The 144,179-nt window shown below is 43.8% G+C and overlaps 2 protein-coding genes across 3 annotated transcripts; both read left to right on the top strand.

The window, feature by feature from the left end:
• Positions 1-11,784: 11,784 nt before the first annotated feature.
• LOC122564533 (LIM domain-containing protein 1-like) lies at positions 11,785-65,542 on the top strand. Its single transcript, XM_043719583.2, has 8 exons — positions 11,785-13,628; positions 39,878-39,979; positions 49,198-49,265; positions 50,969-51,031; positions 52,606-52,736; positions 53,755-53,806; positions 55,758-55,826; positions 62,219-65,542. Exons 1-8 carry the CDS (start codon positions 12,248-12,250, stop codon positions 62,351-62,353), a joined length of 2,001 nt encoding a protein of 666 aa, XP_043575518.2. The 5' UTR covers positions 11,785-12,247; the 3' UTR covers positions 62,354-65,542.
• A 12,297-nt stretch (positions 65,543-77,839) lies between these two features.
• Positions 77,840-143,141, top strand: LOC122564534 (phosphatidylinositol-3-phosphatase SAC1-like). Of its 2 annotated transcripts, XM_043719585.2 has the most exons (21): positions 77,840-77,888; positions 93,849-93,946; positions 99,643-99,717; positions 102,305-102,432; positions 109,181-109,330; positions 110,480-110,539; positions 111,683-111,716; positions 116,277-116,378; positions 119,440-119,525; positions 120,419-120,505; positions 120,965-120,997; positions 121,176-121,244; positions 121,349-121,428; positions 123,612-123,710; positions 123,880-124,018; positions 125,641-125,710; positions 126,253-126,325; positions 133,407-133,500; positions 136,091-136,183; positions 137,114-137,171; positions 141,663-143,141. In XM_043719585.2, exons 1-21 carry the CDS (start codon positions 77,857-77,859, stop codon positions 141,797-141,799), a joined length of 1,797 nt encoding a protein of 598 aa, XP_043575520.1. In that variant the 5' UTR covers positions 77,840-77,856; the 3' UTR covers positions 141,800-143,141. The 2 variants fall into 2 exon arrangements, with proteins under 2 accessions (XP_043575520.1, XP_043575521.1); XM_043719586.2 differs by lacking the exon at positions 120,965-120,997.
• Positions 143,142-144,179: the final 1,038 nt, after the last annotated feature.

The raw sequence follows: 144,179 nt of genomic DNA, 5'->3' as shown, positions 1-144,179 counted from the left end.
TGTCAAGAACACCAACAAGTATAGATTGCCAGCAGAATAGCTCTCTGACAGGTACCTGTCCATAAGAAAGTTGTGCAGCAGAAAACCAAAGCTGACCTAGAGAAATCTACAGAGGAAGTTCAACACCCAAAAATAACAACTGAGTTGAAAGCGATTTGCCGTAAATTTAAGAGGGAATTTATCGGACCAATATTGTAGAGTGGGAGGTGACAGATTGGTTTAAGAGAAAGGAGTTGTAAATAATGATTCTAATTTTCTCTGTTGGACTTAAAGAATAAAATTGATAATTTTTAATTTGAATAGTGAAATCTAGGTAGTTCTTTGTCTTTCGAAATTTAATAGATTACGGCGCGAGGTAAGCTGTGTGTCAGGTTTAAATTAGCAGAGATGTTTATCCCATGTCATAACAATTAGTTCTTGATAGGAAAAAGGATAAGGCATGGACTGTTCAAGATGGCTCACATTTAGCATCCTGGTGCACATAGCCAAAGGCATTAAACACGAGATGTTCGCACAGGGATCTCGGCAGTTCATTCAGAAATGATCATGAATTCAGAGATTTTTCAGGAGGACAGTCAGATCAGTTTCCATGATCACATTGGACCCTCTGCCAGGTAGAGGGAGAGCTGGGTAACGTCTCACTGTTTCAGCAGGGTGCATCCCCCATTGAACGCCAAACAATCAGATTTGGGAGATCATGTTGCGGCTGCGCAGAACACTGGTTAGGCCACTTTTCGAATATTATGAGCAATTCTGGTCTCCCTGCTATCAGAAGGATGTTGTGAAACTTGAAAGGGTTCAGAAAAAGTTTACAAAGATGTTGCCAGGATTGAAGGGTTTGAGCTATAGGGAGATGCTGAATAGACTGGGGCTGTTTTCCCTGGAGCATCGGAGGCTGGGGGGTGACCTTATAGAGGTTCATAAAATCATGAGGGGATAAATAAACAAGTCTTTTCCCTGGGGTGGGAGAGTCCAGAATTAGAGGGCAAAGGTTTAGGGTGAGAGGGGAAATTTTTAAGATGGACGTAAGGGGCAACATTTTCACATAAAGGGTGTGGAATGAGCTGCCAGAGGAAGTGGTGGAGGCTGGTACAATTACAGCATTTAAAAGGCATCTCGATGAGTATATGAATAAGAATATCAAAGGGATATGGGCCAAGTGCTAACAAATGATACTAGATTAGGTTGGGATATCTGGTTGGCATGGATGAGTTGGACCGAAGGATCTGTTTCCGTGCCTTACATCTCTATGACTCTAACATCTAAGCAAAATGTAACTCCTGACCACCACAAACCAGAGGCAGATGATATCCAGTAAACAAATCCAAGAAATAAATACTCTGGAATTGAGTCTACTGATAAACATAAAGCCATTATCGAGGGAGTCCCATCTAGTTCACTAATGCCTTTTACCTGGTCTGGTCTACATGTAACTCCAGACCCATGTTAATACGGTTGACTTTTAACTTTGGGCAATTAGGGATGAGCAATAAAATACTGACTTAGCCGGTAATGCCCACACAGAGAATAAAATGCTGACCTAGCCGGTAATGCCCACACAGACAATAAAATGCTGACCTAGCCGGTAATGCCCACACAGACAATAAAAGCGTCATTTTAGCTAAATCTACTTGTCATGACCCTAATATATTAGTCTCTATTGAATCAACATCTGTGGATCACCTACTCAGTGGCTTCATTTAAAATTACAGCACTGCCTCCCTTAGTGTTGGTACAATGTAACTGTAAAGAAACAGGTCCAGATCATTTGAAAGTAGAGGAGTTTTCTACCCATCAAAAATTGATTACACGTTGGATTAATAGTAATGCTATTGGACTAGTAACCCAGAGGAACCAGGTTAATGGGGGAACAGGAGTTCAAATCCCCATACACCAGCCGATGGAATTTAATCTCAACTAATAAATCTGGAGCTAGTCTAACTAATGGTGATCTTGGCAATGGTCACAAAAATCCCATCTGCTTCACTAATGTCCTTTTGGGAAGGAAATTTGAAGTCCTTTTCCCGTCCGGCCGACATATGTCTCCAAACCTCCAGACAGCAATGTTGTTAATTTTTAACTGCCCACTAAAATAATGTAGCGAGCCAACTGGTTGAAGGGCAGTAGGAATGGGGAACAAATGCTGGCCTTACCAGTGACACTTGCATCCCATCAAAGAATAAAGATAAGAAAATACCAACAGTTTATTTATACAGTCAAGGGAAAGGATTATCATTAGCACCAGTTTCAGGCCAGTACAAAACTGTGTGTACATTAAGAAAAATACTGGAAATGGTCCCAGACATACAGTCGGCCTTGTAAGCTCAGAGGATGTACTTAAGAATTATAATAGAGCGAGAGGTGTTTACAAATGTTACTTGATCCCCATCTAAATTCCAGACTATCTCCAACATGTCCCATCTCATGATTATGTTGCAAATTGTTTAACAAGCTAAGTTCTAACATTTACATTCTGTGCTTCATAAATATTCAATCATTGCAACTGACTAAACATATATTGTTCCAAGTTCCATGAACTAAAATGGACTCTGAAATGCTGCAATTGTTTCTCATAAATCTCAATGCTTCTGAAAGACACTCAAATCCACAGTACAATGGGCAGTATCATGTCACAGACTCAATGTGATGCTGAGTTATTCTCTTGGGTTCATTGGCAATAGCCATACTCCTACATGGCATATTGTTATTGACCAGACCAGAACCCCTCAAAATATTTTAAGAAAGTAGCCTAGGCCCTAACTTTTTCTCATTTTAAAGGCAGATGTGATGTGCTGTGTTCCAACGGCAATTCGACTGATCATAGTACTCAATGTTAAGCAAAACACATTTTTTAAAAACTCTGTAGTTAAAATACAAACAAAATAAAGAAAAACTTAGACTAACTTTACTCTTGTGGAAAGCTTAACCAAATAATAGATATAGTAATTATTACTAATTAACTGTTCCAATGTAATAACATCCCATAAACACGGCCCTTGGCAAAAAGACAAATTCAGAAAAATCTATCTGTTTCACAGGTAACCCAGCAGCAGGGAGAAAGCCCAGCTGTAACCAAGAGAGAGAAAAGGTAGCTTCCACTCCTTCAAGCCGATAACAACAACTGCTCAGAGCTAAACCTAAAAACTAAAAATACACCTAGAAATCTGGTCTGTGAGAGCTGAACACACCCAGCCAGGCTGTCTCTATTGTTCCAACCTTCAAAGCCTCACAAGTTGTTTTGTCTGGTGGGTTCTGGTAGACTGCTGTGTGCCTCTGCCTTACAACCTCTCCTCAAAAAAGAACCAGGACAAAATAACCTCTTATAGCCACATCATCATCATAACATACATCCCTCATGACCGGTGGCTTGTGCCCACCCGTGATATGGCTGGTGCATGGCTCAATGATGAAACCTCATGTTGTATCCACTGAATGTTATAATTTCACATGTATCCTTCTGTGTGTCTGATCTTCTGAGATTGATACACACTGCACAGCCCACACCACCACAGAAGCCAACCTCCCATCCATGGACTCCATCCACACTTCTTATTGCTGCAGAAAGGTGCCAACATCATCAAAGACCCCATCCCACCCAAGTAATGCTCTCCAACAACCTCTTCCATCAGGCAGAACACACCCACCAGCAGTTTCAGGAACAGCTTCTACCCTGCTGTTAATAGACTGCTGAATGGACTCTCTAATTTCAAATCTAATGTTGATCTTGCTTTGTGCACCTCCTGTGTTGTGTAACCTGTATGCCTCACTCTGTCTATGAACCCTATGATCTGTATGACCTTGCTTACTATGATCTGCCTGTATTGTTCGCAAACAAAGCTTTTCACTGTACTTAGGTACACACGACTGCAATAAATCAAATCAAAACTTGGCTGACTGTAAATTCACAAGCAAATATAAACAAATGGAACCTAATTTGCAGTGAATTTCAGCCGTTTCACAACTGCCTTCAAAACCTTGACCAATAATAATATCTAATAATGTCAATAGGTTAAATTCTGGAAATCACTAAATCTACCAGAGAGTTGTGTCTCAATGGCTTTGACATCCTCTGAACAATTCTACAAACAGAGCTGTGTCCTGCTTAGATAGTGGATCACAGAGCTGGCCTGTAAGAATAGTTAGATTCACAGTTATGGCACGGAGTGAGGCTACTCAGCCCATCGCGTTTGTGTCGGCTCTCTTAAATCTCACACACACCACCCCCCCCCCCACCCTCCCGCACCCTGCACCATCTCCACTGCCTGCTTTTCCTCGGTAGCCCTGCTAATCTTTACTCTTCTGATAGTTATCCAACTCTCAACGAACGCCACAACTGAGCCTGACCTACCTCCACCACCCTCTCAGGGAGCACATACCAGATCCGAACCACTCGCCTGGTTAAAACAGAATGTTGTAGTATGTGTTGCCAATCGTTCTTTTGTCCTCTGTGCCCTCCGCTGCTCAACTCCTTACACCATGCAAATGGTTTCTTCTTGTCCACTCTGCCCGGAGACCCTCATGATCTTGAAAACCTTTATGAAGCCTCTTAACCGATAAGACCATAAGAAATAGGAAGCGGAGTGGGCTGTTCAGCCCCTCGAGCCTGAATCCACCATTCTATTGGATCACGACTGACCTGGCGCTGCTCACATCCACTTTCCCCATGACCGTTGGTTCCCCGATGGGTCAAGAACTATCTTTCTCAGCCTCAAAGATTCTGCCCCCACAGCTCTCTGCGGCAAGGAGTTCTCAATTCCTTCTCAACCCTCTGAGAGAAGGAATTCTTCCTCACCTCCAGTCTTATTTCCAAGTGGGACAGGGCCTTTGTTAATTTCCCTACCCTACTCTTGAGGCTGGAGTCCCTTTTCCCTTGAATCATGGATCACAACTGCCGTTGCTTCAATGTCCTTTTGACGGTGTTCAATGGGATGGTGAGGAAGCATATACTAGTCAGAACAATGGTGCCAACTGTATTAGATTTGGCTTTTCATAAATGTCCAACAGAATGGAAACGGATTAAAATCAAGTTCTTGTGTCTCTTGAAGAGTTAACTGTTCCCAATAGCTGTAGTCTCCACATTGTGGTACCACCATTGTAAATCCTTCACACATTCACCAGGTTTTGTTTAATCTGTGCTTTTTTATAGCTAGAAGACCAGATGTGCTTCATTCATTCTTGTGACATGAGCATTGTTGGCTGGGTCAGCATTTATTGCCTGTCCCTATTTGCCCCCTTGAGAAGGTGGGGGTGAGCAGCATGCTTGAACTGCTGCAGTCCATGTGCTGTAGATTCACCCACAATGCTATGAGGGGAAGGAATTCTAGGATTTTCCAAGTCAGGATTATACATGGTTTTGGGCAAAATGTTGCAGGTGTCAGCATCTCCAAGTATCTGCTGCCCTTGTCCTTCAAGATGGAAGTGGTCGTGGGTTTGGAAGATGCTGTCTAGGGATCATTGGTGAATTTCTGCAGTGCATCTTGTAGATGGTACACACTGCTGGGTGGTGGAGGGAGTGGATGCTTGTGGTTGTGGTGCCAATTAAGTAGGCTGCTCAATTCAAGGCTTTCCTTTGTTATACCTGTACAGAGCTCAAAACTGTAGGGATTAGCAATGATACAAACCTCCATACCAAGTAAAGGATTCTCATTAAAGACCATTGGTAGCTGTCCCTTCAACGTCCTGGTGCCTAAGATCTGGAATTCTCACTTCTCTAAGACAATCCTTAAAACCTTCCTCTTGGCCCAAACCTTTGGCCATCTGTCGTAACATCTCCTTACATGGCTCAGTGTCAGATTTGGTTTGATGTCCCTCCTTTATGATGCCTGAACATTTACACATTATAACTATGATATATATTTATACTTCATGGGAAATGTGCCTTGCTGGTACAGCTTGAGGGATTTTACACAGTTTCCAGTCCTTTGGTATACTATCTCCTCTTGCATGGTGCTCTGAGCCTGCAGCTTACCAGTTTTAATTCTCATGTTTTGTGCGTTCCAAAAACCCATTGTCTTCTGTTTTACATTTAGCCCTTGTCTAAACTGTTCCTGTCGGAACTGAACAGGACTATTTTTGGTAAATTGGATGATACATGGTTTTTATAAGCTTACAATACAAAGAATATTAATGTGTTGCTAAGATTACACCATGCCCCATTTCATTCACAAACTCTAATTGCTGTTCATTAGTTAGGATCATAGGAATTAGCAGGAGTGGGTTATTTGGCTCCTCAAGTCTTTTCTACTATCCAATACAATCACGGATGATCTGATTGCAGCCTCAACTCATTTTCTCTGTCTGTTATCCCTAACCCTAGACCCCCTTCTATGTCAAAATCTGTTAAAGCTGTGGTCAGTTAGCTCATTTGGCTGGACTGCAGGTTCACCGTGCAGAGTGATACCAACAGTGTGGGTCCAGCTTCCGCACTGGCTGGGGTTACCATAAAGGACTCCCCTTCTCAGCCTCTCCCCTCGCCTGTGGTGTGGCGACCCTCAGGATAAAACACACGCGTCATCTCTCTTTCTCTCTCTCTAATGAGAGCACAGCCCTATGGTCAGGTACAATTATGGTAACTTCACCTTCATATCGAACCAACCCTATGACCTCACTCGTGAAGAGAATTCCAAAGATTAGAAACCTTACTGAGAACAAATTCCCCCCTCACCTCGGTTTTAACTAGGACACCCTCTTATTTTGAACCTGAACTTACCCAGTAAAGACAGTGCCAAGTCCTATGGACATGATGTGGAGGTGCCAGTGTTGGACTGGAGTGGACAAAGGCACAAGTCACCTGACGAAGGAGCAGTGCTCTAAAAGCTTGTGACTTGAAATAAACCTGTAACCTGGTGTCATGTAACTTCTGACCCAGTCATATCGAATTTAATTATAGTTTGAAAGGTGTTTTTGCATTTTAGAGCCCAGATCAAAGGCAGCATTGTTATTTTGAAAACTGCTTGGAATTTACAATAACCTCTGACTTCTACTGAATGGCATTTGGAGTATTATGGACAGAGAATCAACAAGAATTAAGCCATAGGATTGCAAACAGGTCATTCAATCAGGTCATGTTAATCTGATATCCTGAACTCCACTTTACTGACATTTCCCCGTAACTCTTGATCGCGTTACAGTAGTACACATATATACCACATTGCTTATGTGTTGTTCATGGTGAGTCATCAAGACCAAAAAATGTTAGGGTTTCTGACCAAACAAGAACAATTACAAATACTTCACATTGTGTTCTGGAATATTTACTGCCACATTTTGGGTTGACTTCTAATATTTATTCAATGTTCCATTAAAAACACATATCTCCCATGGGATGTGAGTATCACTGGAAATGTCTGCATTCATTGCTAACCCTAATTCTCCTTAGACTGAATGGTTTTCCAGGCCATTTTAGAGGGTAGTTAAGTGTCAACCCTATTGCTGTGGGTTATCCGGAGTCATATGTAGGCCAGATTGGGTAAGGATGATAGATTTCCTTCTCTAAAGGACACTGGGAAACTAAATACTTTTAGTAGTTAAACAAAAATTAACCGTAGGTTCATCAGTTACTATCATTGAGGCTAACTTTCAATTCCAGATGTATTAACTTGATTGTCCACTGTCTGTCTGCCAGGGTGGGATTTGAACCTTATCTTCAGAGGATTAGCAGAAACCTCTTTGCTTACTCATCTACCAGTCTACCACCATATTGCCTCATTTAATTATTGATTTTCAATCAGTATATACTCATTCACCTATCTTTTAATATGTATTCTTTATCAATTTTATAGACAGGGTCAAAAGACAAAATAGTTATCCACCTAGGATTGACTTTTGCATCAAAGAGAATATAGTATCATGTTGTTACTGCTAAAGTCAAACTCTTTATTGTCTGCTGAGTTGTTTGAGCAGGTTTTTGGCTGCTCACCCCTACCTGCTCAGGGGCAATTAGGGATCAGCATTTCAGTCTGGCCTTACCAGCAATGCCAACATCCCCGTGAGTGAATTATAGAAAAAGGGGTCATCTTGCATTTATTGTACTGGTGGGGTTTAGCTGCACAACTGCAGGACTTTGGCAGAATGAAAGGGAGACGTGGGTTTCAGAGGTTTGGAGGATAGGTGCTGAGGTTTTAGAAACATACAATTTAGGATCAGGAGTAGGCCATTTGGCCCTTTGAGCCTGCTCCACCATTTTCAATGTGATCTTGGCTGATTATCCAACAAAATGCACTGTTCCCCCTTTCTCCCCATACCCTTTAATCCTTTTAGTCCTAAGAATTATCAAATCTTTCTTGAAAGTCTTCAATGTTTTGGCCTCGACGGTTTCCTGTGGCAGAGACTCACGACTGCCTGTGATGATATTTCTCTTCATTTTTGTCCTAACTTGTTTGTTCTGGCTTCATGGCAGAGGGATAAATTGTGAGTAGATAGACCTCTGGAGGGGCATCCCGAGGTTTGAATGAAGTATGTGGGAGGGAAGCGGTAAATTGTGCCAGATACCCTTTGTTTCAGGTTTCAGATCATTAACTTTTCTTCTGGTTACTTCTTCAGTTCCAACGCGTAATGTTAAACTTTCCAAAACTGAAGAAGCGAAAGCCAATGTTTTCACGTTTTTGACACAGCTAACCTAACCTTCTCCAACCAGGCCCAGTTACTCTCTATACCGACAGTCTGTTTCAAAACCAGCTGGAATGGGCAGAGTTGGGAAGCAGTCACTCAAATTTTTGAAAAAATGGGGATTTAGAAGCAGAGTTTGTTTCAGAGCAAGGCATCACACATAGAATCCCTTTAAGCATTATTCATAGCAATACATTGGCAATCCTGTCCAAATTCACAAGGATGACCATTTGAGGCTACCTGAATGCCAGCTAATTAAGGGGGAATGTAAAATAGACATTGCATCAAAATTTTGCCACAGTGTAAGTTGTGGCTTAGTGAGGAGGGTGACTCTTATGTGGCAGAAGATTGTGGACTAGAGGTGAACCCCATGGACTTAAGCATGAATGAAGCACTGACTGTCCAGTGCAGCATGGATGGAGGGCTGCACTGTCTGAAGCACCTATTTGCAGATATGTTGTACCGAGACTCCTTTTGCCCTTTTCAGGTGGATGTAAGAGATTGCATGGGACTATTCTGAAGAAGAGCTTTGGATGGTGACATTATTGTATGATCACAAGTTGCCCTTGAACTGAGTGGCTTCAAAGGGCAGTTAAAAGTGAACCACACTGCTGTGGGTCTGGTGTAACTGGTGGGCCAGACCAGGTAAGGACAGCAGATTTCCTACATAAAGGACATTAATAAACCAGATGGGATTTTGAGAAACGTCAATTAGAATTTCATGATTGCGATCATTGAGGCTGCCTTTAAATTCCATAATTCCACCAGCTCCCTGGAATATTAGCCTCAGTCTCTGGATTACAATTCCAGGAGTATTTCACATTATGTCACCAACTCCCTACAGACTTGTGGCTACTGTTTATCTCTCAGTGAACAAACTACAACAATACCCTCCATTTGGACACCACCTTTAATGGACTAAAATAGGAGTGTTACAAAACAAAATGTGACACTCAGCCACATGAAAGGTGGCCCTTATCCTATCACTGTGGAAGCTTCCTGTATATATGTTAGCTGTTTCCTCTAATTGCAACAGTGACTACACTGCAAAAGGTCTTCAGTGGTGACTGAGCTTTGAGATATCCAATGCTCATGAAAGGTGGTTTCTCATTGTAAGTCTCTGAGCATGGGTGTTGTTTGTGGGAGCTTGCTGTGCACAAATAGACTTTTTTTGGCTCTTTCTTCCTGGGATGTAGGCATCAGTGGTTACACCAACATTTATTGCCTGTCCCTAATTGCCCTTGGGGTGTAGGGCCATCTGAAGTGCTGTGAGGAAGGAAGTTTCAGAACTTAACAGTGGTGGAAGAGGAATATAATTCCAAGTCAAGTTGGTGTGTGGCCCAGAGGGGCACTGCAGGTGGTGGTGTATCTATCCCTTTATCCTTCTAGGTGGTTGAGGTTGTGGGTTTGGAAAGTGCTGTCAGAAAAGGCTTGATGAGAATCTGCAGTGGGTGGTATACGTTGTCTATAGGTGGTAGACAGGGTGTGGATGGTGAAGGTGGTAGATGATGCTAATCAAGTGGTTAACGACATGTCTTTTGTCCATTACAGCAGTGACTCCCACATAAAAGTACTTCACTGGTGTTAAACCCCTTTGGGACAATCTGTGGGTTGGAGTGAGAGTTAAAGAGCTGTACAGCTGTACAGCCAAAACAGAGCCTTCAGTCCAACACATCCAGATTTCCTAAATTAATCTAGTTCCTTTGCTCGTATTTGAACCATATCCCTCTAAACCCTTCCTATCCAGGTGCTTTTTAAATGTTGTAATTGTACCAGCCTCCATCACTTCCTCTGGCAGCTCATTCCATACACGTACCACAATCTGTGTGAAGAAGTTGCCCTTAGGTTCCTTTTAAATCGTTGCCCTTTCACCCTAAATCTATGCCCTCTAGTTTTGGGCTCCCCTACCTCAGGGAAAAGACCTTGGCTATTCACCAAATCCATGCCCCTCATGATTTTAAAACTTCTATAAGGTCACTTCTCACCCTCCGGCAGTCCTGGGAAAACAGCCCCAGCCTGTTCAGCCTCTCCCTTTGGCTCCAACCCTGGCAACATCCTTGTAAATCTTTTCTGAACCCTTTCAAGTTTCACAACATCTTTCTGATAGGAGGGAGACCAGAACTGAACACAGTATTCAAAAAGTGGCCTAATTAATGCTCTGTATAACTGCAACATGATCTTACAACTCCGAGATTCAATGCACTGACCAATTAAGGCAAGCATACCAAAAGCCTTCTTCACTACCCTGTCTACCAGTGACTCCACTTTCAAGAAACTATGAACTGCATTCCAAGGTCTCTTTGTTCAGCAACACTCCCCAGGACCTTACCATTAAATCCTTCCCTGATTTGCTTTTCCAAAATGCAGCATCTCACATTTGTCTAAATTATCTGCCACTCCTTGGCCCACTGTCCCATCTGATCAAGATCCCTTTGTACTCTGAGATAACCTTCTTTGCTGTCCACTACACCCCCAATTTTGGCGTCGTCTGCCAACTTAGTAGCAACATCTCCTATATCCACATGCAAATCATTTATATAAATGACAAGGCGCTATATGAATGCAAATCTTTTTTGTAGTCATTTTAAGAATGCACACTGCATGTTACACCTCACTTGGGATGTGTATGCAGTTACCAAAATGTAAATTTGGGGATGGGGTGCAGAGGGAAGGAGGTTGAATAGTTGAATGTCAGGGGTACTCTCCCCCACAATCCCTCCCTTTTTAAAATTTTGTTTAATTCATTTACCAATTCCCCGGGAAGTCAGATACTGGGTGGCCGTGGGGGCCACGCTCGTCTCTATTTTTATGCATAGCATCTGGCTAGTCACTTGACAGTTATGTGTTTTCAAGAATTGAAACCCGGTTTACATATTGACATACTGAGCTGAAGCCAGAAGGAAATTGGAAATAAGAGAAATGAGAAGTGCTAATGAAATCAGCACGCGGGTTTGTTAGCGTCACCCCCGGGTATGGGTGGGTGGGTTGAGGGTGCTTGTGCCAGACCAAGTTCAAAGAGGCAGGAGGCCGTGGGAACGTGTGGTGGCCCCTTTAAGAGTCCAGCCCCAGGCCGCGCATTGATCGCCACTGATTCCCAATGAGACCTCTCGCCGCCTCTGTAACCATCCACTGCATTCTTCCCTCCCCTTCCCCCTCCTCCCTCCCCCCCCCCCCCCCCTCGACAACCTCCCAGGGTGTAGTCCCTCAGCTTTCTCCCGTGAATGCCCACCCTCCAGGGCGAGAGGGGGTGGCTTATCCCACTCAAGAGAGGGAGGGAAAACTTTTCTGCAAACTTTCTGGAAAGTTTTTTAAAAAGTTGGGAAACTTGTGCAAAAGGGCGCATGGTTGTGGGGGAGGACTGAGTGTGTGAGTGGAGAGATAGACAGTCTCTCTCTCTCTCATTCTGGGCAGCAGGGGGATAAAGAGGCTGCAGTTACGGAGTTCCCAGGCCACAATTAGCACAGCAAGACTCCAAGTTGGAGTACACCCTTCTGACTGAGTGTTAAAGCCAGAGTAAAATCCTCCACCTCTCCCACACACTGCTGCTTCTTTCATTTGGAGTTTGAGTTTTTGTTTCCTTCCAGCCTGGTTTGCCACAAGTCAAGATTTTGTTTTTTTTTGGGGGGGGGGAGCAGTCAACATGGATAAATATGAGGATTTGGGGCTGGAGGCCAGTAAATTCATCGAGGATTTGAACATGTATGAAGCTTCCAAGGACGGGCTGTTCCGAGTGAACAGGGAAACTTGCAAACCCGAGTTTGAGGAGACCCGGCGTGTGTTTGCCTTCAAGATGAACAAGATCCATCAGCAGAGACAGCAGGAGATGGCGAGGATGGGGCTGGCCGCTCCTCCCGGCAGGATGAACGGTGTCTTCCCCAGCCTGCAGCCCCCCGGTGAGTCCGAGCGAGCCGCCCGCCTACAGAAGCGCTTCAGCGGTGATGGAGCGGCTAAGCCCCCGGTCTCCGGAGCTGCGGGCCCGGCTCCTCCCGAACCTCACCGGCTCACTCGCTACCCTCAGGACCCCAGCCTCAGGACCGTCTCTGAGGGGGAGGACCCGGGCACCAGGCACACGGCGTCCACTCGGCCCGACTACCCCCAGTCTAGCCCCCGGTCCAGTTGGAACCAGGAGACCAGGTCGGGGGTCTCCAGTCCCAGATCCAGTGTGATCACCAGTGATCCAGTCCCTTATAGCCCCACCAAGGGCGTCCCAGATCAGACCCACTTGGGTAACCTCAAATCTGCCCCCAGCCCCAGATCCAGTCTGATCTCCAGTGATCCAATCCCTTATAGCCCCACTAAGGGGATCCCAGATCAGACCCACATGGGTAGCCTCAAATCCAGTCCCAGATCCAGTGTGATCTCCAGTGATCCAATCCCCTATAGCCCCACCAAGGGGATCCCAGATCAGACCTACCTGGGTAATCTCAAATCTTCCCCCAGCCCCAGATCCAGTGTGATCTCCAGTGATCCAGTCCCTTATAGCCCCACCAAGGGGATCCCAGATCAGACCCACAAAGGTAGCCTCAAATCCAGTCCCAGATCCAGTGCGATCTCCAGTGATCCAGTCCCTTACAGCCCCTCCAAGGGGATCCCAGATCAGACCCACCTGGGTAGCCTCAAACTTGTCCCCAGTCCCAGGTCCAGCTTGTTCCAGCCCAGCCCCGCTGCCCCGGACCGATCCCAGGAGCAGGAGGAGCCCCCGCAATGTCTGCTGGAGTCCCGCGCGGCCACTCAGCCCGAAGGGGATGCTGACTCGAGGGGAACTGACGGTGGCCGAGGGGGCAGACACCAGGCCAGCCCAGGCCAGAGCCAGCTCTCCCTGTTCCCGCAGGATCCGGACTGTCAGCCAGCGCCTGGACTGCCCGAGTCCCGCCAGGAATCTAACCCCAGGGTTCGCCTGCCCTGTCAGACCCTCCATGTGCAGCCGTCCACTGGACCATCCAGGGCTGAACTCAAAGTGGAAGCTCTCACCCAGCGTCTAGAGCAGGAGATGGATGCGAACCCTAAGGCGGAGTATTTTGGTAAGTTCCTTTATCCAGTTTCTGTGGGAGGTGTATTTCTGTTAACTACAGGGAATTGATCCATCTACTCATTCCAGATCATGTCCTTGGAGGGAGTGGGTGGGAATGAATTCCTCAGCTCGTGTCCACTGTGAAGGTTCGCCTCTGAGCCACCAAAAACTCGTCACATTTGGACATGTGCGTGGATAGGAAAGGTTCAGAAGGATGTGGGTCAAATGCAGTGAAGTGGGACAAGTTCAGTTTGGGAAACCCTGTCAGCACGGACAAGTTGGGTTGAAAGATCTGTTCCGTGCTCTACGACTCTCAGTGGCACCCTTTGACCCTCTCCATCTCAGAGCATAGGAACAGGAGATGGCCATTCAGGCCTTGAGCCTGCTCCACCATTTAATGAGATCGAAGCTGATTCATGGCCTAACTCCGTATATACCTGCTTGGGTCAGTGTCCCTTGTTACCCTTGCTTAATAAAATTTTGTTGACTCAGATTTAAATCTAACAATTGAATTAGCATCGACTGGTGTTTGAGGAAGAGAGTTCCAAACCTCCACTACTCCTTGTGTGTCTAGTTGCTTTCAAACATCTCTCCTGAACGGTCTGGCCGTAATTCTTAGACTGTGCCCTCAGTTCGAGAATCTTCAGTTGGTGGAAATAATTTTTCATTATCTACTTATGGCTGCACCAGAGCCCGAGTTCGATTCCACCCTCGGGCAACTGTCTGTGCGGTGTTTGCACATTCTCCCAGTGTCTGTGTGGGTTTCCTCTGGGTGCTCCGGTTTCCTCCCACAACCCAAAGATGTGCAGGTTAGGGTGGATTGACCATGCTAAATTGCTGAGTGTGTTCAGAGATGTGTAGGCTGGGTGCATTAGTCAGGGGTAAATGTCGAATAATAGGGGAGGGAAATAGGGTTTGGGTAGGATACTCTTCGGAGGGTCAGTGTGGATTGTTGGGCCAGAGGGCCTATTGCCACATTGAAGGGATTCAATGTTTCTCTCCTCTACCCTGTCTTTCCCTGTTAATATTCTGAAGACCTTGATTAGTTTGCCCCTTAACCTGATCCACTTTGTTTTCCTCCTCTCTCAGCATTTATTGCCCATCCCTAATTGCTCTGGAACAGGTGGCAATAGGCTAATTTTGTGAATCACTGCAATCCTCAGGGTGTACCAGTAAGTCACCATCATCCCAGAGGGCTATGCTCTCATTAGAGAGGTGACCGGTGGTGTTTTACTCTGAGAGTCACTGTGCCCCCCCAGGGATGGGGGGCGGGGGGGGGGGGGGTGGAATCGGGAGGGAAGGATCTTTGTGGTAACCTAGGCGGGTGTGGGGATTGAACCTGGGCTGTCGATGTCACCTGCATCGCCTGCTAACCAGCCATCCAGCCAACTGAGCTTAGCCACCACTATGAGGTGCAGGGTCACCTGCACTGCAGGTAGGAAGGGAGTTGTAGGATTTTGAGCTGGCAACAATCAGGATGGTGCGTACTTTGAGAGGAATCTCCATTCCCACGCGTCCGCTGACTTTTCTAAAGTCAAACCTCAAACGACACCAGGTTTTTCCACCCCAGCCTGACTCTGGCATCTCCACATCTTGTCTAGTTGGTCGAGTTTATTGGTTTGAAAAGTGTTTGGGGGGGCTCCTTGGAAACTGACTGCAGTTCATCTTGTAAGCGGTGCACATACAAATACCGGCTTCTGTGCCTCTGTGGTGGAGGGAGTGGACTCGGAAGGTGGCCGGTAACTTGAGTGTTTCCAAAGTCGAAACGTCATCATGAGAAGCAAAAAAAAAAACCCCGAAGAACTGCAGATGCTGGAAGTCCGAAACAAAAGCAGAAATTGCTAGGAAAGCTCAGCAGGTCTCTTTGGAGAGAGAAGGCAGAATTAACGTTTCACGTCCAGTGACCCATCTTCAGAATTGACAATTGGACCTGCAGAGTTTTTTCCAGCAATTTCTGCTTTAGTTTCCTCACCAGATTAGTGGAGTCTGGTGTTGTATCCCAGTAAGTTGCGATCGCAGTTTGCTCATCTCATCACTTGCATGTTAGAGAGATGTGATCATTCCACACGAATAGTTGCAAGGATTACATATGAGACTAGCCAGATAACTGATCCCAGAAATGTATTAATGGTGCATGTGAAACATACATAGAGGGACTTGAGCACAAACATTCCAGTGCATTACTGGTGGAGGGCCACACTGTAGGAGTTCTGGATAAGACCTCACGAGCAATAGATGCTTGTCAAGCCCAAAATAAAGGCAACACACTGTGGATTCTGGCAATAGAGTCAGAGATGTACAGCATGGAAACACAGCCTTCAGTCCAACTTGCCCATGCCAACCAGATATCCCAATCTAATTTAGTTCCATTTGCCAGCACTTGGCCCATATCCCTCTCAACCTTCCTGTTCATATACCCCACCAGATGTCTTTTAAATGTTGTACCAGCCTCCAACACAAGTATTTTGCATCAGTATTTACTGTGGAAAAGGATATGGAAGATATAGACTGTAGGGAAATAGATGGTGACATCTTGCAAAATGTCCAAATTACAGAGGAGGAAGAGCTGGATGTCTTAAAATGCGTAAAGGTGGATAAATCCCCAGGACCTGATCAGGTGTACCCTAGAACTCTGTGGGAAGCTAGAGAAGTGATTGCTGGGTCTCTTGCTGAGATATTTGTATCATCGATAGTCACAGGTGAGGTGCCGGAAGACTGGAGGTTGGCTAATGTGCTGCCATTGTTTAAGAAAGGTGGTAAGGACAAGCCAGGGAACTATAGTCCAGTGAGCCTGATGTCGGTGGTGGGCAAGTTTTACAGATTACATTACAGTGTGGAAACAGGCCCTTCGGCTCAACAAGTCCACACCGACCCGCCGAAGCGAACCCACCCAAACCCCTACATTTACCCCTTACCTCACACTACGGGCAATTTAGTATGGCCAATTCACTTGACCCTGCTCATCTTTGGACTGTGGGAGGAAACCGGAGCACCCGGAGGAAACCCACGCAGACACGGGGAGAACGTGCAAACTCCACACAGTCAGTCGCCTGAGGCGGGAATTGAACCCGGGTCTCTGGCGCTGTGAGGCAACAGTGCTAACCACAAGTTGTTGGAGGGAATCCTGAGGGACAGGATGTGCATGTATTTGGAAAGACAAGGACTGATTAGGGATTGTCAACATGGCTTTGTGTGTGGGAAATCATGTCTCACAAACTTGATTGTTTTTTTTGAAGAAGTAACAAAGAGGATTGATGAGGGCAGAGCGGTAGATGTGATCTATATGGATTTCAGTAAGGCGTTCGACAAGGTTCCTCATGGGAGACTGATTAGCAAGGTTAGATTTCACAGAATACAGGGAGAACTAGCCATTTGAATACAGAACTGGCTCAAAGGTAGAAGACAGAGGGTGATGGTGGAGGTTTGTTTTTCAGACTGGAGGCCTGTGACCAGTGGAGTGCCACAAGGATCGGTGCTGGTCCTCTACTTTTTGTCATTTACATAAATGATTTAGATGTGAGCATAAGAGGTACAGTTAGTAAGTTTGCAGATGACACCAAAATTGGAGGTGTAGTGGACAGCGAAGAGGGTTACCTCCGATTACAACAGGATCTGGACCAGATGGGCCAATGGGCTGAGAAGTGGCAGATGGAGTTTAATTCAGATAAATGCGAGGTGCTGCATTTTGGGAAAGCAAATCTTAGCAGGACTTATACACTTAATGGTAAGGTCCTAGGAGTGTTACTGAACAAGGCAGGTTCATAACTCCTTGAAAGTGGAGTCGCAGGTTGATAGGATAGTGAAGAAGGCCTTTGGTATGCTTTCCTTTATTGGTCAGAGTATTGAGTAGAGGAGTTGGGAGGTCACGTTGCGGCTGTACAGGACATTGGTTAGGCCACTGTTGGAATATTGCGTGCAATTCTGGTCTCCTTCCTATGGGAAAGATGTTGTGAAACTTGAAAGAGTTCAGAAAAGATTTACAAGGATGTTGCCAGGTTTGGAGGTTTTGAGCTATAGGGAGAGGCTGAACAGGCTGGGGCTGTTTTCCCTGGAGCGTCAGAGGCTGAGGGGTGACCTTATAGAGGTTTACAAAATTGAGGGGCGTGGATAGGATAAATAGACAAAGTCTTTTCCCTGAGGTGGGGGAGTCCAGAACTAGAGGGCATAGGTTTAGGGTGAGAGGGGAAAGATATAAAAGAGACCTAAGGGCCAACCTTTTCACGCAGAGGGTGGTACGTATATGGAATGAGCTGCCAGGGGAAGTGGTGGAGGCTGGTACAATTGCAACATTTAAGAGGCATTTGGATGGGTATATGAATAGGAAGGGTTTAGAGGGATATGGGCCGTGTGCTGGCAGGTGGGACTAGATTGGGTTGGAATATCTAGTCGTCATGGACGGGTTGGACCGAAAGGTCAGTTTCCATGTTGTACATCTCTATGACTTCCTCTGGCAGCTCATTCCACACACGCACCATCCTCTGTGTGAAAAAGTTGCCGCTAAGGTCCCTTTTATATCTTTCCCCTTAAAATCTGAAATAAAAACAGAAAATGCTTGGAGAAATTCAGCAGGTCTGGCAGCAACTGCAGAGAGAGAAAAACAATGTTTCAAAGTCCAGTGACTCCTCTTCAGAACTGAAAGGTGTTAGGAAATGGTGTATTTTATGCTTTTGACAGAGGGAGTGAAGGGAACATCGTGCAAAAGACAAAGGGGTTGCTGGTTAGTGAGAGAGAAATTAGAGATACAAAGTGGATACAAATGCACTGGAATGGTTTCTCTCAGCTGAAAGCAAAGTGAACAAGGTGAACCTTTTTGGCGGGGGGTGGTAGAAGAGGGAAAGAAGAATGTAAGTAAATGGTCAACAAATGTTATTTGGTCAGAAGTTGTGGAATTCAGTGCTAGAAGCTGTAAGGTACTTAAGTGCAAATGAGATGACGTTCCTCAAGTGTGTGTTGTGCTTTGGAATGCTGCAGCAGGCACAGGATAGAAATGTTTCCCTGAGAGCACGTGGTTGACGGAAACAGCAAGCGACTGGCAGGTCCGGGTCAGTCCTGCAGACAGTGGAGGGTTCTACCAAACAGTCACCCAGTCTGTGTTTGGTCTCACCAGCGTAAAGGAGACTGTGTTGTGAGCAGCGGATACAGTCGATCAGATTGAAAGACGTACACGTAAACCTTCTCCAGGCAATCTCACTCTGTTCAGAGGAAGGGTCACTCGACCTGAAATATTAACTCTGATTTCTCTGGAAGGTTTTGTTTTGGCGGGGGGTGGGGTGGGGGGGCAGCGGCTTTGGACGTTGAGGAGGTAAATGAGTAATTGTTACACCTTCTGCAATACACAGGGCACTTCCTGTGAATGAATAATTTTATCAAATGTCCCAGGTTGATTTTGTGGTAAGATGGGCTAATGCCCGAAACGTCGATTCTCCTGTTCCCTAGATGCTGCCTGACCTGCTGCGCTTTTCCAGCAACACATTTCCATCTCTTAGTGGGAAGATGCACAGGTTAGGGTGGGGGACACTCTGACAGAGCCTTGGCTGGCCCAGAGGATCTGGAGTCAGTGTGTCGGTGAGCCCTGGCTGAAGAATTTATTTTCACTGCGGCTCAATCCACCTCCTCCACCGGATGTAAAAAATCGCCATGACCACTACTTCGAAGAAGAGTGGGGGAGCTCGGTCTCTGGTCTGCTGGTCAATATTTATCTCTCAAAGAACGTCACAAATAAAAACACTTCATTACCACTTCATCCCTGTCTGTGGGAGCTTGAAAGCAGTTTCATGACAAGTAATATAAGTCGTTCATTCAAAACTGAATAATAGAGGCCATTTAGGCAACTATGGCTGTGCTAGTTTTTTTGGGTAGATGTAACAGAATAGTTCAACTTCTTCTGGCTCTCTTTAAACCCTGCTCTCACCCCTCCATCCCCCAATCTCTCCCCAAATCCTGTTCCTCATCCTCGTGACAATCCTTTTAAGAGTAATGCAATTACAAAGATACAACCACAGTACAGCTCCCATCCGCGGGGAATTGTTCTGCCTTTGCATTGCAGCCTGAATCCGGAGTCCAAGCCGTCGAGTGAGATTAAAAAGAACTGCGGATGCTGGAAGTCAGAAACTAAAACCGAAATTAGTGGAAGAGCTCAGCAGGTCCGGCAGCATCTGTGATGAGAAATCCGAGTTAGCGTTTTGGGGTCAAGTGACCCTTCCTCAGAACGGAGTGAGATTCCCTGGAGAAGCTGGTTTAACCTCACTTTGTTTTGTGATTAGTTCAGGTTGAAAATGAAACTTGTCCAGGTTAGGATTGAGGTCAAAGCTGAGAGTGCAGTTACAGTGGGCCCAGTGTATTCACACAGTGACACCGCAATGCCTGCTATGAGCAAAATGTAATTGTTTTCTGTTTTGTTAATGAGAAAGAGGTTGGTCCTGCGTTTATTACCCATCCCTAATTGAGTGTCTTGTGCGGTCATTTCAAAAATCAGTTAAGAGTTAACCACATTGCTGAGGGTCTGGAGTCAAATGTAGGCCAGACCGGGTAACGATGGCCGATTTCCTTCCCTGAGCGTGATTAGATTTGATTAGATTCCTAGTATGGAAACAGGCCCTTTGGCCCAACAAGTCCGCACCAAATCTCTGAAGAGTAACCCACTGAGACCTATTCCCTTGCCTTATATATATCCCTGACTAATGCACCTCACACTATGGGCAATTTAGCATGGCCAATTCACCTAACCTGCACGTCTTTGGACTGTGGGAGGAAACCGGAGCACCTGGAGGAAACCCACGCAGACAAGGGGAGAATGTGCAAACTCTACACAGACAGTTGTCTGAGGCGGGAATCGAACCCAGGTCTCTGGCACTGTGAGGCAGCAGTGCTAACCACTGAGCCACCGTGCCATCTCTGCTATTGTGATAAACATTCATTTGAATCACATGAGTGATTCAAATGCATGTTTATGACAATATTAGTGGTTACATGGCCACTATGAAACAAGCTTTTAATTCTAGATTGATACTGATTTCAAATTTCACCAATTGCTTTGGGATTGCAACTTGTGTCCCCAGAACAAAACGATAAAGACAAAAGATTGCAAATGCTGGAAATCTGAAACAAACACAGGGACTCCTGGAGGAACTCAGCAGGTCTGGCAGTAGCTGTAGAGAGAGAAACCAAGGTAACATTTGCAATCCAATCTGACTCCTCATCTCCATTATGTCTGTTTCTCTCTACAGATGTAGCTGCAGAAAGGGTGTGGGAGAGTCTAGGGACAGAGGGCATCCTCTCAGAATAAAGTGTTGCAAATTTAAAATACGGCTGAGGAGGAATTTCATCTCTCAGGTTGTGAATCAGGAAATTTTTATCAGCTAGAGAAGAATTGAAGGTTGTGGGGACAAGATAGGAAGTTGGAGTTGAGGATTATTGATCAGCCGTGATAGAATTGAATGGCAGAGTGGACTCGAATTGAATGACTGATATCAACTCCTGCATCTTTCGGTCTTATGCTGCTAGATCTACTGGCTATCCACATGATTTTCTGTGTCTATTCCCCAGAACTTTAGCCAAGACGCCACTCTGTCTCCCCAAGTATCATTGCTCACTGTTTGTTGCTCCCACACTCGGCTTAGCCTGTCCTTTATGTAAGGTTAGGCTGGTGATTTTGTGTTCAGTTACTGTGCTGGAATTAAAGCTGTACCTGTTTAAATGTACTCTTGTTCCTCCCCTTTACAGTAACTAGCTTCATGGGAAGAATCCATTTACTAAGTTGAGCTTGCTAAGTTTGGCAGAATTCCTGAGGTTAAAATCCACTGCCTGGCAGGTGAAATTTGGGGATCCTTTGTATAACTATCAAATGGACAGATAGCGTGTACTGTTCTGATGTTTGTTGAAGCCTTGAAGGAAAAAAAAACCCCAAAAACATAGGAAATTGGGGCAGGAGTAGATCTTTTGAGCTCGCTGCACCATTCAATACATTTTATTTATTTTAATGTATTTCCATTCCCTTGTAATGTTAGATTCTATGGGTACAATCAGTCATTAGGTTGTAATCACCTTCCCTTAGTGTCGTAGCTAAAGCTGCTAGTCAGACGCAGTCGATTAGAATTCTCTTTGTTCCTGTTCTGTTGTTGGGAAGTTTCTGTCTTGCAATAAAAGCCCCACCTCTTTCAGCGGAAAGTGATCCTCGCAAAACATTTGTCTTTTGTTGTCTCTGACCATCGTCTTTACGCTTTGAAACTATAGAACAATAGATTCTCGTGAGTCTCAAGAGTTCAGGTGTCTCTCAGTGTGACCATAATGTGCTTGGCTTTTACCTTGTTTCTGGGAAGTTCCCCAATGGTTATAAAAAAGCAATGCACATACCATGCAGCTTTATAAAACCCTTAGAATTATCTCATTTGGATTTGTATATCTTGAGCTGCAGGGATTAAGAAACCTTTGTGTTTTAGTATTCATCCACCAACAAGACAACAATTCTAAAAGCAAAATGGAAGGAAAGTGCTGCTAATACTTTGCTAATTTCAGATCTCCATGATGTGGAGGTCCCAGTGTTGGACTGGGGTGGGCAAAGTCAAAAGTCACATGTCAGGTTAGAGTCCAACGATCTTATTGAAAAGCATGAGCTTTCGGAGCACTGATCCTTCTTCAGGTGAAGTCATGTGACTTTAGACTTTATTTCAGATTTCCAGCATCCACAGTGTTTTGCTTTTAGTTCTCTGAGGATGGTGGTGGGGGGTTGCTTTTTGGACTGGAGGCCTGTGACCAATGGTGTGCCACAAGGATCAGGGTTGGGTCCACTGTTTGTTACTTATACAAGCCATTTGGATCAGAATTTAGGCATGGTTAGTAATCTGAAGATGACACCAAAATATGTGGTGCCGTGGACAGTGAAGAAGATTATCTCCGAGTACAGCAGAACCTTGATTAGATGGGCCAATGGGCTGAACACTAGTAGATGGAGTTTAATTTAGATTAGATTTGGTAAGGCAAATCAGGGCAGGACTTATACAGTTAATGGTAGAGTCCTGGGGAGTGTTAATCGACTAGGAGAAAGTATGGACAGCAGATGCTGAAGATCAGAGTCAAAAAGTGTTGCGCTGGAAAAGCACAGTTGGTTAGGCAGCATCTGAGGAGCATGAGAACTGACGTTTCGTGCATAGGCGTTTCGTCAGGAATTCCTGATAAAGGGTTCATGCCCAAAACGCCGACTCTCCTCCTCAGATGCTGCCTTACCTGCTGTGCATTTCCAGTGCTACACTGTTTGACTCCTGAGGAGTGTTGCTGAACAAAGAGACCTAGGAGTGCAAGTACATATTCCTTGAAGGTGGAGTCACAGTTAGACAGGATAGTGAATGTGTTTAGCATTCTTGCCCTTATTGGTCAGTGCATTGAATATAGAAGTTGGAATGTCATGTTGCGGCTGTACAGGACTTTGGTGGGGCCATCTTTTGGAATACAGCGTGCAATTCTGATCTCCCTTTGAAAGGAAGGATGTTGTTAAACTTGAGAGGGTGAAGAAAAGATTGACAAGGATGATGCTGGGGTTGGAGGGTTTGAGCTAGAGAGAGAGGCTGGATAGGCTGTGGCATTTACCCCTGGAGTGTCAGAGGCTGAGGGATGATCTTATAGAGTTTTATAAAATTATAAGGGGTATGAATAGGGTGCATAGGAAAGGTCTTTTCCCTGGATTGGGGGAGTCCAGAACTAGAGGGCATAAGAGAGAGGAAAGATTTTTTAAAAAGGACCTGAGGGGTAACACTTTCACACAGAGAGGATGGTACATGTGGAATTTATCTACCAGAAGAGTGGTGGAGGCTGGTACAGTTACAGCATTTAAAAGGCATGTGGATGGGTATGTGAATAGGAAGGGTTTAGAGGGATATGTGCCAAATGCTGGCAAATGGGACTGGGTTAACTTAGGATATCTGGTTTGCATGGATGAATCAGACTGAAGGGTCTGTTTCTGTGCTGTATGACTATATTCTGAGGTTGTGACTGGCTTGGTCAGTATTGGTTACTCGTTCCCAAGTGCCCTTGACAAGGTGGTAATGAGTCAATTTTCTTGAGCCATTGCCGTTTTGGTACAATTGAGAGGCTTACTTGGCCAATTGAGAGTGCAGGGACATTACTGTTGGTCTAGAATCATGTAGGCTAGACCAGGTGAATGTCCTTCTCCTAAGAGACGTTAGTGAATCAGATACATTTTTACAAGAATCGATTATACATTCATGGCAGTATGATGAGACCTAATTCCATATTTATCAATTTGGAAGTTGAAATAGTACCTATAGCCATGATGGGATTTGAACCTGTATCTCCATAGACTGGGTCTTTGGATGACTAGTCCAGTGACCATACCATCTCCGCAGCTGGGGCTGTGATAATTGGCGCCAAACATTTTCCTTTGTGCTCGGTATGATTCGATCTCTGAAGGGCAGGAATTGAGAGTCAGCTGATTTGGGAGTGTGGTTCGCCAATAGAGGTGTGTAAGAAAGGCAGAGTGTTCACTGTCCTTTATTTGGAGCCACTTGGTTTGGTGGATACAGTAGGAATTGGCATTACTTTCCCTGAGGTCTGTATTCTGGTGATTAACGGAAAGTGTAAATGATACAGTTTGTGTTGAACAGCTCCCTCCCGTTTCCAGGAGTATGTAACAGTGCAACCTTGCACGTCACTGAGCACAGGTTTATAATATCCATTGTGTACCATGAGATGTGCCATTGTTAACCAGGGCAGTTAACAACTGGTCATACCGGTGTCTAGGTAGATATTGGAGAACAAAGGTGCTCTGATTGTTGTAGTTTTAGTTTCTGATTGTCAGAGCAGTCTGTGATGTTAACCCTGTAGGATTAGCTCGTGCAGTGCTATCTTGCTGTTTCTAAAATAGATTCCTGTTTCTCCCTGAAGTGTGTCTTCTGTTATATGACGCCAGAGCTTTCCAGTCCCCAACCTGAGTGACCATTGTCCATGTGTGATCTCCAGCAGTGATTGGTTTAACTGGTTGCTTGTAGAGGGATTCCTGAAGAAGGGCTTATGCCCGAAACGTCGATTCTCCTGTTCCCTGGATGCTGCCTGACCTGCTGCGCTTTTCCAGCAACACATTTTCAGCAGCTGCTTGTAGAGGGATCCAAACCAACCCTAATCCTGTCTTTACTCTGTGCTCATGCATATGTTCCTTTCGCCCAAGATTACACCAAACCAGTCCCCAGAGGTGACCTCGTGCATGAATTGCAGAAAACCTGACAGGAAATATAGAGGTCAAATGGCATTCCGACATTTATTGCTAAAGGAATACGGACAGGGCTTGGGTTGTAAACAGTGTCTGTTCAGTCAGTTTGTACAAAAGTTAAAACGAAATGCAAAATTGTTCATAAGTACAGGAGATGTTTGTGTGTTGGGTCTTTTAACAATACAGGAGAAAGTGAGGTCTGCAGATGCTGGAGATCAGAGCTGAAAATGTGTTGCTGGAAAAGCGCAGCAGGTCAGGCAGCATCCAGGGAACAGGAGAATCGATGTTTCGGGCATAAGCCCTTCTTCAAAGGGCTTATGCCCGAAACGTCGATTCTCCTGTTCCCTGGATGCTGCCTGACCTGCTGCGCTTTTCCAGCAACACATTTTCAGCTCTTTTAACAATACACCCCTGTATGGGATTGCGTTTGTAAATTGAGGACTGTAGAGTATGAGAGTAAGGAAGTGTTGCTGCAACTCGACAAGGCATTACTGCGACCACACCTGGAATTTTGTGTTCAAATTTTAGTCCCCCTTACTTGAGGAGGGGTGTGGTTGTATTGGAGGCAGTTCAGAAAAGGTTCACTGATCTTGAAAGGGTGTTTGTGATGTATATGAGTAAGGGTTTGTCTTATGAAGAGAGATTGAGCAGTTGGGCCTATACTCTCTAGAATTTAGAACAGGTGAGAGGAGATCTAATTGAGATATATAAGATGCTAAATGGATTGACAACGTAGACATGGAAAGGATGCTTCCTGATGTGGGCAAATCCAGAATGAGAGGTTGTAGTCTTAAATAAGGGGTGTTAGATTTAAAACAGAGAACAGGAGGAATTACTACTTTGAAAGGTACATGAATCTGTGGAATTGAGTAAATTTAAGGAGGGGTGAGACATTTTTCATGTTAAAGGTGTTAGGGAAGTGGACTTGAAGCTAAGATAAGATTAACCATGATTGTATTAAATGGTGGATCAGGCTTGAGGGGCTGAATGGCCTATTCCTGCTGGTTCTTGTGTTTTTAACTTGCACTGTCAGTGCTACATCATGTGATATACTCACAACACTCTCCTTTTGCCTTGAGAATTGGCTTCAAACACCAACCTTCAGCTCCTACATGAGGCTGACACTGCAGTGTAGTAATCAGGGAGTGCTGTTGACTCAATGTGTGGGCGGCACGGTGGCGCAGTGGTTAGCACTGCTGCCTCACAGCGCCAGAGATCTGGGTTCAATTCCCGCCTCAGGCGACTAACTGTGTGGAGTTTGCACGTTCTCCCTGTGTTGGCGTGGGTTTCCTCCGGGTGCTCCGGTTTCCTCCCACAGTCCAAAGATGTGCGGGTCAGGTGAATTGGCCATGCTAAATTGCCTATAGTGTTAGGTAAGGGGTAAATTTAGAGGTATGGGTGGTTTGCGCTTCAGCGGGTCGGTGTGGACTTGTTGGGCCGAAGGGCCTGTTTCCACACTGTAAGTAATCTAATTTAATTTTGGGTGAGATATTTTAACCAAGTCTGCTTGCTCAGCTGGAGGTACAAGATCGCATTCTGCTGTGGAGGGTAGACGAGCCTGTTTTCCCTCGTTCATGTGTCTTGGGCAATATTCATCTGGAGCAGGTTAACTTGTCATTCATTTTCTGTTTGTGCCAATAAATCTGTGCACGTTCATTTGAACAAATTATACTGAAGAAAGCCTCTGCACTACAGTTGTATAGTCCGTTTTTTTTTTAAACGTGGATTGGATCTTGAAAGGATGTTTGTGATGTATATGAATAAGGTGTGTGGATGATGTCACATGTTTACACATTTACAGGGCCCTATTCTCTCTCAACAGAATGTTCTGCACCTCTTGTCAACCGAACAAAAGCATGGGGGTCAGCCATTTGCCATGGCAATGCCTTCACCAATATCTGCCGCCCAGTTCTCATCCAGTATAAACTGCTGTTCCCTTTGAAATTTGGTATTCTTGTGATCATGTCCTGATGACTGCAAGATAAAAATCTTTGGCAACATATGCGTTCCTCTCAGCAATACTCCTGTCCCTTATACAACTGGGATTGGTTTTGCTCATGGTAATCTCCTCTGGTTGAGGAAGCAGTTGGTACTGATTTCGGTCTAAGGATATTGGAGAACCCAGTGCCACCTTTTTATTAAGGTAGCAACAACTTGCATTGTTGTGGTGCCTTTAACAGAGAGAGACGCCCAAACATTTCTCTGCAAGTGCGTTATTGAACAAAGTTAGACGTTAAGCCACATCAGGTGTTAGTACATGTGACCAAAAGCATGTATTTTAAGCAGCGTCTTAACGGGAGGAGAGGAGGATAGAAATGGAGACCATCTTGTTTGCCGCTTCGCTGATGGAGGCACTGATTTCTTTCCAGTCGTTGGGAAACTGTTGACATTCCACATGTGTATACCATAGGTGGTTGCCTTGGTTACAGTTTCTCACGAGGGAAGTTTCATCATTGGAAGGTGGCTAAGTTTGTTTGGGTTTGTATGAGTCACATGATACACAAAGTGATTCAATTTGGAAGGTCGAATTTGAATGCAGAATACAGGGTTAAAGGCAGGATTCTTGGCAGTGTGGAGGAACAGCAGGACCTTGGGGTCCACATCCATAGATCTCTCAACGTTGCCAGCCTAGTTGATAGGGTTAAGAAGATTCCCTACAGTGTGGAAACAGGCCCTGCGGCCCAACAAGTCCAGACCAATCCTCTGAAGAGTAACCCACCCAGACCTATTCCTTGCTGACTAATGCACCTAATACTATGGGCAATCCTAAATGGCCAATTCACCTGACGTGCACATTTTGGAATGTGGGAGGAAACTGGAGCATCTGGAGGAAACCCACGCAGACGCTGGGAGAATGTGCAAACTCCATACAGACAGTCGCCCGAGGCTGGAACTGAACCCGCCTTCCTGGTGCTGTGAGGCAGTTGTGTTGGCTTTCATTGGCAGGGGGATTGAGTTTAAGAGCTACGAGGTTATGCTCCAGCTCTATAAAGCCCTGGTTAGACCACACTTGGAATATTGTGTTCAGTTCTAGTCACGTCATTATAAGAAAGATGTGGAAGCTTTAGAGAGGGTGCAGAGGAGATTTACCAGGATGCTGCCTGGGCTGGAGGGCACATCTTATGAAGAAAAGTTGAAGGAGCTAGGGCTTTTCTCATTGGAGTGAAGAAGGATGAGAGGTGACTTGAGAGAGGTGTGCAAGATGATGAGAGGCATAGATGGTGAATAGTCAGAGACTTTTTCCCAGGGGTGGAAATATCTATCACAAGAGGGCATAATTTGAAGGTGTATGGAGGAACATTTAGGGGAGATGTCAGCAGTAGGTTCTTTAAGCAGAGAGTGGTGGGTGCTTGGAATGCACTGCGGCAGTAATAGTAGAGTCCAATACATCAGGGACATTTAGGCGACTCTTGGATAGGCACACAGTACAATGAAGAGTATGTAGGTTAGTCTGATCTTAGAGTAGGATAAAAGGTCGGACACAGCATGAAGGGCCGACTATACCCCAACTTGTGCTTCCATTAAACAATGGCCGTCAGCCCCACAGCCATTGCATACAACTGGGAGAGTTCATTACCTTCCGAAGCTCTTGTAAATCTCCTGGCATCCGGTTGGGTTGGGGATGTCAGGGTAACATTCCTTCTCTGTTGCGTGGATGTGCAGCTCCTGGGAAACTCCCCATCCGTTGCTCCTCATGCTGATACGTGGCTTGCATCTGTAGGAACTGCCACTGCACGTAGGCTTCAAGATGTGCACAGCGGCAGAGAAAATTACAGCAGCCTTTGGTCAGGGATCCTGCTGAAAAGTTGTGGTCATCCTGCCTACAGCTATTGTGTCAACAGGCAGGAGGCTGGAAGAACACAGTAAGCCAGGCAACATCAGGTCCTAAAGAAGGGTTACACCCGAAACGCGACGACTTCACCTCCTGAGGAGCTTCCAGTATTTGCTTTCACTTCATATTTACAATGGTAAGAATGGGTGTTCGTGTTTAAGATTAGTACACCATCTGTCCTGTCCACCATCTACAAGGCACACTCCCTACTTGCCTGGATGAGTGCAGCTTCAACAGCATTCAAGAAGGTTTGTAGCTCAGGTTGAGGTTTAGGGTGTAGGTTTGCTCGCTGAGCTGTAGATTTGATATCCAGACGTTTCATTACCTGGCTAGGTAACATCATCAGTGGCGACCTCCAAGTGAAGCGAAACTGTTGTCTCCTGATTTCTATTTATATGTTTGTCCTGGATGGGGTTCCTGGGGTTTGTGGTGATGTCATTTCCTGCTCATTTTCTGAGGGGTTAATAGATGGTATCTAGATCTACGTGTTTGTTTATGGCGTTGTGGTTGGAGTGCCAGGCCTCTAGGAATTCTCTGGCATGTCTTTGCTTAGCCTGTCCCAGGATAGATGTGTTGTCCCAGTCGAAATGGTGGTCTTTTTCATCCGTGTGTAGGGCTACGAGGGAGAGAGGGTCGTGTCTTTTTGTGGCTAGCTGGTGTTCGTGTATCCTGGTGGCTAACTTTCTTCCTGTTTGTCCTACGTAGTGTTTGTGGCAGTCCTTGCATGGAATTTTGTAGATGACCTTGGTTTTGTCCATGGTTTGTACTGAGTCTTTTAAGTTTGTTAGTAGGCTGGGACAACACATCTATCCTGGGACAGGCTAAGCAAAGACATGCCAGAGAATTACTAGAGGCCTGGCACTCCAACCACAACGCCATAAACAAACACATAGATCTAGATACCATCTATCAACCCCTCAGAAAGCGAACAGGAAATGACAACACCACAAACCCCAGGAACCCCATCCAGGACAAACACATAAATAGAAATCAGGAGACAACAGCTTCGCTTCAGTTGAAGGTCGCCACTGATGATGTTACCTAGCCAGGTAATGAAACGTCTAGATATCAAACCTACAGCTCAGCGAGCAAACCTACACCCAAGGCATTCAAGAAGTTTAACACCATCCAGGACAAAGCAGCCTGCCTGACTGGCACCACATGCACTCCCTCCAATACTAATACACAATGGCAGCAGTATGTACCATCAACCAAGGCTCCTTTTGAGAGCAAACCTGTGACCTCTGGCAACTGGATGGACAAAACCAGCAAACTAATGGGAACACCACCTTCTGCATATTCCCCTCCAAGCCACTCATCATCCTGACATGGAAATATATCACCATCCCTTCAGTTTTCACTGGGTCAGCACTGTGGGTGTCTTACATTGGCTCATGAAGGCAGCTCATCACCACCTTCTCAAAGCCAATTAGGGATGTGCAACAAATATTACTTCAGCTAGCGATGCCCGTATCATGTGAATCAATAAAAATGCACAGGCTTTAGAGGTGTTTCTGAGGTCAACAAACAACAATTTTCTTCCTTTAAGGATTTGGCTTGCTCCTGAATTTTGTTTACTTTTATTGTCCGAATCACCTCCAGCACCGATTTAAATGTCAAGCCAAAACCTCCGGTTGCTTTAACAATACGGACTCATTACAGAAGAGAGTAAACTCTTGACTTTTAACCTAACTGAAAGAAGAATTGAAAATGCTGGAAGCACACTTGGAGCTGACTGGTCTGACTCATTGGAACAAGAACAGGATTTCTCCTGCTGTGATGACCTCCATCTTTCACCCCCAAAGGAGTGTTTTGATCATTCTCTCTTTAGAATGCCTCCTGCCACAACCAGAGTTCATCCATGGTCCTTCCTTGTTCTCTGGTGCACACTATCTCATCAACATTGTGTGTTGACGGTGGACTGAGCCTGATTGCATTGGGCTCTAACACATAGACCCCCATCATGCCTACGGTGTTGCCAGGTCTCTCATGTTGGGCTATGGGGAGAATGCAGGTAAGTGGAGTTGATATGCCCATCAGCCATGATTAAATGTTGAAGTGGACTTGATGGGCCGAATGGCCTTACTTCCACTCCTCTGTCTTATGGTCATTCAGCAGCTGGTCTTGATGAGCCCTAATCCCCTCCAATTAATCACAAAGTGAGACCAGTCAAACATAGCCAAAGCTTTTGGTTTTGGAGTGGTACAAATTCTGTTCGCCAACCACTGATTCTATCGAGCTAAGTGGCCGCTGCCTGAGGCTGGATCACATCTGTCCGTAACCCCGCTGATCCCACTCGAACGAAACTGTGTCCATCTCTGTGACTTCATTCCTCCCCACCATCCTGGTGAGACTTCACCCCTCCTCACTTTGTCGGTTACAGAAACCCTGTTACGCCCCTCGCTGCCTTACAATGAGCAGCCTTTAACAATCTAGAACACTAGCCTTAGAATTTACTCCTGAAACCATCTTCACATCTTTTTTAAAAGCAGCCTGCCTCTCTGAATGATACATCTCCTGATTTTGTGGCTGTAGTTTTTTTTTTGATCTCCTGTGAAACACTTCAGGAGACATTCCTGTGTCCAAGTGAAAATCATTCTCCATTGAGCCCAATCCTTTGGAGGGGTTAAAGAATCGCAGAAATGTTCTGGCACAACAAGAGGCCAATCAGCCCGTCATCCCTGCGCTGACTCTTCGAATGAGCATCGTTACTCAGTGACAAACTCCGGCTTTTCCCTTTTGATGTAACTTTTCATTTGAAAATACAGCATTAGTTTAAAAATTGTGTTTGTACTCCATGCAGTCAGTAAACTGCTTCATTTAGCAATTGCTTCTATTATTATTTAGCTGAAATAAGACTTTTGTTTCAACGTGAATTCCTCAAGATATCAGATGTTGGAATTAATGTTGAGAAGTGAGTAGTGGTACTGGAAAATGGAGCGAGCCGAGCAATACTGTCTTCTGTGTCAGATTAAATATCGTGGGTTGCAAGCACTAGTTAGTCATGACTTAGCTCAAAGAATTTTGGCCAGGCCACCGTTACAAATTGATCTTTTGGCTTTTCCAGTCTGTCCTTGTCGTGAGCTGTTGAGTGTTGACCTTGAGCTACTGGATCAGTCGTAGTAAGATCAAAGAGCAATCTTTTTTCTGTTGATTTATTTAGATGTTAGTTTGGTAGTCACATGTAGTGTGAGCTCTAGGTTCTGGTTCATTGTTGCACCACACGTCTGAGCATCAACAGCAGTGTCACTACAGGAGCTAAAGCAATTCCTTGGGAACTTTCAGTGGAGGTTTGTCATCAACATAGTGTTTGTTCCCTGCTGTGTCGATTGCCCTTGGGGGTGGGGGAGGGAAGGGGTGTTGTACATGCTGCTCAGATTATATCCCCAGCAACAAACTCCAAGTCTACATGTAAAGATAGCAGAATTAACCCACTGGTCACATGGTTACCCCTTTCCTTTTGCCTATAAAATGATAAAACTAATCTTTTCCTTGATACTCTCTCACACGGTTGCTGAATACCACTGCATGGCACAGTGGCTCAGTGGTTAGCACAGCTCCCTCAGCAACAGGGACCCGGGTTTGAATCCAGCCTCAGGCGACTCTCTGTGTGGACTTTGCACATTCTCTCCGTGTCTGTGTGGGTTTCCTCCAGGGTGCTCTGGTTTCCTCCCACAGTCCAAAGATGTACAGGTTAGGTGGATTGGCCATGGTAAATTGTTCATAGTGTTCAGGGATGTGTAGGTTAGGTGCATTAGTCAGGGGTAAATTTAGGGTAATCGGGTAGGGGAATGGATCTGAGTGGGATAATCTTTGGAGGGTCACTGTGGACTTGTTAGACTGAAAGGCCTGTTTCCACACTGTAGGGATCCTATGATTCTGTGCACTGGAAAACCTAAAGAAAATTTCTGTCTTGGGAGACAACCACATCTAAAAATTGGGGTCATGGGATTTCAAAGGCAGGATCTGTGATCTGGGAAATCCATTCTGGTTGTCCCCTCACTCTTGTTAAATATAATCGGTGTGGGTTGTGTTGGATACTGGTGTTGAATGTACCTCTGTTTCCTGTTAATGAGCTGGTGTGTTCACAGTGACACCTGCTCGTAGCAGTAACATGGGCCAAGACAAGCGAGTAAATTACATTTACATTGTACCCATGGGGATGAACTGAAGAGCATTGCAGCCAACAAGTTAGTATTTTCATTGTCGACATTTGGATGCTGCTGTTATGTTGGTGCAGTCAAGTTGTGAACACAGCCCAGGCCATCACAGAAGCCAACCTCCCATCCATGGACTTTGTTTACACTTCTGGTTGCCGTGGAAAGGCTGCCAACATTATCAAAGACCTCTCCCTCCTTGGTTATAATCTCTTCCAACCTCTTCCATCAGGCAGATGATACAAAAGCATAAACACACACCAACAGATTTAAGTACAGCTTCTTCCCCACTGCTATTAGACTGCTGAATGGACCCCTCAAATTTCAAATCTAATGTTGATTTTGTTTTTTGTGCACCGTCTTTGCACTTCTGGTTCTGTTCAATTACTCTCTGATCTTTGTATACTTTGCCTGTACTACACGCAAAACAAAACCTTTCATTGTACCTCGGTATGTGTAACACCAATAAATCAAATCGGATCAAAAGTCAGCAGCTGTTTGTACACAGGGTGTTAGAAACAGGAGGTTAAGAATACCTTCCAGTCACCTTGTCATTTGGTGGCTGTGTTGTCGGCCATCAATATCCTTCACTATGGACTTCCATCCTTTAACCTTGCCACCTTTGTGTATCTCCTTCTTGCTTTAAGCCTCACCTCAAAGTAACCCAAAGCTTTGACTATGCTTTTGGTTGCCTCTCTGAACATCTCAAATTATGTTTGATCTGATTTCTGACTGTGTCTTAGAATGTCGTTCTTAATCAGAGCAGCTGGAATGTTTTTGTGCAGCCGTTTCTCCTTGTTCTCCTTGTCCAAGGGACTTCAGCCCCGTTGTTGTGAGTTCTGTTTGTTGTACAGCAGGAAGAGACCATCTGCTGGTGATCTGGGTGACTAGAGGGTCAGGTAGGATGTTCACGATAGACATTGATCGGGGCTTTCGGGCTTTGTTTTCCTTTTTTTGGATATGTCCAGCCTATAGGTTATTTCTGAGTTCTCTGATTTTCAGTGCCAACCTCCTGCTTTGCTTAAAGTAAGGTTAAACTTTTTTTATTGTAGCTTTCATTTTACAATTTGTCTCAATAATCTGGCCTCTTGAACTTGTTTGATTTTAATTGAGTGTTGTGTCATCAGATGGCAGGCCCAGGAACTGGAATGCCCCCCTCCCTCTTTTCTTCCCCCCCCTCCCTCCTTTCTTCCCCCCCTCCCTCTTTTCTCCCCCCCCTCCCTCTTCTTCCCCCTCCCTCTTTTCTTTCCCCCCTCCCTCTTTTCTTTCCCCCCTCCCTCTTTTCTTTCCCCCCTCCCTCTTTTCTCCCCCCCCCTCCCCCTCATCTCTCATCTCCCACTGAAGATGCTTCTAAAAACCTACTTCTTTGATAAAGCCTGTCCTTGTGGCTTGGGGTTGAGTTGTATTTGATAAAGCTCCCATGGAACGCATTGGGATGACTTACTAGGCTAAAGGTGCTACATAAATGCAATTGTTGAAACATACAGAGAGATGTTTATAGGGCATCTGAACAGAGAAACTGAAATCGGTGACCTGCATGGTCTACTACAGCCTACTTATAAAAAATATTCTGCATCAAATTAATTAACTTTAGATGGATGTTATGTTAGTAAGCAATGCTTAGGCAAAGTGTCGAATGGTTATAACATGACAGCATTGCCTTAAAAATAATAACGTAGATAAAGTGCAGTAAACTTTAACTTGGCACTCGGGGAGAATGTTTATTTAAAACTAGTGTAAATATTTCTTCACTTCGACCTAATTTGGCTGTTTCATGAATTTCAAACTTGTAGCAAACACGCTTTTGTGATTTTTTTTTTTAGAATCCTAACAGTGTGGAAACAGGCCCTTCGGCCCAACAAATCCACACCGACCCTCTGAAGACTAACTCACCCAGATCCATTCCCCTCCCCTATTACTCTATATTTACCATAACTAACCTGCACAACCGTGAACATCATAGGCAGTTTAGCATAGCCAAATCACCTAACCTGCACATCTTTGGACCGTGGGAGAAAACCGGAGTAGCCAAAGGAAACCCATGCAGACACTGGGAGAATGTGCAAACTCCACACAGACGGTAGCCCGAAGCTGGAATCAAACCTGGGCCCCTGAGGCAGCAGTGCTAACCATTGAGCCACCGTGCCGCCCTTTCTGTCACTGTCTCTGCAAGGTGTTATGGTGTGAGCAAATTTTAACATGACTCAATAACTAACCTGCTCGGAGATATTACTTACAGATCTTTGAGCCAGGTGGGACTTAAACCTGGGTCTCGTGGCTGAGAACCTTTTTTAGTTATTTATGATCTATTTTGTCTATTGAGGTTGATGCTTGTCACCTGCACTTTGGTCTTCCCCCGGGTGTTTGAACAGATGTGGAAACACAGCAGGTGGGGCTAAGAACAAAGCCCTTTCTCTGGACATATTAGGTCATGAAAACACTATGTTCTGCATCGTGGGTTAGCTTTCTGCATGAGGGGCTGGTTTCCTCTGCTGTGGAACTATTTAACACCTTCTTGTGCGCTTGAGACCAATGGGTTTATTTCAAATTGATTTACAGCAGAATTAAAATGGTGCACAAACCAACTTTCTGCAAATACGTTAACCTCTGAAGTACCGGAAGGGATTAAAGTTTGCAATTGGGGCTGTATTCATTGGAATTTAGAAGAATGTGGGGGCATCTTACGGAAGCATATAAAGTTATGAAGGGGATAGATAAGATAGAAGCAGGGAGGTTGTTTCCACTGGTGGGTAAAACTAGAATTAGGGGACATAGCCTCAAAATAAGGGGGAACAGATTTAGGACTGAGTTGAGGAGGAACTTTTTCACCTAAAGGGTTGTGAATCTGTGGAATTCCCTGCCCAGTGAAGGAGTTGAGGCTACCTCGTCGAATGTTTTTAAGGCAAAGATAGATTTTGAACAGTAAAGCCCTTGAGGGTTATGGTGAGAGGGCAGGTAGGGGGAGCAGAGACCACAGAAAGATCAGCCATGATGTTATTGAATGGCAGAGCAGGCTCGAGGGGTCAGACGGGCCTACTCCTGCTCCTAGTTGTTAAGTTCACCCTGAAAAAGTGTGACCTCTAACTTTATTCAAATAATATAAGGGACTGATGGCTTTTCTTGCCTATTGAAGGGGACAAAAATAACAAAGACCCGGATCACACTTTATTGGGACCATAAATCAAACTGGCGTTTGATCCAAATGTGACCTATTGTGAAAGTGCAAGAAGGTCAGCCCAGATGCATTTTGGGCATTGTAGAGGCGTTTGATAAACCATCCCAGAGGGAAAACCAGTTTTAAAAATCAGTAATCTTTGGAGACGAATGTACTGGTCGTACTGGAGCACTGTGCTGAGGTTGTACTGTGTGTGTGTGTGTGTGTGTGTGTGTGTGTGTGTGTGTGTGTGTGTATATATATACAGTTTCCCCTTCTGCACATTTCACTTTATCTCCCGTCTGGAATATGTTTTTCCTTTGGTCATGAGAAGTTACAAAGCATCATAGGTTCCCTACAGTGTGGAAACAGACCCTTTGGTCCAATTAGTCCACGTTGACCCTCCACAGACTATCCCACCCGGACCTATTACCCTGCATTTACCCCTGACTAATGCACCTAACCTACACATTCCTGAGCACTGTGTGTAATTTAGCGTGTTCAGTTCCCCTGACCTGCACATTTTTGGGCTGTGGGAGGAAACCGGAGCACCCGGAGGAAACCCACGCAGACACTGGGAGAATGTGCAAACTCCACACAGACAGTTGCCTGAGGCTGGAATTGAACCTGGGACCCTGGTGCTGTGAGGCAGCCACCGTGCCTCCCCACATTGTGTTGCTCCAGTGCTTTGAGATTCGCAGCAGGATAAACCTGGGTGGTAATCAGGGCTCTCCCCATCGTTGAGGAATATCTTTAGTGTTCTGCATGTAGGCAGGCCTGAACATTCAGCTCAATGACCTTCAGGATGGTTAAGGCAGAAGGGGAGATCCTGGAGCCTATTCTGGCCAGAATGGAGACTGGACCCTGTGCTGCCAATATCACGGTGGCCCTCGCTTTCTGACCAGCCCAGTAACTAATCAAGGAGCCCGGGTGAATGCAAGTTTTGTTCCACAGCAATGGGCAGGGATGGTAGAAGCTCTGATTTTCTATCCATCGCAGGGCTGACCAGCAATCTCCTTCCATCTGAGGGATTTGCAAATTGACGTTCAACCTGTTTGGTTGGGTTCTGAACACACATTTCTTACCCGTCACCACCTGGAGTGGGATTCAGACCTGTACCTTCAGGCTCAGAGCCAGGGACACTACCCATTTTGCCCTCCCTTTCCCAACCCAGCGAAGTAAACTCTTGTAGTTTGGTATTAATTTAGGGCAAAGAATGAACTAATCCTGATTCTAGTCAGCCTGACCCGGCAAGAAATGTCAAAGTAGGACTTTGACAATTCACCTTGTATTTGGAAAGATCAGGAAATGAGTTCACTTGTTTTAGGGAAACTGTTCATTTAAGATTGGTTTAACTCACTTGATTGTGTTGCTTGAACCCAGTAGACATGGTGACCCAAACATCATGATTTCTATGGTGTTCACCCTCTGCATTAGGGTCCTCATTACTGTCTAATACTGCCTTGCCCTACCCAAAATCACAATTAATTATGGGGAGTACTTGTTGCATTCTTCACATTTTTCTAGAGAGAGAGAGAGGTCAGTCTATATATTTCCAGATGTGTAGCTTGCATCCTTGTGTCACTCCAATTCTCTGACTTTTTGCACACTCCTGATTTTAATCACAGTCCCATCATTGCCTGTGCCATCAGCTCCCTCAGCCTCAAACTTTGGAATGTCCTCCCTAGACACCCCTTTGTCTCTATACCCCCTCTTTCTCCAGACACTTTGTAAAACCTACTGCTTCCTTTCCCTGACATCTAATGTATCAGTACCTTATTTAGTCTCGGAACCTTCTTGTGGAGTGCTTTGGGACTTTACAGCAATAAAAGAGCTATACAAATGCAAGTTGTCTGGAAGACCGACTTTGTAGGGGTCCACAAGTGTTTCATAGTGGAAGTACATCGGGGAGAAACCCGATGCCAACATTTTAAGAGTATCCGTCATAAGGGCGGCACAGTAGCTCAGTGGTTAGTACTGCTGCCTCACAGCACCAGGGACCTGGGTTTGATTCCTACCACAGGTGACTGTCTCTGTGTGGAGTTTGCATATTCTCCCTGCGTCTGCATGGGTTTCCTCCGGGTGCTCCGGTTTCCTCCCACAATCCAAAGATGTGCAGGTTAGGGTGGATTGGCCGTGCTAAATTGCCCATAGCGATAGGTGCATTAGTCAGGGGTAAATGTAGGGGAATGGGTCGAGGTGGGTTACTCTTCAGAGGGTTGGTGTGGACTTGTTGGGCCGAAGGGCCTGTTTCCATACTGTAGGGAATCTAATCTATGTTATAAATGTGATGTTTCAACTCTATGGAAATGTTTGATATTGATCACTGATGTGAGGAGATTCCTAATGGGGTGGAGTTTAGGCTATGGTACTCTTTCTATTAGCCAGTTGCCAGAAAGGAAGGTTTCCCTTTTTGCTGTGAACTCAAATCGTGAACATCTGCATATGTGATATAGTCATGGACATGCAGGGAAACAGACCCTTCTGTCCAACTCGTCCATGCTGACCAGATATTCTACCTAATCTAGTCTCAGTTGCCAGCACTTAGCCCGTATCCCTCCAAATCCTTCCTATTCATATACCATCCAGGTGACTTTTAAATGCTGTAATTGTACCAGCCTCCTCCACTTCCTCTGGCAGCTCATTTCCATACACACAACACCCTCTGCGTGGAAAAGTTGCCCCTAGGTCCCTTTTAAATCTTTCCCATCTGACCTTTCAACCTATGCCCTCTAGCTTTGGACTCCCCTACCCTGGGGGAAAACACCTTGGCTATTCACCCTATCCATGACCCTCATGATTTTATAAACCTCTATAAGGTCACCCCTCAACAACTTGTTGTGATAAAGAATTCCACAGATTCACAACTCTCTGAAAGAAGAAATTCCTCCTCATCTCTCTCTTAAATGTGCGACTCTTTACTCCCCCAACCACCAACTGGTAGTAGCAGCAGTGGGCAACATCTCTAAGGCACACTGCAGTAACTCCACTAGATTTCTTTGACAGTATCTTCCAAAAAACAAATCCTCTATCATCTACAAGGGCAGGAACAGCAGCAGATGTACCACCCACCTACACGCTCCCCTCTGTATCCGACACCATCCTGACTTGGAAATATATCTCTGTTCTTTCCTATTTCTGAGCCAAAGTCCTGGAACTCCACCTTTCACAGCTTTGTCCATGTCACTATATCCCAAGGGCTGCAGTAGTTCCTGATGGAATATTGCTGCCAACACCTTGAGGGTAGTTTAGGGTCAGACATCATGTGAACAGTCAAACAAAAAAAGACAAAAATTGACACTGCGCCAAAGGAGGAGAGATCGGAACAGTTTCCCAATAGCTCCTTCAGAGGAATGGTTGTAAGTATTGTGTGTAAAGGTCTTCTGTCTCTATCTTAGTTGGGGACCACTTGAAGCATGGCATGCTGATGATAACATGCTACTGTTTGGAACTAGATAGCCTAGTACTAGCACAGACATTTGCTGGTCCTCTGAATGTGATGTTTGTATCTATTAGTGAGGGGCAAGACATGTCTGTCAGATCTTTCAATACCTGTTTCCAGTTTCTTGGCTGAGGGATAACAGGACTGCCACATGAGGTAAAGATATCTGGCTGTCGGTAAAGCTCACACCAAAGAAGACAAGGAAAGTGTGAATGAAGTATTTAACAAATTTGATTTTTCATTCGCCGGTAACAGTCACAACTTGATGTGACTGTTTTGCAACACTGTTGGGGAAAAACCTGTCATCACTTCCTCTGCCCCTTTGAAGTAACAGCTTTTTAGAAATAGTTTGGACACTGTGGTAGACCTGAAAATATTGTTGCGTATATTCGTGACGCTGAAATTCCTGCTGTAATCATGGACTAACCTGAACCTCTCCTGTCTGTTTTCTCCTAGGAACATGTGTGAAGTGTAGCAAAGCAGTTTATGGAGCACATCAGGCATGTCAAGCCATGGGGAACCTGTACCATGACTCCTGTTTCACCTGTAGTGCCTGCAGTAAGTGTCACCGTGCCAGGGGCATTCTGGGACTCAGCGCCAAGCAATGGGTACATGAACACACTCCCACATGAACAATGAGCAAGATTGGCTCTTCAGCCCTTTTGAGCCTGCCCCACCATTAGACAAGGTCTTGGCCGATCTGACTGTAACCTCAATCCACATTTCCAATCGCCCTCTTGCTGAACATGAATCCATCCAACTTTGCCTTAACAAATACTCTGATGCTGCCTTGTCGAGGAAAGAGATTCAATGGCTAATGACCTTGAGAGAAAATAAAATCACCTCATCCCTATTTAAACAGATGACTCCGGATTTTTAAACAGTGACCCCTAGTTCTAGACTCCCACTAAAAAAGCCATTCTTTCCACATCCACCCTGCCAAGATCCATTGGGATTCATTCAATCAAGTCACCACTTACTCTTTTGAGCCGAGCCTGTCCAACCTTTCCTCATAATATGATCCTCTTTCTTCAGTCTGATCAGACGGGTATCAGTTTGATAAACTTCCTTTGAACTGCTTCCAGTGGTATCACATCCTTCCTCAAATAGGGAGACAAATCCTGTGCACTGTACTCTAGATGTGGTCTAGACGATGTCCTGTGTAACTCAATCACGTGCTCCCTATTTTTTGTATTCTATCCCTCTCATCACAAGCACTGGCTTTTCTAGTTACTTGCTGAACCCTGTACACTAACCTTTCATGATTGAAGCACTCAAACACCCAGATCCCCCTGCATCTCTGGAGCCCCTCACCATTTAGATAATGTGCTTCTTTTTAATTCTTCCTGGCAAAATGGACAGTTACACATTTTCCCACATTATACTCTGATTGTAATATTTTGTCCAGTCACTACACCCATCTTTAACATCCTTATGTCTTGAAATCCACAGCTTCCTTTCCTCAACTGCTCCTGCCGTTCCTTTATCCAAGTTAACGTATACACTCCAGGGACGAGTTGAGGGTCCAGCAATAATCCCTGTGGCATGTCACTTGTCACAATTTGCCAACTGGAAAGAGACCAATTTATGCCCACTCTCCATTATCTATCCGTGAATATATAGAATTTCCCACACGGCCAGTATGTTTGGAGTTTGACCCAGCAGCGATTGCATTTTGCAACGTCCTCTCAACTCATTTCACATTTGGATTCTACACGATGGTGTAATGGTAATATCAGTGTGAGTCTGAGCAAGAGGTAATGCTCTATGGAACATTGATTCGAATTGTCTCATGGCTGTCGAGCTTATAAACCGGTCAGCTGCTCTCTCTTGTTAGCGGTAGGGCACCAGGCTGACGGGCCGAATGGTCTGCTTCTACATGTTCACGTTGGTGATTAATTGGCAAAATTGACTAAAGGTGAATTTTTTTTTTTAAAAAAGTGCAAAGCAGTTTTTAAAGAATTTTAATCGAAAGCACTGTTCTTGGATCTTGATGGAGGCTTTTGGTGTAAAAGCTAAAGCTGGGTTTGAAATATTTGCTCATCTATGCCAAGATAGAAATCAAACCATTTTGGCGTTGACATTCTGACAGTTCCACTCATTATTTGACCAGGGTAAGGCCAACGTGCATTTTAACGGCAGCTGTTCCTTCCCGTCACATCTATGATGGGAATTGAACCGAAGTTGAGCTCAACAGCTATCAAATTCTTGAAGGAGGAAATGTTTTTGATGAAATATACGAGGGGAAACAGTTTCCTCAGGCAGGAAGGTCAGTAACCAGACGATTCTGAGGTAAAATGATTGGCCCAGTGACCAGAAGGGGAAGATGAAGAGATGTTTTGTAAATGTAGTGAGTTTTTAATGATCGGGAATTTGAATCCGCTGCTAGGCAGGCTCCCTTTAGTGCCTCTTGAACTCTTTGACCTTCTGTCCCGCAAAGACATTTACTAAATTTGCACTAAAAGATTTCTAGTTCAGTTTGTATTTGGTAGGTTGGAAATTGAGAATGGTGCACACTTACCACAGAGTTGGGTCAGGATTTAGGGGATCTCCAGTGCATAGAATTATAGACTACAGAAGAGGCCCTTCGGCCCATTGAATCTGTGCCATCAGCAGTATACTACTACCTACGCTAGTTCAGCTTTCCCATACTAGGCCCATAGCCTTGAATGTTATAGCACTTCAAGTACTTTGTAAAAGGATGTGAGGTTTCCTGCCTTAACCACCCTCCCAGGCAGTGCATTCCAGACCCCACCCCCTCCAACCATCCTCTGGCTGAAAACGTTTTACCACAAAACCATTCTAATTCATTCACGGGATGAGGGTGTCGCTGGCTAAGCCAGCATTTATTGCCAGAGGGCAGTTAAGAGGCAACCACATTGCTGTGGGTCTGGAGTCACCTGTCGGCCAGACCAGGTAAGGATGGTAGATTCCTTCCCTAAAGGACACGAGTGAACCAACTGGGTTTTTTCCAACAATCGACATGGTCATTAGACTCTGAATTCCAGATTTTTATTGAATTCAAATTCCACCATCTGCCGTGGCAGGATTTGAACCCAGCTCCCCAGAACATTCCCTGGGTCTCTGGATTAACCGTTCAGCAATAATACCACCAGACCATTGTCTCCTGTATTTCACTTTAAAATTATGTCCTGTTATTATTGACCCTTCACTCAAAGGCAGTAGCTGCTTTCTATCCATCCTGTCCGTGCCCCTCGTAGTCTTATACATCTCAATCAAGACTTCCTCAACCTTCTCTAGATCAGTTTTTAACACTCCTCTTTTTGCTAAAATCATTTATTTAGGTGAAGAAACTCAGTGCATAGAAGCCTTGCAGTGTGGGAGCAGGCCATTTGGCCCATCGATTCCACACCAGCCCTCCAAAGAGCATCCCAGCCAGACCCATCCCATTGTTGTTTTTCCCATGGCCAATCCACCTAACCTGCACATCTTTGGACAGTGGGAGGAAACTGGAGCACCCGGAAAAAACCCACGCAGACGTGGAGGGGAGGAATGTGCAAACTCCACACAGACAGTTGCCTGAGGGTGGAATCGAACCTGGGTCCCTGGCGCTGAGAGTGCTAACCACTGAGCCACAGATAATGTTATGGAGAAAGTGAGCTGGTGGAGGCAGTATGGGAATGTTGATTTAGGTTTTCTTATTCTTTCTTGGGATGTGTGTCATGGTAACGCCACCATCTATTCCCCATCTCTAATTGCCCCTTGAACTGAGTGACTTTCTCTGCTATTTGAGGGGGCAATTAAGAGTCACTCTAACCCTAATCCATGTCACTGAGAGTCTGTAGTCACATGTAGGCCAGATTAGGTAAGGATGGCAAATTTCCTTCTGTAAAAGGACATCAGTGAACCAGTTTTTTTATAAAAATGACAAATGATGATAGTTACCTGTTGTTACTACTGACACTAAATTAAATTCCACTATGTTGTGATTTGAATCTGTGTCCATATGACATTAACCACAGTCTCTGGATGCCTAGTCCACTGACATTACTGCCATGGCACCTCCAACACCATGCCCCCACCTCAAATATAAAAGATAGTCAGAATGACGCTCCTTAAAATGTAATGCAAATAATTTCAGAACATTGCACAAGGAAGAGACCAGAATCACTGCCCCATGAGAGACTTCGAAAGATTGAGGCATTTTTAGTAAGATGGATCCACAAGGTCACCAGCCGATACAAAGCAAACAGGACATTGGACTAAAACCCAGATCAGGAAACTCATACAGAGCAAGTCATGTTCTGGTTGAGCCACATGTGACCAGAACGAACCAAGAAGACATGAGGGAGCAATTTAATCATTGTAGACAATGTGGAAAAAGGCCACATGGTCATCAGAAAACTTAGAAAAACGTACTGATCGTAGAATGTAGAACATAGAACAGTGCAGCACAGTACAGACCCTTCAGCCCTCGATGTTGTGCCGACCTTTTATCCTACTCTGAGATCAGACTAACCTACATACCCTTTATTTTACTATCGTCCATTGCCTAGCCAAAAGTCACTTAAATGTCCCTAATGTATCTGATTATATTACCACCGTTGGCAGCGCATTCCACGTACCTACCTCTCTCTGTGTACAGAACCTATCTCTGACATCTCCCCTAAACCTGTCATCTTTGAAAGGAAGTGATTTTAGTGAAATGCAGGGTGGCAGTCATTGATAGGTCGAAGATAGACTAATTTACTTGTTTGTTAATTATATTTATTTGCGTGCAATGGTTGGCATTAACTAGAGGTGCACTTTTGTACTTATTTATGGAAACAGACTGAAATTGTTGGGTAAAGAGGTGTATACTTGTGATTGCATCTCTGTAAATAAGTGTGTAAAGATTGGCTTCGATTCTATCCTTCGTTGTCTGGCTGTTTGGATTATAACTGATTTAGAACATTGCTTGAACCAAACTTTGTGCCAAAGAGGTACAGGTTTAAATTGATAAAACATCACATTTCAGAAAGGTGCAGTTTATTTGTGCAATAGTCACTGTAAGATGTGCTTTCCGGGTAAAGAGGTAGAATGTGAAATTACAAATGTTTGAGATGCAGTGAGGTAATGTGATGGTGGGAGGGAAAGAAGTTTAGAGTCAGGATGAGCTAAAATAGACCGGTGACCTTCTGGGTCTGTCTTTGTTTTTGGAATGTGATTGCTATCTGGGTGGGGCAGCTGCTTCTGTTTGGAACATTGCGAGAGCTGCAGATTTTTTTTTGGAGTTTGCTCAGTTATTTTTTTCTCTGAAACACTCCAAACATGCAGCTATTCCCCCAAGAGCAGTGGAGTTCTATTTATAAAAGTTCCTATTTAACACAAGGTCTTTGTGCAGCAGCAGAGGGGTTTGCTGTACTGAAGGATGTGGTTTGAAAGGAAAGTCAGTGTTGGCTTTGGCCGTTAGGACTCTGTTTGCCTGTGATCCACTTTTGAGAGGCGATGGTAACCTGTTGACTGGGTCTGAGATGTCTTGGTCATCTGCAGCCAAGCTATCTCTTAGCGTTCTGTTCAAATTTCAATACAAACTCCACTCCATTACTGGAAAGGCAAAATTTCACTTGAGTGAGCTCAATCGGAAAGTACCATGAAACACACTTCATAATAGAGAAGCAATGGAGAATACATTTTTAATTGGTAGGGTACCTACTCAGAAAAAGGATATGATTGAATAGAAATGGGTCAGAGAAGATTTAGTCAAATAATTCCTGTGATCAATAAAAGAAAGGTTGGAACTTTCATTCCTGCATCAAACGTTTCTTTTGAAAGCAGGTTGGGTCTTTACACATTGGGGTTGGGATGAATGAGGGGTGAACTTACTGAAACATCTAAGAGATTCATAGAGGTGTACAGCATGGAAACAGATCCTTTGGTCCAACTTGTCCATGCTGACCAGTCATCTTTAAACTGATGTAGTCCCATTTGTCAGTATTTGTCCCATATCCCTATATACCCATCCAGTTGCCTTTGAAATGTGTAGTTGTACCAGCTTCCACCACTTTGACAGCTTATTCCATACACCCTTTTTGTGAAAAAGCTGCCTCTTCGGTCCTTTTTAAATCTTTCCCTCTCACCGTAAATCTATGCTGTCTAGTTTTGGACTTTGCTATCTAGTGATAAGACCTTGTCTGTTTACCTTATCTGTACCCCTCATGATTTTATAAACCTCTATAAGGTTCCCCTCTCAGCCTCCAACACTCCAGCAAAAATCGCCCCAACCTATTCAGCCTCTCCTTATCACTGAAACCCTCCAGCTCTGGCAACACACTTGTAAATCTTTTCTGAACCCTTTCAAGTTTCAAAACACCTTTCCTACAGTCGGGAGAAAAGATCCTAAGGGGGACTTGATAGGGTGGATGTTCTGAAAATGGTTCCTCCTCAGAAATCTAGGAGGTATGGTTTAATGAGGGGGTTCGTTTTAAGACTGAGATGACGATGTTTCTTTCTCTGAACATACAGAATCGTCTTCTTTGAATTTGTTCAGGGCTGAGTTAGATTCCCTAATTGACAAGGGAATTAAGAGTTATGGGGAGTGAGGACAGTTGCCCAATGGTGGAATCGAACCTGGGTCCCTGGTGCTGTGAGGCAGCAGTGCTAACCAGTGAGCCACCATGCTGCCCATAGATAATGTTGTGGAGAAAGTGAGCTGGAGGAGGCAGTATGGGAATGTTCAGTTAAGTTTTCTTATTCTTTCTTGGGATATGGGTGTCATGGTAACGCCACCATCTATTGCCCATCTCTAATTGCCCCTTGAACTGAGTGACTGACTGGAACTGCGACCACTGTCGGATTAGCTATAATTGCAACAGATGGAGAAACAGGCTGAATGGCGTACTCGTACATTCCTGTTCTTTGATGTATTTATCAGTAGAGTTTAACTGTCTCTGGTGAACGTGGGTTTATCAAACTCAATAAAGATCACGGTTCTTTATAACTGTGCCCAGTCATCTGTGGTAACTTGTTTCAAAATCACTGAAAATGATGAAAAGGCTGAACCATTTAGTTGGTGCAGACCAATCTGTTTGATAGAAAGTTCATAGTACTCCCAATAGGAGAGACCGTGCCTTTCTCAAACAAAAGGACACTCTGAAGATGTCTCCCAAATTTGGCAAATTGAATCCTGAGCTGAGTGAGACATCAGTCATTTGTGTTTAAAAACTCTTCAGTCTCTATCCTTTCCCAGGTGTGGTGTCGTTGGCTGGGCCAGCGTTTATTACTCAGCCATAAAGCGATCCCTTCTGTCCTGTATCTCCTGTCCAATCTCGTCCCTCTGGTCCACCTGTCTCTGGGGAAGTTAGCATCATGATGTACCACATGACCATAAGGTATTGGAGCAGAATTAGGCCATTCAGCCCATCAGGTCCATTCGATCATGGCTGAATATATTTCTCAAACCCATTCACCTGCCTTCTCCTCATAACCTTTGATCCCTTTACTAATCAAACACATGTACGGTGCAGTGGTGTACTGTGCAAAGGTGGTGAGCTGCTGCAATCCTGGCTGTGTAAAGGCCCCCACAATGAGGAACTTCCAGGTATTTGACCCAGTGCCCACGTAGAAACAGTGATTCATTTCCCAGTGAGGACGGTATGCACATCTGGGTGGTTTGGAGGGGAACTCGCTGGAGTTCCCATCCATCTGCTGCTCTTGTCCTTCTGGATGGTAGAGGTCACGGGTTTGGAAGGTGGCTTATGCTGGTTTGAGTGAGTGATGTTGGAACCTGGGCAAAATCTCACGCAAAACTCTGCCTCCTGGACTGGCTCTCAAATTCTATAATCCAGCCCCTGTCAGTAGAGATGAATCCCAGCTGCGGGATGCTGGCAGGAGCAGTACAGAGCTCCCGGAGATTTGGGAATCTGCCATTAACAAGGCAAGTGTTTCAGCTCAGTACAAAAATACAATGAATTCATCTCAGCAATGATAGTAGGATTAGCTGAGTAGCCAGGAATAAAATGTGAGACAAATAATCATGCTGATGGTTGATAGTCCCCGCGTTTAATTTGATATGTTAATAACGCTTACAAGCTGAAACATGCTCTTTGCAAGAATTGGCAATACTGTTGTTTTTACATTCCACCAAACTTTGTATTTATATGGTGTCTGTGCTACCAGCTGCATGCTCTGTTTCTGAAACATCAACTCCCTCCCCCCATAACAAGTGTGGAATGTTCTGGAATGTTATCACAAAGGATGTGAAAGAAGTTGCTGTGGTTTACCACAACTGAGATTAGCTGTTCCCTTCTTTTTTTTCTGCATTTAAAAATAGTCATGACAATGAGCAGACTGATTTTTAAATGTAGAAAGTCCCGTTGAGCTGTGGACTTTTTGGAATGTCAGTTGTCTATGTTGTAATTCGTGACCGGCATTTTCAGAATTGTGAGGTTAGAGTCAGTCAGTGTGCACATGGTGGTTAGTTGTGTAATTATGAACTGAACATTGACCCTCTGCCTCTGTGTCTCCTGAGCTCTGTCTCTCTCAATATCCAATCCCTTGCTTCTTTACCTCTAGCTGTGCTATGCTTCTGCCTGTTTCCGTTCACTCAGACCCTATCTCCCCTCTCTCTTGAGTACTCTCTCTTGAGTACTGGTGTTACTTTTAACTGAGGAAAGGTTATCTCTTTGTCTGCCTCTGCACGTGAATGGGTGTGTCAGAGCACATGTGTGTTTTTCACTACTTCCCCTTAGCAGTCGCCTTTTGCCCTCCCCATCTCATGTTTCTCTCCATCTCTATTTATTCCTGTTTCTTTATCTCCTGATCCCCAGTTCTCCTCTGATCATCTCTCTTTTTGTCTTTATACTCTTTTTTTTCCCGTCTTTCATTTTCTTCTCCTGTTTTTTTGTGCGTTCAGACTGTTAGTCTGTGTAGCAGCACCACAGACAGGATCTTCAAGTCCAGTATCTGAAGTTTATTTACAACACTAAATATTTTCACAGTTTTGCACCTAGTCTGGGTTCTGTGCTAACTGGTGTTACTGGGCATTATATACATGCACGCACACTCTGTCTGTCTGTCTGTCACTCTCTCGCGCTCTCTCTCTCGCGCCCTCACACACACACTCACTCAGTCACACAAGCGCGTGTGCGCGCACACACACACACTCTGTCATTCATATACACACACACACACACACGACTAACTGACACACTCCAATTTTACACAGAAGGTGACTGAAGGCGAGGAAGGCACCTTTAGACTGGAAGGCTCCTGTCTTAAAGATACAGGCCTGTATAATCGATACCATGAAACCACACTCCGCCTCCCTCTCATAACCCCCCTCAATGTCACCTCTTCTCACTCCCCCTCCTCACTCTTCACCCCCCCCTCCTCACTCTTCACCCCCCCCTCCTCACTCTTCACCCCCCCTCCTCCCTCTTCACCCCCCCCCCCCCCCCATTCTTGCCCTCCACCCTCTCCTCCAGGCTCTCCCCCTCCCACCTTCTCACCCTTCACCACCTCCTTTACGCTGTCTCCCATTCTTCCTTGTCGTTTCTTTCCCCCCCCCCCCGCCCACTGACACACCCCATTGCCCCTGGTGGAAGGCAGAAGGAGGAAACCTCTCTCTCTCCCAAAGCTAATCGAATCTCCCAGAGTAACCCCCAGCCACATCTACTCACCCATTCTCCAGCCTGAACCCGGGATTTCTGATGAAGTGCTGTCTCCCAGAGAGTGTTGGCTGGCTGTGCTTTTCCAGAAACTTCCACCTTTTTATTTGGTGTTCTGTGCACCAGTTGTTTTTTTGCTAATAACCGACTTAATGAATTTCTCTTTAGGCCGACGATTACGGGGGAAAGCTTTCTACTTTGTCAATGGGAGAGTCTACTGCGAAGAGGACTTTCTGGTGAGGCCAATTAGATTGTGACTCTCTGGCGGGTGCTTGGCGAGTGCCTCCTGGGTGGATATATCTTGAGGTTTACACATTATGTATATCATATGGTTGTTCAGAAGGTGTGGGACATGTTGGTTTTGGAGAAAAGAGAGTGGAATTTTAACTTGAAAACACAGGTTGGTGACAATGGCCTTCCAGCTGCCGCCATCTTGGGTGAGGCCCTAGTGATAGATGGCTAGACTAGCCACTTGCTTCAAATAGGAAGGCCAAAGAAGTGCAGATGCCGGAAATCACAAACCAAAACAGAAATTGCTGGAGAAACTCAGCAGGTCTGCAGGAAGAAAAACAGAATTAACGTTTCCAGTGGCCCTTTTTCAGAACAAGAGATTTTCTAGCAATTTTTGTTTTTGTATCAAGTGAAAGGGCATTGGTCTTGTGCAAGTACGATGACATAGAGCCATACAGCATGGAAACAGACCCTTCGGTCCAACCAGTCCATGTCAAACATCATCCCAAATGTAAACTAGTCCCACCTGCCTGCTCCTGGCCCATACCTTCCAAATCTTTGCTATTCGTGTACTTATTTGATGTCTTTTTAATGTTGTAATTAGACCCACATCCACCATTTCCTCAGCAGGTTCAAACCACTCGTGAACCACCCTTTGGGGAAAAAAAATTGCCCCTCGTGTCTTTTTTAAAATCTCTCTCCTCTCACCTTAAAAGTGTGCTCCCAGTCTCGAAATCCCCCATCCTAGGGAAAAGACATCTACCATTATCTATATCCCACATTAATTTATAAACTTCTATAATGTCACCTGGCAACCTCCTGTTCTGTTGTGGGAACGAAGTCCCAGCCTATCCAGCCTTACTTTATAACTCAAACCTTCCATCCTGGCAACATCCTGGTAACTCTCTTCTGAAGCCTCTCCAATTTAACAGTAATCTTCCTATATCTGGGCGTGCAGGTGTTAGTTTGGAGGTTACAAGTGGGCAGAGGGTTCCTGGCAGCGAAAACTCTGAAAACATATGAATAAGGAGCAGCCTTTGGCCATTTGGCCCCTTGACTTTCCACCTTGAGCTAAAATCATGGCTGTCCACAATCCCGCGTACACCCCCTCTCTCATAGCCTTTGACCCCCGCCCTTGCTTACGAAGAGTCTACCCACCTCGACCTGAATATTATCCAAAGATTGTCTTTCTGTCACCCAGGATAAAATTAGATCTAGTACTTTTGGTGTTTACAAAGTGAAGTGAGGGTTTGAGATATGGGTTTGAATCCCACTCCGGGGGATGGTGAAATTCAAGTCCAGTAGGAGTCTGGAATTGATGGTGACTGGGTAGCTGTTATCAATTGTTGTAACTGCCCATCAGCCTCACTGATGCCCTTCAGAGAGGGAAATCTGCTGTCCTTAACTGGTCTGTGATTCCAAACACACCAAAAAATAAACCCTGGATGACTCTTAGAGTGGATGAGTGAACTAGAGAGCCATTAAGTACAAAGGCAATTGGGGATGGGCAGTAAATACTGGCCTTGCCAATGGTGGCAATAACCATGTAAAAATATATTTTAAAAAAGTCATCTGATGCCATGCACTGTTCTTCCGCTATGTATGGGATGCAACAGGTCAGAGCAGGCTCAAGGGGCTGAGTAGTCTACTCCTGTTCCTGTTTCTTATGGTGACTCCAATTTATTTTCTGTCTGTCTCTTCCCCACAGTATTCTGGTTTTCAGCAATCCGCTGATAAGTGCTTTGCCTGCGGCCACTTGATAATGGATATGGTGAGTTCAGGATGAATTAATCACTGGGAATGTGCTAATTCTGAGATTTCCCGGCACCTGGAGCCAGTCTGTCTGAAACCTGTAGTCTCGATGCTGGAACTACATTCCATCCCCTTCTCCTTCCCGAAGGCCACAGCTCGTTTACCTTGAGATGGAATTCCTCTCGAAGTTATTTGATATCTGCTTTGTATTTCATCCCACTTTCCTGTCCCGGGCTCAGCCCTGGTTAACAAAGGCGTTTTGCTGGGCATTTTCAAACTGTTTAAAACCAAAGGCCCAGCAGAAATATTTACGAGTCGAGTCTTTAAGTTCAAAGGCTTCTGGTTTTTTTGGGACAGAGCAGGAGCCAGCAACCTGTGGCTCTAGAGTTGGATACATTTCCTTCAAATCCCGTACTCAGTTCCCAACTTTCTCTGGTTAGATTATGTTCATTTAAGGGAATAAACTGCATGGTCTAAGCAAAGAAAAGTAAGAGTCTGTTTTTTTCCTTATTGTGGGATAAAAGGCAAATTGTTTTGCCACACCTTAGGGTTTCAAATGATTGTTTGAACACAAAGAAAATCCTTGTTTTGCAAATAGTTTCAGTTGCACATTATTTCTGGATATATCCTTTAATTGGAGCCTTTACCGCTGTCTTGAATGTAGCTGTGACAATAAATTAATCTGAACATCTAATTAAAACCTTCTTAATCATGGTTAAGTTAAAAGAATATGGTTCAATAGATGTGTTTTTATTTATTGTAGAAGTGAATTATGTGTCGCTATCAGACACTAGGTTGTTTGCCAGCAATAAAAGCCATGTTAGCCACTAAAGTTCAAATTAAAATGCTGCTCTTTTTCTCAGACACACTCCCTCTTTCATACAGGTCTCCTCAGCACCTTCTCCCTGTTCTCCCTGAGCTTCCCCCTTGCCCATCAATTATTCCCCCTCCCCCAATCTCCCTCGCCCTGTACCCCTCCCCCAATCTTCGAGGAGAAAGTGAGGTCTGCAGACGCTGGAGATCAAAGCTGAAACTTTATTGCTGGAACAGCACAGCAGGTCAGGCAGCATCTAGGGAACAGAAGATTCGACGTTTCGAAGAAGGGCATGTGCCCGAAACGTCGAATCTTCTGTTCCCTAGATGCTGCCTGACCTGCTGTGCTGTTCCAGCAATAAAGTTTCAGCACCCTCCCCCAATCTCCCTCACTCTGTCCCTATTTTATTCAGTAATGGTATCAAGGATTATGGACAAAGGCCAGGAAATTTGAGTTAAGGATGATCTGATTCTGCTGTGATTTTATTCAGTGGTTGTCAGGCTGAATGGCCTACATCTGTTTTGGGGTCTTCTGGAATACGTGGGAATTGCTTACCTCCTGATGTCCTGCTTAAGATAAGGATCCTACCTAAGGTCCCCTTTTTTTTTGAAAGGAGTTCTGGTCTGAACTGTACCAGAGTCTCGTGTACAGTGGGCTACTCAATGTCATCAGAACCAGACCACACTCCGTACACTGACGAGATGGACACCATCATTGACAAGTGAGGGCCCAAGAAGCTGCAGATTCCTCTTCACTCACATGTACGTTGTCTCTGTTAGATTCTGCAGGCTTTGGGCAAGTCCTACCATCCTGGATGTTTCCGCTGTATCATCTGTAACGAGTGCCTGGATGGTGTCCCTTTCACTGTAGATACCGAGAACAAGATCTACTGTATCCGAGACTACCACAAGTAAGAGCGACAGCCATTCTGTATTGGTGCCCGGTGGTAAATAATCTGCTCCCTCCCTCTCTAGTTTTGAGCAGCTTTGAACAACTGAACCGTTTTGGGCCCCTTGTCTAAGAAAAGGTAGACTGGCAATAGAATCAGTCCAGACATTCTTCACTCAGCCGATCCTGGGTATTGGAGTATCGAAGAATGTGGTGCTGGAAAAGCACAGCAGGTCAGGCAGCATTCGAGGACCAGGAGAGTTGACATTTCGGGCATGAGCCCTTCATCAGGAATGAGGAATGTGCTCATTGGAGTTTAGGAGAGAGGGGGTGACCTCGTTGGGACATATAGGATTCTTAGACAACTTGGGTGGGGGGAGGGGATGGTGGATGCAGATTGGTTGTCCTGACGAAGGGCTTATGCCCGAAATGTCAATTCTCCTGCTCCTCGGATGCTGCCTGACCCGCTGTGCTTTTCCAGCACCACATTCTTCGACTTTGTTTCCCCTTGTGGGAGAGTCTAGGACCGGGGACATGATTTCCGAGTAAAGGATTTAAAGCAAAGAACAAGAGGAATGTCTTCACTGAGGAGAGTGAATTTGGCAAATGAAACAAAAAAGCTGCAGATGCCGGGAATCAAACAAAAACAGAAAATGCTGGAGAAACTCAGCAGGTCTGTGGAGAGAGAAACAAAGTTAACGTTTTGAGTCCAATGACCCTTTGGCAGAACAGGGTCAGGCCACAGATCAGCCATGATCTCAATCAATGGTGGGTCAGACCTGAGGGGATGAATGCCCTACTCCTATTTCTGTGTATCTAAATCTCTCTCCTCTCTCCAAGGAAAACGGTCCCAACCTCTCCATCTTATCTTCCTTTGTGTTGAAGCATTAAGTCTACTTCTTTGTCCATGGAAGCTGCCTGACATCGGTTTTTCCATTACTTTCCAACCTCCACAGTGACTCCACGTGGCCAGTGTGAGATCAAAGAATCTAAACCAGCCTGCCTGCTGTTGGTTTACCTGCTTGTACTTTCTATTTCAGAGTGTTAGCTCCAAAGTGTGCTGCGTGTGGTCAGGCCATCCTACCAGCAGAGGTCAGTACTGTGTTCAAATATCTGTTTGGTTTTGATTGGATCTTGCAAATTGGGACAGGACTGAGGTTTATTGTCCATTGTAGTCATTAATATCCCTCCCTTCTGTGCTGCTCTAATCCCCCAATGGGGTCTGCTTTCTGCCTTTTCTCATATTATTATTATCTCTCACTACCACAATGTCTTCGTCCCACACTCATACTGCACCTTGTCGATATATCAATGCAATCCTCTGTCCAGATAGTGTTAATGCAGGTTCCATTGTGACCCCATGTTAACTGCATCTATTTACAATTCCAGCAAGTGTGCCCTTTATTCCACTGACAATGCTTTCAGATTAAGGCTCAGATCTCACTTTCACTGAAACATGGGAAAATCTGAAAGCAGATTTATTTTATTAATTATGCACATCTGTGTTTGGGAGACCTACTGTGCAGTAATATCTTGTGATCCAGTGTAACTCAAATCCTGTTCCTGTGATCCAGTGTCATTTAAAATCTTGTTTCTGTGATTTGGTGTAAATTTAAATCTGTGTTCCTGTGATTTGAATTGTGTTCCTATAAAAAATACATATCCCTGATCTATAAGCCTTTAATCTGGCGCCTCTCAGTGGTTGCAGAGAATAGTGCACTGTTGAGCTCCCCTCATTTGTACACGACTCAGGACTTTGGACGTTTCCTCTCAAAGGTTTTGAGTACTTTCAGTGTTGGGGAGCCTAGTTATCCTGCCAGAAAATAATCAAAAGGCTAATGGAGTGCTGGCCTTTATATCTGGAGGCATAGAAGGGAGAGGCTGAACAGGCTGGGGCTGTTTTCCCTCGAGCGTCGGAGGCTGAGGGGTAACCTTATAGAGGTTTACAAATTTATGAGGGACATGGATAGGACAAAGTCTTTTCCCTGGGGTGGGGGAAGTCTAGAACCAGAGGGCATAGGTTTAGGGTGAGAGGGGAAAGATACAAAAGAGGCCTAAGGGACAACTTTTTCACACAGAGGGTGGTACGTGTATGGAATGAGCTGCCAGAGGATGTGGTGGAGGCTGGTACAATTGCAACATTTAAGAGGCATTTGGATGGGTATATGAATAGGAAGGGTTTGGAGGGATATGGGCCGGTGCTGGCAGGTGGGACTAGATTGGGTTGGAATATCTGGTTGGCATGGACAGGTTGGACCGAAGGGTCTGTTTCCATGCTGTACATCTCTATGATTCTATGACTAAAACCTGTCTCAGCTCTACAACGTCTTGGTTTGACCACACCTGGGAGTTGCTGTGCGCTATTCTGGGGGAACATGTCAGGAGGATTATATTGGCCTTGAAGGGAGGGCCCTATGTAGATTCATCAGGGTCATCCTGAGTTATTATTACAATGAGAGCTTCCTCAAACTGTTGTCGCAGTTTCTGGAGGTGAATTGATCAAACTTTTCAACATTATTAAGGGAAATAAAATTAGAATCCGCTTTATTGTCACGTACTCCATTGAATACAGTGAAAAGTTTACAAGCTGCAGCTTGCGGTTCTATCTTGGGTACTAACGTACCTAGGTTCAGCTGCTTCAGTTACTGTTCTTAGAAAGATAGAGAAATTTAAGAAGTCTAGCATTGCAGATTTCAGGAATAATTTATAAAATGGAGGGAAAAAAGTTACGATGAATTGAAATAATTTCCACGGGTGGGGAAATACAGCACTAGGGGGCAGCATTTCAGGAGGCTGATGCATGGAGTTGGGTCACAGATCAGCAATGACCTCATTGCACAGCAGCAAGGATGAGACTCAATGGGATGAATGGCCGCTTGCTGTTCCTGTGTTTCCAGTGGTCCTGGGATTTGAGAGATTCTGGGAAGAGCTGTGCACACTGTGCTTCCTGATGGAATCTCTCATCATTGTAGCGTTGCTGTGAAACGCAAGCATCGTAGAGAAGAGGAGATCAGACTGACTTTGGATCTTTCTGTATTGACAGGGCTGCGATGAAACCATTCGCGTGGTCTCCATGGATAAAGATTACCACGTGGAGTGCTATCATTGTGAAGTAAGTGTGTCCACTGAAAACTAGAGGATGGGATTCACTACAAACCCAACATGAATGAATCCCAGCCTGGATGGAACCATTTTAAATGAGTTTAAAATGAGCCGGTGGTAATTCCCCCCTTGTGCAAAAAACAATTAGGCTTTCTGCAACTTCTTTTTTTTTAAATTGTGACTGTGATTTGGGAGTTTGAACGTTGACATTTGTTCCATTGCAAACTAATTCCAACAGATATGAGAAATCGGAATATTAGGAGGAGACCATTCAGCCAGATCTTAGCAGGTCTTCTACCTCAACGCCTTTTATCCCACATTACCCTCATATCCTTTCGCAGTGTTGATCCTTCCTAAACAGTTTAGTGTGAGAGTGTACTTTATCCCAGTCCCTTCTCTCCGATCAGATCAATCACCATCCTAGACAGAGAAAGCACGGAGCTGCAAAGGGTGCTGATTGGTTAAGTCGACTCTGATTGGTCAAGGTGTTGCCATGGAGAATGCACCAAGGAACGACTGTACCCCTCAGTGCTTCTGCTTAATTCAAAACTGTCTTGCCAACCAATCAGCACCCACTTCTCATGCAAAATAAATTATTGTTCCCTTTTAGACTTGGCATTGTTGAATCAATCGGAATGAGTGCATGAGAGAAAGTTTGGATTCCACGTTACCCTTCAGCAATAATCGCATTAAACGTGATAAAATGCAAGGATCGCAAGTACAGAGTTGACGCTCTACATTGAAGGAGGAAGCTAGCATTAAAAGTGTAGGAGGGCCAGTTTTGATCCCCACTGTACATTCAGTGAATTGGCTGATCTCTGCCAGCTCAATGTTTGGAAGTTTTGCACTTGAGGCTCTTTGGGTAAGGATGAGCAATATTGGGCAGCTCACTCTGTCTAATCCCCATTGGAAAATGCATGGAGCTGTGGATTTTGAGAGGACCTACTTTGAGTACAGCAGTACCTGATGGGCTCAGGGTTGAAGACAGGAACTTAGGTACTGTGGAGAGGGGTATGGGTACAGGCACTGTGTTGTCTGTTCCCACATACTACAAGATCTGGGCAGATTCAAACTTGCATTGCAAGTACAATTCTCACTGTACAAGTGCCAGGCAATGACCAGCTCCAACAAGGCAGAGTCCCTTCGTGGTCAGTCACAGAATCACGCAGTATTAATATCCTTAGGTGCTGTTATTAAAAGTGAAGCAGAGCTGTCCTAGAAATATTGTGATTTCAAAAGCCCTCGGAGCTTTCTGCGGTGGGTAACTCCTCTCCCGACTGATCATCCACAAGACACAAGTCAGGAGGGTGAGGGAATACCCCCAACTTGCCTGGAGGAGTGCAACTCCAATAACACTCCATCTAGGACAAAGCAGACCACTTGACTTACACAACATTCACCTTGCCTCCCTCCACCACCAATGCTCAGTAGCAGCAGTGTGTACTACCTACAAGATGCACTGCAGTAATTCACTCCGGCTCCTCCAGCAGCACTTTCCGATCTCATGACCACTTCCATCTGGAAGAACATGGGCAGCAGATACATGGGAACACCGCCCCCTGCAAGTTCCAGTCCACGCCACTCAACACTTTTAATGCTAGCTTCCTCCTTCAATGTAGAGTTGGAAATGCACTATCTTCAGTGTTGCTAGGTCAAAGTCCTGGAATTCCCTCCTTAAGGGCATTGTGGGTCAACCTTCAGCACACAGTCATGGGTTTGGAAGGTACTGAGCCTGATTGAGTGACTGTAGTACATCTTGTAGTTAATACAGGGCTGCTACTGAGCATCGGTGGGGGGGGCGCGTGAATATGGTGTTAATCAAGCGAGCTGCTTTGTCCTGGATGGTGCTGAGCTGCTTTAGTGTAGTTGGAGCTGCACACCCAGGCCCCAAGTGGGGAGTATTCCATCACACTCTGTGGATCAGGGCGGCTGTGACCAGGAGGAATTGCTCTGCAGCATTGGGATTGGCATCAGTGACAGACACCCATGAATTATGCTTCTGGGGAAATAGTGCACACTGGTCAGATCACTGGATGAGCAATCCAAAGGGCCAGCTAATGCTCTGAGGACATGAGTTCAAATCCCACAATGGCAGCAAACTGAATTAATAATTTAAAACTAATCTTAAATAGTGACCATGAAACTATAAGCGATTGTCAAAAAATCCATTTGGTTCAGTAATGACCTTTCAGGAAGGAAATCTGCTGTCCTTACCTGCTCTGGCCTACATGTCACTCCTGACCGGGTTTAAGACCCTCTGCACTGACTGTGCAAATCACTCTATTTAAGGCAGTCTGACAGTAACATCCTGTCCCACAAAAGAATAAGCAGTTTCACTAAATGACCTTATTTTTCAGCTTGTTTCAATACAGTGAATTATTTGCTGAGTCCCCTTGTTAGGTGTAGTGGGTGATGGAGAAGGCAAATGGTCTTTATAGGGAGGGATGTATTGCTGAAATTCTACAGGGCCTTGGGACCACGCCTGGAATACTGTGTGGGTTTTTTTCTGAGGAGGGATGTTTTGGGTATGGAGGGAGTGCAGTGAAGGTTTACCAGAATTATTCATGGGATGGCAGAACTGATGCATGAAGAGAGACTGGATTGGTTAAGGCCATGTTCACTGGGGTTTAGAAGAGTGAGGGGGAGTCTCATAGGAACCTATAAAATGCTGACAGGGCGAGACATGGCATAATTAGGAAAGATGTTCCCAACGGCAGGTGAGTCCTGCACTCAGAGTCACCATCGGAGAGTGTGTTACTAGGAAAGCACAGCAGGTCAGGCAGCATCCGAGGAGCAGGAGATTCAACATTTCGGGTATAAGCCCTTCATCAGGAATGATGCTTGTGGGCCAAGGGGCTGAGATATAAATGGGAGGGGGGGGTAGAATTGGGGGGTAGGTAGCTGAGAAAGCGATAGGTGGATGAAGGTGAGGGAGAAGGTGATAGGTCAGAGGGGGGAGTGATGGACAGGTCCAGAGGGTGGTACCGAGTGGAGGCTTGGGACTGGGATAATGTGGTGGGGGGGGAGAAATGAGGAAGCTGTTGAAATCCACATTTATCCCGTGTGGTTGCAGGGTCCCAAGGTGGAATATGAGGCATTCTTCCTCCAGGTGTTGGGTGATAATGGTTTGGCGGTGGAGGAGGCCCAGGACCTGCATGTCATTGATGGAGTGGGAGGGGGAGTTAAAGTGTTCAGCCACAGGACGGTGCGGTTGATGGGTACGGGTGTCCCAGAGATGTTCTCTGAAACGATCCGCAAGATGGTGTCCTGTCTCCCCAATGTAGAGGAGACCACATTGGGCGCAATGGATGCAGTAGATGACATTGGTAGAGGTACAGGTAAATTTCTGATGGATGTGGAAGGATCCCTTGGAATCTTGGACGGAGGTGAGGGGAGTGGTGTGGGTGCAGGTTTTTAACTTCTTGCGGTGGCAGGGAAAGGTGCCAGGAGTGGGGTGAGGGCTGGTGGGGGGTGTGGACCTGATGAGGGAGTTGCGAAGGGAATGGTCTCTCTGGAATGCTGATAGGAGTGGGGAGGGAAATATATCTTTGGTGGTATCCGTTTAGAGGTGGTGGAAGTGGCGGAGGATGATGCGATGTATATGGAGGCAGGTGGGATGGAAGGTGAGGACTGTGGGTTCTGTCCTTGTGTTGAAAGGGGTGGGGTTCAAGGGCGGTGGTGCGTGAAGTGGGGGAGGTGCGCTGGAAGGCATCGTTAACCACGTGGGAAGGGAAGTTGCGATCGTGGAAGAAAGAGGAAGGAGGTCACCTGGGACTTTGAGGTGGAATTGATCATCCTGGGAAGAGATGCAGCGGAGGCAGAGGAATTAGGAAGAAGGGGTGGTGTTTTTACAGGAGGTAGAGTGAGAGGAGGTGTAGTCCAGGTAGCTGTGGGAGTCGGTGGGCTTGTAGTAGATGTCAGTGTTTAGTCGGTCACCAGAGATGTAGAGTTCCAGGAAGGGGAGGGAGGTGTCCGAGATGATCCAGGTGAGTTTGAGGTCAGGGTGGAAGGTGTTGGTAAAGTTGGTGAGCTGCTCAACCTCATCATGGGGGCACGAGGTGGCACCAATGCAGTCATCAGTGTAGCAGAGGAACAGGTAAGGAATGGTGCCGGTGTAACTACAGAAGATGGACTATTCTACATAGCCGACAAAGAGGCAGGCATACCTGGGGCCCATGTGGGTGCCCATGGCTACCCCTTTGATTTGGAGGAAGTGGGAGGATACGAAGGCGATGTTATTGAGGGTGAGGATCAGTTCAGCCAGACGGATGAGGGTGTCAGTGGAAGGGTACTAGTTGGGACGATGTGAGAGGAAGAAACCCAGGGCTTGGATACCTTCGTCGTGGCGGAGGGATATATACAGGGACTGGATGTCCATGGTGAAGATGAGGCATTGGGGGCGGGGAAATGAAAATTTTGAAGGAGGTAAAGGGCGTGGGTGGTGTCACGAACATAGGTGGGGAGTTCCTGGACTAAGGGGGACAGGGCGGAGTTGAGGTAGGAAGAGATCCATTCGATGGGACAGGCGCAGGCTGAGACAATGGGTTGACTGGAGCAGTCAGGTTTGTGAATCTTGGGAAGGAGGGAGATTCGGGTGGCGGAGGGTTCACGGACAATGAGGTTGGAGGCTGTGGATGGGTGGTTCCCAGAGGTGATGGGGTTGTGGATGGTTTGGGAGATGATGGTTTGGTGATGGGAGGTGAGGTTGTGATCAAGGGGGCAGGAGGAGGAGGTGTCTGAGTTGGCGCCAGTTTTCAGCAGCATAGAAGTCAGTGCCACACACTGCTACTTGTCCCCCTTGTCTGCGGGTTTGATGGCGAAGTTGTGGTTGGAGCAAAGGGAATGAAGGGCTGCATGTTGTGAGGGCAAGAGGTTGGAGTGGGGGAGGGGGGTGGACATGTTGAGGCGGTCGATGTCATGGCAGCAGTTTAAAATGAAGAGGTCAAGGGTGGGTAGCAGGCTGGCAAGGCATGTCCAGATGGATAGGATGTGTTGGAGGTGGGAGAAGGGGTCCTTGGTGGGAGGGCGGGTGTCTTGATTGATAAAGTGGGCCCGGAGGTGGAGACGGAGGAAGAAACGTTCAAGCTTGCAGCATGTGTTGAACTAATTAATTAGGGAGCGTCGAGGGATAAAGGTGAGGCCTTTGAAGACTAAATGTTTGTCCTCCGTGAGGGGGATGTCTGGGGGAATGGTGAACACACGGCAGGGCTGGGAGCCAGGATCTGGACTGGACTGGATCTGGAGGTGGGGGTAGAGACAGTCGCTTGAGTGGGTGTGATTATAGGGTCAGGAATGATGTCACCAACGAAAGTGACACTCACAAAGGGGGCATAAGTGGGGCTTATAGCTGTGTCCACAGGGGTGGAAGTGACGTCACGAGTGATGCGGGCGACATTTCAGTTACCTGCTCGGCGGGTGACGTCACTGGTGATGGAAGTGATGTTGGCGATAGAGTCTTCTGTGTCCAGGTGAGTGATGTCTTTAGGGGCAGAAGTGGCTGCTGTAGTGGCAACTGCGGGGGCGGAAGTGACGTGCAAGGTAGGGACCGCATCTGTGCTAGGGACGGTGAATCCTGCAGCGTTAGTCTTCCCAGCAGTCACAGAGTTGGTTGGGTGGACGGTGATCGCGGAGGTAGTGTGGTCAGCAGCAGCTGTGGTCTGTGTGGTGGCAGCGGGGGGGAGGAAGTGACCGACCCGGCAGTTGTGGAAGGAGCGGCTGTGTGGCTAATGGTGTTGGGGTGATACCAGAGGCCAGGAGAAAGTTCTGGAAGGTTCTAGGAAACCCGTGTATTGAGGGAAATACATGAAAGTTTGTTTGACTTGCGTTCTTTTATGTCCGATGTGGTGGAGAAAAACCGTTTGTTGAGCGCATGAATCCTTCTGAGGATGTAGAAACGCAGAGGTCTGTTGCAGGTCTGGGAGAGTGTGGCTGTGAGCTGGGGCAAGATCAAAGGGTCAAAGTCTGAGGACATTGGGTGGGCCATTTAGGACTGAGTTGAGGAGACATTTCTAACATGATTAGACAGAATAAACACGGGAAGGATGTTCCCAGTGATCGGGGAGTCAAGAACCAGGAGTCACGGTCTAACGATACAGGGTAGGCTATTTAGCATTGAGATGAGGTAAACGTTCTTCACCCAGAGAGTGGGAAGCCTGTGGAATTCTCTGCCACAGGAAGCAGTTAAGGCCAAAACACTGGATGTTTCTAAGAAGGAGTTAGATATAGTCATTGGGGCTAACGGGATCAAAGAAAGCAGGAACAGGGGACTGAGATGATCAGCCATGACTGTATTGAAGGGCTGAATAGCCGCCTCCTGTTTCCTGTGAAATTTTAGCCTGCTCTGCTGTGATTTTTTTTTTCGCTGTAGCATCACTTTGACGCTTGTTCTCTCACCGTTGCCAGGACTGCGGCATGGAGCTGAATGATGAAGAAGACCACCGTTGCTACCCCCTGGACGGACACTTGCTCTGTCACATGTGTCACCTGAAGCACATCGACAGCAGAACACCTGGCTCCATCTACCAGCCCAAATACTAGCCCCTCCTTGAAATGGGATCTTACTGCCCACTAGTCCGGACTGACACTGGAGATTCAAAAACCACCCCCGACCTTCCCCCCCCCCCCCCCCCCCCCCCCCAACCCCCTGAGGAGTCTGGGTAATGACAGCCTCTCATGTAACCTTCCTCACCCACTGAAGAGGGACAGAGACAAGAAACAGGAGCACCTTCCAGTGTGTAACAATCCTTCAAAGGCTCGATCGTTTACTAAATTTGAAAAGACTGATTGGCTGACGGTCCCCCGTGTTACAGTGTTGCCGTGTCACCAAAATTCAAGTGCCCACTGTCGTACCAAATTGTTTTGAAGTCAGCTTCACGTGAACATTCTGAAGGATTTTTTTTTGTTTTCTTATATATTAAAAAAAATTTTCACACGTCAAATCAAATTTGTCACGTGACCGTGTTCCCAGAACGGGGAAAGGATCCATGGCGAATGGTCGTGTGTGGGGTTGACAGGTCGTGTGGGCCGATGGTGGCACAGTGGGAATTTTACTGGTCCAGCGATCCAGAAGCCTGGGCTAATGCTCCAAGGACACAAGTTCATATCTAGCCACGGCAGCTGGTGGAATTTTTAAATTGCATTCAGTATATCTGAAAATGGAAGCTGATCTCTTTGACAATGTCCATCAGGGTCACCTTAATTTGTTGTAAAACCCCATCTTGGTTCATAACTTCCTGTTAGGAAGTCTGGCCTGGGCCTATGTTTGACTCCAGACTCTCAGCAACATGGTTGACTCTTACCTGCCTTCTGAAAAGGCCCGAGCAAGTTGCTCAGTTCAAGGGCAATTAGGGACAGGCAACACACGCTGGCCTAGCCAATGATGCCCAAGTCCCATGAAAGAATAGAAAAAATATCATGTTGGTGAGGCATTGTTGTTAAGAATTTGAATCTGTTCTGAGGGAATGCAGTCATTGTCAGTGTTCTTTGTCAAAAGTTTTTTTTCTAGGTGAATGTATTGTGGTCATAAAAACAGAATCAATCCATCAACTCCCTTGATCTTGGTTGGAACATTGTGCTCTTTCTATGTTCATCCTTAAAATTTGGCTTTGAAATCTTCCCCCTCCTCTTCCCCTGGCCTAAACCTTTGCCCAAAACTTTCAGTAAAGTTTTATGATTGTATATATTAATGTATTGAGTCTGATAAGAGCAACTCCCATTGTATCTGATGTTTTAAAATGAAATTATTACAGTCAGTTCTTCTCTAATGTGATAGTTATGTTCTTGTGCAACTCCACTTTATTGAAAAATTGTGCTTTAGAAATAGTGCGAAAAGTGTTGGTGATGTAATCACATTACAGCCAACAGACATTTTAAAAGTTTGCGTTGTTCATCAATCGCGTTACAGCAGATTTGCATTGATGAAATGTGTGTTATAACAGAATGACCTGTATTTTGGCCCCAAAGTTGTAGAGATTGAGTCTGCAATGTGTCTGTCAAGTCTCAGAATAGTCACGGCTCTGAGGCTGTTCAGCCTACCTTGTCTGTGCTGGCCCCCTTCAAGAATGTGTTTGTGTCCTCCATGGCTTTCAATCCGAGAGGTTTGTAATGTGTTGTGTGAACTGTAACATAATCCGTACCCCAAAAAAATCTCTGAAGCAAAAAAGTAAGGTTTAAGCATGTTCTAAGTCTCAAAAAGATCCATAAAGTCAAATACTGATTAGAAGATGCTTTAAGTGCTTTTTGATTTTGATTTCACAAATTTCGATTAAATCAGCCTTAAAAATGAACACCCACACCCATCATCATAGCATCCCAAGTAAATTAGCCTGAGCTGAGATGATTTTTTGACTGGCATTATGCTAGCAAAGCTCCTCTCTACAAGAGATCACAAAGTAACCTGCTCGCGAATGCTTTCCATTCAGGTCTCTTCCTTAGGGTTCAGATAGAGGCCATTCACCATGTCAGGTCCACATCAGCTCTCTGCAGGGCAAACCAGTCCGTCCCATTCTCCTGCTCTGTCCCTGTAGTCCTGCAGGTTGCTCGACTGTCTGACCATCTCCATCTTGATGTAGTTGACCATCTCCGTTCCCACTACCTTCCGGTGGCAGTGAGATCCAAGTCATCACTTGCAGGACTAAACAAATGCAAGTCTTTCCTCATGATGGAGCTCGTCTTTATTTTGTTGTATCCGTATCAAACTCGTGAGAAACAAATTAATAGTACACTGTAGACAGAATGCCATACAAAGAACACAGCACTGTGGTCAGTTCACTTGCCAACCAATCAGCAGTCTCCTCTCCTTCAGCATAAATATGGGTTTTCTCCTTAAACTGGTATTCTTGCAAATTATCCTGATGTGTACAAGACTGAAAAGCTTCTTCAAAATGTTTTTTTTTTCAGCAGTGCTCAAATTCTGCAGTACCAACAACTATATTGTCATATAGGACATTACTTTCTTTATTTTAAGAAAACACTATTGCTTCATTCAAATATCCATGGTACTGTGTTGAGTAACAAGATTTTCCTGGTTTGGACCACAACACAATATGAAAGAGAACTGTCACAATTGGAGTAGATCAGGATTCTGGGATCTCTAGGCTCGATCTCAGTTCAAATAGGATGAAGATCTCCCTGCTGTAAGGTTTCTCTGGGAAGTGATGTTGGTGAATATCTCGGTGGATATGAAACTGCTGTGAAAATTGGTAAACATAGCCTGTAGTAACAACTGGTAATGCCAGACGTCCAACCCTTGAAGCCTGATGTTTTGAATGTGGCATATTAGTTTTCCATACAACACACCTCTATGTTGGTTTGAATGTTGTGGTACAATAGTATTTTGTTCTTGAGAGTAGCACTTGCTGACAATGGACCATGTTCCTGTCCTTTCCAACAGCTTCTGTGGGGGTTTACTAGCCAGGGGAAGTGAAGGGTGATGATATGTTAGAGGGGTGGCAGTCAAGTCAACAATAATCCTGACGAAAAAACAAAAAAAAATGTGAATGCTGTAAATCAGAAATAAAAACAAAAGCTGCTGGAAACACTGAGCGGGGCTGGCAGCATCCATGGGGGGGGGCGGGGGGGTGAGTCAGAGTTAATGTTCTGGGTTGAGTGACCCTTCCTCAGAACTGCTTTTTCAGCAATTTCTGTTTTTGCAACAGTAATCCTGGGTTTGTTTCCCAATGCTCCTCTGGTTTGAGAATTTACAATAAATGGAAGGGATAAACTTCATGTGTGAGAATTACATTTGATTGCTTCGAATTTGAAATATATAGTATTAAATATTAAAGGAAATATTATATTGGGGAAAGAGTAAATAGATGCTAAACGTTGCTGTCAGTCTTTTGGATGTGATGTTGAGGTAATTTCTAATTTAAACCTTAAATAATTACAATTTAGTCACAGCTCATGGTAATATTGGAGAAGTTGCATTCCAGTATGAGACCTGGCTTGATAGACCATAAGTTTTACTTATGCAATTTGTTAATACCAAGTTCAACCAAATGAAGGAGAGGTGGATGTGGGTGCAATTACAATGTTTAAAAGATATTTGGATGGAAACATGAATAAGAAAGATTTTGGAGGGATATGGGCCAGGAGCAGGAAGGTGGGACGAGTTTAGTTTGGGATCACATTCAGCATAGACTAGTTGAATCTAAGGGTCTGTTTCCATGCTGTGTGACTCTATAACTTGCCTTTTTCTTCCTCCACCTTCACTGTCTAAGGCCCTAAACACACCACCTGCATAAAGCAGTGTTTTACTAGTTCTGCTTTCACTACTTTAGCTGCTCACAATGTGGTCTCTTCTACGGAGGCAAGGCCTAGCACAGACTTGGTGATCACTTTGCAGAACACTTCCACTCTGTAAGAATGACCCCAACCTCTTTGTTTCTTGCTATTTCACTACCCCAGCTTGCTCTCCAGTTAATATTTCTGTCTTAGATCTACTATGGTGTTGCAGTGAAGCCCAACTGAAGCTGAAGGAACAGCACTTCATTTTCTGCTTCAACACTTGACGACTTTCAGGACTTGATGCTGAGTTCAACTATTTCAGAGCATAAGCACCACTCTCCATTTCAATTACACCCCCACCTTCCAGTGTCTTGTTTGTATGGGTTTGCTCTTAGTGGGGCTAGTCTGTTCTCTACTCTTCACACTGACCATTAGTACCTAATCTGCATCAATATTACTCCTCTTCTACCAATTGTATTCCCTTCGCCACCTTTTCTGGGGCACCCTACTTATCTGTTCCACCAGCTCATTCTCCCACTTCAATATAAAAAAAATGTACCCTCCTGCCCACTTCAAATCCGAGTAAGCCATACTGGGCTAGAACTATTGACTGTTTCTCTCTCTCCACAGATGCGGCCAGATCTACTGAGTTTCTCCAGTATTGTCTACAGAAAGCTTTACGTGGTTTGTCACTTTAGAACCTAAGGTTCCAAATGATGACATTTTGTGAATCCTCATCACAATCTACGTGCCATTTTAGCCTCCACTCCCATGGGATGTGATTTATTCCCAGGGGTCATTTAAGAGTCAACCACATTGTTGTAGGTCTAGAGTTACACATAAACCAGACCAGGGTAAAGATGTGGATTTATTTCCCTCGAGAACTAGATGGACTTTTATGGCTGTTGATGGTTGTTTCACAATCATCACTGGACTCTTAATTCCAGAATTTTGTTGAATTGGGTGGGATCTGAATCTCAGTCCTCTGAACCTGAGCCCGAGATTCTGGATTGATTAGTCCAGTGCCATTACCACTACACCACTGCCTCCCCATTACTTTACAATTTGAAGCACTGATCCATTTAATGACTGTCAAGTACAGAGGAATTGTCACAGCCACAGGAGGCAGGGAGAGGACGTGCCTTAGGGAATGGAATTCTGCCTTGATCTAGCATTACCCTCGAATAATCTCTCCATGTCTTGTAGGACTCCTACATCCTAAACTCCACTGGTAACACCATTTATCCACACCCCAATCATTACACAGGTGAAATTCTCCTGCAATGTCTCAGCATCGTCACCCTTTAGGCCAGTAATTCATGATGTAATTGAGTACTCAGCAACCCATCCTTGTGATTTTCTCATTCATTTCTCTGGCAGACACTCCCATGTCATTTGTGGGTGTAAAGTAATTCACAGGCAACCTTGTAGCTAGAATTCAGTTAGTCCTCTGCAGCAAGAAACATTACTTTTGCTTTAATACCACCCTCCTAAGCTTGATCTAGGACTTTCTTCAACTTTACAATGTTCTCTTTCTGTCTTACCGTTTGGTTTAATATCATCCAAGAAGTAGGACTTGCCTTTCATCTCACCTGGTACTTGTTCCATGACACTCTGGAAACCTACAACCACAGTGGATGGCCCAATGCTAACCTTTTACAATGGCAGGTAATTCATTGCTCTTGTCAGTTAATACTAATCACTCCACCACCAGTGTTCAGTAGCAGTAGTGTGTACTATCTACAGGATGCACTACAGATATTCACCAAAGATCCTCAGACAGCACCTTCGAAACCCATGACCACTTCCATCCAGAAGGACAAGGGCAGCAGATAAATGGAAACACCACCCCCTACAAGTTCCCCTTCAAGCCACTCACTGTCCTGACTTGGAAGTATATAGTCATTCCTTCACTGTCTCTGGGTCAAAATTCTGGAATTCCCACCCTAAGGACATTGGGAATTTACCTGCTGTACATGAACTGCAGTGGCTCAAGAAGACAGTTCTCCATCACCTTCTCAAGGGGCAACTAGGGACAGGCAATAAATGCTGGCCCAACCAGCAATACCCCTATCTCTCAAGTGAATAAAAAAATTTGACAAATCTACCTTGTGGTTAATTTACAAAATGAATTGCCACCAGTAGACAGTGAGTAAGTATTGTTCTTTATCACCTTGTTTATATCTCCTCATATCTGAACAGTGTTATTAGAATCTAAGCTGGGTTGGTGAGAATGCAACTTAGACACTTTTTTGTGGAGAGAGTTTACTCACTTCCTCAGTGTTACCCATTCACCCCACTCCCAATGTCAGAGGTGCTCCCTCTTATTATGTGCTCAGACAATTAATAACCACAACCTGTTCCTTTTTTTATATAAAAAAGTACTTATTTAACCTATTTTCCTCATCAACATGTTCAAAGATTTTATCTGATTGAATTGCTGCACTTCTGGAACAGTTAGGACTTGAACCCAGGTCTCTTGCTTCACTGCACCACCAAGAGAACTTCCCTGTTTCTTTCAGTCATAAATAAATCATTAGGAGATAGACCTGGCTGCTTTTTGCAATAATTGACGGTGGTTACGTGGCCACCACTTAATTCTAGCTTTTTTTTTGACTGATTGCAAATGTAACCCTCCCCCCAATAGCAGGATTCAAACTCCTGCCCTGTAGATATTAGCCTGGTGTTTGGGATCACTAGTCCAGTGACATTACCACTACACCATCACCATCTCCTTGCTGTCTGGCTTTTGAATAACAACAATGGGTGCAGCCCATTTGCTACTTTTCACTTTCTTAATTACTCTTTCTAATCTATCCACCTCTTGCTGTTTCTCACTGTGTGTAAGGCATTTCTAATCTATCCACCTCTTGCTGTTTCTCACTGTGTGTAAGGCATTTCTAATCTATCCACCTCTTGCTGTTTCTCACTGTGTGTAAGGCATTTCTAATCTATCCACCTCTTGCTGTTTCTCACTGTGTGTAAGGCATTTCTAATCTATCCACCTCTTGCTGTTTCTCACTGTGTGTAAGGCATTTGCTGAACCTTGCAAAATGTTGGTTGTGCATTGACCCTTATTGGGAATTCAACCTTGTGATGTTCGACACTATCCAGGATGAAGTAACCGGCCTCATTGGTATGTGGCTGGAGCTGACTTGCTCATTCTCCATTTCCATCTCTCTAGATACCAGCTACGTGGACCTTGAGCTCTTTAGGAATTCCCTAAGTCTCCTTGCCTCTCTTTCAATTTGTTCCTTAGAACCTACCTCTATCAACAAGTTTTTCATTTTCAGCCCAAATATTTTCTTCACATGACCCAGTGCCATATTTTGTTTGATAAAGCTCCCCTGAGTGCCTTGGGACATCTTCCAATGTGACAGACACTGTAAACATTGTGAGCTCCTGTTAACGTTTTCATCAATCTTGCTGCACAGAAAAACATGTTACTGAAACTCTAAATCCTGCACTCATGAGGACAAATGCAAAAATGCCAAATTTCAAATAAAGCTGACAAGTTATCCTGCAGAGGAACAGGGTGCAGATTTGTTGCAGGCTACTTTGGTATGACCAAGACATTACAATGGAGAAGGCAATGGGGAAGTCTCATACCCCCTTACATTTCCAGATTATTTACAAAAGGCACAAGGCTTGAATATATTCCTTGCAGAGAGCTAATTTCAGTGTAATGTCAATGAGCCACGTTAACAGCTTGATTGGTTATATTAAATTGTTAATTTAGCTATTAGCAAAAATCCAAAACAGCATGCTGACTGTTGGATGTGATTCAGCAGCACTTGCTGAACAATTTTGAGTGTGCTAATATCTACAATCAGATTAATGCAGTCAAACTTTAACATGGCTCATTTACACTTGCTAGATGAGACATATAGTCAAACACAATCACTGAAAACAATGGAATTTTGTTTAACCTTGTGACTTTTAATTACCCAGGATCACGAGTTCCCTATTGCTTTCGCCATTGCAACAGTTTGGCCAATCAGACTCAACTTGCCAACCAATCAGCATCCTTTACTGTTGCAGTAAAAGTTGCCCTGATTGTTTTAAATTTGGCTTCTGTAGCCTTTGACTTGATGAGTGCAAGACAAAAAGCCTCAATATGTCTTTTAAACAACATTGAACTTCTGTGAAAAATCTGTAACTGACCCATTAGAAACACTTGAGGCCAGTTATTGCAATGCTGCTCTCATCGTCATCTGGGAGTGAACTTTCAGTGAAAATGATGTGTTTGAACTATGCTGAACATAACCAACCCAGATTTAAATCTGTGTCTATTTCTAGCTGTCTTGTGCCTACTGTGCATCTGTCACAACACGTTAAAAATGTTTGAAAAGAGAATGAACTCAGTCTTTGTTTTTCCTGACAGTAATATTCTGGTCTTCCGTGAAGACAAGAACTTCTGAGTTTTGTTGTCAACGCACATCAACTCCCTTGGACAATCAGCCGATATTTAACCCAAAGTTGGGTTGAGGTCTTTTTCCCCATTGCATATTGGTTTTAATAGCTCAGCACTGATTGAACAGCAAGCAGTTAAGAAAACAAATTACATGCTGGCCTTTATTATAACAGGATTCAGTTTAGGAGTAAAGGTGGCTTATTGCAATTACTTAGTGCCTTGGTGAGGCCAAACCTGGGGTTTTGTTCGTCTTTTTGATCTCCTTCCTTAAGGAAAGATGTGCTAGCCATGCAGGAAGTGCAACAAAGGTTCACCAGACTGATTCCTGGGATAGAGGGATTGTCCTATGAGCAAAGATTAATTAGACTGGGCCTATCTTCTCTGCTGTGTGGAAGAATGAGAGGTTATCTCATTCACGTGTACAACATTCTTACATGTTTCAACAGTGTAGACACTGGAACGATGATTCCCATAGCTGGGAATGTCCAGAACCAGGTTAAGAAACTGGATTTTAAACACTCAACACAGAACAGTACAGGCCCTTTGGCTCTTGATGTTGTGCCTGCCTTTTATCCTACTCTAAGATCACTAACCTACCTACCCTTCAGTTTACTAACTTCCATGTGCCTATCCAAGAGTCAGTTTAAATGTCCCTAATGTATCTGACTCCACTACCCCACTGCTGGCAGTGCATTCCACACACCCACCATTCTCTGTAAAGAACCTACCTCTGACATCTCCCCTAAACCTTCCTCCAATGACCTTAAGGTTACTCCCCCTCGTGATAGACATTTCCATTCTGGGAAAAAGTCTCTGATTATCCACTCTATCTATACCTCTCAACATCTTGTACACCTCTAACAAGTCACTTCTCTGATTTGGTTTTATTTTTATGTATTTCTGATTGTGGACTGAAATGGGACAAGGGGCCAAGATGAGAGTGGTGCTGGAAAAGCACAGCAGGTTAGGCAGCATCTGAGGAGCAGGAAAATCGACGTTTCAGACAGGAGCACTTCATCAGGGATGAGAGGGCAGAGGAGATGATCTGGGGGTTGCTGGTAGAGAGAGATTCACTGAGATCTTTGTAGAGCGAGGAGGAGAACTTCTTCAAGGTAGGCATCCTTGCAAGAGGATTCGCAGTAAGGTTTAAATCAACGAGGCGGAAGTGAGGACTTCAGATGCTGGAGATCAGAGTCAAGATGAGAGTGTTGCTGGAAATGCACAGCAGGTCAGGCAGCATCCGAGAAGCAGGAAAATCAACGTTGCAGGCAGGAGCCCTTCAAAATGGGACAAGGTTTGTTTTAAAAACAAAAACAAAGTTGGTGGAAGGGACTGGCTGCACTTTTTAAAGGCACGCTACCAAACTTCTTGCAAATGCTATTTACACTTTTGTTTGATTAACCAATTGGGGGGGGGGGGGTTAGTTCCAGCTAAACTGGCACTATGAATTGTGAATGAATGGGATTTAGCCAGCAACAAGTAGCTCATTGGTCTGTGGAGTGCTGACCAGTCAAGGACAAAGGCATTCTCCCTGTAAACAATTGTGATTTGCTCTCAGGCAGCTGAACAGCCTGTGGATGTGAATGATCAAACCAGAAGCCATCAGACCTCCAAATAAGGAGGTAATGTCCTTTCCTGTGCAGTAGAACACAGCTAAAGCCTCATCCATTGCTTTAAACTCTTGCTTTTAACCAATGAATCATACCTTCTAAGTTGTGAACCAGTCTCTCTTTGCCTTCTGCAAGTACATGGAGAAAAGGAATCATGGAGCAGTCAGTCCTGTCAAACCAACAGGAACATCTCAGTGAATCCTGTTGACTGGAACCATTGAACTGCCTTCCAAATTTTTCACTATATCTAAAATATCAATGGGTTATAAAATTGAGGGATATGAATAGAGTTAATGGTAGGTGTCCTTTCCCTGGGATAGGGCTATTTCAGACAAGGGGGCATATTTTTAAGGTGAGAGAGATTTACAAAGGGCATGAGGAGCAAATGTTTTACACAGAGGGTGGCTCCTGTGTGGAATGAACTTCCTGGTGGGAATGGCGGATGTGGGCATAGTTACAACATTTAAAAGACACTTAGATAAGTACATGAATAGAACGGTTTGGAAGGGTATGAGCCAGGAGCAGGCAGGTGAATCATAGAATCCCTACAGTGTAGAAACAGACCCTTCACCACAGCAAATTCACACCGACTCTCTGAAGAGAGAGTCGCCATTCCCCTACCCTATTACTCTAATTTACCCCTGACTAATGCACCTAACCCTCACATCCCTGGACACTATGGGCAATTTAGCATAGGCAATTCACCTAACCTGGGGTGGCATTGTTTGATTCCTGCCTTGGGTGACTGTCTGTGTGGAGTTTGTACATTCTCCCAGTGTCTGCGTGGGTTTCCTCCCACCATCCAAAGATGTGCAGGTTAGGGTGAATTGGCCATGCTAAATTGCCCATAGTGTTCAGGGATGTGTAGATTAGGTGCATTAGTTTGGGGTAAGGTACAATAGGAGGGGAATAAGTCTGGCTGGGTTACTCTTAGGAGGGTCGGTTTCCACACTTTAGGGATTCTAATTCTTTAGACTGAGGGAGGAAACCCACAGAGACAGCGGAAGAATGTGCAAACTCCACAGAGACAGCCACCTGAGGCTGGAATCAAATGTGGGTCCCGGCTCTGAGAGGCAACAGTGCTAACTGTAGGTATGTGAGGAATAAAAGGATGATTGGGTAGGAAAAGCTGAAAATGTGTTGCTGGAAAAGCGCAGCAGATCAGGCAGCATCCAAGGAGCAGGAGAATCGACATTTCGGGCATGAGCCCTTCTTCAGGAATGAGGAAAGTGTGTCCAGCAGGCTGAGATAAAAGGTAGGAAAGGCGGCTCCAGCATCTGCAGCCCTCACTTTCTCCTCTAGGAATAGGGCCAGTCAAAGACAGAAGTGGGAAGTTGAGTGTGGATCCTGTAGAGATCGGAGAGGTGCTAAATGAACATTTCTCATCGGTGTTCACTCAGGAAAAGGAGAATATTGTAGAGGAGAAGAATGGGATACGAGATATTAGACTAGAAAGGATCGAGGTTAGTTATGTGCAGGTGTTATCAATTCCAGAAGGAGTGAAAGTAGACAAGTCCCCTGAGCTGGATGGGATTTATCCGAGGATTCTCTGGGAAGCTAGGGAGGAGAGAGCAGAGCCTTTGCCTTTGATACTTGAGTCGTCATTCTCTACAGATTTAGTACCTGAGGACTGGAGGATTGCAAATGTTGTGCCCTTGTTCAAGAAGGGCAGCAGAGATGACCCAGGTAATTATAGACCAGTGAGCCTTACTTCTGTTGTAGGAAAGGTTTTGGAAAGGATTATAAGAGATAAGATTTATAATCATCGAGCAAGCAACAATTTGATTTCAGGTAATCAATATGGTTTCGTCAAGGGCAGGTCGTGTCTCACAAACCTCACTGAGTTTTTTGAGAAGGTGACCAAGCATCTAGATGAGGGTAGGGCAGTTGACGTGGTATACATGGACTTCAGTAAAGCCTTTGATAAGGTTCCACATGGTAGACTGATGGAGAAAATGCAGAGGCATGGAATTGAGGGTGATTTAGCAGTTTGGATTAGAAACTGCTTTCTGAAAGAAGGCAACGAGTGTGGTTGATGGAAAATATTCAGCCTGGAGTCCAGTGAATAGTGGTGTGCCACCCAGGAGGATAGCACTGTTAAGAAGGCATACGGTGTGTTAGGTTTCATTGGTAGAGGGATTGAGTTCCGGAATCGCAATATCATGCTGCAACTATACAAAATGGTGGTGTGGCCACACTTGGAATATTGTATACAGTTCTGGTCGCCCCATTACAGGAAGAATGTGGAAGCATTGGAAAAGGTGCAGAGGAGATTTACCAGGATGTTGCCTGGTCTGGAGGGAAGGTCTTATGAGGAAAGGCTGAGAGACTTGGATCTGTTCTCATTGGAAAGAAGGCGGCTAAGGGGGGATTTGATAGAGACATACAAGGATGATGATGTCAGTTTGTACGAGAGGGCATAACTACAGATTGAGGGGTGATAGATTTAAGACAGATGTCAGAGGCAGGTTCTTTATGCAGAGAGTGGTAAGGGCGTGGAATGCCCTACCTGCTAATGTAGTCAACTCAGCCACATTAAACAATTAAACAATCCTTAGATAAGCACATGGATGATTTTAGAATAGTGTGGGGGGGGACGAGCTGAGAGTAGTTCACAGGTCGACGCAACATTGAGGGCAAAGGGCTGTATTGTTCTTTGTTCTAACCACTGAGCCACTGTGCCACCCCAAAGGGTGGGATGAGTTTAGTTTGGGATTATGTTCAGGGTGGACTGGTTGGACCGGTCTGTTTCCATGCTGTATGACTATAAATTAATTTTCAGGATTAGGCCTTCCCAAAGTGGGATTTGAGACCAAATTTAGGGTCGTGAGCTAAAGTTTTGAGATCACGATATTGAACGTAATAATGGCCACTACGGATGTCAGACCAAATTATAACAGCTGAGCTCCCAGTTTAACAGACCCTCATTGAGGTGCTAGACAATATTCAAGTGTCAAAAATGGAGTCACGGGGGAAACGTTTGGGAAATGTTGATCTTGCAGCACCACCATCACGAAGGACAAACAATCATCACCTCCCAAGTTCCCCTTCCAGGTTACACATGACATTGTCTTAAAACATACGGCTGTTTGTTAATTATCACCAGACATTCTCTACCAAACACAATGAACATGATTTTCACACGTGCTGGATAGTGAAGGGGCATCGTGTACATTATCAACCTCACTCTTGTCCTTACCTATCTTGGTCCAATGCTGAGACAGGACTAGACACTTGGAGATAGATGTGAATGAGTAGACAACCAATACATCCTCTCTGTCATTTTGAGCTCTCAGCACTCCAGAAACTGAACTAAAATATTGTAGCTAAAGAGCAGATAAGCGTCTGGGAATTCTGTGGTGAGTAACTCACCTTCTGACGCCCCAAAACGTGTCCACCATCTACAAGGGACAAGTCAGGACAGAAATACTCCCCACTTGCCTGGATGAGTGCAGCCTCAAACAGTCAAGAAGCTTCGCACCATCCAGGACAAAGCAGCCTGCTTGATGGTCACCACGTTCACCAACTTCAGCATCCAATCCCCACACCAGTGGGAATAAAAAGTGGGTGCCTATCAAATTTGCGCTGCCTGTTTGTGCCTGATAACCCTGCATGTTCTATGAGCCACAGCGCATGGGAAATTTTCTAGATAAACCTACTGAGGTCTGCTGTCACTCAAGGCACAGTCTGATACTTGCAGAGACTCACACGTCCATTTAGCTACTGTTTTGCCATGCAAGGTTTGTAGCTCAGGGTGCAGGTTTGCTCGCTGAGTTGTCGGTTTGATATCCAGACGTTTCATTACCAGGCTCGGTAACTGTTTTGCCATGAAAATTGCTATTACAGGTTTTTAAAAAAATCTTTCATGGAATGAGAACTAATGTCCTTCAGGGAAGGAAATCTACCATCCATATCTGTTTTGGCCTACATATGACTTCAGACTACTGAGACCAGAAGACATTAGAACAGAAATGGGCCATTCAGCCCATCAAATCTGCTCCACCATTTAAATGAGGTCATCACTGATTTGAAAATAGAATCGTAGAGTAATTTGGCATGGAAACAAACTAAACTAGTCCCATTTGTCTGTGTTTGGCTCACATCCCTCTAAGCGTTTTCAATCACATACATGTCTAATTGTCTTTTAAATGTTGTAATTGTACCTGCAGCTACCACTTCCTCAGGAAGTTCATTGCTTATATACACCACCCTCTGTGTGAAAAGACTGCATCTCAGGTCCCTTTTAAATCTTACCCTTCCCACCTTAAACATATGCCCTCGAAAATTCCCAGTGGGGAAGCAGGCCATTTGGCCCATGGAGTCCACATCAACCCTCCGAAGAGCATCTCACCCAGACCCATCCTCATAATCCTGAATTTCCCATGGCTAACCCACCCAGGGGGAGACACAACACCCGGGGGGGGGAGGGGGGGGGGTGAGGGAGAGAGAGACACAACACCCTGCACATCCCTAGACACTATGGCCAATTTAGCATGGTCAATCCACCTGACCTGCATAACATTGGACTGTGGGAGCAAACTGGAGTACCTGGAGAAAACCCACAGACAGTCGCCTGAGGTTGGAATCAAACCCAGTTCCTTGATACTGTGAGGCAGCAATGCTAACCATTCTAGTTTTGGATGACCCTACCCCAGGACAGAGACCTTGGCTATTCACCTTATCTATGCCCCTAATGTTTTTATAAACTTCTAAAGTCAACCCTCAATCTCTTGCACACCAGTGAAAAAGGTCACAGCCTACCAGCCTCGCCTTATAACTGAAACCTACCATTCCTGCTAACATCCTGGTAAGTCTTTCCGAACCTTCTCCAATTTAATAAAATGTGCACAGTACTCCAAACTCCACTTTCCCATAGTCCTTGATTCCCTCATTGATTTAAAATCTGTTTACCTAAGCCTTAAACACACCACATCCTCCACCACCGACACTCAGTCGCAGCAGTGTGTACCATCTACAAGATGCACTTCAGAAATTCACCGAAGATCCTTGGACAGCACCTTCCAAACCCCCAACCACTTCCATCTAGAAGGACAAGGGCAGCAGATACATGGGAACACCACCCCCTGCAAGTTCTCCTCCCAGCCACTCACCATCCTGACCTGGAAATATATTGCCGTTCCTTCAGTGTTGCTGGGTCAAAATCCTGGAATACCCTCCCTGAGGGCATCGTGGGTCAACCCACAGCAGGAGGACAGCCAGTGGTTCAAGAAGGCAGCTCACCCCCACCTTCTCAAGGGGCAGCTAGGGACGGGCAATAAATGTTGGGCCCAGCCAGTGATGCCCATGTCCCACAAAATGGATAAATAAAGTTTGTGACCCAGACTGTGCTGGAAAGAATTCCAGATTCACTCCCCTGAGAGAGGAAATTCCTATTTACCTCTGTCTGAATTGTGAGGATCCCCTGATCCTGAGATTATTCCCTCTGTTACCAGACTCTCCCAAAAGGGAACAAAAAAGACAACTTTAATTCCCCACAAAGTGACTAATTGACCTTTAACTATCCTCTGGGTCAAATGCAGGGCCAGTGGCGTCCACATCCCCACAAACAAATACATTGAACACCCTGAAAAACACCAACAAACACACACGGTGAATTATTGGGTAAAAATTGCAGTAATTCCCCAAAACACTGGGGGGGGGGAGGGGAGGGTACAACAACAACTCAGCCCCACTCCCAGAGCGGAACTTCCGGTCCCTGGGCCCGGGTCAGGGGTCTACGCTGACGTCAACGCGGGGAGTTCAGAGGTCAGGCCGGCGGTGGCGGGAAGATGGCGGCGGCCGCGTATGAGAATCTGAAACTGTGAGTGTCCCCGGGGGGGGAGAGAGAGAGACACAAGACCCGGGGGGGGTGGGTGAGGGAGAGACAGACAAGACCCGGGGGGGGGGACAGACAAGACCCGGGGGGGGGGGGACAGACAAGACCCGGGGGGGGGGGGAGACAGACAAGACCCGGGGGGGGGGGACAGACAAGACCCGGGGGACAGACAAGACCCGGGGGGGGGGGACAGACAAGACCCGGGGGGGGGGGGACAGACAAGACCCGGGGGGGGGGGACAGACAAGACCCGGGGGAGGGAGAGAGAGAGACAAGACCCGGGGGGGGGGGAGGAGGAGGAGGAGAGAGACAAGACCCGGGGGGGGGGGGAGAAAGAGAGAGAGACAAGACGGGGGGAGAGAGAGACAAGACGGGGGGAGAGAGAGACAAGACCCGGGGGGGGGGGAGGGAGAGAGAGAGACAAGACCCGGGGGGGGGGGAGGGAGAGAGAGAGACAAGACCCGGGGGGGGGGGAGGGAGAGAGAGAGACAAGACCCGGGGGGGGGGGGAGGGAGAGAGAGAGACAAGACCGGGGGGGGGGGGGGAGAGAGAGAGAGAGAGAGACAAGACCGGGGGGGGAGACACAAGACCCGGGGGGGGGGGGAGAGACACAAGACCCGGGGGGGGGGGGGGGTAGAGAGAGACAAGACCCGGGGGGGGGGGGGGGGGGAGAGAGAGACAAGACCCGGGGGGGGGAGAAGAGAGAGAGACAAGACCCGGGGGGGGGGGGGAGAGAAGAGAGAGAGACAAGACCCAGGGGGGGGGGGAAGAGAGAGACAGAAGACCCGGCCGGGGGGGGGGGGAGAGAGAGAGAGAGACAAGACCTGGGGGGAAGACAACACCCGGGGTTGGGGGGGAAGGGAGAGACAACACCCGGTGGGGATGGAGAGACAATACCCTGGGAGTAGGGGTGTGTAGACACAACATCCAGGGGTGGGGGGGAGAGAGAGGGCGAGACAACACCCGGGGGGGGTACAGAGATGCAACACCCAGGAGTGGTTGGGGTGAGAGACAGAGGGACGCACCCGGGGAGGGGGTGGCACTGGGGGGGGGGGGGGCATATGGTGGATTTGATGGAAGGTTGAGAGCCTGAACCTGGGAGGGGTGTGCGTGAGGAGACAGAGATGAGAGACGGGGGGATTGCATGGGATGCTGTTTGTAGTTTATTTGTTTCTAGAGCAAGAGGCCAAGTTCAGGTTTCTGCCAGGAGTGAGGTGATCCCCCAATCGAGGGAGCGTGAGAGAGGGGTGATTTCCCCAACTGTTGGCGGGGGTTGAACCCCTAGTTGAGGGAGAGAGAAAGGGGAGTGATCCCCCAACTGAGGGAGAGAGAGAGAGAGACAGGGAAGCTGGTCCTCTTTCTCTCTCTTTCCCCTCTCAAATCAATAAATAGAATTGGAGAGATTTAGGGCCAGGATTCCAAAGATCAGGACTCAGGCAATTGAAAGCATGATCCCAGTAGTATAACAATTAAAATCACATCTACTTCAGGGGCCAGGATTAGAAGAGTTTTGATATTTCAGAATTATAGGATTGGGGAGATTTAGAGATAATGAAGGTGAGGGTATAGATGAATTTGAAAGCAAGAATGCGAAGTTCAAAAGTAAGATGCTTAATGGGCAACTGGAGTGCATGGAGTGGTTAGAAGACAGAATTGGGAGTTATCACCAGGGTGGCATGTTTATGCAGGCTGGGACGTGGAAGTGTTTTGGATCGCCTCAATGAAAGTGCCAAAGTCTTGTTCATTTTATGATAGATTATGATGATGTTACACAAGGTGTCGTCATGTCTGCTATAAGTTCCCCTTCAGATAAAAAGTGAAAGAACTGCAAGGTGTATTAATCTTTAGATTTTAAATCCCTAATGAGACTAGTGATGGTTAATTGGATATACTCCAGTTTCGCCCTTGATAAGTTATTTTAAAATTTGTTTTTGGGTGTAGGCAATACTGATTTGGTAGCATTTAAGAGTTGAGTGACCTGTGGACCAGGTTGCTGGTGAGTCAGTTGAAATTTTCATAACACTGACAGTTTACATTGTTGGCATTGCTTTCTGAATCAGGCCACAGATTTATTGAATTTAGCTTTGAAACTTGTGAGAGCAAACACTGAATCAAGGTTGCATGTTCAGTTTCACAGGCACTGCATGACTTACTTAGTTTTGTAGTCTTTAGGTGTCTTAAGAAACAAAATCCCAGATAAAAGCCTCTGATGGGAGAGTAGCACAGAATATTTTCTCTTTTTGGTGCTGGTTATTTCGCTGACATGAGAGGTGGCAATGGCATTATGGTCATCTCACTGAGCTAGTAAACCAGAGACCCGCATGAATGTTCTGGGGACATGGGATCAAATCCCACCGTAGCAGTTGCTGAAATTCAGTATAAATCTGGAGTTAAGAGCTAATTTAAGGGTCGCCGTGTAAACGTTGTCAAAGCATTCGGAGTGCAAATATGCCTACATGTGACTCCAGACGACCAACACAATGCCCACAATCCATATAAGAATGAGGAAATTGCCTCAATGTAGAATCAACTCTTTAAAAAAATGTTCTTGGAACGTGGGCATGGTCGACCGCTCACTGCTTGAAGGCAGTGAGTCACCTTCTAGATACAACTGAGTGACTTGCTCAGCCAGTTCAGGGAGTAGTGAAGCATCAGATACAGTTTTTTGGAGAATGGTCATTGGACCTGGCAGTTGCTGCCAGACCTGCTGAGTTTCTCCAGCAAGTTCTGTTTTTGTCTCAGATTTCCAGCATCCATAATTCTTCGTTTTATTTTATTACGTAAGTGTGGGTACTGGGGTATCCTTTTGATTAAACTGGAACTTGGATGATGGGTTTTCGTCTCTAAATGATATTGATGCACTGGATAAAAGCAAATTACTGTGGATGCTGGAATCTGAAAACAAAAAGAGAAGATGCTGGAAAAGCTCAGCAGGTCTGGCAGCATCTGTAAGGAGAGAAAAGAGCTGATGTTTCGAGTCTAATTGACCCTTTGTCGCAGCTTGACAACATCAGACTGCATATAAACAGAATGAGGACTATATTAAGATATTTTGGAGCTGATCGCAAGTTAAACCAGTGGAAATCTATATGACTGTCAGTATACGTGGACGTATATCAGTTGATCAAGATGTTTCATTCTCATTGCTGATACCTGTTAGTTTATTTATGTGGTTTCATTAATTCATTAGGAGCAGGAGTAGGCCATGAAAAGATCATATCAGATTTTGCCACTTTGGATGACTGGCTAGTTTGCTTGTTCTGGGATAGTGATTGTGAGACCTCTGTGGAGAGGTGAATACAAAAGTTAAGGCTGACTTTCCAGAGCGAGACTAAGGGATTGCTGATCTGATTGAGGTGTCATCTTTTAGATGAGAGATTAATTGGAGTCTGCCTCCTCAAAAGGAGAAAAAAGATCCTGGACTCCATTTCAAAGAGGTCTGACATGGATGGGAATTCTCTGTTGACCCAACATCATTTATTCCAGAAATCTAATTTTCAATCAGAATGTTATCTGATCGTTATCACGTTGTTTCATGGATGCTTGCTGTGTGAACATTGAGTGCTGTGTATCCTACGTTATACCTGTCTCCAGACTTCAGAAATATTTCATTGTTTGTAGAGCACTTTGCGATATCTTGAGATTGTGATAAGTGCTATATTAATGCAAATCTTTTTAAAAGGAAAGTGTCTCGACTGAATCTTGTCTGACACTCGTGCTGGTGTGGAGTTAGATGGCATTGCTTTTTGCCTAAGCAGCGATGTTTAAATGTGATGTTTGTGAACAAATGCATTTGTGTGGTTACTTCACTATGGCGTGAGAACTATTGTGAAATTACATGATACTGTCACTTTGTTAAACGTCTGTCACATTTGATCATTCAAGCCAAAATTTGATGAAATCAATGCGCCAGGATTGCTTGAGTTGGATGATGTGAGGCACAAACTACATTTGAGAAGCAGCTATTGAATAATTCACCAGTGATATTGGAAATAGATCAATCCTGACTCAGTTATTAGGGAGAACTTTGTTCAGCCCATAGGTTGGACTCCTGGAATTTTCATTGATTACCCTCCCTGTTTCAAGGCCACTTCTTTGCAACATCAGCTTGGACATCACCATGGGGTTCGCTTATGTAAAACAGTTGTGCACTTTGACAATGTTTTAATACTGAACTAGCTTCATTGTTGGTCTCTATAATGAATGAAAACGAATTATCTCTAGCAATATTTGATACTAACTGTGGTGTCACAGATGTGCTTTTGTGTTTTGATCTCTCTGCTCTCTACTTCATTGCACAACTGAGGAAAGCAGGCAGAAGTGGGTACTGCAGATGCTGGAGATTAGCATCAAGATTAGAGTAGTGCTGGAAAAGCACAGCAGGTCAGGCAGCATCTGAGGAGCAGGAAAAACCGATGTTTTGGGCAAAAGCCCTTCATCAGGATTGTTTCTGAAACATCGATTTTTCAACTGAGGAAAGCAGTCAGTTCTTGGGTCTTGCTGCAGTGCTAGATGGGATGGAATGATCAAATGAGTTGCCTGAATATCCGCTTTGATTTCCTGCTTATTGTTTTAACCTAATTGAAATTGAGAGCTCTGCAGTGAGCCTTATACAGGGCAGAACTCATGCAGAAACAGTATTCATTTTCTACAATTTGAACTGAAACTATGGAGAACAGGAGGGGAGGATGAACACTCAGTAGCACAGACGAAGAGGTGGGTACTGAGATGGTTCTTAAAGGAAGTGGAGAGGCTGTGAGGATTTCAGGGTGTGGAAGCGGGACTGAAACACAGCAAGTGTTGCCACTAATCTCTACAAAAGCTGCTGCATCTTTGGGCAGCTCAGTTTAAATATCTTCTGTTCTGAGTCCGTTAATTCTCTCATTCCTTTCATTATGGTTAAAAAGTTATGCTTCAGTTATACAGGATACTGATGAGACCACATCTGGAGTATTGTGTACAATATTGGTTGTCTTATTTAAGGAAGGATTCAAATGTGTTGGCAGCAGTTCAGAGAATGTTTATTGGATTCATGCCTAGAATGGGTGGGTTGTCTTATGAGGAAAGGTTGGACAGGTTAGGCTTAAAATCTTTATTTTAAATTAAACCTATTGTTTCTAATCAACCTGTTCAGAGTTTGTTATTCTAACTCTGGAGCAGGTGGGACTGGAACCTGAGCCTCCTGATCCAATGTTAGGGATGTTACACAAGAGGGTCTCCCTTTTAGGGTTGTATATCCACTAGACCTCAGAGGAATAACACATGATTTGATTATAATTTATAAAGGTCCTGAGGAGACTTGACAGATCAGATGGGGAGGGATGCATCCCCTTTTGGTAGAAAGGAAAACTAGAGATCACTTATAACCCCATGAATCCACTGGGAAGAAAGAGACCCCAACACCAGCGTCCCTGACCAGGCCAACATTCCCAGCATTGCCGCATTTGATCAACTGCGATGGGCTGGGCACATCATCCCCGTGACTGACACAACACTCCCCAGTAGGTGCACTCCTTCCAGCTCTGAAACGGTAGGTGAGGCCTCAGGTGGACAGAGGAAGCACTTCAGGGATACCCTCAAGGCCTCACTGGGGAAATGTGGCATTCCCACAGACATCTGGGAATCAGTGGCCAGAAACCGTCCAAAGTGGAGGAGCATCTGGGAAGGCACCGAGTACCTCTAGACTTGCCATCGGGAAAATGCGGAAGCCAGGAGAAAACAGAGTAAGGAGCACACCTTCACCCCACCTATCCCTTCCCATGACCACCTTCTGCCCCAAGTGTAACAGAACCTGCAGAAGCCGCATCGATCTGTACAGCCACTCACAGACGCACCGAGAGCAGAGGAGAGTCATCCTTATCTGCAAGGGGCAGCCAATGGTGGTGATATGATGACCAGATGGGAATGTGGAGTTGAAGTTCCAAACAGGTTAACAATGATCTTACCGAATGGCTGAATTGTCCACCTCTACTCCCAGTTCATTCCCGAGTTCGCAGAGCAAAGCAAATCTGTGTTTTGATCGATTATATCACATTGCTGTTGGAATTTGGAGTTTGCATCGTTGGTGATACACAGTTGTTGAGTGATGTGCTGCAATAAGAGGACTCTGAAGCATGTGTTTACTATCTGCATGACGCAGTGCAGATATTTACCAAAGATCTTCACCTTCTAAACCCACGATCACTTGCATCGAGAAGGACAAGGAAAACAACCACCTGCAAGTTCACTCACCGTTCTGACTTGGAAACATATCACAATTCCTTCACTGGGTCAAAATCTTTGCATTCCTTCCCTAAGAAGATTGTGTACAGACTGCAATGGTTCTAGTAGGTAGCTCATCACCACCTCAAGGAAAGTCAAGGACAGGCAATAAATGCTGGCCGGCCAGCAACGCTCAGGTGGCCTGTGAGAATGTTTTAGAAAAGAGCAACATCACAGATCTTTGTGGTTCTCAAAATGTCCCATAAGACTTGATTAATTCCAAGACCTCGTGGCTGTGGTTTCCATCTAGGAAGCTTTTCAGACATTGTGGAGAACGAATCTGGTGCAAAGATGGAGTGGAAATCTGTCTGGATAGATTGATCATAAGTTACACATCAGTACACCATTAACTTTGACATCTTTAAACGAAATGTTCTAATGGAAAAGCAGATTAATTTTATGTCTAAAATACCCATTCAATTCCTGGTAAACATGAATTTGATACTGGGTTACACATTTGCCATTAATACTGCTCGCAAACAGACAATGAAATGAAAATAAAGTAACCTGATACCCATGTGGGCAACTTAACAATCATCTGCTTTCATAAATAATACATTTCAACAATGGACCTCAGCTATTTTAGAGTACAGCAACTTGACATTCTGATAGTTGGACTGTCCATAAGAGCATTTAAAAAAAAAAGAGATGGAAAGGTCATTCAGTCCTTCCAGGAGAATGTGAGGACTGCGGATGCTGGAGGTCAGAGTCAAAAAGTGTGGTGCTGGAAAAGCACAGCTGGTCAGGCAGCATCTGATGAGCAGGAGAGTTGATGTTTTGAGCATAATTCCTTCATCAAGAATGTGGATGTGGACATTCCAGATGAAGAGCTTAAGCTCAAAACTCATGCTCAGGCTGATGTACCTCAAATACACCTTCCTCGTATAAAGTCCCACATCTATTTATCTCTCTCTCTCGAATATATTCAATGATTGAGGATCCACTCTTTGAGTAAATAATTCCAAAGTTTCGCATGCCTCTGAGTAAAGAAATTTGGAGTAATCTCAATCTAATATTGACCCCTCCTCTCCTCCCTCAGTCCGGGGAAGCAACCTCTCAGTAGCTGCCCTCTTTAGATGTTATGTTTCAGTACGATTTCCTCTCGCTCTTTTAAACTCCATGGGATATGGGTCTGGCCTATTCTCTTTCACCTTGTTAAGACAGTCCCCTCATCTTGACACGTTGAGCTTGCTGCTTATGTACTGAGTATAAGACTCAACTCTGAGATCCTGTGCTTATAAGCAGTGATGATATTGGGGAGGTGATACTTTGCTTTAAAAAACAACTGAGGTTATAAAAAGTTAGCCTAAAAATGAGTCATAAAAGAAAATATATCCATTAAAGAAAACCTGCTCCCATGAGTCATGATCGTGAGGACCAGGGTCACAGATTGAAAGTTGTGAGTGAGAGATAGAGATCTAGGTGAGGATGTGAGAGATTGTTTTACACACTCACCTAGAACACAGCCTAGAAGGGGGTGGAAGTGGAGACAATGAATAATTTCAGAAGGAAATTGGATAGACCCTTGAAGGTAATAAACTTTGAGGGACTACAAGGACCAAATGGTATGAGCTACAAATCTATATGGAAAGCAATGGGCCAAATGGCCTCTTGCTGTGATATAATTGAACATAGAACATTACAGCATAGTACAGGCCCTTCAGCCCTCAGTGTTGCGCCAACCTGTGAAAATAATCTGATGCCCATCTAACCTACACTATTCCATTGTTATCCATATGCCCAATGTCCATTTAAATGCCCTTAACATCGGCGAGTCTACTCCTGTTGCAGGCAGGCTGTTCCACAGCCCCTACTACTCTCCGACTGAAGAAACGACCCCAATATCTTTCCTAAATCTATCACCCCTCAATTTAAAGCTATGTCCCCTCGTGTTAGCCTTCACCATCTGAGGAAAAAGGCTCACTGTCCACCCTGATTATCTTACATGTCTCGATTAAGTCACCTCTCAATCTTCTTCTCTCCAATGAAAGCAGTCTCCGTTCCCTCAGCTTTCCTCGTAAGATCTCCCTTCCATACTAGGTAACATCCTGGTAAACCTCCTCTGAGCCCTTTCCAAAGCTTCCACATTCTCCCTATAATGAGGTGACCAGAACTGCATACAATACTCCAGGTGCAGCCTTACCAGTATCTTGTACAGCTGAAGCATGGCCTCGTGGTTCCGAAACTCAATTCCCCTACCAATAAATACCAACACATCGTCTGCCTTCTTAACAACCTTATCAACCTGAGTGACAACTTTCAGGGATTTATGCACCTGGGCACAGATCTCTCTATTCATCTATACTGCCAAGAATTTTACTATTAGCCCAGTACACTGAATTCCTGTTATTTTTTCCAAAGTGAACTACCTCACACTTTTCTGCACTAAACTCCATTTGCCACTTCTCAGCCCAGCTCTGCATCTTATCTATATCCCTCTGGAACCCACAGCATCCTTCGGCACTATTCACAACTCTACCTTAGTGTCATCCACAAATTTACTAACCCATCCTTCTACGCCCACATCCAGATCATTTATAAAAATGACAAACCGCAGTGGCCCCAAAACAGATCCTTGCGGCACACCACTGGTAACCGAGCTCCAGGATGAACATTTCCCATCAACCACCACTGTATTCTTTCAGCTAGCCAATTTCTGATCCAAACCGCTAAATCACCTTCAATCCTGAAACTCTGTATTTTATGCAATAGCCTACCATGTGGAACCTTATCAAATGCCTTACTGATGTCCACATACGACACATCAACCGCTTTACCTTCATCCACCTGTTTTGTTACCTTCCCCGAAGAAGTCAGTAAAGTTAGTGAGGCATGACCTACCCTTCACAAAACCGTGTTGACCTAATCAACCTGTTCCTTTCCAGATGATTATAAATCCTATCTCTTATAACCTTATCCAATACCTTACCCACAACCGAAGTAAGGCTCACTAGCTTATGATTACCCGGGTTGTCCCAATTCCCCTTAAACAAGGGAACATTTGCTGTCCTCCAGTCTTCTGGCACTATTCCTGTCGACAATGATGACAAAGATCGAAACCAAATGCTTTGCAATCTCCTGCCTGTCTTCCCAGAGAATCTGAGGATAAATCCTGTCTGGCCCAGGGATCTTGACTATTTTCAGATCTTCCAAAATTGCTAAAACCACCTGAATTCCATTTAATCTTGGAGCCTGTATCTCCATATTCTCACTAATATTGCCCTTTTCCAATGTGAATACTGACGAAAAGTATTCATTAAGTACTTCCCCTCTGTCCTCAGATTCCACACACAACTTCCCACTACTATCTTTGGCCCTAATCTTACTCTAGTCATTCTTTTATTCCTGATATACCAATAGAAGGCCTTAGGGTTTTCCTTGATCCTACCTACCAACAACTTCTCATGTCCCCTCCTGGCTGCTCTTAGCCCTCTCTTTCGATCTTTTCTGGCTAACTTATAACTCTCAATCCCCCTAACGGAGCCTTCACGCCTCATCCTCACATAAGCTTCCTTCTTCTTCTTGACAAGTGCTTCAACTTCTTTAGTAAACCATGGCTCCCTCTCTTGACAGTTACCTCCCTGCCTGACAGGAGCTGCACATTTAAAGTGTGCCCATCCCCTGCAGTTTTCTTCCCTATCCTATGCATCGTAAACCTTGTCTAATCGCATCATAATTGCCTTTCCCCCAGTTATACCTCTTTCTCTACAGTATATACCTACCCCTGCCCATTTCTACTGTAAATGTAATGACTCTTAAAAGAGGCAGGGGTGAAAATCACTTACTGCCCAATTGTGAGTGATTACTGCTGTCAAGGTTAGAGTGATGCTGGGAAAGCACAGCAGGTCAGGCAGTGTTCGGGGAGCAGGACAGTTGACATTTTGGGCAAAAGCCCTTCATCAGGAATGATGACTGCTGTGCCTATTCCCTAACGGAGTGGTTTATCATTAGTTTTGTAATAGTTGCATTCAGTGGAACCTAAATCAACAAACACTCCCAAAAGTTGAAGCACCTGTTTACTGGTCAAAATTGTAAATTGTTCAAGCAGCACGCGCAAGTTACAGGCTGCAGCAGCCTTCAATATGCTGCGCCTTTCAAAAGGGTTGGTCACATTTTTGTTGTGAATGTTGCAAGGGACAGCAGCTTTCACTAGTCCCTATTGTTGGTGCTTCAGTTTTGTAATTTGTGCTTCCAAACTTAAGTTTTTAAGCTTTGCAGCTAATTATGTACTGATCGTAATCTCAGCTGGCTCTTGAAGCCCGCTGAAAATGTTTTCACGGTGGATCTAATGACCTTTTTCAAAATAAGCAGCACTGTAAAAACAGTGCAGCTGGTGCGAGTCCCCCAGGTGTTGTAATTTACAATTTTCGCTGCACCATCATTTTGGGATCTATTATCTTAAATACTTTAAGAAGTGATGCATCCTTTGATTGCATATGGGTGTGTGCATGGTTCTGGAGATTTAAGCACAAAATATCAGGCTGATACACCAGTGGACTGCTGGCGCTAGTAGAGGCGCAGTCTCTCAGATGAGACTTTAAGTCGAGGCCTGTCTGTCCCTTCAGGAAGATCACTGATTCCCACATCTTTTACTTCAAAGAGAAAGGGATTTGTATCCTGCCTCATTATTCCTCCCTCCCTCTCTCTCTCTCTCTCTCTCTCTCTCTCTCTCTCTCTCTCTCTCTCTCTCTCTCAACTCCTCAACAACAGACCCTGTGGTCGTTGTCATGTTGCTGTTTATGGGATATTGCTATGCATAAATTGGTTGCCCAATCTATTACGTTGCAACAGGGACTACACATGGAAAGTGCTTCAATGAGTGGAATGTGCTTTGAGCCATCTTGGTATTGTGCAAGGTTTTATATGAACCTTTTCGATAAATATGTAAACAATTAACATTTGAAGACCTCAAAGACCCAGGTCAGGATTCAATAACACAGTGGTGTAGCATTGGCTAATACATCCAGCAATTACTTATAAATTAGTTGGAACATTAGCATTGCATTTATTTCTTTGAAATGCCAAGGAAGGGTGACTTGGATAGGATATTGACTTGTCAGATGGCTAGTGCTAATTATTGTGATTGCTACTCAGACAGGCATGAAGTTCTTTTGTTGATTAAGTGGCTTGGTCTTATTGGGTACCTTTGCTTGATTCCCCGCTGCCATTAATTTTTTAAAAAAATCTGTTCCTTTTAACATTTCGTTGTAACTCAAATGACCAAAGGAATGGATTTGGATGCACTGAGCTATTGTTTGTCCTGTCACTGTGTGATTTCTGAATTTGTAGAAAGTTTGGTATTTGAGAGTGGTGTGTGTCTGTGAAAAATACTTTGTAGCTTATGTCTGACTGATGCTTGTGCGAATCTCAGGTGTTTCTGTCGATGGGGATTGTGTAAGATTGTTCTCCCTTGAAGGTAAAACTAGCTCTTGTAATTCCAACAACCCAATTATCTGGACACTTAAGTGAAAATTATTATCATTGGTTCTGGTTGTCTGCACGTTGTCGTCTTGGAGGCACTCAGTTTAGTCACTATGGATGTGTGTTATACACCAATCATTCACCACTTGCCTAAAACAAATATCATTAAGTATTAATTCACGGTTAAGCAGCTTGTGATCACAATCTGGCTGATTAAAGCTATTTTAAAGGCGTCCAAATTTATCTTTACAATGCAGCGTCTGAGAAGGAAATGATTCTGTGTGGATATTATCGATGTTTTTTAGTTGGAGCCCTGTGTCTTTGATCTCTCAGAATTTGCCTTAACATTTTTTTTAAGTTTTAGTAGAACACTCTGTTGGGATAAATTTAGTGGTTGAGTTTCCATCTTTTTTTTAAAGAGATCGTTTATTCATAAGATGATGTGGGTGTCACTAGTTGGGCCAGCATTGGTTGCCCATCCTTAGTTGCCTCGGAGAATGTGGGAGTGAGTGCTGTTTTAAACTGCTGCAGTCAGTTTGGGGTAGGTAAAGGCACAGCACAATTAGGAATGGTGCACTTTCTAACACCGCAACTCCCTTTGATCAGTTATTTTCTGATCCTTGACAGCAAAGGTTGGCAGATGGTTGCAGGTTATGTGTAAGATGTTTATATTTTGAAGAGTCACACATTTTGATGTTATCTGTCTTTGCCAGGCTTCGCTTAATTTTACACCTACAGTATAAACTTTCAATATTTTATTCATCTCCCAGTCCTTCTGTTTCTCATTCTTCCACGTTGGCTAACCTTGCACGTCTGGCAGTCCTCGAGTGCTCCTTGTGTTTTTATATTTGCTGACGGAGCAGATGATGCTCTCATCGTCTGGGTCTAACTCCTTCAGCGTTTCCATTTGCTCCCATTCCACAACCCCTCCTGCTCACTGTCCTGTTCTCCTGCACTGCCTCATAAATCACTGCACTGCCTCTCTATCTGCGGGTTGGTTGTGTTGCATGTTAAATGTTGTGGCCTGTTTGTGTACAGTCTCCCGTTGGGTGAAACCGACACTGCTACTTGTCACTCTGGCAACACCTCACATATCTTTTCTAGCCATGTGGCTTAAATCCAGAGAAATTGACAGTTACTAGGCTTTTACTGACCTGATATAAGTGAACAGTGTCACACTGAAGCAAGTAGGTAAATTTATCTATTTAGCTGAAAGTGGCAGATAGGACACAGAAATTAGAAGAAGGCAGAAGACAGCCAGAATAATATTGTGAAGCATCCTTTTCCACAGGCGGAAGATACAAAAGTTTGAAAACCAACTGATTCAAAAACAGCTTCTCCTCTGCTCTCAGACTTTTGAACAAACCTCACACATATTAGAGTTGATCTTTCTCTGCACCTTCTTTGTAGCTGTAACAATATATTCTGCCTTCTGTTCTGTTACCCTGGTGTACTTACATATGGTATGAGTTGTCTGGATAGCCACAAAGCAATACTTTTCACTGTATCTGAAGAGGTGTCAATACTCTAATCAACTCAAATCAAAGATGTATTTGCGAGAAAAATCTCAAGCTTGTAGCAAGGAGAAAATATCATAAATTGCTGCATTCTGATCTCTTTCCTGATGCTTAAGAAATAAGGACAATATGCAAAGACGTGTAGAAGACAGAAGAGGTGTAGGTGTTCGCGTACTAAAATTTTATATGCAAACTATAAGACAAATAAAAAGGTACTTGGAATGCAAGAACAGAAACAATTCTTAAGAAGTTATGTCCAGAAAATAAATGTCACTACTCAGCAGTTTGATCAGAGCAGAAAAGCTCTCAGGATCTTTATTAGCCAACACTGTGTACCACAGAAAGAGAAATTGACCTCAGCATTATTGAATGATGGATGCCACAGAGTGATTGCAAGTACAGGTACACAAGGATTTCTTTATCTGAAATCCTTGGGGCCAGTTGTTTGTCGGAAATCAGAATTTTTCGGATTTTGGAATAAATGACATTTTCACAATGAAATTTTAAAAAATACCTAACAGCAGACGCACGTGTGACTAGAACGAGCGCTGAGACACACTTGACGCCTGCCAGCGCTGGGCCAGGCTGCCACGTCACATGTGAGTGACGTGGGTCAAGGGGGTGTGGAGTTGGGTCACCTGTTTGCACACCAAAATGACGCTCCACACTCCACGAAAAAAATTTTGGATTTCGGAGCTTTTCGGATTTCGAATAAAGGATTGTGTACTTGTAGGAGGTTGGGGAACACAGCAAAGCAGGCAGCATCAAGAGGTGGAGCTGTTGACATTTTGGGTGTAACCCACCCCATTCCTGAAGAAGGTATACACCCAAAACGCCGACTTCTCCACCTCCTGATGCTGCCTGGCGTACTGAGTTTTCCCAGCCTCCTGCTTGTCTACCTTGGATTCCAGCATCTAGTTTTTTTTTGTCTCTAACAAGTGATTGCAGGCAAATTACCGTGCAGTGAGAGGATAACACCAGACCTCTGAATGTGGGACCATGACAACAGATCTATTGGCGGGAGAAGCTACATGCGGCTGGGGGTCTCAGCAGCCATATGCCTCAGTGTTGATTGAAACCTCTTTGAAAAGACAGTCAATAAACTTTCCCAAAGGGTAGTAGTGGGAGGGATTGCTTTGTATATGTGTGCTTCCTGCATTCTCGACTTCTTCATTTGTGGGCGGCACGGTGGCACAGTGGTTAGCGCTGCTGCCTCAGCGCCAGAGACCCGGGTTCAATTCCCGCCTCAGGTGACTGACTGTGTGGAGTTTGCACGTTCTCCCCGTGTCTGCGTGGGTTTCCTCTGGGTGCTCCCGTTTCCTCCCACCATCCAAAAAGATGTGCAGGGTCAGGTGAATTGGCCATACTAAATTGTCTGTAGTGTTAGGTAAGGGTAAATGTAGGGGTATGGGTGGGTTTCGCTTCGGCCGGTCGGTGTGGATTTGTTGGGCCGAAGGGCCTGTTTCCACACTGTAATCTAAAAAAAAAAAAATTTCCTCTGTGTTGTCCATGGATGATCTGAAATCCCTTCAGGAATGGAGTTACATTGAGATTAAAGTTCATGAGTGCACATGTGTTATGACCCAAGGATGTACTCTGACATGATGGAAATGGACCATCTAAAAAGGAAACTGAATCTCTAGACATGGGAGAGAACGGGAGTGACCTGTACGATGCAAGTATGCAGTGAAGGATGGTATGGGACAAAGGTCTCCCTCAGCTAATTGAAAAGCATTTATCACATGAAGGGTGTGAACAGCACTTAGTTAGGCAACTGCAGGCAGAAGCAACTCTGTCCTTCATGTGACTTCCGGGTTTGATTGCAGAAATCTCAAATTGGAGAGTTGTAATACAGTATTTGGTTTCATGTTTTTAGATAAGATTCTATAAACTTGAGTCAAAGCAGATGCACAGTTGTTAATGGAGCATCAAGGATCAGATTGATGAGATGGGGTAGATGGTGATGAAAGCTGTCAGAAACATCTAGCAGACCTTTCTGTATTTTCCTGTCATCAAGAACAGGAACATAACATAGCAGTTGAGCAATGAGTTACACATTAATACATTTTTAGCAACAATGACCGAGCTGAGGGGTAGTGGCCTCTCTTGCAGCCCCTGACTCGTTGCTCAAGAATGTGAGTTGTATTTTAGAAACCTCTGCTAAATCTCACACAGATCTGACCTTCATGAGTTCAACAAACAGCAGGCATTCTTCATGTGATTCCAGTCCATTATGCAGAGTACTGTACACAGAAATGTTGTCCTGGTTCTCTGCCCCACAATGCAGGCATGCAGCTGTTTTAAATTCTTAGAGTCCGAAAGATCTACAGCACAGAAAATAGCCCTTCGGCCCACTAAGTCCATGCTAGTCAAAAGCAACTGCCAAACTGTTCTAATCCCAATTTCATCCCTGACTGACAGGGTGCAAATCTTCGGCTTTGCAGGATTTGTGTAAATTTCTAATCCATGACCTGTTCACAGTTCATGATTTCAAACACTAATACACCCTTGCAAAATATTAATGGGGGTTTTAAGGGTAGCTTGTGTGGGAAATGGAAATGATGCACTAGTGTGGAAACAGGACTAGTCTAAATGCTGACAGATAAAGCTAAATTTGAAGTGGAAAATATTTGTTAATCTTTATTCTGAGGTTTATCTGTAATTTCAAGAGTGTTTCCCATAAATTGAACATTGACAATTTGGCATGTAATTGACATTCATGGTAACTTCTGATTAATGTGTTTTAGGCATACAACGCCAGAGAAGTTCTACTTTGAGGCTTGTGATGATGGATCAAATGATGTGCTCATGATTGACCGTGTCTCTAATGAAATCACCCTTGGAGGTAAGGAGTTTGTTGGAACAATTTGAAAATGGAGAGTGTGGGGGTGGGGGGGGGGGGGGGGGGGGGGGGAGAGGGTGGCGTGGTTTGCATTTCACAAGTAGGAAAGTTTTTTTTATTTCCAAATTTGAATTGCACTAATTATTGTAAAATGTGCATTTTGATCTTTATTTCCTGAATGTTGCCACATGCCCAAAAAATAACAAGTTGTGGTAATTTAAGGAGAAACTAGATTTAATATGTGGAGTGAAGAAAAAGAAGATTTATGTTGATGGAAGAAGAGAGAGGAGGCTTGTGTGGAGTATAAACATCAGAATGGACCAAATGGCCTATTTCTGTGCTATATATTTTGTGCAAGAGTTTCAATGATGAGAGTATACAAGAAGTTGGAAAGTGCTTGGTGAAACATGCTTTATTACAGAGCTACTGTTTGTTCAACTTTGGAGTGGCACAGTGACTCAGTGGTTAACACTGCTGACTCACAGTGCCAGGGACCAAAGTTCACTTCTAGCCTCGGGTGACTGTGCAAACTCCACATAAACATTCTCCCCATGGGTTTCCTTCGGGTGCTCTGATTTCCTCTGACAGTTCAAAGATGTGCAGGCTGGGTGGATTGGCCGTGCTAAATTGGCCATAGTCTTCATGGGTGTGCAGGCTAGGTGGGTTATTCATGGGAAATGCAGGGTTAAAGGGATGGGGTAAAGGAGGTGGGTCTGGGTGGGATGCTCTTCAAGCATGTTGTTGTGGACTCAATGGGCCGAATGGCCTGCTACCAGATTGTCGAAGTTCTGTGGTGATGATATGTTCTGAGTTTGGTATCAACTTCCTTCAAAAGGAAGGCAAAAAGGACAAAACTGATAAAGGCTCTGTTGATCCATATTCAAAGAATTTATGAACCTGAACCTTCCAGGTCAAAACTGAGGAAAAGGTAGTCTATTTGGAGCAAAGGATTGAGGGGTACACTTATTCAAATCATTACAAGTGATGGCTTGTGTGCAACCAGCCAGGGATCTTGCGGGTTGATGTGTGGTGACACTGTAAGAGGAAATTCCAGCTTGAAGTATTGTGTAGAGTTATAACCTCTGTTAGAAAAAGCACAATGAGGCTCTGCAGAAGGTGCAATAAAAATGTCAAGGGTGGAAAGTGTGAACTCCCAGGAAAGTGTGAACAGGTCGGGACTGTTTCTGCCATTGGAGAAGAGGAACCTTGAAGGTGACCACCTCGAGCTGGTGAAATAGTTTGTGATAAATAGAAACGTGTGGCTCCCAAAACTAGGCAACATTGATATAAGGTGGTTGCTGATTTAAATCTGATGAGGATTGCAAGAGAAACTTCCTGATGTAGAAAATGGTTAGAATGTGGAATTTAGATTTCATGGAGTATCAGAGATAAATAGCAGCGATGTTAAAGAGGAAATTGGACCCAGTACCTGAGAAAGGAGTTGAAGGCCATGTAGGAGTTAGAGGAAGTGGGATGAGTCATTGAACCAAATGGTCTGATTCTGCACTGCAAATTCAAAGTTCTCAACAAACCAGTTCAGATTGGCAAAATTAGTCAGCTCAATTAATTATTCTGACAGTAATTTAATACTGGAATGTTCAGCATTGCTGAAGTCATGGATATCATCATCATCTTGATCTTAACACTTCTGGCCTCCAAGTTCCCTTTTCCTGATACCATATCCAACATCTATTCTGTGCATACCCTTAATTTCATTTTAATCAATCTATAAATAAACATATCTCCGGCATTTGTACTTTGGTCATTGATAAAAGCATCTCTGTAATCAGTACGATGATGAGCTGGCTTTTGACTGTCATTGGCAGTGAGTAATTGTCCACGCATTGAGTTTGATGCAGGAGTGATAGATGGGAAGTAGATAAGCATTTGCTTCATAACAATTTCATATGGAACTGTAATTTCCAAAATACTCAGCTTGTTCCCATTTAGATTATACAAACAATAGCATTAAAAATTTCCAGTGACTTAGAATCATAGAGATGTACAGCACAGAAACAGACCCTTCGGGCCAACTCGTCCATGCCGACCAGTTATCCTAACCTAGTCTAGGCCCACCTGCCAGCACCAGGCCCATATCCCTCCAAACCTTTCCTATTCATATAACCATCCAGATGCCTTTTAAATGCTGCAATTGTACCAGCCTCCACCACTTCCTCTGGCAGCTCATTCCATACACGTACACCTTCTGAGTGAAAAAGTTGCCTCTTAGGTCTCTTTTATATCTTTCCCCTCTCACCCTAAACCTATACCCTCTAGTTCTGGACTCCCCCATCCCAGGGAAGGAAAAGACTTTATCTATTTATTCTATCCATGCCCCTTGTGATTTTAGAAACTTCTATAAGGTCACCTCTCAGCCTCCGACACTCCAGGGAAAACAGCCCCAGCCTGTTCCGCCCCTCTCTATAGCTTAAATCCTCCAACTCTGCAACATCCTTCTAAATCTTTTCTGAACCGTTTCAAGTTCCACATCTTTCTGACAGGAAGGAGACCAGAATTGCACGCAATATACCAACAGTAGCCTAACCAATGTCCTGTACAGCTGCAACATGACCTCCCATCTCCTGTACTCAATATTCTGACCAATAAAGGAAAGCATACCAAATGCCTCCTTCACTATCCTGTCTACCTGCGACTCTACTTTCAAGGAGCTATGAATCTGCACTCCAAGGTCTCTTTGTTCAGCAACACTCCCTGGGACCTTACCATTTAAGTGTATGAGTCCTGCTAAGATTTGCTTTCCCAAAATGCAACGCCTCACATTTATCTAAATTAAACTCCATCTGCCACTTCTCAGCCCATTGGATCAATGTTGTAATCTGAGTAACCTTCTTCGCTGTCCACTACACCTCCAATTTTGGTGTCATCTACAAATTTACTCACTATATCTCACTCCATCTGGTAAGCATGTCAAACCTTTCCTATTTCTGTGGAGAAGTATTGGTCTACTGCTGATGATTTACAGTCACATTTAAAGCCTTATTGTTCCTGGTCTGGTTTCATTTTGGGAAATTTCACTCCAGATTTCCTGACTGTTTTCCAGAGATACTTCCCTGGGAGAAATTAACTTGATTGCCAGTTAGTTTAAACTGCTAATTAACCTGATACTGCGGATAACCCTGGAGATTAGTCTCTGGTTGCTGACTTGCTGATCTGATTCCCTGAAGAACCCTAGATTGTGTAACAACATTTATGTAATAGAAATCAACCTCATTGTCCTTTCCATCCCGATATGGTTTCGTTATTTTGGATGAGCACATCTGGGCACTATTGCCTGCAAAAAATGCAAAACATTTTTGTAATGTTTGTTGCCTTTGACTTTCACTGCATCCTATATTAAGAAGCCAACCGTTTTTCCAACCTGCACAATTGAACCGAGCAGCATCAGTCTGTTTACCATACTTAAGCCGTTGCAACTTTACCAAGTGAAGAGGTAACTCAAAAGAGCTCATATTTCTTCCACACTCTTTGAACTCTAATACTATTGCATTTATGAAGGTTTCCCTTGTCTGGTTGATTCTCTGTAATATAATGTTAAGAGATGTGTGTGTGTGTGTGTGTGTGTGTGTGTATATATATATTTTATATATAAGAGCTCCATGTCACTGAGGAGTCTTCAGGTTAATCTATTCCAACACCCCGTTGTGAAAATTCTATTATAGCCGAGACAATGCACAGAATTCTAAATCAAATACTCTATGACATTCCAAAAAGTCCATGCACTTTACCTGCCCGTGTTAGCAGATTCTTTGAAAAAACATTCCAGGATTGGGACCCACGCCTGTGCTAAATAGAGACATAGAGATGTGCAGCACGGAAACATACCCTTCGGTCCAACCCGTCCATGCCGACCAGATATCCCAACCCCCCAATCTAGTCCCACCTGCCAGGACCTGGCCCATATCCCTCCAAACCTTTCCTATTCATATACCCATCCAAATGCCTCTTAAATGTTGCAATTGTACCAGCCTCCACCACTTCCTCCGGCAGCTCATTCCATACACGTACGACCCTCTGAGTGAAAAAGTTGCCCCTTGGGTCTCTCTTATATTTTTCCCCTCTCCCCCTAAACCTATACCCTCTAGTTCTGGATTCCCCCACCCCAGGGAAAAGACTTTGTCTATTTATCCTATCCATGCCCCTCATAATTTTGTAAACCTCTATAAGGTCACCCCTCAGCCTCCGACACTCCAGGGAAAACAGCCCCAGCCTGTTCAACCTCTCCCTATAGCTCAAATCCTCTAACCCTGGCAACATCCTTGTAAATCTTTTCTGAACTCTTTCAAGTTTCACAACATCTTTCCGATAGGAAGGAGACCAGAATTGCACACAATATTCTAACTGTGGCCTAACCAATGTACTGTACAGCCGTAACATAACCTCCCAACTCCTATACTGAATACTCTGACCAATAAAGGAAAGCATACCAAACGCCTTCTTCACTATCCTATCTACCTGCGACTCCACTTTCAAGGAGCTATGAACCTGCACTCCAAGGTCTCTTTGTTCAGCAACACTCCTATAAGACCTTACCATTAAGTGTATAAGTCCTGCTAAGATTTGCTTTCCCAAAATGCAGCACCTCGCGTTTATGTAAATTAAACTCCATCTGCCACTTCTCAGCCCATTGGCCCATCTGATCAAGACTGGAAATGTGTTGCTGGAAAAGCGCAGCAGGTCAGGCAGCATCCAGGGAACAGGAGAATCGACGTTTCGGGCATAAGCCCTTCTTCAGGAATGAGGAAGGTTTGTCCAGCAGGCTAAGATAAAAGGTAGGGAGGAGGGACTTCGAGGAGGGGTGTCGGAAATGCGATAGGTGCCCTCCCCCAAGTCCCCCATTCTTGTGGTACAGTAACTGCATTAGCTTGCAATTTAACCTTTTGAGTTCTTAGTCACCCAGTTGATAAAGGTCAGCAAAGGAGGCGAAGGCTGAGTTTACATTTGAAATGTTGTACCTTTCTTAGATTTTCTAGACCTCTCTTGTAGGCAAATCCAAACATCTTGCTTAAATGCCAATGGCGTGTCTCAGTTAGTGTTTTAGCCTCGGTCTGTTCTAAACTCGCTGCTTCTCTTGATGTTCTTCCAGAATGTTCTCAGTAAAGCTGTTTTGTCGCTCTCTGCACAACCACCGATTGTGAGACACGCTAGATACAGCACACTGTGGGTGTGAGCTGTCCCACAAGGTGTATTCCTGGCCCTGGTTCTACCCAGCTATAATGTCCTGCACATTTCCCAACTACCAAAGGCTGTTTTTTGACTCTTTCCATGCTTCTTCTGGCCGCTAGTACCGCTTTGCATTCTGTAATTATTCCACTGCCAGTTCTACACAACTTGTTCTTTTTGACTTTAACTCCCAAACACCATCACCACCACAACCCCACTATCTGTGTGCTCTTTCTCTCCTTCCCCTGGCCACCTCCTCCCACCCCCACTTCCCTTCTCTCCTCCCTCTCTCTCCCTCCCTCCCCCTCCCACACATGCAGCCATAGCTGCAGGCTGCCCAAGTTAAGGTATTTGAACTTGTGCCTTCACATTAGACTCCTCAATGACTTTGTTTCTAGCCACTTTGTCTTGTAGAATACACACTTCTTCCTACGTGGTCAGTTTATTGACCATTCTCCTGGCCGTTTGTATGAACATATTTAAACTGTATTAATGTCTTTTCCTTTTTCTTTTGTTAGTTAAGAAAGATATCCCTCCCTCTGCAGTTACCAGGTCTGTTTATGGAATCATGGGAACAATTCGTCTGGTTGCAGGTGAGTCCATGTAATCACTATAAATACTTTCAATGGTACTGGAGATTCAATTAGTTTATATAAGATTCTCTTGCTGTGCTTTTGCTGACTAATTTTGAAGAACTCTGTAAAATCTACTTTGGCAATTTCTGTATTCCTGTCTACTGGGAGTTGAAGGATTAGGCTGCACTTTGGTTCAATATTGTTTGCACAGGTTGCCACTTTCACATCTGTGTGATTTCTGACAGCAGGTGGATTGCAGCCCTGCTGAGTAGGTGGGTCATCACTCTGGCTGGGGCCAAAGCTGCCAGAAGCTTTCTTCATTTTTAATTGTTCCCTGGGAAGTTCATCTCCATTATGTCCAAACTTCCAAATCCCTGCATACTGTACATAACAGTGAGTATCTGTCAACACTGCAACTGATACTGGCTGGTCAGAGTACTCCTGGATATGAAGCACATAAATCAGTGCAGACTGCTCATGGATCATAGACTCTCCTGTGCTTTATATTCCATGTAACCGAGTAAAGATCATAAAAATGGTCCATTCTTCTCAATTTCATTTGTGCATTTGCAAAGTATTTTTGTTGCCTAATTAAAAGAAGGTACCAACATGTGTCCAAACATTTCTTTGCAGACAAAAATGGTTCAACTCATCTAAATGATTGTAAAGATCAGTGGCTCATTTGTTATATTTTAATAATACTCGATGCATTTAATAGGAATCTGGATAAACAGTTGAGACAGGATATGTGGGTGGGGTGATTTAAAGAAGGGATGGGAGCGACTTGTGAAGTATAAACATGGACAAGGGCCAGTTGGACTGAATTGTCTGGTGCTCTGTTACCACATGTTGTGAAATCCTGTAATAAGTGATCAGTAATCATTTCAAGAAAACTTCTGTTTGGAAATACGTTGTAAATATTTATCTTAAAACTCACAAAGAGCTTTTTGTGCATGCCCAAAAGTAGTGGCTTTTGGGGAGTTAAAGTAACACTGCTTTCATTGAAAGACATTTGGCAATCTTTCCAGTTTTAAGAATTCTGTAATGCAGTTTATGTTGCCAGGGTAATGTCATATTACTCCCAAGTGCTTTCCCACCCCACAACATTTTTCAAAAGGAAAAGTGCTAGCAGGTTCAACTTCATGTCCCAAAGATATTCTGCTTGTGAACATTTTAACACCTTAACTTACTTTTCTTCTTTCAATGTTGATCATTTCGCCTGTAGATTGAAATTATAATATAATCTAATCGCTTGCTGTTTGCACCTTTGTTGCTGAATCAGGTATCAGGTACCTAACAGGCAGAGAAAAATATATCCAAATTGATCTTGCTGATTTATTTGCTGCTTTATTTGTGTTGCTGTGAATAAATGTGAGATTTTTGTTAGAGTGGAACAGCAGCATGTTCTAGTCATAGGTTCATCTGCATCTATCTCACACTGCGACATTTAAAAAAAATTATTCATGGGATGTGGGCTTTGCACCATTTATTGCCCATTCTGAAGTGCCTTTGAAGAGGAGGTGATGGCAAGGTGCCTTCTTGAATCATTGAGAGTCTACTGACAGCAAATGTATTGGAATGCTGTTAGGGAATTCCAGGATTTTGACTCAGTGACACATATGTTTGCAAATCAGGACAGTGAGTGGCTTGGAGGGGAACTTGCAGGTGGTGGTGGTCCCATGCATCCGCTGCCTTTGTACTTCTAAGAAATGTGAAACCATGAGATTCACGCAAGCCGACCTTCCAGTCATTGATCCATCTACACTTCTCACTGCCATGGAAAGGCTGCCAACATCATCAAAGACCCACCCTGGTTATAATCTCTTCCAACCTCTTCCATCAGGCAGCAGATACAGAAGCTTAAACACACATACCAATAGATTCAAGAACAGCTTCTTCCCCACTGATATTAGATTGCTGAATAGACCTCTCAAATCTCAAATCTAATGTCGATGTTATTTTTGTCTACCCCCTGCGCAGCCGTAACTTTGTATGCCTCGCTTTGTTCTATATGTCCTTGTATGTTATGACGTGCCTGTATTGCACACACAACCAAGCTTTTCACTGTACTTAGGTACATGTGACAACAATACATCAAATCAAATCAAGATGACGGAAGTCTTTTTTTTTTTGAAACCCTGAGTGAGAGTGTAGGCTGAAGAGAGAGTAAAGAGATTGTTTTAAACATTAAAGTGTGAGAAGTGGGTGATGCTGACTGGCTCAGCATTTATTACACATCCCTAACTGACCTTGGGAAGAAAGCAGCAAAGGGTGAGGATTGACAGCGAAAAAACCAACAACTCGATGTTGGAGTTACAGCTGGTTTCATGCTTTAAACAGCTGGTACTCCAGACAGGTTGCACAATAAACATAAAAGATTTGATAAAGACTAAAATGGGAAAACACTCTGGCTAGATTAAATGCTGGCAGAATCCACATTTTCTATTGCATTGGGGTTTTAAGCAAGCCATTCTGGAGCAGAATTGAAAATCAGACTGTCTGTAAGGTCTTCATGGTCTCTTGCTCGACTCTAAGGCTAGCCTGTATGCTGTGTTTAATGTGCTACATTTTGATTAAGTCCTATTGTCTTTTACTGATACTGCAGGCATGTACCTTATAGTTATTACTAAAAAACAAAAGATGGGAGAATTGTTCAATCATGCTGTTTGGAAAGCAACAGAATTCGACATCATTTCCTATAAGAAGACTGTGTTGCACCTAACGGAGATGCAGGTAATGTGCACTAAATTTTGTGTTTGAAATACAGCAAACTTTGTTTTACCCGGCATCTTATGGACCAGCAGTCTCAATAAACTGGCAAAAATTATATCCCTGAAATACCACAAGTTTACTGTGTTATCCTGATCTCCGTTATGTACGAATAGAGTAGGTTGAGGGCGTGAGTCAGAAGGCTCTCTGCTGGTGATTTTCCATTTAAGTAATTTATGCAGTAACGAAAGTATGACAGTGATGTGTATAATCTCTGCGTTACTTCGTGTGTGTTTTTACATGGACCATATGGATGACTTGATCAACTGGAATATTTGATTGACTGATGAACTCCTGGTCTTTATATATGCCGGTTAATGAAACGTTTGCCATTTGGACTAAGTAACTGGCGTTCAGATTGATTCCCTTTTATTGTGTAAAATGCAATGCATTATCAGTTCATAGTGTTTGTAATATATTAATCCTAAGTCTAGTGCAAGCTTCCAGTTTGTTTTGCTGTCATGAATTGAGATATCTGTTACACATGAGTAATGCCAGCAAACTCTAATGTAAAAACCATTACTAAGATCTGAACATTCCTCGTATACTTTTTTTAAGCCCTCCCAAAATATCTGCATACCTCTAACTCTGACCTGTGCAGCATCTTTGACTTTAATTACTCCATAATTGGCTCAAAAGATCTGGGATTCTCTCCCTAAACCCTTCTGCCTAGTAACTGTTGCTTCTCTAAAGGTGCTCCTCAAAACCTATCTCTGACCAAACGTCTGTTCATCCAGCCTAACATCTCCTTGTACCTTGATGCCAGGTTTTGGTTTATTTTTTAAATTAACCCATTTGGATGTGTCATTACATATGAGGTGTAGTGGACAGCGAAGGCGGTTACTTGAGAGTGCAATGGGATCTTGATCAGATGGGCCAATGGGCTGAGGAGTGGCAGATGGAGTTTAATTTAGATAAATGTGAGATGCTGCATTTTGGGAAAGCAAATCTTAGCAGGACTTACACACTTAATGGTAAGGTCCTAGGGCATGTTGCTGAACAAAGAGACCTTGGAGTGCAGGTTCATAGCTCCTTGAAAGTGGAGTCGCAGGTAGATAGGATAGTGAAGGCAGCGTTTGGTATGCTTTCCTTTATTGGTCAGAATATTGAGTACAGGAGTTGGGAGGTCATGTGGCTGTACAGGACATTGGTTAGGCCACTGTTGGAATATTGTGTACAATTCCGGTCTCCTTCCTATCGGAAAGATGTTGTGAAACTTAAAAGGATTCAGAAAAGATTTACAAGGATGTTGCCAGGGTTGGAGGATTTGATCTATAGAGAGAGGCTGATCAGGCTGGGGCTGTTTTCCCTGGAGCGTCGGAGGCTGAGGGGTGACCTTATAGAGGTTTATAAAATCATGAAGGGCATGGATCGGTAAATAAACAAGGTCTTTTACCTGGGGTAGCGAGAGTCCAGAACAAGAGGGCACAGGTTTACGGTGAGGGGAGAAAAATTTAAAAGGGACCTAAGGGACAACTTTTTCACACAGAGGTTGGTGAGTGTGTGGAATGAGCTGCCAGTGGAAGTAGTGGAGGCTGGTACAATTATGCCTGTTTCTGTGCTGTACATCTCTATGATGCTATCTCTGTGGCTATCTTCACTCTTCCTCCCAGTCCTAGGAAGCCACCAACAAAGAAGTTTTACACATTGTGAGTGCCTTCAAAATCGAAGTGTCAGTTTCCCAGTGGTGGGAGCCAGCAGAGTTGACAAAGCTAGTCCAGCCCTAGCAAATATCTGTGGAGTTAATCCGAGTAATATCGGTGGCGGGGTTAAAAGCCACATTCAGCTAATGGGGAACCCTTGCAGTGTGTTCCCATGCACTGTTTCTGTTGAGCCTGTCTGACTCAGGCTTTTTTTGTTGTAGTGACACACTTTAAATTGGGCAGCATGCACTTTGGAAACGAATATACTGTGGATTCTGTAAACTTGAAATAAAAGGTAACTGCCAGACAACTCAGCAGGTTTGGTGGCATCTGTGCAGAATGAGATAAGGTTAATGTTTCAGATTGATGATATTTCATCTGAGCTCTGCCAAATTCATTTTCAAGCCACATGAGCTATTTCTTGAATGATTGCTGGGGACTTGGCAGCACAGCTGCTCATTGAACCACACCAGTCTTCTAGTGTCAGCAGACTGGCATAGACTGAGAAAGATTGGCACAGTTCCCTCTGATTTTTCTTCTCAATGTTGTGATTAATTGCTTTGTTCTCTTCCCTTTCTAATGAGATTGGATTCTGCCTCCCAACCAATGCTGATTCCTTCTTAGTTCAGGTAAACTTTGCCCCACTGCTCCTTCACCCCTTCTCACCAGTCCCATTTAGTTATAAAATTATCCAGCACGGATACAGGCCCTTCGGCCCAAATTATTCATGCCGACAAAGTTTCCAAAACTAAACTCGTCCCATTTGCCTGCATTTGGCCCATATCTATCAAAACCTTTCCTCTTTGTTTACCTGTCCAAATGTCTTTTCAAGGATGTAACTGTAGCTGGATCTAACCTCCTCTGGCAGCTCATTTCACAGAGGAGTCACCATCTGTGTGGAAAGCGTTCTAAGGCTTTCTCCTCTCACCTTTAACCTTAACTTTACCCTCTACCCTGGGGTAAAGACCTTTGCTATTCATTTTATCTGGGTCCTTCGTGATTGTTCCAAGGAAAAAGTCCCAGTTTATCAGCCTGTTCTTATAACTCAAACTCTCCAGTCCCAGTAACGTTCTTATAAACCTTTCCTCCATTTAATAACATCCATCCTATAGCAGGGTGACCAGAACTATATACTGTACTCTACAAGTGGCCTCACCAACTTGAGAGTGCTGTCCGAGTGATCCAAGGATACCCTCCACTTCACTGCACCAAGTTTCCAGGACCCCGTTATCACCACCAGAAGACACCCCTCCTCCCCCCCCCACCACACACACACACACACACACACACACACACACACCTCCGTTATAAAGAGAGATTTGCCTTCAATATACCAGGCATCTTTCCTATTCCACGTGCTCCTTTATTCCAGAAATATTTGGCCTTGATTTGGCACCCATATGACCTTTAAGTAAATATTAACAGAAATGAGAGTGATATGAGGGAAAACGAGTTTGGTGGAGGCAGGTTCTGTCAATGCTTTCAAAAGAGAGCTGGGTGACCGTGGAGCGAAGAATGCACAGGGTTACGAGGAGAAGGCAGGAGAATGGCCCTGGGTGAGTTGCTTCGTTGGAGAGTGATAGGGTAAGAGGCTACATGCTCTGCTGGGTAACCATAATAAAGAAAACCAAAGTATCAGACAATGTAGAAGGAGGCCCATCAGCTCTGAAGTGGCTCTTCTGAACAGCAATCCAGTTATTCTGACACTCCTCATTCTGTAAGTGTTGCTGCAAATCTTTCTGTTTCAAACGATTCTCCAATTGTTCTTTGAAGTCTACCATTGAATATATTTCCACCATTGTACTGGGCAACACTTTACAAATCCTTCCAACTCAACATATTAAAATGTTTTCCCATTGCCACCCATTTCTTGTGGGGAGTGCGGACGTTGTGTTTTATGAATAGCAACACAATAGGAGTTTCAGATCAATCACTAGCATCTCGGGTTAAGATGTTTATTTCATGCATCTTAACACTGTTCTAAGCCAGCTACAAAGAGACACCACCGGCCCTTCTGAACTTGTGTGCCCACAGACACACCTCCCTTCTGCTGGAGTCCAGGTACCCACCCCAAACCTTGCCTCTTGGGCATTCCAAAGTCATGGCAGGTGCTGTACAAATGCAACATCCTCTTCATGTTCCCTTACGCCTTCAGTAAACAGAAGGTAAATGTTTATTGCACAGTTAAACCTGTGACGGCCATCATGGCCAACTAGTATTAATAAAACAATCTAATTCAATAATTAGAAGTCAGTGATTTGTGTGTTGGATAAACTAATATGTCGTAAAAAAATTATGCCCTCCTTACTCATGGAGTCCTTTCCACATAGATGGAAATACTTATCTGCATTGGCTCCTAAACCTTCCATGTCTGAGAGATGACATCACTTCATTAATCTTTCAGTGTGATGTTATTACATATTCATATGGGGGTAGGAACTTGGGTTAATTAGTTTGCCTTGTGTAACTCAGAATCCAATCGCTGCGCTCCTGTCTGCAATTCAACCTGTAGTTCTCCAGCTCTCAGAGCCTGGTGTGTAATTGAGAAATCGCCTCTCTTCTCGCAGAGGGAGCAGGGAGATAAACTACTATTTGAGACTGCCTGCTATAGGAAAGGTGTGAAACTTGAAAGGGTTCAGAAAAGATTTACAAGAATATGCTGGGGTTGGAGAGTTTGAACTATAGGGAAAGGTTGAAAAGGCTGAGGCTTTTTTTTTCCCTGGAGTGTCAGAGGCTGAGGGGTGACCTTATCGATGTTTATAAAATCAGGAGAGGCATGGATAAGGTGAATAGCCAAGGTCTTTTCCACAGGTTAGGGGAGTTCAAAACTAGAGGGCATAGGTTTTAAGAATGAGGAGAAAGATCCGTGTATGGAATCAGTAGGTGATCCGTGTATGGAATGAACTGCCAGAGAAAGCAGTGGAGGCTGGTACAATAACAACATTTAAAAGGCATCTGGATGGGTACATGAATAGGAAGGGTTTAGAGGGATATGGGCCAAATGCTGACAAGTGGGACTAGATTAATTTAGGATATCTGTTTAGCATGGAGAATTTAGACTGAAGGGTCTGTTTCCATGCTTACATCTCTCTGACTCTAAATGTATGTTGTAGATACATATTTTGCTGTAGATACAAGTTTTAGACTTCAGAGCTGTGTACTAAATGATGTTACAGCACTTTGCCACATGGCGGCATGATAAGCTAAGAGATGAAACCTTAACTTTCTAGTCTCTCTACAAATATATGTCAGCGTCATGAGAGTTTGTGAGTAACATACACCGAAATTCCAAGCTTCTAACACGATTTGTCAGCCCTGAACTTTGCTCGACATTTTTGAAATATGTAATGATCTTGCGCTGGGTTGGCAACACAGTATTCATTGACCATCGAAAACGGAGTTTTGTTTCTCCCTGATCTCATGAAGGCACAATCCAGTCTCACTGTTGATTGTAGGAATACTGTCAAAATCGTAGTGTGCATATTGAAATGGATGAGAATCAGAATGTAAACTTGCACAGTTGCAGATGTGAAAGCATTTCTCGTACTGAGTGCTTCACAGCCACAAACTGAAAGAGATGACCATTTCCCAGGTTCCCTGGCTGTGGAATTAAACTCTGAGTGACCTCAGATTTTCAGGTCTTGAGGATTAATCGGAGTTGCACTTAAGCAGCAGATTAACACATTGTGCATGATGTGGTGTTAAGAGTCCATAAGCAAGATAAACTTGATTTTCCTTAATTTCGCAAATAAATTGGCCCTCAGCCTTGACATGTTGGTTCCAAGTGTGGATGCAGGCACTGGCCAGGCATGCAAAATCTGTTTGAACTCAGTCATAGAATCATAGAGATGTACAGCACGGAAACTCAGTCCAACTCGTCCATGCCAACCAGATATCCCAACCTAATCTAGTTCCATTTGCTGCATCTTCACCAAATAAAAGCTGGTGAAGGAATAAACACACAGAATGCTGGAGAAAAACTCAGCAGTTCTGGTTACATCTGTGGAGAGAGAAACAGTTAACATTTTGAGTCCGATATGATGTCTTCAGAACCTATTCTGTTCTGAAGAGAAGTCACTGGATTTGAAACATTACCTCTGTTTCTCTTTTTATAGGTATTGCCATACCTGCAAAATTTCTCTCACACTTTCCCTGTTTGTTTCAGATTTCCAGCATTGGCAGTATTTTGCTTGGAAAGACAGTGGAGACTTTTTTCACCAGTGCAGCTCATTTTGACCTGATTCTGTTTTACATTAAAAAAAAGAACAGACTGAGGATGCTAGAAATCTGAAACAAAGACAGAAATTGCTGGCAAAGCTCAGCAGGGCTGGCTGCATCTGTGGAACAAAATCAGAGTTGACGTTTTGGGTCCAGTGATCCTTCCTCCGAAATGATGGTAGTTAGGAAAACATTGTTTTTATGCAGAAGATAGGGTGAGGAATAAATGACAGTCCTTACTTGGTCTGCAGTCTCCTTACTTACCATCAACTTGGTCTGGATGGGTTACTCTTTGGAGGGTCATTGTTGACATGTTGGGCTGAATGGCCTGTTTCCACACTGTGGGGATTCGATGATAGATGGAGATAAAGCCCAAAGAGAGGAGAACATTTGGACAGACAAAGGAGTGGATAATGGTCAGTCTAGGAGAATGACTAGCTGCAAATGAGGACTATCAGTGACTAACAATTGGTTGTGTTTAATAGCAGACCATGTGATAATAAGGCCTGGTGTGTGGGGGTTGTGGTAAGGACATGGGAGATGGTGCCTTAAACGCTAAAATTGTTGAACTCGATATTAAGTCCAAAAGGCTGTAGAATTCCCAAGCGAAAAATGAGGTGCTGTTCTTCCAGCTTGTGCTAAGCTTTGCTGGAGTACCGCAGTAAACCTGAGGCAGAGATGTTAACCAGGGAACAGGGTGGTGTGTTGAGGTACCATACGGTCAGTAGGATTAACATGCTGCTGAAGGCTTGAGTAACATGCTGCTGAGTTCTGTCCTTGCTGCAGCTTGTACATTAATGCTGAGAAACGTTCACCATCAATTGTGTTAGTTATTTGTTCTTGTCCAACAGATGCTAGACAACAAGACCTTCTTGGCAATGCTGAACAGTGTTCTCAACACTGATGGATTTTACTTCACCACAACCTACGACATTACTCACACTTTGCAGCGGTTGGCTAATACTAGTCCAGAGTTCCAGGAGATGACTCTACTGGAAAGGGTAAGGTGGACCTTGGTTTCATGTTCTCCATCCTGTTGTCAAGGTATGCAGTCTGCTTTATGGTTGCACACTGGGAACAGTGGTGCACCATTCCAGCCGGAACATTTCCTATATTTTTCCTACATTTCCTATATGTTTTTTCAGAATAAATTTATTTTTTGCCCTTAAGAAGGTGGTGGTGAGCTATTGCTGTCAGCTGGAACATGTGCAGTCTCGGTAGTGATAATGCTGCTGCAGTACTGATAGTTGCAGTGACAATGAAGGGGCAGTGATGTATTTCCAAGACAGCGTGGCATGTGACCCAAAGAGAAACCTTTCGGATGGTGGGCTTCCCACATGTCTTCTGGCCTTATTCTTCTTGATGATGGGTTTGGATGAAGGAGTCTGGACATGTTGCTGAGGTGCAACTATTGGTCAGTGTTAAAGGTGGTGGACTGTGTGCTGATCAAGTGGACTGCTTTGTCCTGGATTGTGTCATGGAGTGTCCTAGGTGCACTCATCTAGGAGTGTTTTCCATTTCTGGCCCTCGCTTTTGCTTTCACTGTGGGATATGGAGTAATTTTGGGAGTTCTGAGGGAGAAATAGATTGACTGTAATCACAGCCACACATTTGTTTTACTTGTTTGTGTAACAGACTTGTACTAACTTCAACAGCAACTGTTAGCAGCAATGATGCAGAAGTGTTGGCTCTGTAAAATCCCTGGATCTGACATTAGGCAGCTGGATTTGTTCTCAGATGCTGATCAACGCCGTCTTGTAGTGTTTGTTTTTGGCAGGGTGCTTTTAACATGGGCTTTTCTACAATGTTCATATTAGGAAGCATCCAACAGGGTAAGCCCAACTTGGGTGCTCCGGTTTCCTCCCACAGTCCAAAGATGTGCAGGCCAGCTAAATTGGCCATGCTAAATTGCCCATCGTGTTGGGTGCATTAGTCAGAAGGAGACTGGTGTGGGTGGGTCACTCTTCAGAAGGTCGGTGTGGACTCATTGGGCCGAAGGGCTTGTTTCCACACTGTAGGGAATCTAATCCAATCTAATCTAATCTTGTGAAATGGTGGTATTGCAGGTTTGAACTTTTACCACCCAGCTGCAGACTAAGAAAACCAGGGTTGGGTAACTTGCGCAGTTTACTATGGTGTTGTCCTTGCAGGCAGATCAGCGTTTTGTGTGGAATGGACACCTCCTGCGGGAATTTGCTGCACAGCCAGAGGTGAGCTCTTTACTTCTTGTTTTTGTTTGAATCATGAAATAATACATCAGAGATGGAGCCCATGATATCTTGCTGTATACTTGTGCTGAAAGGGAAAAGGACTGGTGTGTAATTCATCTGGTTATTTCTAGCAACATTCCCAATACAAAGCCAATTCCCTATCCTCATTGATAAGTTTACTAATTCTCTAAAAAACTGAATTACACTTCAAAGTCAATATTGTATTGTGAAGCAACCAATGTATTGTATCACGGCCACACATTATATTACAACAGTTTTCACGTATTTGACCAGGATTGCTGAAACGAGGGTTGTGTTGGTGAGTTTGTTGAGGTTCGAATGTGGAATTGAACTGATTTAGCCAAAGTCTTACCAGCAATAATGATAGAAGCTCAGTGGCACAGAACTGTGCACCTATTTTCCCCTCAATGGATTCTGAACTCCTGGGCTTGAGACAGAGCTGTTGGTAATAATGTTGCTCTCAGTATTCCAAACTTGCGCACCATATGTTATCCTTCTGGGATTCATTACTGAATCTGTATTTGTTTTCAAATGTGAGAGGTGCTCACAGTGCAGAGATAAAATGAGCTATGCACTCATTTGTGGAATAAAGCTCTCTTGATCAGTAAATCTTTTTTGGTTTATTTAATGTTGTGAATGTTCTTTTAAATGTGTATTTTGGGGTTATGCTAGATTAATTAGAAAAATACTTTAAAAAATCACAGCAAGTGTATGATGCGCCTTAAATTATTGTGAGCACTTTAAATTATTGTGAGCACTTTAAATATCTCCCTTTAGACCAAAAATGTTGAAGCTATGCATTTTTAAAAAAAAACATGCTGTTTGTTTCGAACTCTCATCATCTCCTCTGAAAAAGTATGCAATGTGGACCAATTATTTTGAATCTCCACATATTTGTATATTCTTGCTGCTTAATCTCTGCAAAAGAAGCCTAACTCTCTTGTACCTTTGTTTATTCGATTGAAATGGGACTTGACATCTTCCCTTATTGAATATCTGACAATCATTATAGCTTTTAAATTGCCTTAAGATGTTCAAAGTTCAGTTGTCAACTGCCAAGTATTGATATAATTAATCCAATTCCAAAGCATTCGCAACTTATTGTTCTTTTCTCCCCAAAAGCTTCATAGGTTTGCTGTTCCAGTGATTCATGGATGTATCCTTTTTCAAACTGATGATGGAATGGTGGCTATAGGAATTATAAATCAAAATGTCTGTTCAAGAAACAACTTGGTGATAATGGAGGAGATTGTTTGGGAAGAAAAGGACTTGCATTGGTATAGCACATCTTCAAAATGGCAGCGGAATAGGGCTCCTGGTCCGAGCTCATCCATTTTTCTTTTCTCGTCATTTTTTTTTCTTCTTGGTTTTATTTCTTCTACTTTCCCTTCCTTACCTCTTGTCCTGAGCTCGGGTGTTATCAGTGGCAGTGAGTGAGTCCAATGCAGATTCACGTGAGCATCTGCTTACTTTCTTGGGGTGAGCACAGGATCTGATATTGGAATTGGTAGCTGCTCCATTGGGCATGGTGGTTGGGTGAGGTGGCCCCAGTGGCAAAAGATGGTGCCTGAGGACCGACAATTTCGTGATTAGTTGGGCAAGACACTGATGGCAGTGAAGCACTGCTGGCAATGCCACTGAGATGAGCCCACTGACGAGAGATGCCACTCTGACGATAGTGGGTTCAGCGCAGGCTGGGGCAAGGTGATAACAGAGAATTGGCCCATCAGCGAAAAATGACACCAGAGGAGTGATGATTTTAATGTTGGTATAGAAGGCATTTAGGCAGTGGAAGAGGGTTGACAATGCAGTCATCATTAATGGTGAACTTGCTCAGGACTGATGGACTCTCTCTAAGCTATACCTATTTTTATTTCTTAAAACTATGCAAAATGGCGCTGGAATTGTGGTGACTGTCGAAAAGCTTTTCACTGTTTTTCTCATTTTAAAATACACATGACAATAAAATCATGCATCGCTTTCCACAGCCAGTAGCTATCTCAAAGCACTTCATATTCAACTAATAAGCTATAGTCTCTCTTGTAGTGGACACATCAGCCAATTTGCACAAAGTAAGCTCTCAGCAACAGCAATGTGATAACGATGAGGTAACCTGGAAAGGTTTGGAGGGATATGGGCTGGGTGCTGACAGGTGGGACTAGATTGGGTTGGGATATCTGGTCAGAATGGATGGGTTGGACCGAAGGGTCTGTTTCCATGCTGTACATCTCTATGACTCTATGACTGAGGATGACAATTGGCCAGGGCACCGAGCATAAATCAAAATTTCAAAGGATCTTTGCCAGCCACTTGATCAAAGTTCATGAAGGAAGTTTCAACATGACGATCTGATGGCCAAAAGCCATTTTTATTAATAATGAGAAGTAAGCATATTGGTGCTGCAGTGTTCACATAACAATAGAATATTAGCCCAGCTATATCTCCAATACTGCATCTATTAGCAGTATATTAATCTTAGTTAGCCTGCAACACTCTCATCCCATAAAGGAATTTTAAAAAGTAGATTTACTTTTCACTGCTGATGATCGTATTATTTCATTTCCTGGATTGTTATTTTAAGGCAATGTGTGCAATTTAATAGGTTAACATTATCTGTACTTCATCTTTTTTCTGACATTTAGCTTTGGATGGGTAGTTTCTGGTTGCTGATAATTTTATTGTGTACATTTGTACATGATGCTGAAGTTTGCAACACCTAACTGGAGAAATAAGTTGCAGTTTTTACAGAATTTGAAGTAGCAGCCACTGCAAAGTCTTTACTGACTTATTGATAGAGATTTTACTGAAGAGCAGTTCCTTTTGAATACATGACAAGTTGGTGACATTCAATCACTGCCACTTTGCACACAGCGCTCTCTCTCGATTTGATTAATAAATCGAAAATGACAGAAATGGATATACTTTGTTTCTTTTTCAAATCTGTTTTCTATATTTAGAGTCCTAGAGATGTACAGCACGGAAACAGACCCTTCGGTCCAACCCATCCATGCCTGAGGACCGATATCCCAACCCAATCTAGTCCCGCCTGCCAGCATTTGGTCCATATCCCTCCAAACCCTTCCTATTCATATACCCATCCAAATGCCACTTAAATGTTGCAATTGTACCAGCCTCCACCACTTCCTCTGGCAGCTCATTCCATACACATACCACCCTCTGTGTGAAACAGTTGCCCTGTAGGTCTCTTTTTATATCTTTCCCCTCTCACCAAAAACCTATGCCCTCTAGTTCTGAACTCCTTAACCCCAGGGAAAAGACTTTGCCTATTTACCCTATCCATGCCCCTCATAATTTTGTAAACCTGTATAAGGTCACCCCTCAGCCTCCGACGCTCCAGGGAAAACAGCCCCAACCTGTTCAGCCTCTCCCTATAGCTCAAATCCTCCAATCCTGGCAACATCCTTGTGAATCTTTTCTGAACCCTTTCAAGTTTCACAGCATCTTTCCGATAGGAAGGAGACCAGAATTGCACGCAATATTCCAGCAGTTGCCTAACCAATGTCCTGTACAGCCGCAACATGATCTCCCAACTCCTGTACTCAATACTCTGACCAATAAAGGAAAGCATACCAAATACTGCCTTCACTATCCTGTCTACCTGTGACTCCACTTTCAAGGAGCTATGAGCCTGCACTCCAAGGTCACTTTGTTCAGCAACTTTTTGCTGTGCTTTTAAATTAAAATCTTAATCTTCTATCTAAATTTGTTTATCTTAAAATCATCTAATTTAAAAGATGTTTTCAATCTAAATTTTTAAGATTATTTTAATCTTAAGCTAATAAGGTCATTATAGTTTTCCTGGTTCCAAGTACCCTACTGAGACTTGAAACATGACCAAAGAGATGAATTGGATCAATTTTTGCACATTTTCTCAATAATAGAAAATGAGGACACTTCATGATTAATAGTTCTACGTTTTCAATAGTTCACTAATCTATTGACATATAAAATAGAAAAGATATTTTCAACAGATTGACTCCACCGTTCCTCACAGCAAATGGTTTTAATTGAGAAATTTATAAAGCATCGTAAAATCCAGATTAGCTTCCTCATGCGTTGTATTGTGCTTCAGTAATTCATTAGGTTGCCCAGCGTGTAAGTTCAGAAAGGATTTACTTTTAATATTTCCCGCTTGTTTTGTAAGTGAATATTGATTCATGGAGGATTCCAGTCGCAGCTTAAAGAAAAGGAAACCTGGCACTTTGATGTATTTTGTCACCTGTTTTATTTGAAGAACGTGTCATTGAAGCCTGTTTATTTAAAGTCACTGAGATACACTTCAAGTTTTTTTGGGTTTTTGGTGCCTCATCAAGAAAGATTAAGAAATCATTATGCAGTTCGAATGCCTAGTAACAAATTGAGTAGATTGATGCACCAAACCTCGGCAGAATTGTTGTACCTTTCTCATATCCTTCCTCTTATCAGAATATTGAAGCAATGTATGCCATTTCCTCTGCACAATGTGAATGATTGATATATGCTGCCAATTGCGTGTTGCAGAGAGCCCAGATTGTTTCCCAGGAGTGCTTTGGGATGTATGGCTCTGTCACCACTTTGGGCAGTCTGAGCTTAGTCAGTAAGGGCGGATGAGGTGTGTGAGATAATTTAATGTTGGCATTTTATATTTTACTCCGAGGTCAGTGGCTGAAAGTGTGATCCATGTTTCAGTGTTGGAGTTAATGAGCTATCCAAAAGTTAGCACTGGACTTAACAAGCAGCCAATGATTATAGTGCTGCTGCTAACAAGATATTTGGGATTCGGTGCTGGAACTAAAGAGGTACCCCAAGTAGGGGAAGGAGTCGGGGGTTGGGGGGGAGTCGGTGCTGGAGCTAACGAGGAACCTGGGAGGGTCCTTGCCAGAGCTAACGAGGTACCCGGGAGGGTCAGCCTTGGGTTTAAATGTGGTACCAGGGAATGCTACCAGAGCTAATGAGGTCCCCAGACTTGGTATCGAGCCAACAAGGTACCTGGGAGAGTGACTGCTGGAGCAAACAAGGTACCTGGGAGGGTCAGAGCCAGAGCTAATGAGGTACATGGGAGCATCTGTGCTAGAACAAACGCGGTACGTGGAAGGGTCAGTGCTGGGGCTAACAAGGAGCTTGAGTGTCTGTGTTAGAGTTTTTGCAGTTCCTGTGGGGTAGTGCTAGAATTGTCAAGGTCCTCAAACATTTGCTTTCTAAAGCTCCGCAGTTAGTGTGTATTGACAGAAATATTACTGTCTTCTCGAGTAGTCTCATGAGGGTTCTGATTTTGTATCTAAATTTAGAATGAAGTGCAGAATTGATTGCACTTTCTTTAAGTTGGTGACAAGGCAGTCATCGTGACTTGTGTTACCAATACTCTGTATCTATTGTACTCAGCATTTCAAAGGTGTTGGAATTGTGCCATTCATCAGATTTATATTTCTTTTGGCAATTGGTGATTTCTTTGTAGGTATTTGAGCTGTTGACTTCCATAAATGGTCTATTGAGGGACATAATTGGTCTCGCAAAGTTGAGAGGAAAACTAAGTTTTGTGTAGCTTTTAGCTGGCCTGCTATTTATGGCCCTTGCCTTAAGTTTTATGCTATTAAATATAGAGTTTATAGTTTTGAAATAACAAAAACAATGTTCTATATCCTGCTGTGATGAATCCTTCTGATGATAGAACCAGCACGTAATTTGCCTTTCCTTGACCATCCACCTCATGTCTCAGTCCTGACTGTGAAGCGCTGCAGCATAAATGGGAAATATTTTGACTGGGCGATTCTCTCTCGGAGGAGTTGTTTCAGGGCAGGTGTTCGATACTACGTCCGAGGTAAGTGCAGAAGATCCTGCTGGTCAATTGGCTAAGTGACGGTACACTTTAACCCTGCTGTGTAATTCCCACTACACCTTGAGGTTTACTACATTTGGTCACTAAGACATGAAAGTAATATTCAGGCCATGGGACAAGTGCAGAGAAAAAAAAATAAGGTCAGGCCTTATTGATGTTGTGTAGTAGTATAAAGAAAAACCGTAAAACCTGGGGAATCTTGCATCTTCCCGTCCCGATCATCCTGCAGCCATGTCTTAGTAATGGCTACTATATCATAATCTCCATTTTGAATTTGTGCCTGCCGCTCATTTAATTTGCTCCTTATTCTCTGTGCATTCATATTTAAAACTCTCTTATTTAGGCCATAGACTGTAACCTCAGCAAAGATGCTTTATCCGTGTTCTGAGGAAGGGTCACTGGACCCGAAAAATTACCTTTAATTTCTTTCCACAGATGCTGCCAGACCTGCTAACCTATTCCAGCAATTTCTGCTTTTGTTTCTGATTTACAGCATCCACAGTTCTTTCAGTTTTTACTTTATTGACCTGTTTGTGATTTCTCTTTACTGTTTTAGACAATGTATTTCTTCCAGTTTTTTGGTGACCTGTTGTACCTGAATTGGGATTCCCGACTGTTCCTTTACTCTCTGTCATGTTGCTTGATTTTGAAACTGCTGACTTCCCCTGAGTCCTCTTTTCCCATTTACTGGTTTCAAGTCCTTGTGACCATCCTATTTAGCCTTGGCCTCAGATCGATTTAGGTGGAGCCCATCCTGATAGGACAGTTCCTCCCTGTCCCTGTACTAATGCCAGTGCCCATGAAGTGGAACTCCTCTTTCTTGCACCACCCCTTTAGCCATACTTTCACTTCCCTAGTTTTCTCATCTCTATGCCAGTTCGCCTGTGCCTTGGATAATAATCCGGAGAATACAAACCTTGAGTTCCTGCTCTTTCATTTTTAACCTAATTCCTGAAATTCCACAGACAGGGCCTCTTGCCTCTATTGTTAGTCTCAGCACAAACAGCACCAACTGGATCCTCCCCACCCACCCCAATAATTGGGGCGGCACAGTGGCTTAGTGGTTAGCACTGCTGCCTCCCAGCGCCAGGGACCTGGGTTCACTTCCAGCCTCGGATGACCATCTGTGTGGAGCTTGGACATTCTCCCCGTGTCAGAGTGGGTTTCTTCCGGGTGCTCCGGTTTCCTCCCACAGTCCAAAGATGCGCAGTTAACTGGATTGGCCATGCTAAATTGTCCCATAGTTTCCAGGAATGTGTAAGCTTGGTGGATTAGCCAGGGGAAATGCAGGGCTAAGGGATGGGGTGGGTCTGCGTGGGATGCTTTCTGGAGGGTTAGTGTGGACTTGATGGGCTGAATGGCCTGCTTCCACACCATAAGGATTCTGTTTTTAAAAAAAAATACTTTCAAGTCAATTCAAGATGTCCCTTACCTTGGCACCAGCCGGGATTCTCAGTCTTACTTGAAAAGTTCGAGAGATCATTTATATGTTATTGCTGAATTCATAATTTGTGTTCGTAGTCACAGCTGTTTTTGGGGGACTCATGTTTTTATATTACAGAATTGCATTGCATCTTAAAGGAAAGTGCCCTGCTGCTGTGTTGTCGCTGAATACTTCTTGCATCGCTGAAATAAAAAAGTACATTTTGTCAAAGCATTGCCTTGTGCGGAACCTGTCGGTGTGTTGAGTGGTGTATATGCTGGGTGTCCCAGAGATGGGCAGATTGTATCAAACAGCACACCCCTTTAGCCGTTTGCAGCAAATGAGATGCTAACCATCTCATTCTTGGCAAACTCACAACTGTATCCAATGTTAGGTGTGATTCTGCAATTGGGTAGCATTTACTAGATAATCCTGAGTCTGAAAAGTATTACAATGTGCAACCTGTGGAAGCTGTATACAGTATTAATACACAGGGCAGACAAAAACGACCTGTACACATACTGTGTCTGCTTCAACTCAGTAAAATGGGTGACATCTATTTGCTCCTCGGGATAACGCTTTGACCAGTCAGAGTCAGCCTGCCTCCATTAAAATTTAAATGGGCTTGGTGGTTGACTGTTGATCATTATTAACTGACACTTTGCCCATGATGATGCCTCTACCAATCAAAGTCCACTTGGCAACCAATAACACTCTCATACAGTATAAATATTTGTGTTCTCCTATTGTCCTGGCAAATGCAAAAAGAAAAGCTTCAACAAAATGTTTTTTAGCAGCATGCAAGATCTGTACTACCCAACAACCATTTGTATCATTGTTAGAGCTCGAGCAAGAATTACATTTGCTGCACAGATGGAGTGGGAGGGGGAGTTAGTGTTCAGCCACAGGGTGGTTGGGTTGGTTGGTGCGGGTGTCCCAGAGGTGTTCTCTGAAACGTTCCGCAAGTAGACCGCCTTTAACTCCCACTCCGCCAAGGACATACAGGTCCTTGGCCGCCTCCATCGCCAGACCATGGCAACACGGCGCCTGGAGGAAGAGCGCCTCATCTTCCGCCTAGGAACCCTCCAACCACAAGGGATGAATGCAGATTTCTCCAGCTTCCTCATTTCCCCTCGCCCCACCTTATCTCAGTCCCAGCCCTCAAACTCAGCACCACCTTCCTAACCTGCAATCTTCTTCCTGACCTCTCCGCCCCCACACCCTCTCCGGCCTATCACCCTCACCTTAACCTCCTTCCACCTATCGCATTTCCAACGCCCCTCCCCAAGTCCCTCCTCCCTACTTTTTATCTTAGCCTGCTTGGCACACCCTCCTCATTCCTGAAGAAGGGCTTATGCCCGAAATGTCTATTCTCCTGCTCCTTGGATGCTGCCTGACCTGCTGCGCTTTTCCAGCAACACATTTTTCAGCTCTGTTATGTATTTTGGTTTGGTCCTATTTCAAGCAATTATTAGCAAATTGAAAGGAGGTGACTTGAGACTTAGACGAGGTGAAGTCTACGTGTAAATTGTCACTTTGGTTTAGAAACATGACCAATGACTTAATTTGGATGATTCTTTTCCCAAAAAGTTATTGAATTCCATGTTTGAATGTTTTCAGGTATTGATTCTGAAGGACATGCTGCAAACTTTGTGGAGACTGAACAAATAGTACAATACAATGGTTATAAAGCATCATTTGTACAAGTAAGTGGCTTCGACCATGCACTGAGTATTTTAAAGGACAGAAAACTCTTGCATTTCATTTGTGTTTTAACATAGAAAATTATCTTGCTGCACTTGTGGGTTGGAAATGACAGATGAAAGCTGAGGCATGAATGTCTTAGTGAAAGAGATGAGTTTTGACAAAGCTTATGAAGAGGGAGGTGGACAAACAACGAGATTTAAAGCAAAAAATTCAAAGGGTATGATCTAGACTGTTCGCATGACAGCCGTCCAGAGTTGGGTGAAGAGAGTGGGCAATGCGTGAAAAGGCCAGCCATAAAACACCCAGAGGGGCCGAGTGTAGGGCTGACAGATGTTACAATGGTGGGGAGGGAGGGACACTACATATTAAAACTCCAAGGTGGGATGGACTAAAGACTAGGAACCAATATGGTTCAGCGTATGCCAGTGATGGATGTGGAAACAGGTGCGGAAACTAATTTATTCAGACAGCCTGGCTCTAAGAAAAAAAATCAAGACAATTTGAATGAAGAAAAGAAATATTGGTTACTGAGGAAAGCACTTGAATATAAAGAATGGGCAATATTGTTCAAAGTTATCATGGATAACATTAAAGTAGTAAAGAAATTGTGTTAATAGCTTATGAAAGTTAACATTTTTAGTAAATTGTTTTTTACTTTTAATAACCCAGTGTTTTACTATTATAAAAGAAGGTTGCTGAAAAAGGAAACATGAGTTCTTTTGTCTTGCAGTCATCAGGATAATTACAAGAATGCCAAATTTCAAAGGGAACAGCAATTTATAGTGCATGAGGAAAAAGCAAGCCAACTCTGGTCATGGCTCTACCATGGAGCTCTAAAAAGGATTCTTAACAATTGATGAATAAATTTCTCCTTGTTTTATCTTCTTTCAAGACACGAGGATCAATTCCTTTCTTCTGGTCACAGAGGCCGAACCTGAGATACAAACCAAAGCCCCAGATCAGTAAATCCATGAATCATGTGAGTGTATTTACACACATTTTCATGACAAGTTTCAGTAGGGTGCATATTGACCTGCAGTAAGGGAACTGTTCTGCTATGCTAACATACATTTTACAAGATTTGCCTTGCACCACTGCTCATTCTGAATATACTAAATGTAATTTTCCTTGGCAGAGTCTCCACTTGCCAATTTTGTCTCCACTGTATTAATTGCTTAGAAAAACATGAATTTATACAGCTAAACAGCATTGTTAAGCTATGCAAAAACCTGCCACAAAGCCATACTTTTTAAGATAATTTAGCATTGGATAAAGAGTAGAGTATAGTGTAATGGATAACGTTTTGTTCTCAGTGGCTTGGTGATAAAGCATCTCTGATTTTAATGCAACCAGGGTGTAAAGTAGTCAGATATGAAGTATTAAAATTAGGCTAAGTGATTTGCTTTTGCTCAGAAACTGGCATTTTCACTCCCTCCAGAATGTACCTGGGCAGCAAACTGTGCTCCAGATGGTAAGTGTAGAAATTTGAAAGAGGTTTTATTTGCTGTGTCATTCTGCTTGTCCTATCAGTAACTACTGCAACCGTAGAGACCAGTTTTAGCTCTTTAGTGCACTGCTTTGGTTTTTGCTGCTTTAGGCTGCTTCATTCTTGAGAAACTAGATTGTAAACATCTAAATTTTGATTTCAGATGGATGGCTTTCAAAGGCATTTTGATTCACAGCTTATCAGTTATGGGAAGCAAGTGATAATTAACTTGGTATGTTTTAATTTGCCTTGATACTAAACCTCTTTGAAAATAAAGCACACGTCTTTATATGTTTTAATATGTTTATGTTTAATATTACAATCTATATTTGTCAGGTTGATCAGAAGGGTCCTGAAAAATCCCTGGAGCAAGTTTTCTCCAAAATGACTTCAAGCTTGAGCAATGGGATGGTTAAGTATGTTTCAACGCTGCCACACGCTATCAACATTTCCTTTTTATTTATTTTGAAAATAGTTAGAAGTGACTTGGGCAACTGGAATTTCCTGCTGGCCAGCATTTATTGTACAGGAAAGAAAGTGAAGAACCAAATGTTGGTGCTGTCAGACTGACTGTTCCCAGGAAGAGAAAGGCAGACTTACATATATGTAGTCATTTCCACATCCCATTAGGGTTGCCTCAAAGCACTTTACAATTAGGAATGTAATGGTTTCCTCTGGATAAATATATGATGTGCTGACAGCAGTTAAATAGGTTTAACAGAACATTCATTTTCGATGATGGCTGTGAGAACTATTGACCGAAACACTTCCAGTTTCCCTTCACAGTGCTGTGTTCAAAGTTTGGCCATGAATAAACACTTCATCCTTTTATTTGTTGTCCCACGTGCAAAGTACCAACTTGATGGGTCACACTTCAGCAGTACCCCACCAGAGTGCCATCCTGAACTATCTTGCCAACCACAAAAGTTTGTTTAAATAAATAGGTTTCTCTCTTGGTGAGAAACTAACCCCAACTAACTTTCAAGGGAAGGCTTGAGAAAAGAGGGATCCCTATGATCCAATCTTTCTAAAATGCAGCCCCAGTATCTTCCGACCACACTAATTGGAAGACTAAAATCAGAAATGAAGTGGAGGAAAATTTGTAATAACCTAACACATGCCAGCTGATGTGGCTGTTTCATAAATGACTTGGGTCTCTGAGTCTTAACCATAGCTACATTTTCTGGAAACTGGTTAATTATTCATTACTCTGTGCATAAGAAAATGCTAATTGCAGTTGGTTTTAAATTTGGCCTTGGTGCCACTGATGGATCTGTGGCTGGCGTGGGATATTAGCATTGATGTCAATATTCCAGCCATGATCTAGACTGGCAGAGCAGGCCCAGGGAGCTGAAAGGGCTGTTGTTTCTATTTCTAACTCTGAATCTTTGCCCTCTCACTCTGGAGACTCAATTATTATTTCAGATTTAATTTATCCCATTAACTACTTCTGATGTGACACCTCTGCATGAAATCATTGCACCAAACATTATCTTTCAGCTTTGGCTGCTGCGTGCAACTTGGGATTATCCTGTTCCATTCCTCTACGCTACCTCTCACTGGCCCCTTTGGGTTGCAGTGATCACAAGTGTGTGCACTATTTTTACTGAGATTGACCAGGAGATTGGATGAGTTCATGACATCTTCTGGGGATTTGAATTAACTGATTTGACACTGTAATGCCTAGGGGTATTTCTACCTCACACTGTTTAGATATAGTGAGTGACAGCAAGTCAGCTAACATCCATGATTCCTCTTAACGATTCTCTCTGCAGGTTCTATCTAGCAGAAAGTGTTGTTCCTGTTTTTACTTACAATGCTGTGGAGCATTTGTTAGTATTAAACTTCACTTGCCACTCATCTCTACGAGAGACGGGCAATAGATGCTGGCCTGCCAGTGATGCTCAAATCCTATGAGTGAATAGTTTAAAACAAATTATCAGCTCAGGTGAAAACTTATGCCTTCTCCACTTTCTTTGAGATCCCAGGTGTAATTTGCAAACTTTACTCCCATTGATCCTGAAACTGTGAATCTAAACCAGCATCAGTTCAGGTTCCAGCACACGCTTCTGAGGAATTCTGTTTATAACCTTCCTTTCTTTTGACTGAGTACCAAGAAGTGAACTCCTTTTTTTTCTGAAATAAATTGCTGGAGAGCAGCACTGAGCTAGAAAAGGTCACATAGCTTTTGATATGTGGTGCAGAATTATTAGTTTGATCTTTCACCTGTTGAAGATTAGGAGATAGTGAGGGCTGCAGATGCTAGGGAGAGGCAGAGTAGACAAAATTTGGTGCTGGAAAAAGCACAGCAGGTCAGGCAGCACCCGAGGAACAGGAGAGTCAACATTTCAGGCAGGACCCTTCGTCAGATTGCCACGATTGATGAGATAGATGGAAAGCATTGTGTCCACCTACCATATCCTTTCTGGTTTGTTAAGTAAGTTCACCATTAATTCACCGAGACACCATTAATACTTTGGAATGTTTAGGTCAGCATATTTCTCTCTCTCAAACTTGCAATTTGCGCCCAGTGTTATGGTCGTAATGTTTCAGTTATTTTTTCTAATGTTCACTGATGGTTGCACTATCACTTTTGTAGATATTGTGCATTTGATTTCCATAAGGAATGCAGCCATATGAGATGGGACCGGCTCCAAATCCTTTTGGATTGTGTAGCAGACCAGCAGGATGAGAATGGGTCAGTACTTTTCCATGCTCTTTATTTGTAAAAATAACTCTTTAAAAAAGGTTGTCTTAATTACTTGTAAATATGACAGCTACTATGCTTTCATTATAAAGAAATGATGACTCTTTACAAAAGAGTTTTTTTTAAAGCAAGTCGTCACTTATTTCTTTGTTAATGACAGTTACTTCTTGGTGGATTCTGAAGGGAAGACGATCGCACAACAAGAAGGGGCTTTCCGGACCAACTGTATTGACTGTTTGGATCGAACAAACGTTGTACAAAGTTTGTTAGCTCGACGCTCTCTGCAGTCACAGCTTCAGGTTATAAGCACTTAAATCATTTAGTGGGAATTTAATGTTTAAGCACACTCCTTGGTCAGAGAAGCTGGCGTTGTTTCTCTTAATTCCCACAATGGACAGAGTTGGGGTCAGTATAAGAATATGACAACTGGGTGATATTAATCAGAAATTGTTGGAGAAACTCGACATGTCAGGCAGCAACTGTGGAGAGAAAACAGAGTTAATATTTCGAGTCTGTGGCCCTCCTTCAGTTCTGAAGAACTTAAATTTTGCTTTCTGTCCAGAGGTGCAGCCTGACATGCTAGTTTCTCCAGCAATTAGTGTTTTTGTTTCAGGTCTTCAGTGTGTTTTATTTAGGTGATCCAACATTCGCATTGGTGATGATGATTTCTTCCAAACCTCTGGGACCATTTTTGAGCAACCAAAGCAAATTGAAATAAGTTTTTTTTTAATTGCACATCTACTTCTAGTTTTCATTTGGATGAGAATCCTGGACATATTCGATAGTAACTTGCTTTGGGGTTGCCTTCGTTGTGTATCATTTGAAAACAGATTGTCAGGAAAATGGATGCCTGCTAACGCTTAATAAATTCACAACCTAATTAAGGAGGCTATCTCATTAAATTGTATGAATTTTTTTAAAGTTCCTATTGAACAGCTGGTTCTTGTATTGGCACTATTTCCATGGAGTTACTCCAGAGTATTGTTTTTCCACTTGTTCTATGTTTGAGCGAGAATTTCAGCAGCTGATGCGTTATAAGTCAGGGCTGCTTAGGAGGTGGTGCCAGTGGTGGTTTTGCAATTGATTTGGCTGCTGACATTGAATATTTCAGTCTTTGCATAAAAATGAGCTATTCAGTCAGGTACCAGGGACTGGAGCATTCTGTGTCAGTGGCGAATTCTGCCACAAAGCCAGTTTTTAGTGCTCCGTGCTAATTGCCCTTGAGAAAGTGGTGGTGAGCTACCTTTTGTAAACTGCCACACTCCATGTGGTGTCAGTGTAGCCACAATGCTATTAGGAATGGAGTTACAGGATTTTAACCCAACAAAAGTAAAGGAATGACCATAATGTTTCCAAGACAGGATGATAAGTATCTCGGAGGGGAACTTGAAGGTGGTAGTGTTCTCTTGTATGTGCTGCTGCAGTCCTTCTTGATGGCCGAGGTCGCAGGTTTGGATGGTCCTGTCAGTTTGCGCTTCCAGTATCATTTTATGGGATTGTGATCAACTATGATGATACCTCTAATTCTTTACTGTGCAAAATGGAGATCAACTGTGTTCTAATCCAAGCAGCTTCTTGTGAAGTCCAGGCAATAAATGCAGCATTAAAAACAGAAAATGCCGGAGAAACCCATTTGGCAACACCTTTAGATAGAGACGAAGAGTTGACATTTTGAGTCTAATATGACTCCTTTTCAGAGTAATCTTTAGACCCCCATTCATGGTTAAGAACCGCACTATTTAAAGTTTGTTGTTGAGAATATTTTAACAAGTACTTCATTTGAAAGCTGGAAGAATAAATCCAAAATGAGTCATAAATTTGATGTAACAATTACAAGGGTTTAAAACTTGAAGTATGAGCCAACCTATTACCAACACTACAATACATTATTAAACTCTCAGTTTTTTTTTGTTGGGTTTAGAGGCTGGGTGTTCTTCATGTTGGCCAAAGAATTGAAGAGCAAGCAGAGTTTGAAAAGATCTACAAAAATGGTGAGTTTTCGTTCAGTTTTGAAAGACTTTAGGATGGAGTCTTTTAATTTGGAAGATCAGGCTCCTCAGTCACTCAATGAGCATTTTTCACTGACTAACCAAAGCTTGTGCACCCAGGCAGTTTCTGGTTTGATCCCTGGTCTGTGTTGAACTGATCCGAACAGTAGAAAGGGTGCAATTGGGTCTTAATATCCTTCCCAGAGTTCTTTCTTCAGAGTGCTATCCATCACTCCCTGCTGGGCATGTATGTGCTTGGACTGTTGGCTGAGAGTGGAATGGCTGATAGCTGTGATGTTTGCATGCACTCTGCCAGAGACAATGCCAGTGATTCCCATGCAGACCCATTGGAGGATACCGGAGCAAATATTTAAAGTAACCTTATATCTGCATGACATCTGTGGTTTTGAGTAGGGAGAAAATGTTGGAGGAAAAGTTGCCTGAATAAGAAAATCTAACAACTGTTACTTTTGCTGAATACTTTGAAATTGTTACCTTTGCTGACTGAAGTACTACAGCTTAGCAATCATTTGATTTGTCCACAGCATGGGCAGATAATGCGAATGCGTGTGCCAAACAGTATGCTGGAACTGGAGCCTTAAAGACTGACTTTACAAGGTAATTATCTCAGAATGTTATTCTGCTGTGGATTATTCAAGCCTTGCATGTTTTGTTGCCAACAAGTTGTTATGCATGGGAAAGGGTAGCACAGAAAGACAGCTTGAATTGTGAGATATGGAAAACAAAAGCCATTGTGTGACTTTTGACACGAGTGGTTCCCCAAAGGTAATTGAATAATTGTCTGAAAACTGAAACTCTGCGGAGCTATAGGGCAAAAGAAAGAAGTGAAAGCAAGGAATGGGAATGAGTTTCTGGTGTAAAGTGTCACTAATGGATAATGGGCTGAATGATGTTCTCTTGTGCCATGACCATTGTCTGATTTTGTGTTTTGGTAGATTAAGGCAATAGTAACGTAATTGTGTTTTTACCACAATTTGTTCTGCTTAAACCATTGAGTTTTAAAAAAAAATCTGTAGTCTGAGTCATTTCAACTTTCATGTTTCATTTGAAAAGTGAATGTTTAAGGTGACATATTATTAAATCTATTTGTGGTAGGGAAGGAAAGATGACTCTCACATTTCATTGGTTGAATTAAACATGGAACCCAGATATAAGTAAAATTGAAACCAGAATTTCTAGATTTTTGTGGATCTAAGACCATGAAGCCAAATGCATCATAGCATTTACACTAAAGGAAAAACAGATTTTCAGCCTCACTGTTATCTGTCTGGTGTTAATGCTTCACAATTGTTATCCCACACTAATGACCTTTATCCATGCAACACATGTTCCTCTGCTCTCTTCCCTCACATATGCATCAAAACTCTCCCTTAATTGCAGCAGTGATGTTGCTTCAGGTAATCCACGTACTCGTGAGTCATACGTGCTCACCATTCGCTGAAACAAAACCCCCTGAATTAATACACCCCCTTCCTCTGGACTCTCCAATGTATGGAGCAAATAATATGGTTGTAGACATTTCTTTAAACTCTTCTGGAACTCTACTGCCAAAGTGCATTACACAGTAAATTTACAAGTACATAACATGGGACAATGAAATTGGAAATAATTTTGTTTTGCTGCTTTGCACAATTTGTGTCATTCTGTAAGAATTTTGACCCACTAAAAGGTAGGCTATTCAACCTGTCATGGCTATGCTGGCACTTTTCTAAGAACTATACAATTAATCCCATTCCCCCTCTCTTTTCCCAATCCTCAACAAATTTCTGATTATAAAATATTTAGATTAGGTTAGATTCCCCACAGTATAAAAACAGGCCCTTTGGCCCAACGAGTCCACACCGACCCTCTGAAGAGCAACCCACCCAGACCTATTCCCCTACCCTATATTTATCCCTGATTAATGCACCCAACACTATGGGCGATTTAACATGGCCAATTCACCTGACCTGCACATCTTTGGATTGTGGGAGGAAACCAGAGCAGCCGGAGGAAACCCACGCAGACTTGGGGAGAATGTGCAAAGTCCACACAGACAGGCGCCTGAGGCTGGAATTGAACCCAAGTCCCTGGCGCTGTGAGGCAGCAGTGCTAACCACTGAGCCACTGTGCTGCATATGTGATACATTTTTATCATCGCCTATGACATTGGCTTCTCTTACAGAAGATTGTGATTGTATTTTTATTTTTCTGGTGATAAAATTGGAACCTTTAATGTTTGTTATGGACCAGTGTTGAGATTGATGGATTTAGATAAATAAACCTGCAGCTGGAGAATTTTGCTCTTTTTGATCAAGTAACTTCTCGCTGATGTGAGCAAAGTGCCACCACCTTTTGCACACGTTCATTTCTTCCACTGATCCTTCAAAAGGGGAGACTTGATTTTCTCTTCTTCCACAGTTCCCTTCAACCTCTTGTCCATTCCATTGTCTGTTATTAAATCCACTTTGATCACCCTTTCAGGTCCTTTCACTTGCTCTGGATCAGAATCAAGCAGAGTCTTTCGCTCGCCACTGTCTGTTCCACATTCTACTTAAAACCAGTTGCTCCTTGTTTTACACCTATCAGAACTCTGTGCTTTTGGTCATTTCTATCAACCTGCTTTTAAGTTCCTCTGCTCAATGAAAACATTTGTTATTTGGACTTTGAGGCTCCTCCCTTTCTTTCTTTCTCTCACTCACTCGCTCGCTGAATAGATATAGAAGCAGTTAGGTAATTCAGCCCATCGAGTTACTCCACCATTTGATTGTTGCTGGCATGTTTTTCCACTCCATTCTCCTGCTTTCACCCTGCAACCTTTGATCTCCTCATTAATCCATCCCTGTCCTAAATGCACTCAATGACTTGGTCTCCATAGCCTTCTGTGGCAATGAGTCCCACAGATTCACCACCCTCTGGCTGAAGATATTCCCCCTAACCTCAGGTCTAAAGTGTCAACCCTTCACTCAGACTGTGTCCTCGGGTCCTAAGTTCTCCTGCTAGTGGAAACATCCTCTCACTTCTATTCTATCCAGGCCTCTCAGTATTCTGTGCATTTCAGTGCGATCCTCCTTCATCCTTCGAAACTCCATCCAGTACAAATCTAGAGTCAGTCTTCAACCTGTCAACATATGACAAGCCATTCATCCCGAGATGGATTATGTAAACCTCCTCTGGACCCCCTCCAACACCAACACATCTTTTCTTGGGTACTGCGCCCAAAACTGCAGACAATCTTCCAAGCATGGTCTGACCAGAGCCTTATACAGCCTCAGCAGTACATCTCTGCTCTTGTATTCTCTTCCTTTTGAAATGAATGCTGACATTGCATTTGCCTTCCGAACTGCCAACTGAACCAGCATGTTAACCTTAAGTTCCTCTGCTGTTTCTTTGTTCCCCATTACTATTTCTCCAGCCTTATTTTCTAGCAGTCCAATGTCCATCCTTGGCTGTCTCTTACCTTTTATATGTCTAAAAAAGCTCTTGAAATCTTTTATATTAGCTATCTTGCCCTCATATTTCTTCATCTCCCCCCTTACTGCTTTTTAGTTATCCCCTGATGGTTTTTACAGACTTAGCAATTCTCTGGCTTCACACTAATCTTCATTCACTTGCTGTCACACACTTTATCTTGTGCTCTCTTTCTTTCTAACACCTTTCCAAACACATGCAGTTCCTCACTCACATTCTGCTTCTCTCTCTCACTTATGTTTCCCCCTGACTCACACACTCACTCTCTTTCTCACTTCCAGTCATTCTGTTGTTTGAGCCAGGTTTGAAAATGGGTGCTCAAAGCTGAACAGCCACACGTTCAATGTTTCACTGGCTGGAGACTAGGTGCTGAAAGGTCTCTCTAATGTGGTACTTCATTGGTGGTTTCAGCAAATACCCCTAACCTACTGCAGGAAGTAAGGCAGGGACTCTGCTGTGAGTGCACATTCATTTCGAAAGATTGTTCACTGTCATTCTCTTCTGAGGCTCAAAATAAATATAAGGTGCTGTTAGGGGGAAGTAGCATTGTCAGAGAAATGCGAAAGGAACAGGTGACAGTGATGTATCAGATTTGAGAGCATTTTAGTGTCTGACGATGCTGTTCCTTTAACAAGGTTATTCTATCCTTGGTTTTTTATTCGAGAGGGTTCGTAAAGGCAGAAGTTCCGATCAGTCTAGATATATCTACTTGAAAAGGCTTTTAAGTTTTTTTTTGAAACACTTGTACAATGAAAAGTGAGTGGCCGATTTTTCCAGTTCAGGGTTTTTTTCTGGTTTGGTTTGGTTTTAGCAAGCAGTCTATTTGAAGCTGTTAGTCAGGTTTCAGCTGGGGACTTAGGAAACAGCTCCATGCTGATCCCCTCTCGCCTGTAAGAACCTGTGTTTGATTTTATCTTTTTTGCCAAGGGGGTGTTTATGGGGATGTTGCAGGAAATCGGAACAGCTCTTTGTTAAGTTGCATTTTTTGTGTCAGTTGGGTTTTCAAATAGTTATGTTATTATAAATTTGGCTTTCCTTTGTCCATGTGTAAATAAATTCTGTTTTATTCAAAACTGAGTGGTTTGACCAGCTGCTGTGATGAGAAAAGTTAGGATCTGGGCTATCTTAAACAGTTTTAAGGGGGTCTGGCCTGGTCCATAACACTGTGACACTGATTCACAAATTGGCCAAAGTTTCATTTGCCAGTAGATTTATACGTAGATGGACATGCCCACACGCTTTCTCACGTGTGCTCACATTTTTTTAAGGTCTGAGTGCAGAGTTTAAATTCCGCTTTGTTTCATGCATGAGGTTACATGTCTGTATATGACGACAGGAAGTGGCATTTAACTCTGGGAACTCAATCAGAGCTCAGCAATGCAGTGGACAGGCAGCATCCAATGATCAGTTGGGGCAACATGCGTATCATTATAGTCCAAATTAATAATTTTACGATGAGTGTAGCTGAGTTCATACCAGGAATGGATTGATCCAAACATTGTTTTTGTTTGGTTTATTGGTTTTCTTGACCCTGAAAATTGATAATTTTGATGTGGTGCTACAACTTGGAATGGCTGTCAAAGCCTGGGGTGGGAGAGTCCAGAACTAGAGGGCATACGTTTAGGGTGAGAGGGGAAAGATATAAAAGAGACCTAAGGGGCAGCTTTTTCATGCAGAGGGTGGTACGTGTATGGAATGAGCAGCCAGAGAAAGTAGTGGAGGCTGATACAATTGCAACATTTAAAAGACATCTGGATGGATAGGAAGGGTTTGGAGGGACATGGGCCGGGTGCTGGCAGGTGGGACTAGATTGGGTTGGGATATCTGGTCGGCATGGACGGGTTGGACCGAAGGCTCTGTTTCTGTGCTGTACATCTCTGACTCTATGACTCGATGCAAGATGTGTTGAAAGGAGCAAAATCAGAGATTGCTGCAAAACGTCAGCGGGTTCTGACGGGATTCTGAAGAAGGGTCACTGGATCCGAAACGATAACTCTGCTTTCTCTCCACAAATGCCATCAGACCTGCTGAATTTTTCCAACTGTTTCTGATCTGGCTTTTGATTTCCAGCATCCGCTGTTCTTTGCTTTTGACAAAGTGGATACTGAGTATGGATAGTGACAGAGCCTCCATATATGGTAAACTTTGCCAGTTCTTTACTGCAGAACAGGTACTTTCTGAAGAGAAATGTTAACACTTGTCAGCAGTGTCCAGACAGCATACTGACTTGGAGCTAGCTCCATCACTATTGCTGGGTCAAAAACTGGAACCTCACTCCTTAACCAGCACTGTGGGTGCACTTTAACCACAAGGTCTACTACAGTTCAAGACAATGGCCCACCACCAACTTGTCAAGAGAAATTCGTGATGGGTAACAAACTTTGGCCCAGCCAGTGATGCTTCATCCAGAAAATAATTTCATGAAAAGCTTAATTATACTCCATGGATCAGGTATTGCAATCAGTGAGCTGCAAAGTGAAATTGCTTGCTGTTCATCACATTAGCATTGAGAAGATGAGTAATTAGATGGGAAATGAAATCCAGTCCTGCAGTGGGTTACCTAGAAGGAACCAAGAGCTGTCTTGTCACACGTTGGCATGTGACTAAGCATGCAACAGCTAACATGTAACAGATTCCCCTGTTCAAGAAGGGGAGTAGAGACAGCCCTGGTAATTATAGTCCAGTGAGCCTTTCTTCAGTTTTGGTAAAGTGTCGGAAAAGGTTATAAGAGATACGATTTATAATCATCTAGAAAAGAATAATTTGATGAGGAATAGTCAGCACGATTTTGTGAAGGGTAGGTCGTGCCTCACAAACCTTATTGAGTTCTTTGATAAGGTGGCCAAACAGGTAGATAAGAATAAACCGGTTGATGTGGTGTATATGGATTTCAGCAAGGCATTTGATAAGGTTCCCCACAGTATTGCACAAAATGCGGAGGAATGGGTTTGTGGGAGATGTAGCAGTTTGGATCAGTAATTGGCTTGCTGAAAGAAGACAGAGGGTGGTGGTTGATGGGAAATGTTCATCCTGGGGCTCAATTAACAGTGGTGTACTGCAAGGGTCAGTGTTGGGTCCACTGCTGTTTGTCATTTTTATAAACTACCTGGATGAGGGCGTAGAAAGGTGGGTTAGTAAATTTGCAGATGACACTAAGGTTGGTGGAGTTGTGGATAGTGACGAAGGATGTTGTAGGTTACAGAGAGACATAGATAAGCTGCAGAGCTGGGCTGAGAGGTAGCAAATGGAGTTTAATGTGGACAAGTGTGAGGTGATTCACTTTAGTCGGAGTACCCGGAATGCAAAGTACTGGGCTAATGGTAAGATTCTTGGTAGTGTAGATGAGCAGAGAGATCTCTGTGTCCATGTACGCAGATCCTTGAAAGTTGCCATCCAGGTTGACAGGGTTGTTAAGAAGGCATACAGTGTTTTTTCTTTTATTAATAGAGGGATCGAGTTCCGGAACCATGAGGTTATGCTGCAGCTGTACAAAACTCTAGTGCGGCCGCACTTGGAGTATTGTGTACAGTTCTGGTCACCGCATGATAAGAAGGAAGCTTTGGAAAGGGTGCAGAGGCGATTTACTAGGATGTTGCCTGGTATAGAGGGAAGATCTTACGAGGAAAGGCTGAAGGACTTGAGGCTGTTTTCGTTGGAGAGAAGAATGTTGAGAGGTGACTTACTAGAGACATACAAGGTTAAATAGGGTGGACAGGGAGAGCCTTTTTCCAAGAATGGTGATGGTGAGCAGTAGGGGGCATAGCTTTAAATTGAGGGGTGATAGATATAGGACAGATGTCAGAGGTAGTTTCTTTACTCAGCGAGTAGTAAGGGTATGGAATGCTTTGCCTGCAACGGTAGTAGATTCGCCAACTTTAAGTACATTTAAGTCGTTATTGGACAAGCATATGGACGTACATGGAATAGTGTAGAATAGATGGGCTTCAGATTGGTATGACAGGTCGGTGCAATATCGAGGGCCGAAGGGCCTGTACTGTGCTGTAATGTTTTACGTTCTATGTTGACAGCGGGGACATGTAGAGATAGTGATATTACCCAGATTAGTTGTAAATGAAGAGAACTAGGCAAAGGAATATTGCCTGCAGATTTTAACAGCTCACTGCTGCCAATTCGTTGCCTGTTTGCTTTTTTAGTTTAATATTAACTTACACTGAGCTGATAATCTGGCAATTTTGGACTTAAGTATTCGCCATTTCCTTTTCTTCAGAACTGGAAAGAGAACCAAATGGGGCCTTGTGATGGATGGATGGAACTCGATGTTAAGATACTACAAGAATAACTTTTCCGATGGATTTAGACAGGTACCCCGATCTATCAATTTCTTTCCACCTTCACCAGCAACAGCAGTGTGTTGACTTCTTAAGTCGATTACTCATGTTTTTTTGTTGTTTGAATAATTCTTTCAGAATGTTTTAAAATCTATCAAGAGTAACCTAAGAAAGTTAGGGCTTGCGCAGTGTTCCAGCAACAACAAATACTTGCATTTACCTAACCCTTTGTGATTAAAATATGGCTGATTTGCTACCAACAGATCAGCGAATAGAAAACTTTTAAGGCTGGCTTTGAGGTGGTGGCGTGAAAGAACTTGAGTAATTTTAGATTTATTTTATTTGTTCGTGGAATATTGGCCAGCATTTATTGCCCATCCCTAATTACCCAGAGGACAGTTAAGAGTCAATCACAAGGAGGGCATGTTTCCTTCCGTAAAGAACATTCGTGAAACAGATGAGTATTTTTTAATGACAGTTGACACTAATGACATATTTTATTAAATTCAATCTCCCCATCTGCCATCGTGGGATTCGAACCTATGCCCCTGAGATGTTACCCTGGGATTCTGGATTGCTAGTCAAAAAATGTGGCGCTGGAAAAAGCACAGCAGGTCAGGCAGCATCTGAGGAGCAAGGGAGTTGAACATTTCAGGCAACTTCATCGGGAATCTCCGGCTCCTCGGACGCTGCCTGACCTTCTGTGCTTTCCCAGCACCACACTTTTTGACTCTGACTCTCCAGCATCTGCTCCTGAATTGCTGGCTAGTGACAGTGCCACTGTGCTGCCACTACCCATATGCAATCGGCTCGGGCTAATTTTCAAAATAGAAGTAGTGTGATCTTTTAAAGAATCCTGAGGTGATATTTACACATGCTAATATGCAAATTAGACATGTGTGCAAAGTATCTAAACTCAGTGAGATTGACAATATTACTGATGTGTTATGTCTCATGTTGAGGATGTAAGTATACCTTTAAGAGACACGTTAATGATGTCATCACCATATCCTAGTGTGTGACCGGAGGATCTAAAGTTCTCAGATACCATCTTACTGGAGCTCACTAGAAATGTGTCACACTGGTATAACTATGCTGTTCTGTAACCTTGTAACTACCAACAATCCAGACACGTGTGTTTAATAGACACCTATAATAAATGTCTGTTGTACCTTTCAATACCACTTTATACAGACCCAATTTCTTAAGTTAAGGACTGGTTGGGCTGAAGGGCCAGTTTCCACACTGTATGGAATCTAATCTTTATCTTGTGAGGAATTACATGAGCATTGCTACATATGGTAAAAGACCCTGCTGAATGCCAAACCCATATCAATTACCTTGAACAAAAGAATAAAATATTTCATTAATACCAAGGTGAATTTCTCTTGTACACGTCATTTTGTAGCTTAAAACAGTTGTGTACCGATATCAAGTGTAGCACTCAGAAACAGTTTAATAAGCTGAAAAAGAATATCTTTCTTCATCTTTCTAATTCTTTCAAGAAAAGGGGGAAAAATAATCTTTGGAGAAAGGGGAACAGGGTCACGTTCTGATCCACTAAGTGCTTTAACCCCCGTTTCTGCCTTAACCCCCTCCCCCTCAGTGTCCCATGTTACCCTGTTGCAGCTTGCTTTCTGATGACCTGGCCTTTATTCTTCCACCTGTTTGCATTGTATATTGCTGAAACTGTCACTCATACCAACATTTCCATCTCTTCAGACCTTCCTTGTGTTCTATGTGGTTAATTCTATCCATGGCCTAAGACTGATCCCAAATCTAAAAATTCCCACTTGCTCTAGGTAAGGACACAAATCTGGCCAGATGATCCTTTTTCTTCCAGTACCTCATTCCTCCCTCACCCTCACCTCTCTCCTTATACATTTCAACAATTAAAATTCAGGGGTATCTTACTTATTATTGATAGCTCCAATCTAAATGATTCTACTTTCTATTTCATGCCCTATCAATACTTCTGATTGTAAATTGAAGGCTCAGGTGTTAGTGAAAAATTCTCCAAGAACTTCAATTTAACTTTCATATCATGTATTATTTAATTCCTTGAGAACTCTTATTTCCCCTCACACTCCAACTTGTTCCAATACTTGAATGCTGACCCATTTTCTTGGGAGCTGTCTGTGCTGTTGGCCAGGATATTAAAACTGGCTGTTGCCTGGATAATTTTTCTACTCACTTCTAACCTTCAAACTTGCCACAGTTTCAGTCTTCCTTGTAACAAAAACAGAAATTGCTGGTGAAACTCAGAATTGGCAGCATCTGTGGGAAGAAATCAGGGTTAATTATTCAAGTCCAGCGACTCTTCATCCGAATTGTTGCAAGCTGCAAATGTGACTGTCTTATCTGAGTCGTGAAATTATGGGTTATTAATTCCAGTCCAGGATGTAAACACAATCTCGCCTGACACCCTGGTGCATCACTGAGGGAGTGTGCTGCATTGTCAGAGCATACTGTAGTGTACATTGTTGCAATAGTTTGAAATTTGGCATTCTTACATTGGTCCTGATGAGTACAAGGTGAAAAGTTTCAGCGTTATTCAAGTTCTGTATGAACAAGCAACTGTTTCAGTTAGTTAATGTCTTCTGTGTATTTATTGTTGCTGCAGGATTCAATTGACCTGTTCCTTGGAAACTATGTTGTGGATGAGACTGACTCTTTAGCCTTTTTACATGATCAGAAAGAGTGGAGGTTCCTAGCGGTGAGTTTGATGACGACCATTAATTTTAATAAACCATTTCTTATTGAGCAGGATGTTGCTCATAATTTGAGTCGGTTTAACATTATCACACAAGCAGGATAAAATTGACATTTCCTCTCTCTTGTGTTAGCTTCCTCTGGCCTCAAAATGCCCTTGATCTCAATTGTTGCAGTGTTCAATGATTGTAGACAGTATTTGTCAGTGCAGCTGAATAATCTTAAACTGCACAGCGATGACGGTTCGTTAATTATTACTGTTATGTTGAAAGGCAATCCTAAAAGGACCATAAGAAATAGGAGCAGGAGTAGACCAATCAGCCCCTCAGACCTGCTCCACCATGCAATAGGAACATGGCTGATCCAAGATTCTTTGCATCTACTTTCCTACCCTTTTTCCGTAACCCTTGATTTCCCCCACGAATCGAGAATCTATCTCAGCCTTAAAGATACTCAAGGGCTCTGCCCCCACAGCTCTCTGTGGCAAGGAGTTCTAAAAGCTCTCAACCTTCTGAGAGGCAAAAATCCTCCACACCTCAGTTTTAAATTAGTGGCCCTTTATCCTGAGACTGTGTCCTCTGCTCCTGGACTCTTCCATGAGGGATACATCCTCTCAGCGTGTACCTTGTCCAGCCCGTTACGAATTCAGTAGGTTTCAATTGGATCACCTCTCATTCTGTGTGGAACGGATTTAAGCAGTTGCCCGGTAGGAATGGTAATCAGGAGCCAAGCCTCGCAGTGAAGAGGCAATAGCACACAAAATCATGCTCCAATTTTGATAGGAAAGCCTCAGTAAGTCTTACATTCATAAAACGTGTGTTGTTTGAACATTGATCTGAAAAAAAACTGTTCTGGAATGCTTATCATTTCCAAGTATCAAAAAGGAAGATGGGTATTGTTTACTCTGGTAAATGTTATTTTTCTTCTTTTGTAGTTGCCTATAATCATGGTTGTGGCTTTCTCAATGTGCATCATCTGCTTGCTTATGGCAGGTAAGTTTAAAAAAAACTTAGTCGTTAACTTGAATGCTATTCTTTCCTGTATTTTGGGATTTTTTTTGTCCATTGAATATGAACTTTTCCAGCAAGGTTAATAAGTTATTGCCCACCCTGGGAAGGTGGGGGGGCCAACTTACATCCACTAGAGTGGGCAGATGGGACCTATGTCAAGCAGCACCTCATCCAAAAGCGCACTGCCTCCAGCAGTGTATGTCTTCCTCAGTACATTAATGGAATGTCAGTCTAGATGCTTGTTCTCAATTCCAGGAATAGATTTGTGTAGATTGTTGACGTAATCTTCTCTCAGAGCAGGGGACGTGTTTAAATGTTGTTGAACATGTCTCCTGGTTCTTGGACTTAAATTTTTTCTGCTGTCATTCAGTCATAACATTTTATTTAATTTGTTTGAGTGATGTAGGCATTGCTGGTTGGGCCAGCATGCACTGCTCATCCCGGATTGCCCTGGAGCTTGTCCTGCTGAGCTGCTTTCTTTAATAGCTGCACTCCGGGTTTGTAGGGACACCAACGGTGCTGTTAGAGACGATGTTTCCTAATCCACCTGTTCTAGGATATTATTACACACCTCTGGAGCAGGTGGGACTTCGAATCCTACAACACAGATCCTTTGGTCCAACTCGTCCTTACTGACCAGACATCCCAGTCTGATCCAGTGTCATTTGCCAGCATTTACCCCATGTCCCTCTAAACCCTTGCTATTCATATACCCATCCAGATGCCTTTAAAATGTGGTAATTATACCAAGCTCAACCACTTCATCTGGCAGCTCATTCTATACACACCCAACCCTCGTGTGAAAAAATTGTCCCTCAGGTCCTTTTTAAATCTTTCCTCTCTCACCTTAAACCTATGCCCTATAAGATTAGACTCCCCCAGCCCAGGAAAAACACCTTGGCTATTTACCCTACCCATCCCCCTCATTATTTTATAAACCTCTATAAGACCACCCCTCAGCCTCAACTGCTCCAGGGAAAGCCCCAGCCTGTTCAGCCTCTCCGTATAATTCAAACCTCCAACCCTGGCAACATCCTTGTAAATCTTTTCTTCATCCTCTCTAGCTTTACAACATTCTTCCTATAGAAAGGTGACCAGAATCATTCACAGTATTCTAAAAGTCACCTCGGCAGTGTCCTGTACAGCTGCAACATGATGCCCAACCCCCTCTACTCAATGTTCTGACCAATGAAAGCAAGCGTGCAAAATGCATTCTTCACCACCCTGTCTACCTGCAACTCCACCCCGAGGTCTGTCTTGGCAATGCTCCCCAGGGCCCTACTATTAAATGTATAAGACCTATCCTGGCTTGCCTTACCAAAATGCAACACCTCACGTTTATCTAAATTAAAGTCCCATCTGCCACTCATTGGCCCATCTGATCAAGGTCCCGTTGTACTCGAATCCTGGTCTCCTGCCTGAGAGGCCACACAAACCCTTTTAGTGGGAGGGTAGTGGTGGGAGTTTCAGGATAAATTAGGTAACACCTGTGCCTTTTGCAAGTCAGAAATAAAATGTCATTGAGTTTTATGGGGAAGGAACAAACGAAACACTTGAAAAGGGTGAAAGATTAATTGCCTCCTCAGTTCCAGGTTTATTGATGATTCGGCCTGTTTGCTTTGACAAGATGGATATGTGCTGTTCTCAATAAGGGAAGGAAGCTGGGTGCAGCATACCGGGACTGCAATGTGATGACATGAATATTTTCAGGTTTCCTCAGATTCATTGTTAATGAAGGAGGCCATTGTTGGAGCTGTAGTTAATCACATTTGATTAGGCTCAGCCATTCGGTTGTAAATCTGTTAATCAATAAGTAGACCCTTGAGTTTTGGCTGCTCGTAATTCAAATCTGTTGCAACCCTTCAAATGGCAGCACCCCAGGCAGAGAAGTTGCCAGGTCCAGATGGGATGTATCTTGGATTTGCTGAGAGGGGTAAGGGAACAAATTGTGAAGCTGTTGACAGGAATTGTCCGGGATGTTCTGAACATAGAATTAGTTGCCGGGGACTGGAGGATTGCAAATGTGACACTGTTGTTTAAGAAAGGGGCAAAGATAGCTCAGGAATTTTTGAGTTTTGAGAAGATTTGTAGTTCAGGTTGAGTTTCTGGATGTAGGTTTGCTCGTTGAGCTGAGAAGTTCATTTCCAGACGTTTCGTCGCCCTACGAGGTAACATCTTCAGTAGGCCTCAGGCGAAGCAGTATACATGATTCCTGCTTTCTATTCATAGCATTGTAGTAGCTCACAAACCCATCAAGACACTAAAACAGCAGCTAATGAACTTGAAAGACCCTGTACAGGCAACAAGCAAAACTAATGTCATTTACAAAATACTGTGCAAGAAATGTGACAAACGGGCAGAAAACTAACCACCAGGGTACATGAACAGCAGCTAGCCACAAAACGACATGACTCCCTCTCACTAGTATCCTTACATACAAATAAGGAAGGACACCAGTTCAACTGGGACAACACATCCATCTTAGGACAAGCCAAACAGAGACATGCACGAGAATTCCTAGAAGCACGGCATTCCAACCGGAACTCTATCAACAAACACACAGAGTTAGACCCCATCTGCCACCCCTGAGAAAAAGAACAGGACATGACATCACAGCAGGAAATATCACCAACCCAAGCATATGAATAGAAAGCCGGAATTATGTACACTGCTTTGCCTGAGGCCCACTGAAGACGTTACCTTGTAGGGTAACGAAACGTCTGGAAATGAACCTCCCAGCTCAGCGAGCAAACCTACATCCATTGCTCAGGAATTTATAGACTGGTCAGCTTGACATCAGTAGTGGAGGGAAAACTGATGGTTGTAATATGGAATATGGTAAATATACCCTTAGAGAAAAATAATTTAAACGAGACAGTCAATATGCCTTTGTCAAGGGTAGGTCATGTCTGACAAATTTAAATGAATGTTTTGAGGTGTCACAGGCAGTAGGTGAGGGTAGTGCTGTGGACGGTGTAGATTTGGACTTGCAGGAAGTATTTGATATGCTGTCACATAGGTTGGTTAGCAACCTAGAAATATTTGGGATTGATGGATCCGTGACAGCAATGATTAGAAATTAACTAAAAGGCAGGAGACAGAGGGTATTTCTCAGATTGGAGTTGAGTTGAAAGTGGTGTTCTCCAAAGATTACTGTTGGGATCCTTGCTTTTTGTGATTTACATGAACAGTTTGCAGGTGAGTGTTGAGTAAGCTAGGGAGAATAGTGAATTGTGAGGATGACACTGAGAAACTTTAGAGGAACATTAAAATTTTGACCAAATGTGCAGACACTGGCAGATGAATTTCAATGCAGAGAAACGTGAGGTAATGCGCTTTGGTAGAAGAAACTCAGAGAGACAAAACAAGCCTCAATGATCTAACGCTGAGGGGAATACAGGAACAGAGAGACCTTGGGGTTAATGTGCATAATTCTCTGAGGGTGCTCAGGCAAGTTGAAATAGTTGTTTAAAAGGCTTCTGGGATCCTTGGGTTTACAGATATTATTCTCTGTCTGTACAGTAGAATCAGAGAATACCTACAGTATGGAAACAGGCCATTCAGCCCAACAAGTGCACATCAACCCTCTGAAGAGTATCCCACCCAGACCCATTCCCCGACCCTATTACTCTACATTTACCCCTAACTAATTCACCTAACCTATATATCCCTGAACACTATGGACAATTTACATGACCAATTCATCTAAGATTGTGGGATGAAACCGGATCACCCAGAGGAAACCCACGCAGATACTGGGAGAATATGTAAACTCCACACAGGCAGACACCCAAGGCTAGAATCGAAACCAGGTCCCTGGCAGCAGGTGCTAACCACTGAGCCACCGTGCCACCCCAAGCAAGGAAGTGATGCTACACCTGTACAAATCACTCATCAGGCTACATTTGGATTATTGTTTTCTGGGCACCTTAGCAAAGGAAGGGTGTTAAAGCCCTGGAGAGAGTGCAAAGGAGATTTGCGAGAATGTTACCTGGAATGAGAGAAGATAAGATTAGAGAAATTGAGCTAATTCTCTTGGGAGTAGAGAATTCCAAGAGGTGACCTTATTGAGGTGTTCAAAACTATGAACAACCTTGACAGGGTGAAGCAGGATATTCCATTTCCACTGGTTGGTATGTCAGTAACTAGGGGTAACTATTTCAAGATGGCCAGTGAGAGAGCGAGGAGTGAGATAAGGAGACATTTCTTTGCTGAAGACTTTTAGGATTTGGAATGCGCTACCTGGGGGAGTGGTGGAGGCAGATTCCATCGGAGGTTTCAAAAGCGAGCTGGATATATATTTGAAAGTGATTAATTTAGAGGGCTGCAGAGATAGGGTTGGAGAATGGGACCAATTGGTAACTGTTTTGGGAGCCGGTGCAGACACAGTGGGTGAGTGGCCTCCTTCTGTACTGTGAATTCTATGATGACCGTCCTTCAATAGTTTGAACTTTTCTCTGGCTGTGATGTTAGGTGACACTTGGACAGAGACCTTGGCCTATGTGCTGTTCTGGGGGAGCGCAAGTTTTGGGACTGCTGCCATCATTCTCTTCAACGGCAAGGAGTTTGTCGATGCACCGAAGCTGGTTCAGAAAGAAAAGATGGACTGAATTTGTACATGTGGAAAGCAGCTTGGCAACCAAGATTCTGTGCAAATGTGGAGGATCTTCTGACCTGCTTTTCACATCCAGATGCTGTGGTGTTTTCTTTTTAAAACGATCGATTTCTAACTTTGGAGCTAATGGTTGTGATCTCCAGCTGGCGTTGGATCACTCAGTCTCAGCTATTACAAACATTTCTCTTCCTTGATAACTCTGGACGATTTTTGGAACAACACTAGTGAAATAAAAAGGGTTAGAAACATTTCCTGCTCATGTGATCTTCCTATTTGATGACCAATAACAAATGTACAAATAAACCCGGGGGGGCGGGGGTGGGGGGCTTTTCACACAGGATAACGGTTCAAAGCCAGCAAGCCTGTTATTATTCCAGTCAGCTCATCTCTGTTTGTGTGTGTGTGTGTGTGTGTATATATAATATATATAGGTATCATGAAATAGTGACAGAGCGGTAACATTTGTGTGGAATGAGTTATTGTTTCTAGAAGCTGTTGAGTTAAAAGTTTTGTAGAACAGTTTGGAAATCAACCTGCCATGTGCCCTCAGTTCTTTCAGTCCAGCATTTAAATCTGAAACTGCTTTCACGCCTGTCTGCAACATAATGGGTAAAGGGGCCTTGATTTACATGCAAAACTGTACAGTGAGTTTTAGATAAACCTGGAATTTGTATTATGTTACAGAATCAACTGTATATTTGTTTCTCCTGAGTTGTGTATTATTTTCATTTAATGACAGTATAATTATATAATTGAAGTCCTGCTTTTTTGCCTAAGTTTGATATTTGCTTGTGCAGCCCTTCCATTTGAAGTATTATATTTGAGCATTATCAAGCTGTCACAATACTCAATGGACTTGTTTCTCACTTTTGTTGCTTTTGGGAAACAATGCACTCAGATTCACCTTATATTCACCCCCCAAAACAGTGCCTCGTTTATCCATTCATATTTTTTAATACCTTGAAAATCCACTTTCAATTGTTTATATGATGATGAATGCTATTGTCTTTTCCATTATTAGTAATGTAAAAAGTGGGTTTAAAACTAGAACAGAGCAATGAATTTGCAAAATGCCTTTAAATTGTCGTGCAATCACTGATTATAGAGGGCAATTCAATCAGTGTATTTTGCAAATTGAGAACAAGAATTGTCTTTCAGAATTGAAACTATAGGATCTGTCGGAAGACATTAGGTCAAGTACATAGGGAACTGGGCTGGGAGCAACTTCTATTTATACAAGTAAACTCTTATCAGTTTTCCAACTATTTCCATTCCATTGCCCTACTCTATTATGTTCCTTTTCTTTGGAGTAATAAATAAAGTGGTATACAAATAAAGATGTTTTTATTGTTTTTATTTTGTTCACAACATAAACTTTAACTCATTGTGCTGTACAGTGAAGAGACTTGGTGTCATGTTCATTTGGGAGAAAGTGAGGACTGCAAATGCTGGAAATCAGAGTTGAGAGTGATTAGATTAGATTAGATTACAGTGTGGAAACAGGCCCTTCGGCCCAACAAGTCCACACCGACCCGCCGAAGCGAAACCCACCCATACCCCTACATTTACCCCTTACCTAACACTACGGGCAATTTAGTATGGCCAATTCACCTAACCTGCACATCTTTGGACTGTGGGAGGAAACCGGAGCACCCGGAGGAAACCCACGCAGACACGGGGAGAACGTGCAAACTCCACACAGTCAGTCGCCTGAGTCGGGAATTGAACCCGGGTCTCTGGCGCTGCGAGGCAGCAGTGCTAACCACTGTGCCACCGTGCCGCCCAGTGTGGTGCTGGAAAAGCACAGCCAGTCAGGCAGCCTCCAAGGAGCAGGCAAATTGACGTTTTGAGCATAAGCGCTTCACCAGGAATCTTATTTGCAGTTCTTATTTTCAAATCTTTTGTTCTATATCCTGTATATTTTTAAAATCCTAATAATTTCAGAAGAGCCAGCTAAGGACAGAAAATGCTGTTTTGCCAGCATCTGACAGGACACCAATAGTCATCACATTTTGAGTTGAAGAGCCTTGGTCAGAAATTTTGATCCATCCAATTGAAACAATATTAACTATGTTTTAAAAAACAGAAATTTGGAGGAATTCAGCAGCATCTGTGGAGAGAGAAAAATAGTTAACACTTCTGTTTTTCTCATTTACCTTTCAGTCCTTACTGCAGGTGCTGGAAATCGGAAATATTTTATTTGTGTTGCAGCAGCTCTGCAGAATCTGCCAACTGAACTCTAACTCTGCTGGCTCAGCAACCTTCTAAATACCTGTACGAACCACTCTCACTTGAAGCAGTGTATAACTTCTGTAATGAGCTACACTTCATTTTCCTGATCTGCACTGCGGCAGTTGCTGTGGTGATGTACATTT

This window comes from Chiloscyllium plagiosum, unplaced genomic scaffold (genome assembly GCF_037043375.1).
Source record: "Chiloscyllium plagiosum isolate Xiang-an unplaced genomic scaffold, Cpla_swu_hap1 HiC_scaffold_34, whole genome shotgun sequence".
NCBI classification, from domain to species: domain Eukaryota; kingdom Metazoa; phylum Chordata; class Chondrichthyes; order Orectolobiformes; family Hemiscylliidae; genus Chiloscyllium; species Chiloscyllium plagiosum.
This window is presented reverse-complemented; position numbering and strand designations above follow the sequence as displayed.

Bases quoted from the DNA above. Each gene is read 5' to 3' on its own strand.
- LOC122564533 (XM_043719583.2), top strand. From the start codon at position 12,248: ATGGATAAATATGAGGATTTGGGGCTGGAGGCCAGTAAATTCATCGAG. The intron at 13,629-39,877 runs GTAAGTTCCTTT...GTTTTCTCCTAG, and splicing joins CCCTAAGGCGGAGTATTTTG to GAACATGTGTGAAGTGTAGC. The intron at 53,807-55,757 runs GTCAGTACTGTG...CTGTATTGACAG, and splicing joins AGGCCATCCTACCAGCAGAG to GGCTGCGATGAAACCATTCG.
- LOC122564534 (XM_043719585.2), top strand. From the start codon at position 77,857: ATGGCGGCGGCCGCGTATGAGAATCTGAAACT. The intron at 109,331-110,479 runs GTAAGGTGGACC...TTGTCCTTGCAG, and splicing joins AGATGACTCTACTGGAAAGG to GCAGATCAGCGTTTTGTGTG. The intron at 121,429-123,611 runs GTATGTTTCAAC...TCACTTTTGTAG, and splicing joins TTGAGCAATGGGATGGTTAA to ATATTGTGCATTTGATTTCC.